Source organism: Helianthus annuus, chromosome 10 (genome assembly GCF_002127325.2).
Source record: "Helianthus annuus cultivar XRQ/B chromosome 10, HanXRQr2.0-SUNRISE, whole genome shotgun sequence".
Classification (NCBI taxonomy): domain Eukaryota; kingdom Viridiplantae; phylum Streptophyta; class Magnoliopsida; order Asterales; family Asteraceae; genus Helianthus; species Helianthus annuus.
Window position 1 is genome coordinate 31,879,629 of NC_035442.2, and position 143,668 is coordinate 32,023,296.

General features: G+C 37.7%; 12 protein-coding genes and 1 long non-coding RNA gene across 15 annotated transcripts; 6 read left to right on the top strand and 7 right to left on the bottom strand.

The window, feature by feature from the left end:
- Positions 1-2,509: 2,509 nt before the first annotated feature.
- Positions 2,510-7,188, top strand: LOC110884391 (protein PIN-LIKES 6). The gene is made up of 11 exons (XM_022132102.2): positions 2,510-2,653; positions 3,381-3,719; positions 4,204-4,283; positions 4,363-4,487; positions 4,565-4,686; positions 4,826-5,017; positions 5,135-5,209; positions 5,429-5,529; positions 5,663-5,715; positions 5,838-6,026; positions 6,788-7,188. The coding sequence occupies exons 2-11, from the start codon at positions 3,537-3,539 to the stop codon at positions 6,907-6,909; spliced, it is 1,242 nt and encodes a 413-aa protein (XP_021987794.1). The 5' UTR covers positions 2,510-2,653; positions 3,381-3,536; the 3' UTR covers positions 6,910-7,188.
- Positions 7,189-8,552: 1,364 nt separating this feature from the next.
- Positions 8,553-11,117, bottom strand: LOC110884390 (E3 ubiquitin ligase BIG BROTHER-related). The gene is made up of 3 exons (XM_022132100.2): positions 10,825-11,117; positions 10,657-10,740; positions 8,553-10,002 (listed from the first exon to the last, which is right to left on the bottom strand). Exon 3 carries the CDS (start codon positions 9,998-10,000, stop codon positions 8,696-8,698), a length of 1,305 nt encoding a protein of 434 aa, XP_021987792.1. The 5' UTR covers positions 10,001-10,002; positions 10,657-10,740; positions 10,825-11,117; the 3' UTR covers positions 8,553-8,695.
- A 20,412-nt stretch (positions 11,118-31,529) lies between these two features.
- On the top strand, positions 31,530-35,072 carry LOC110881107. Its single transcript, XM_022129475.2, has 9 exons — positions 31,530-31,897; positions 32,010-32,052; positions 32,353-32,452; positions 32,542-32,587; positions 32,669-32,767; positions 33,268-33,336; positions 33,431-33,593; positions 34,020-34,129; positions 34,596-35,072. Exons 5-9 carry the CDS (start codon positions 32,702-32,704, stop codon positions 35,070-35,072), a joined length of 885 nt encoding a protein of 294 aa, XP_021985167.1. The 5' UTR covers positions 31,530-31,897; positions 32,010-32,052; positions 32,353-32,452; positions 32,542-32,587; positions 32,669-32,701.
- A 516-nt stretch (positions 35,073-35,588) lies between these two features.
- Positions 35,589-36,648, bottom strand: LOC118482944 (glutathione S-transferase T3-like). Its single transcript, XM_035978559.1, has 2 exons — positions 36,488-36,648; positions 35,589-36,398 (listed from the first exon to the last, which is right to left on the bottom strand). The coding sequence occupies exons 1-2, from the start codon at positions 36,600-36,602 to the stop codon at positions 36,169-36,171; spliced, it is 345 nt and encodes a 114-aa protein (XP_035834452.1). The 5' UTR covers positions 36,603-36,648; the 3' UTR covers positions 35,589-36,168.
- Positions 36,649-37,774: 1,126 nt separating this feature from the next.
- Positions 37,775-41,447, top strand: LOC110884389. Its single transcript, XM_022132099.2, has 6 exons — positions 37,775-38,160; positions 38,908-39,075; positions 39,178-39,303; positions 39,744-39,917; positions 40,575-40,742; positions 40,900-41,447. The coding sequence occupies exons 1-6, from the start codon at positions 37,966-37,968 to the stop codon at positions 41,164-41,166; spliced, it is 1,098 nt and encodes a 365-aa protein (XP_021987791.1). The 5' UTR covers positions 37,775-37,965; the 3' UTR covers positions 41,167-41,447.
- Positions 41,448-46,119: 4,672 nt separating this feature from the next.
- LOC110884388 lies at positions 46,120-47,520 on the top strand. Its single transcript, XM_022132098.2, has 2 exons — positions 46,120-46,255; positions 46,370-47,520. Exon 2 carries the CDS (start codon positions 46,435-46,437, stop codon positions 47,359-47,361), a length of 927 nt encoding a protein of 308 aa, XP_021987790.1. The 5' UTR covers positions 46,120-46,255; positions 46,370-46,434; the 3' UTR covers positions 47,362-47,520.
- Positions 47,521-51,629: 4,109 nt separating this feature from the next.
- LOC110884387 (KH domain-containing protein At3g08620) lies at positions 51,630-57,327 on the top strand. The gene is made up of 7 exons (XM_022132097.2): positions 51,630-51,885; positions 51,985-52,073; positions 53,228-53,349; positions 53,452-53,568; positions 54,028-54,144; positions 55,066-55,209; positions 56,388-57,327. The coding sequence occupies exons 1-7, from the start codon at positions 51,806-51,808 to the stop codon at positions 56,532-56,534; spliced, it is 816 nt and encodes a 271-aa protein (XP_021987789.1). The 5' UTR covers positions 51,630-51,805; the 3' UTR covers positions 56,535-57,327.
- A 989-nt stretch (positions 57,328-58,316) lies between these two features.
- LOC110884386 (probable LRR receptor-like serine/threonine-protein kinase At1g06840) lies at positions 58,317-62,575 on the bottom strand. The gene is made up of 6 exons (XM_022132096.2): positions 62,526-62,575; positions 61,646-61,929; positions 60,886-60,937; positions 60,538-60,788; positions 59,551-59,685; positions 58,317-58,856 (listed from the first exon to the last, which is right to left on the bottom strand). The coding sequence occupies exons 2-6, from the start codon at positions 61,907-61,909 to the stop codon at positions 58,542-58,544; spliced, it is 1,017 nt and encodes a 338-aa protein (XP_021987788.1). The 5' UTR covers positions 61,910-61,929; positions 62,526-62,575; the 3' UTR covers positions 58,317-58,541.
- Positions 62,563-67,735, top strand: LOC110880942 (KH domain-containing protein At3g08620). The gene is made up of 5 exons (XM_022129359.2): positions 62,563-63,711; positions 63,814-63,930; positions 64,390-64,506; positions 65,427-65,570; positions 66,749-67,735. Exons 1-5 carry the CDS (start codon positions 63,595-63,597, stop codon positions 66,893-66,895), a joined length of 642 nt encoding a protein of 213 aa, XP_021985051.2. The 5' UTR covers positions 62,563-63,594; the 3' UTR covers positions 66,896-67,735.
- Positions 67,736-68,653: 918 nt separating this feature from the next.
- Positions 68,654-77,570, bottom strand: LOC110884385 (probable LRR receptor-like serine/threonine-protein kinase At1g06840). 2 transcript variants are annotated; one of them, XM_022132095.2, is made up of 20 exons: positions 77,289-77,570; positions 76,658-76,764; positions 76,363-76,513; positions 76,200-76,271; positions 76,028-76,099; positions 75,770-75,913; positions 75,612-75,683; positions 74,927-74,998; positions 74,747-74,818; positions 74,205-74,273; positions 74,003-74,071; positions 73,863-73,934; positions 73,678-73,764; positions 72,920-73,503; positions 72,679-72,837; positions 71,804-72,087; positions 71,045-71,096; positions 70,697-70,947; positions 69,702-69,836; positions 68,654-69,218 (listed from the first exon to the last, which is right to left on the bottom strand). In XM_022132095.2, exons 2-20 carry the CDS (start codon positions 76,761-76,763, stop codon positions 68,904-68,906), a joined length of 2,838 nt encoding a protein of 945 aa, XP_021987787.1. In that variant the 5' UTR covers position 76,764; positions 77,289-77,570; the 3' UTR covers positions 68,654-68,903. The 2 variants fall into 2 exon arrangements, with proteins under 2 accessions (XP_021987787.1, XP_021987786.1); XM_022132094.2 differs by lacking the exon at positions 77,289-77,570 and adding an exon at positions 76,862-77,065.
- Positions 77,571-83,190: 5,620 nt separating this feature from the next.
- On the bottom strand, positions 83,191-85,189 carry LOC110881105. The gene is made up of 3 exons (XR_002559589.2): positions 85,109-85,189; positions 84,463-84,717; positions 83,191-83,576 (listed from the first exon to the last, which is right to left on the bottom strand). It is a non-coding gene; the product is annotated as an uncharacterized LOC110881105 (long non-coding RNA).
- Positions 85,190-85,219: 30 nt separating this feature from the next.
- LOC110881104 (phosphopantetheine adenylyltransferase-like) lies at positions 85,220-87,819 on the bottom strand. 2 transcript variants are annotated; one of them, XM_035978561.1, is made up of 4 exons: positions 87,471-87,819; positions 86,760-86,922; positions 86,582-86,653; positions 85,220-85,660 (listed from the first exon to the last, which is right to left on the bottom strand). In XM_035978561.1, exons 2-4 carry the CDS (start codon positions 86,892-86,894, stop codon positions 85,613-85,615), a joined length of 255 nt encoding a protein of 84 aa, XP_035834454.1. In that variant the 5' UTR covers positions 86,895-86,922; positions 87,471-87,819; the 3' UTR covers positions 85,220-85,612. The 2 variants fall into 2 exon arrangements, with proteins under 2 accessions (XP_035834454.1, XP_035834453.1); XM_035978560.1 differs by having other exon boundaries at positions 86,760-86,927.
- Positions 87,820-109,282: 21,463 nt separating this feature from the next.
- On the bottom strand, positions 109,283-112,176 carry LOC110881102 (V-type proton ATPase subunit E1). The gene is made up of 6 exons (XM_022129470.2): positions 112,004-112,176; positions 110,719-110,819; positions 110,380-110,536; positions 110,074-110,270; positions 109,701-109,800; positions 109,283-109,445 (listed from the first exon to the last, which is right to left on the bottom strand). Exons 1-6 carry the CDS (start codon positions 112,103-112,105, stop codon positions 109,419-109,421), a joined length of 684 nt encoding a protein of 227 aa, XP_021985162.1. The 5' UTR covers positions 112,106-112,176; the 3' UTR covers positions 109,283-109,418.
- Between the last annotated feature and the right edge of the window lie 31,492 nt (positions 112,177-143,668).

Below are 143,668 nucleotides of genomic sequence, written 5' to 3' on the forward strand. Positions count from 1 at the left end.
TAAACACAAAAGTTTTTTATCTTTTACATTTTAACCCTTTTAACCCAAAGCTTTTTATCTTTTTCAATTTAACCTTAATGTTTTTCTATTTTCAACTTTTTTTCCTCTATACTTTTCATCTTTTATAAGTTTCTCGATTTACGTTTCGTTCTAAATTTTGTAAGTTAATACGCGCAACGTGCATGTGAGGTTCAACGTTTTTTCATTTATTTATTCCCCTTTGCAGGCTCATTGCAACGTGTCTATTTTTCCATATTTAACAGGTTTGTTGCAACGTGTCGGTCCTAGATCAACTTAGTTATTCTTTTATATGTTTTAAGTTTCTGGTTTTAATTTCTTTGCATTAACACGTCGCAACGGGCGTCCGTGGCTCAACGATTTTACTTCTGCTTTTCGTTCAGTGTTGTTTTTTTCCTTTTTTGTTTATTTTGTTTTTACGATATTTTCCAGTGTTGGTGGTCACTAGCGGTGGTGTAGCATTGGTGCTTAGTGGCACGGTTTTACGTCCCCTCGCCGCAACGCAGGGGAAGGAAGCAACATGCGTGTATGCTTCAACGTTTTTACATATCTCTTTATGTTTCGTTCAAAACTTCGCGAGTTAACATGACGCAACGTTCATGTGTGGTTCAACATTTTTACGTCTATTTTTTCCCGTTTGACAGGTTCATTGCAACGTTCGGATTCTAGATCGACTCAGTGTTGATGGTTACGGGCGGTGATGTGGCACTGGTCCCATTGGGGGGGGGGGGGTCACTTATTGCTACTATGATCTCGTAGCATATCCCTCTTGATGTAACATTCCCCCATCCACCCTTTTATGGTAAAGGACCTCTTGGTGCTACATTTAGCAATTTAAAAAGGATTTGGTCCATTGTTATACCACTCTTTTCTTTTATAATAATTTTTCACATATATGTAGACTAAAGAAATGTAAGGTTACATTACAGTCTTAGGGTGGAGGGTATAACCCTCGGGGACTTGTGCGGTGACTTGAGTCATCGATTCGGTGACTATACCCTCGGTTTGGGGGAAATCGGTTAGGAGGAGAGAGGTTGCCATTTTCGGTGAGTGTTCACCGATGTGTTTGAGAGGAGAGGAGAGAGGAGAGACCAATCAAGTTTTTTTTTTTTAATTGAGGGGTGTTTGACTATACCTAGTGATTGAGTGTAAAATAGGGAGTTGACATGACATAATATTATTGGGTAGGATTTCACTAAAACACCCTAAGTTGTTTGATTATACTCTCCACCCTTGAGTAAAATAATATATCTTATTAGTTGGATTTTAGTTTACTTTTAATAACCGACAAATCTGCTGTGCAACTTTATATTATACTTAATAAATATATTAAATTAAATTATGAACAATACAGCGGTGATATAATATTATTGTCATGTCAAAAAGGTTTAAATATATTCAGTTTGTTTTTACCTTTTATTGTATTATTGTCATGTCAAAAAGGTTTAAATATATTCAGTATGTATTTACCTTTTATTGTAAAGAGGTAGTAAGGTTTGTGAGGTGGATATAAATATCAATATTTTAGATCTATTAGAGAAATATGAATAGATAATTAAAACTTAAAATTATACAAAGAAACTAACAAACATATAATAACGGGAATATCGGGATCAGCATGAAGTAATATTCCTTTTAATCAGACTTATTATTTTTAGAAAAGGATATATGATTATTATCATTTTTATTTAAATATATTAGTGGTGAGTTTGATGGGGAACCTCAAAAAATGTTAAATATATCATAAAAAATCCAAGTTCACATGTAAAAAATTAATATTTTTAAAAAAATTCGAAGCTTTTCCATATAACTACACATAGAAGTTTTTAATAAAAAAGTTCAAAAACTAAAAAAATTAAAAATTGCCTAGAAACAGTTAAAAAGGGTAGGTTTTTACAAAAATATTTTTTATTAGAATTGCTTCTACACATCTTTATATGAAAAATCTGATTTTTTTTTAAACATATTTTTTTACATATTAGATTGATTTTTATGATATATTTAACATGTTACATGCATAGTTGCTCATTTTTATGAGGTTCCCTATGAACCTCACACTATTTACATTATATATTAGGTCAGAATCCGTGTATTATGCTAGTTAAATAAAAGAAATATCAAATATTAAAATAATGATTTAAGATTTATAAAAAGATTTTTTAAGATAAAATATTTTTTAAATTACACATAAATATAATGATTTAAATTAAGAAACAAAATACGAATGAGTAAAATAACAAAAGCGAGAATTGTTTTTTAGATTTACATAACTACAACACGTAACACGGTAATACAATCTTGTTTATTTATCAGTTTATGTAAACATTTATATGTTTTTCAACTTAGCTTTGTTATTAATCTGTGTATAAACACAAATATAAATTAGTTGATTAAATACGTGTTTTTGTTTTTTAGTTTTTTATTTTTGTATGTATATAAATAAATACCAGAAGAATCCGTTATCATTATTTAAATTTTATGACTTTATCTTTTACGAAACAATATTCGGTTTTGTCGGGCGTATATTAAGCCTAGAGGTATCGATCTACACATCCACTCGTTTCTATTTCAACTCTGTAAAATTATTAGGTTTATATTCTCCTGGATCATCAGTTTTACAACAATTCACTTATCGGTAAAGATCTCCTTTATGTTTTTAGCTTTCTATCATCTCTAATTATTTATTAAACTGTAAATCTTGTAAGTGGGAGTTGTTTAATTTGCATGAGTGAATGCAATTTAATGTTTTTACGTTTCATGACAGTGATGTTCATCTGGGTTCATGCTGTTTCTATTGATTTGTTAGTTTTATTTGCTATTTAAGGTTAATAAATTCGGTTTCTTGATATTTTTTTTTAAGAATATGTAAGTGGGAATTTTGTGATTTGTGTATTTGAATCCGGTTTATTGTTTTTCATGTTTTATGGTATGGATTCTCATCTGGGTTTGTGTAATTTCTCGTGTTTTGTTAATATATTTTGCAATTCAAGATTAAGTAATTCAATTTCTTGGCTTTTTTCTTCATAAAAGCTTGATGAGGTAATTTTTCAAATTGTTTTTTTTATATTATGATTTTCATATTTGAATCCAGTTTATTGTTTTTCATGTTTTAGGGGATAAATTCTCATCTGGGTTTGTGTAATTTCTCTTAATTTGCTATTTTTTATTTATTTATTTAATTCTTTTTTTTTTTTTGAAAGATAGATTAATTAAATATCACGCCTTTTTTTCTTCCTAATGTTTAGGGATTTAATGGGTACAATATTGTTTCAAAATCTGAAATTATGGGGTACTCTAGACTTTTCAAGATTTTGACTTTTGGCTATGTTTGGCTTTTAATTTCACTTGAATCTGGACTGCAGAGTCAAAGATTTGTGGAGAATTCTGAAGTTTGGCTTCCAACAAGCAATTGTGGTTTATAAACTTGGATTAAATTGGCAGTTTTCTTCTGTTCCTGCTCAATTTGACAGAGAGAAATCAGTTAAATTCTTAGGTTTGACTTTTTGAGTCAGGTCAAAATGCACAGGTTATTATCAGAGGTTCTGTTGGGTACCCAAGGGGGCGGAGAATCACTGTTGGGTTCGATCAAGATTGCGGTTTTACCGATTGCCAAAGTTTTTACCATGTGTTTTTTGGGGTTCTTGATGGCTTCTAAGTATATAAACATTTTGCCTGCAAGTGGAAGAAAGCTTTTGAATGGGGTAAAATTATTCATCCTTTTTTTCATACATATATGTTAATTTATTTTATATATTTTTATTAATTTTGATTTAGCTTCAAACAGATACACAAGAAAAAGATTTCGTCAACTGTAATAAAGCACAGTCGTTTGAAGCTATGATAATCAAATAAAAATCAGTTTTGTTGTAGCTACTTATAAAGAGGTTATATTATTCGACACCTAAATAATCAGAATCAGTTTTACTATAATCAAAAGAAATTATCATCTGTGATTTGGATACATTGTAATTAAATATTATCTTTCAAAACGCGATACTAAAAACTCGCTGAATGGGATCATGAACCTCATTCTAATGTTCTATTTATGACCTTATAATTAAAACATGTTGATGTATCAAAGGGCGATTAGGAACGAGTTATCTTGGTCATACTTTGTATTTTCGGTATATATAACACTAATTTATGGCGTAAATTTAATTAATTAATTATTAATTTTATTTGCAGTTGGTTTTTTCACTACTATTACCATGCTTGATATTCTCTCAACTTGGACAAGCCATCACTTTTGAAAAAATGATTGAGTGGTAAGATTTAAGTTTAGTTTTATTACTTTTGACTAATGTTCATTTTGGATAAATTATTTACAAAGTTGCTCTTTTACAGGTGGTTCATCCCTTTTAATGTTGTGCTGGCTACCATATCCGGTTCTATAATAGGGTTGATTGTTGCGTTGATTGTTCGTCCACCATACCCGTACTTTAAATTTACCATCGTCCACGTTGGCATAGGTAAATATTGCTATTTCTTAATTTTTTTTAATTATAATAATCAGTTGTATTTATTATGTCGAGTGATTTACTTGCAGGAAATATCGGAAATGTTCCACTAGTCCTAATTGCAGCTTTATGTCGCGATAAATCAAACCCGTTTGGTGATTCTGCAAAATGTGCCCAAGATGGAAATGCCTACATCTCCTTTGGGCAATGGGTAAGCTATATTTTGTTTTGAAATATCATTATACTTTTAGTTTGATTTTTTTACGCTTGGTGTGTACTCTTAACAGCTTTACCTCTATCCCACGGGATTCAGTAACATTAATATGTTTGTAATTAATGTTTTTATTCAGGTAGGGGCAATTGTCCTTTACACATATGTATTTCAAATGCTTGCACCTCCTCCTGGAGGTTCTTTTGACGTTATCGAACAAGATAAACTCCCGGTAAAAAACACTCCAAAAGTTAACGCCCCCCCTGAAGAAGTACCTTTGCTTACTCAAGAGCCCGAACCGATAAATGAAGATTTACCCAAAGATGGGAAGGTGAGAACTTATAATTTGCTTTGATCTTTACTTTAGGTGGATGTTAATACGTTATACGTTATACGCCTTTTATCATATTAATAAAACGCCGTTTCTTTTTGCTTGTTTTTTTTGTAGATAAAGCAATTCTTGAAGTATTGGTATGAGAAGTTGAAGTTAAAGCAAATAGTCCAACCTCCTATTATTGCATCTGTAAGTACTTTTGCTTATTTATTTGAAATACACAAATTACACTAATTTTTAATTCATTTATTTGATATACGCTTTGGAATCACGATCCATTCTTTAATTGATACTTTTTTTTTAAAACGACCCGTTTTGACCTGACCCGTCTATTTTGCAAGGCTTAATTTGAAACGTGTTTATTTTTTAATAATTACTATAACACTTGTTAATCATTTTTTGTTGTAGATATTGGCTATTGTGCTAGGATGTATACCATTTTTGAAGAATATGATATTCACTCCTGATGCACCACTATACTTCTTCACTGATAGCTGCTTGATTCTTGGGTAAGAAATATCATTTTTAAATTCTTTTTCTTCCTTTTTCTTGCTCGTTAACCAAAAAAATCTAACCATTCCATAATATTATTCAATCACATAATGATTTTTTTTTTTTTTTTTTTTTTTTTTTTTGTATCAGGGATGCTATGATCCCTTGCATTTTGTTGGCATTAGGTGGCAATCTTACAGATGGTATGTCTTTCCTAGCTAAACCGATCTTTTAAAGTGATAATCAGAAGATAGTGTTTGGATGTCGTTTGATGTTGCGATAAGAATATTGAAAAATGTTGACTTTTGTTGTTGATATAATGCAGGGCCCGGGAGTTCAAAACTAGGACTAAAAACAACTGCTGCGATTATTTTTGCGCGATTAGTTTTGGTTCCACCAGCTGGATTGGGCATCGTGACATTAGCCGACAAACTTGGATTTCTTCCACCTGATGATAAAATGTTCAGATTCATTCTTCTTTTACAACATTCAATGCCTACATCAGTATTATCAGGTACCCACCAAATTCTTCTTTGATTTTCTTGAAATTGACCAAAAAAAGTCAAAAACTTGTTTTTTTTGTATAATCTACGTTCAATGCCTATATCTGTATTATCGGATACCCACCAAAACTCTTGATGGATTTTGTAGGCGTTGGCCAAAAAAAAAAAAAACATGTCAAGCTTGATTCTTACACGTATATATACATTAGACAAAAGAAAGTCAAAACTTTATGTACTCACAATGGCTACATATGTGTCGTTAGACACTTGACCAAAAAAAAAAAGTCAAACGTGGTTCTGGCGTGCATATATACATGTAGAACTAATGTCAATATCTTGTAAAAATCCAGACTAGCCTCCGATTAGTTGTCGATTAATCGCTAGTCGGAGGTTCACCGAGTAATTTTTATCTAGCCGGCCAATTAGTCAGTAATTTTTATCAAGTGATTCCTGACCAAAACCTGTAAATTCCGGAAATTAATCATATCTATATGAAAATATGGTTCGAAGAAGCTGTGAAAAAACATGTTTCGAAGAAGCTGTGAAAACACGTCTACTAAAAAAATACATATAAAAATGTGTGTTGTGTGTATACATATAAAAACTGAAAATTACATATAAAATCCCAATCCTGAATAATCCCTATTAACCGTACCCCTCCAGCCGACTAGCGCCTAGCGATTTTTACAACTTAGACACCTACAAAAAACCTTGATGAATTTTATATACGTTGACCAAAAAAAGTCAAAAGTTGATTCTCATGTGTATGCAGGTGCTGTTGCTAGTTTAAGAGGGTGTGGGAGAGAGGCTGCAGCCATCTTGTTTTGGGTTCATATCTTCGCAATCATATCAATGGCGGGTTGGATTGTTTTGTATTTAAACATCCTTTTCTAGATTCGGTTTTTAAAAATTGGGAGAAACGAGGCTACTCGGGGTCGTTACAAGTATCAAATCATGCAGAATTTGTTGATAGTAATACAATGAGAGAAACAGAGATGAATGGAGAGTGTATGTAAAGCCTCTCTTCATTGTTTACTTGTCACATGGCCATGGATGTTAGTTACACTATTATTATTATTCTTCTTTGCTATGATTTTTTTTTTTTTTTTTTTTTTGGAAAGCCACATTTCCTTGTGTGACTATTATTAATTAATTAATTATTTTCAGGTGAAATGCCAATACATAATTCAATTTGTCCCAAAATAACTGAATAGATTTGATTATGTGTTTGTATCAAACAGCTGAATCGATTTCTTTTTCCTATCGATTTCATCTTATTATACACACTTAGGGGCGGATCTAAGTAGGAAGCATCGTTTCTCTTTTTATGACCGATTAAACGAAATATATGTCACATGTTTCAAGTTTTATGTGATGATAGATTGTCCTTTGCATTCTTGTCCTTACACAAGTTTGATTGATGATGGTACTCTCTTTTTGCTGTCCTTTTGTGCTTACATTACAAGTTTATAATTCCCTACAAAAATAAGAGAAAATCATCACATTAGTCATTTTCAGGGTCTATTATTAATACATGATCAGAACAACTAACTTAACACGCATGGTCTTAATTCTTAAATACGCTAATCTTTGGTCGTCTATTTATTTAGGGGTCGCTTTGGTTTAAAACCATGAATCCGGTCACCTGTTTGTTTCTTTTGGTCGGTTTTTATAAAAGTTTTTGGTTAGTCGGTTTCGAAATTTTTAAACCGGTTTGGTTTGCAGTTTATACCGAAAATGGACTACAGAAAACCGGACTCGACTGGAAGATTTTAAATATTGAGGATTTAAAACCTAGAATTGAGGATTTTTTTAACCAAGTATTTTTTAACTATTGTAAGCACATGTCAAATGTTTAATGGAAACTTGCATTTTGCTAAAATAATTGTTTTCATTTTGCAGCAAGTGCTTATGTTTTATACATAGAAGAATTGGTATGAATCGATTCCATATTGAAGAAAGAATCAAATATTCATTGATCAAAGCATTCACGCATAATCTGATAGATCTTTTGAATAACTGATGAAATCGGACGAGAATAAAGATAAGAGTCCCGTTCTACATGTCAATACCGGCAACAATGAAATTTATAGTAAGTGGAAAGTCCGTCGATTTCAAAAATCATGAGGGTTCAAGTCCCTCTATCCCCAATTTGCCGCCCTAATTATTTCTCGTATCCTTTTTATTTATTTTATCCTTTTTTTCGTTAGCGGTTTAAACGTTAGCGGTTTAAAAGTACTTATCTTTCTCATTCGGGTGAATATGTCTTATGTATTTTCGGACAGCTTTTTTATTTTTATATAATATAATATGCATTTTATATAACGGCTCAATAAAGCCTAAACTGTGGTTTTAAGTTTCAACTATTAGTTCAAAACCAGACCATAAACACCCCTAACACTTGTATCCCGAAGATGACTTTTCATCTCCCTGATACGTGCTACGCTTTGTAATAATACATACTATAAAATGATCCGCGAGTAATGGTTACATACGCGATTTTTTTTTTTTTTCAAATATGATTATATAGGCATATGTAATAGTGTAATACTCAATCTCATCAACCATTCATTCATTCATCTTGTTGCACAAAACAACCACAACATGAAAAACAACAGACAAACAAAAAACAACAAACCAACACCACAAACTCATTATTATTACTCCTATACCTCGAAAACTAAAAAAGACCCCACCATCTCCTCCCTCTATCCCCCCTTAAACCGGAACTCTTAATAGCACCAGGGTTGCCCAGCCACAATGCAAGACCAATCCCCACCAAACTCACCACCGGTGCCGCCACAAACCACCACCTTCTTCCCCCCGTTTCTCCACCACACTCATTATTCAAGACTTCTCGACCACCGTCCTCTTCAAAACCGGTATTATCCTCCAACCCCGGTTGAACTTCTTGAACCGCAGGCCCGTGGTTAACGCTTTCTTTACTGTTCTCATAGTCCACGTCATCAGTCGGAAACTCAAACCGACACAATGGGCAAGTGTTGTGTAAGCTTAACCACGGTTTAATGCATGAAGGGTGGTAAACATGAGAGCAAGGAAGGTGGTTAACCATGGTTCCAACTGTCAGCATGTCTTTACAAATGGCGCACACCAAACCGTTATGGTCGGTATCAGTAACCACCACATGGTCAAGATTATTTACAAACGCCTGAGCCGCGGGTGGTGCACCGCGCCTTGAGCTATCCGCTTCGGCTAACCGTTCCAAAAGCTCTTCAAAGCTTCTTGCATCGAGATAATCTCCAGAATTCCCGACATAACCTGACGTTTCTTGATCGTTAACCATGTTGCCAAACGGGTCTAACCGTCTTTCACTGATTCTTACGCGAATGCCACCCCCGGTTTCACCAGATTGATCATCGTACGCCATTGTTCTCTGGAGATGAACTCTAGCTATCAAAGATCCAAGAGTGTTTTCATCGTTTTCACCATCTTCAACCTCTTCCCATTCGTCATCTGAACTCCACCGGTTCAAACCAGCATGCATCGGGTCTATATCGGTATCCGAATCACCACCAAGATAACTACGAACATCAACAGAAACATCCGAACCATCATCATCATCATAAGCTCCAAAAGACACAACATCACCATCTCCATTAACAGAATCGAAACCGTCACTCTCGGTATCCGAAACAACTCGCCTCCATCTCCTAGAACCGCTAGGGGTAGTACGGGCACTTGTGTCGGAAACAGGAGTTTGGTTTTGTCTAGCTAAATTAATCACGGTTGAAAACTGGTGTGAAAACATATCTTCGATTGATTCTGAACTATTGTTGTTGTACCGTGTTCGTCGTATTCTAGGATTCGTACGAGGAACGTGTTGTGATGGGGCGCCAGTGCCGTTTTCTTCTAGCAACAAAAACTTACAGTCCCCGCATATGGTGATTGAATCAAGATCAATACTGTCGGTTTCAGATGAAAGTGTTCTACGGCACAGGGCGCATATCTGTGATGCATCATCCATGTCTGCAGATTAGAATCAGAATGATAATGAGCAGTCGATCAATCACTAAAGATTCTGTATTTGAGGCTATTTTAATAGAGGGTGAAGCTAAACAAACAGCATGACACACTATCCAGACACCACTGACATGTCATACGGGATCGCTTTATAGACTTGCAAAACATACAGGCCATATGACTTGGTATACAGACACAAAAGTGACTGATGTGACAGCGCACACTCACATTGGAAAAGTTACACGACCTGTATGACCATATTCGACATGTCATATGCCCGGTTGACAGCACAAAAGTGACTTGACGGTACAACGCACACTCACACCGACAAAGTTACATAACCCATATGCCCATTTTCGCCATGTCATATGTATGACCATAAGCGATCGCATGGCTTGTTAGACTGGCAAATCATACGGGCCGTGTGAGTTAATCTCATCAATTCATATACAGACACAAAAGTGACTGACTCGCAACACACACTCACACGGCCCGTATGACCATTTTCGCCACGTCATACAGCCGTATGATGACACCACCTATAGGCTATAGCTTCACCCTTTTCTTAATATCAAAAGGGGATTAAACTGCATCATTTGATAATGAATATTCAAGCAAACCGATTATAAACCCTAAATCAAGCATGCAAACTTTGCTAACCTGATTCTAATTAAACAAAATTAGGGTTCCAGATAACAAACAGTAACAGTCAACCCCACCAAATTCGATCGTCAATTTCGTCACCTGAATCCAAAACAATACACAAATCAACGTGAAACATTTACAAAAGTGCAATCTTTAATAGCATTGAAATCGAAATAGGAATACCTTGGAGCGAAATTCATCGAAAAGTTGGATGTTCTGGAGCGAAAAAGCACCGAAATTTGGGCATCAAAAGCGAAAAGAAAATATTAATGCATTGATTTTTGGAATTAAGAAATGGGAAAAGCAAAAAAGAAGAATCTTGAAGTGTGAATATGAAGTAATTGCAGTTGGGTAGGGGGAGAAATTGGGGGTTTTGTTGTGCCCTAAATATCAATCTTGAAACATTGGCATATGTGATGGAGAAAAAAGAAAGAGTTGATGGAGGTAGATAAGATGTAGCTTTAACCACTATTACCCCTCAACTTTTAACAAACCATGTATATCTTATATACGGGTTTGTAGCTTAGGGGTATTAATGTGTCTAGACAGTAGCAAATGTGTTTTGACTTTTGAGCGATTATTTGGAAGGCTAGAAATGATCGGGTTTTCTACAATAAGTTGATATCTATCATAAGATTTTTGGAAGACTTCAAACGGTAGGGTTTTTTGTCGGTGAAAAATCGCTCAAAACACAAAACATTATCATGGTCAAACTGGTGTAAAATTGATTTTTGAGTTATGTCGTTTTTTTCCGGGGGTGTTGACCTATTCTAGCTCCTTGCTGGATTTGGATGTGTTTATTAATATATTCTGGCTTTTAAAAAATGTGTTTATTTTCAAGTGAGTGAGCATGTTAGTATCATGATAGACACTAGTGTAGATTTAAAAGTAGGTTTGCTAGATGTGTGTTAGACTCTAAAAAAAATATAATGTATAACATTGTGGGTGTTAATAGATGACGAGGTATGGTACTAGACCCGACCCGAACGGTCGGACTTTTCTGCTATTTATCACTTTTATATTAATTATATATTATTATTGTGTACTAACCCGCGAAGCCCAGCGCATTGTAGTTTATACTACACTAGGCTGTGGGCTCGTAGAGACAACCCCTAACTGGGCCTGGCCCATTGAGGTTAGGGTTTTCCCATATCTCCTATATAAGGAGGTCTTCACCTCCTCATTAGGGGATGAGATAGAGGGTAACACTTTTGTAGCTGGAAATAGGGGATTTTTCCTCTACCGGCCGTCTCTACAATTGCCCACGTTTCTCTCTTCTTATTTGCAGGTCTAGGATTCGGGTGAAGAAGACGAGGTGTGGCCATATCCGTGTTCATCACCGTAGAAGTACCGACCCGCTCGGGACATGCTTCTTCATTGGCGCCATCCGTGGGACCCATAATTTTGTTACCACATCTCGTTTCTTTCTACTCGATTTCTAGATCTTGTTATTCATGCATGCTTTTATAGATCGGAGATCCTTCCGTTCCAGATTTGAACTCCTAGGTTCGGGTGATCTGATTTGTGATTTCCCTTGATTCAAGGAACCCCATAACGGCGCTCAACCCATTTAATAAATCTTATTATGGGTGGATCTCTATGCATGCTTTTATGTTTTCGGATCATATACCTTCAGATGTATTGATAAGGTAAGGTTTTCACCCTCCAAGAATTATGATGTTGTTTGTACATCAGGGAAATATTTACATGCAAAATTAACAAATTGAAATAATGGTAAACTGCAAAAGCTCGTCGGAAAACCACTATCTTGTAAAAGTTTTAGTGCTTTGACACCTATATAAATAAACATGGTTTACCAGATTTGTAACTTTTAATCGCATCTCTTGTGTCGGAGGCCCTCTTGGACGGAACCCCCTTTTTGAGCATGCATTTTTGTTTACCTGATGTGCTTTAACACGCATCGCTGCAGGCGCCGTGCGCTCTTGCAAGTGTGATTGCACAAGTGGCGCTCCGGCGTACCGCCTTGTCGGATCAGCACGCTCCGGCCCCCATCATCGTGGCATTCGTCGTGCACTCCGTTGTAGCCTTTTTTGTCCGGCCAACATGCATCATTGTGTCCGTTATGCGTCAACTGTACGACTGCGAAAGTGACGCCACGCGTCTCGTCGGGTACACATCTTTATTAGAATATGGCCTAAACCACGCGCCTCACTTGATGCATAACAATTTTGAAGTGGTTTCATCTTCTGTTTCGGCCACTTAGTCGTTAACCTTTGAAGCTGAAGGTGCAATTTTTTACCTTGCATACTTCGTTTTTGCATCACACGGACATCCGATACATTAGTACAGATTGTCCATATAATATCAATTATTGCGGATTATTTTTAAGATGACACTTGCAAAGTTATTCCATGCTCTGCCGCTGCAAAACCTGAGTCCGACCACCCGTCTACGTGACACCGACACTCGCTTGCGTTTACTGACACGTAGCCACCGGCGCTTCCATCACGCGCCATTCATAGCGAACAATTCTCTCACGCCCTCATACGCATCAACCATTCGCCACCAACGGCACTTTTTTCTGATGCATTGGCATATCAGCCGTCACCTCCGGTATACCACTATAATACTCCCGTAGCGGGGCAGGACTCCCCAACAACGCTCTGGGCTACCACCTTATTCGGCCATCTACAACCGACCACCATAATAATGAAGCATCATTAGAGCCGGGTGGCGAACCATTATGGTGCAACTTCGTTGAAGTTTTTTCCGCCTTCGCGCAACCCGCTTCGCGCTGCCAACATATGCGTCGTGCGAATAGTTTGCTTCACCGGCATCCGTGCTGCATGCCACCACATCCAGGCGAGCAAGCGAAGATGCACCATTTCCTTTCAATATTACAAGGAAGTTTTTTAAACACACGAGTGGACGGCTCACACGTGCATGCCCGCGTGAACCAACTCGTTCCACCATCCAAGGCCTTGACCGCCTTCGTTCCACACCCGTATGTACCACCCGCCTTCGCAGCACAGGCGTGTTTACGCACCCGCCATTGATAACCCTGTTACATTCTTCAACGGCGTGTGCCCCCTGTCACCGCCACACGCGACACATCCCGGCCACCTCCGGTGGATCACCGGAACGCTCCCGCTACCTCTGGCGAGTTACCGTCGCACTCCGCTCTTCTCATTCAGGTTACCAACACGTCCTACTTGTAAAAGCCAGGCACGGGAAAGGTACCAACGACTTTCTGAACGCAGTTCAAAATACTCTCCGAAATGCTATTCCGGCGGATCACCATCTCAGAGGGCCACCATCATGCATAAGCGTGACTACAACCGGTGTTGCCAACTGTCATGGCAACAATACACATCCGCCTAACAACTGTTGTTGACAGCGTTCTCATTCGCAATGTCAGATTATGTTTTGCACGTCTATAATGCCAGGTAATTCTTGCACCCGAATGGTCACTTTTAAATACCTTTTGTTGGCGGGCAAGCTCCGATTCCCGCCGGAGAAGTTCCGCCACTTACATGAACGCCGGTCCGCCATGTTAGTAAATCAATCTTCTAAATAATCCACTTGTGGGTATCATCCTGCCAGACCGGCATTGTACCTCTGCTACCTGGAATCAACCACGGGTGGTCATTCCCTTCCGGTACCACCTTGTGGTTCCCTGTAAATCACTATAAAAACAAACCTCTTTACCATTCACAACGTCATGTAAATAACGTAGATTTACATCACTGGTGAAGAAGTCAAAATAACCATGGCATGAGGTAATGTTTTCTAAAAAATACATGCCAACTAAATTAATGGTTTTTTACTTTAATGAAAAATTTATTATTCAACATTTCGTAGGCCACCTAGATGGTTCGTAGAAACAATTTGTAATGAAATATATGCATGTCATAAAAAATATGATGATGACTGGTGTATTTAAGCCACAATATACCATCCCATGTGGCACGCACAATTTGCTTGTGAAGATTTATTTTGAGGGGTGGCCTACAACACACGTAGCAGAGTACAAGATCTAACCCGCGTAGTACAACTTTTGACCTTCACGGTCCAAGTCTGTTTAAAACCAACACAGACGATTTATGGTCGTGTCGCCTCTAGTATACATTTCCTTTAACCGTCGGTCTTCGTGTTGCCTTTGCGCCACTTTCCCTTCACATGTTTTCTCACTGAAACCATTCATAACGCATACGCTAAGGGCGTGATAGATCTATTAATACAAATATATAATTCAGAGATATGTCATCGATACAATTACTAAATTAAAGTTATTGATGGAAATCACATATTCATTATAATCTGTCTTATGGTCCATTGTTAATACTGCATAAGGTTCACGATACGCTTGTGTTCTGGGTTTCATCTCCACACAAGATGCCTTTGTATAAATATGGATGAAGCTCAAAATCAATGATCTGACCCGAACCGTGATCGGCGGTCTCCGTTTTCCCCGCCACTTCCGCGCAACTAGCTCTGGCGGAAGCTTTTATTCACCCCGGAACGTTTCCAACGGGCGTTTTATCCACCTTCTCTACTTCCGTCCGATTACTTAATCACTCCGCCACCTATGGCGGATGCTTCGGGTCACCGCGTTACCCCTGGCGAACATTTTTATCCATTCCACCACCTCCGGCGGATACTCTCGGTTCACCCGTGCCACCTTAGCAAATGCTTTTATCCACCTCGCAACTCAGGCGGTCGCTTTTCATCCACACACACTACCGGCGAATGCTTTTATGCAACCCGCCACTACCGGCGAATGCTTTTATACAACCCGCTTCTACCGGCGGAAGATTTTGTCCAACCCGCCACGCGAGCGGATGTTTTTTCTTAACCAGCCACGTCGGCGGAAGCTTCCTCCTCAACCCGCCATGCCATCGGATGCTTTTTCTTCAAACGTTACCAATGGGTGTCGTTACGTACATGATAGTGAGCACACATCTTATTCCCTACTCTGAGCAATATGGTAAAACCCAGGATACTTATTATTGGTGGTATGAATGCTTAGGGCAAGACAAGCTTATACAAGCAATCTTATGCTTATGACATTTTGAAATACATGCTTCTCTATTATTAGAGATTGCCCTTTTTATTGGCCCCTAACAAACACTAAGGTTAGGAAGGGTTAGCGACAACACTTGTTATTCGCGCCACATGCTGTCACACCGCCTTGTTTGTGTTGCCGGTATAAACACACCTTCACGCCATCTGCTTTCAGCCCCTCCCCAGCTGCCTGCCGCTTCTATTCTTTATCTGACAAGGATAAGAGGCATTTGATGGTTATAATGGAATACAACAAAATCATCCATATCCCTTAACTGGAGGTTTCGACCATATTATCTCGTAACGTTAAGGGAATCAACAGAGATTGCCAGATTGGCATTTCTTATAGGAAAAAACTACACTGATGTAGTCGCAAACCTCACTATTATGGACCCAACCAACGTTTTGACAACAATGGTTGAATACTTATTCAGCAACAATAAGCTGGGGGATTATCCTAGTATAACCCCACTACAAATGGTGCCCACCAGCTATTTTTAAAATATCCACTTAATGAACGCTCAACCAGGTTCGGCCAGGGTATCTTTATTTTTTTATTTTTTATTTTTTTTTGCAAATAAATCAACTGAATTAGAGGCAAGGGCTGGATGGTCACTTTGCCATGCCTCTAATCTTGATAACTTACTAGGTCACGTCATCTTATGCGAAGGCCTCACTTGGTCGCGCCATCACCGGACTTTATATCACTATTATTTGTAGTTCTAACCAACCTTTTGGAAAAGCAGGGTTGAACTTTTAGATAAGATAACGGATCCTAGGCGCCTAAATATGAAACGCATGGGAATCTTACAGACAAAAAGGCGAATAATTTTCAACGTTAGGCTTATAGAATGGCCTACGTACAAGAGTCAACGCCCCTATATACAAAAAGAGAGAACAAAAGCATCGAACCCAGGGATGAGCATGTGGCAATTCAATTATAATAACGAAAGTCCCTTGGTACATCATCGTAGAAGGGGAATCACTCTGTCACGATATCTCATCAAGCAAGGCAACACCCTCGTCACATTTTACGGTCACTCGATCTGGGCGCCCTTACCAGACCATTGCAGCATACATGATACGCAATCCGTATTTAAGGATGTGGCTGGAGGTAAAACCTTATATTCACTACATCATTCATGTAATCTCGCATTATAGTTAGGTTATGTGCTCTCATATGACATTACGCTATATTATATGTGAGTCTTTTGTTTGAAAAGCGTGATGACATACGATATAATCTTATATGTACTTACATCACTGCTTAAAATACTTATCGTTCAAGTTCAATGCTATTTACATAATGCAACAACAATGAACTGGGGGACTAGCAGGGTATTGTGCCACTACGCCTTAAAAGTGATCATCTTCTCTCAGGCTGCCCATTAAGGTGATATCCACTATATATTATCCTGCATCGGCTCTTATATAATATCTTGATGAGCCAGACGATATTTACACTTCTCACATCATTTGGCCTACGACCATGCTACTCACTTGACACAGCATATGCAATTTGGTAGTCAAGACAAACGCACGACAAAACTAAGATACTTGATTATTCAAATAGGTATTCCACACGCTATGCGACAGGAAAAATACTTATTCGGATATGTATTCTCCACGCTAGTCTGTGACATAGATAAAAGAAAACCCTCACGCCACAGTCGGCGAGGTAAACAGACATGCCACCTACTATAAGCATTCCACACGCCAGTGCGCGTCCAGGAAAAGCACGTAGTAGCTTAAATAAAGTGCTCATTCACGCCTAACGCGTATAAAGCATTTTATTATCTCAATGAGTGTTCACTCACGCCAAGCGTGTAGAAAGCACTTTGTTGTTCAAGTGTTCATTAACGGCGCGCGGGTTATAAAGCACTTTCTGATATCTACAAGTGTTCACATAAACATTTGTAAACACAACATACCACCGCATTTGAACTGCATATCACGGTAAAAAACAACTCTGACACGAAATATTTTTCATAATGACAAAGTCAGATGATCAAATTATACAGCGCTAAGAGTGGGCGTCTTGGTAATAGATGTATTCAACCACTACTACTCCAGTGGGTATCTAGGTAATAGATGCGCAACCACTGATGAAAAACCAAGTACTTGTCCCACAATTATAAAAACATTGTGGGAAACATAAATAACACTCTAAGCACTCTTCCGAGGTCACTGAGCATATCAAGCACTTCTGCAGGGGTGCATTGTATAACATTCTTCCCGACTGCAACGATGATTGCTATAGTTGGATCATCAATAACGGCAGCTGGTACAACCGCCAGCATTTCTACATTCGCCTTAGGTGGCATAGAATTTGCATGTGCTCTATGACCACCAATGGCTGCACATTACGACAACGGAAATCCTGATGACACGGACGCGTGGTAGGGATCGTCGTCACATCAACATCAACTCTTTCAATGGGTTGAACGCTGTTAGCACACCATATGCTAACCGCCAAAACCCAGCCTGTTCCAAGACTCATGCACGAGACCTAACCACTTACGTACAACCTGGACAAGCACATGGTGATGCGCCAGTACCAATGGCAACTGCCTACAACCGATCGGCGTGCGCCGTGTTTGCCTAACCAATTTCCACGATTAACAATCGTAGGATATTCCTTGCTCCATTATCTCCACTCACAGCTAACCACAACCAACGTGAATGACGACTTTCTCGCACTCGGACGACATGTAAGCCTAAAATTAATGATCTTCACTCCCGAGCTCCTGATAAGTCTAAGTGCTCCTCCCACGCTTGCACGCGGGAGCAACACTAGACTGGGGGACATGACGAGGTATGGTACTAGACCCGACCCGAACGGTCGGACTTTTCTGCTATTTATCACTTTTATATTAATTATATATTATTATTGTGTACTAACCCGCGAAGCCCAGCGCATTGTAGTTTATACTACACTAGGCTGTGGGCTCGTAGAGACAACCCCTAACTGGGCCTGGCCCATTGAGGTTAGGGTTTTCCCATATCTCCTATATAAGGAGGTCTTCACCTCCTCATTAGGGGATGAGATAGAGGGTAACACTTTTGTAGCTGGAAATAGGGGATTTTTCCTCTACCGGCCGTCTCTACAATTGCCCACGTTTCTCTCTTCTTATTTGCAGGTCTAGGATTCGGGTGAAGAAGACGAGGTGTGGCCATATCCGTGTTCATCACCGTAGAAGTACCGACCCGCTCGGGACATGCTTCTTCAATAGACATATCTATTGACTTGAAGAAACAACATTTGGATTCAAGACAAAGAGATAAATGGATATTCGAGTGTAAGATTGGGTATGGAATTAACGATAAACAAGTTTGAGTTTAGGATGTTAGGTGATACATGTCGGATTATTCAAAACAATCTCATACTTATATTAAATCCAAATACATAAATATATAGAAAATAAAATAAAGAATATTTTAAGACTGTTAGACACTTTATAAATATATTATACAATCTTAGGAAATAACATAAAGAATATTTTAAAATTGTTAGACACTTTGAAATTTTATCGAGAGTTTCCAATAATTCAACATGTAATGAGATCTTAACATATAATTTTTAACCACATAATTTCATTAACGGGGATTCAGAATACTTGTAGGGTAATCTCAATACCAAATGGGTGATGATTAATTGACCTGATATGTTTGAAACCATATATGGGATATGATTTGTCTTGAGATTGTAAAAAACTATCTCAAACTTGTCTCATTGACATCTCACGTAATAAATTATATATCATGTAAAACATCATAAAAGAGTAATCAAGTTTCGATATTATACTATTAAAGTTATTAACCTTTTTGAACACAACATTTACTCAAATTATAATATTGTTTCAATACTGTAAAACTTTATAATACTAGTTAAGCTATATGATTATAGGGATACATTTTTTGAGAACCAATATTATGTTGAGAAGTGTAAGAACCTCTTAAAACACTTGTACCTGACGTGTTGATGATTTAATTTAATAGGGGAGAAAAGTTAGTGGGGGTGGGCGTTTATGTAACTGCCTCACGAATTGCGAAAATGTATTATGTAGTTATTGTAGTTCTCAACATAAATCTTGGTTCTCAAATGAATGCTCTTCTATGATTACAATAGAACAATTATAAAACTCGTTTGTTATTTTGTATCATTTTTGAAGAAACACAAAGTCTAAACCAACGAGTTATCCTTGTGGGAATAGTCTCGTCAAGAATGGTTAATCCTTAATCTTTCCTCTATGATGATCTAAGTGTGATCTGCAAAACAAACACCGTGAGTCTCGTTACAAGGAGGGGTAGGGGTTCTTCTTGTAACCACCCTCCAGCGTGAGAATACGTAGTGTTTAAAAAGAGTAAATGAGTGCGTGTTAAGAGTAAGAGAGTGAGAGAGCTGATCCTTCAACCTGGAGGTGAAGATCTCTATTAGGGAAGGGGAGAAGATTATGGGTCGATGGGCCTTAGCTAGCTATTGCCTTTAGGGAATATCCGTTTGGTCTCTTATGGCAAGACATCGATGTTTACAAGGGTAGAGCTGACGTGGCGCAACTCTGTTGGCTACACCTCAGCGTCCTGATGTACCTTTTGTTGGGCTTGTCATCAGCCACTTAGTGGAGATCGTGGAGCAGTGCCTAACGACCTGTGAATGGTGCCACCTAGCGTCCTTTTGTGCTCGTCTTGTGCACGATTCCACCATCGTGGGGGTGCTATGTGTGACAACCCGAAACCTAGAACCTTCGTTGTGTCTTGATGTGACTTGCTTGTACGTTACGTGATTAGTTAACCGATTGAACTTAATGATAACGTGAACCTTTTTACATGATATGTGCTTGTTATGTGTGCATTGTGTATATTTATATGTATTATAGGTGAACCGAGAACCCGACACGAAACAACAAGGACCCGACTCGAGACCATGTGGTCTCGAGTGAACCGAGAACCTTTGGCCGGTTGGGCCATTGGGCCGTGACCCCCCCTTAACCGATTTACAAGCCCTTTGGGGCACACACTTGGAACTTGACTATAAATACACCACCTTAGTTAACTTTGCCATTTTGTTGAACAAAAACACACACACACTTCTATCTTCTCTCTCACTAGAACTCTAGCACACAAACACATCTTCAAGACTCTCGGATCCAATCGGTTGACACAAGAGCTCTCGGATTTGGACTTTGGATCGGCACACACACACACCTCACCAACCGGTTAGTATTTTTATGGTTGATTTTTGTTGTGTTTTGTGAATGAATAAGATGATGTTTATGGTTAGAGATTACATGATGTTCTTGATGTTTATGATGATTCTAATATGCACAATGATGAACCGGTTAGCATATACTATATGATGAGTGTGATATTTTGTGTCTAAATGAAGTTTGAACCACTTTTGTTGATAAACATGAAATCGGGTTGCACTTGCCATGAAATCGGACATATATGAAAACCGGGTTGTGTGTTATGCTAAGTGTCTTGATGATTGTTCATTGTTTTGGTTGAATAAGTGTTAAAAATGCTATGAACTTGATGAATATGTGTTTGAATATGTGAAGAACACTTTGAATGATAGTTAAGAATATGAAAACCCTTGTGATTTTGATCCATCTTTGACTAGTAACCTGATTAGGAAAACTGTTAGTGGAATGCTATTGGTTATTTCCGGATTTGGGCCTGATTATATTGTACCACTAATCTGACTACATCTGCATCAACACGTGAACTTGAAAACGACTGCTACCGACTCGCAATCACCCGTTGCGACTCGCAACCACAGCGTGATGACTCGAGACCACGCGGTTGCGACTCGCAACCATAACAGGACAAGCCGAAACCACAGGATACGAGTCCCGTTGCGACTCGAGACCTCAGCATGATGAACCGAAATCATGGTTGCGACACCAGTTGCGACTCGCAACCATCCATGATCAACACCCAGCATGACTCGAGACCATGCTTGCGAGTCCGGTTGCGACTCGAGACCACACTTTGGGCCTTAGTTAATGGGCCAGACTGATGGGCTTCTGTGTTAACTGCTTTTACGTGTTTGGGCCTAAGTAGTTGGGCTGAACTTGTGAACCGTATGTGCTACTGTTGACTGTTAACTGTTACTGCTAAACGTGCTTGCCAAACATGTTGAACATTTGTGCACTACTTGGTTCGAAACTGATTATACGTGATAACCGTGTTAGGACGTTATTGACTACTTGCGACTTGATTGACTTTCTGTGATTAACTGCCGAGCAAACCAAGGTGAGTTCACACCCTTTACAAAGCATGGGATTCCCTGGGTTGGGAACGGGATTCAGGAACGTGGGTTCCTCGTCTACCTTTGGGTAGGACGTCAGTGGTTCAGGAATGTGATTCCTCGTCCGGATGGACGGATAAACGTACTAGACTAAAACTCTATCACGAAGTCCCTCCTTTTTGTATCGACTAATCGCCGGGCCAATGGCGAGCGGGTCATTAGTTAGATAGCGCTATTTAGGTCTGACAAGCCTCACACCGTGCCGCAGAGGACGGGCGTGAACTAATGGATCTGGGGCACGTCAATGATGATAGACATTGATGTTTTCAGGGCACATAAACATGACTACAGTCAGCAATCGATACGGTAACGAGTCTAGTATACACATGGGGTAGCCCCCACGGCTGGAGAGCCAGATGATGTACATGGGGTAGCCCCCACGGCCGAAATGCCTGATAACTACATGGGGTAGCCCCCACGGCCGGAGTGCCGGAGTAACTGGGAATGAACTGGTCACGTCTTTTTAAACTATGGGGTAACCCCCACGGCAGGATGCCAGATAAAGTAAACTGTTTTCGAAACAACTAAAACGAACGCCCACCCGTGAACTCACTCAACTAGTTGTTGACTCGTTACTACATGCTTTGCAGGACCATAGGTATTCAGTGGGAGCTTGCATGGAGGAGGATCGTTGTGGGACAGGGATTGCTACAAGACTATGTTAAACTTGAAACTTTTGGAACTTATGTTATAACTTTAAACTTATGCTTCCGCTTGCAACTTAAACTTATTTGTTTTGGAACACCAATCGTGAATGGTTGAACTTTTATAACTATTTATATGCTTGTTCAGTATAATTGGTGGCTGGATCCTGGTCAGTCACGCCTCCAAGCGGTAGTACTCCGCAGGTGGGATTTTGGGGGTGTGACAGATTGGTATCAGAGCCATTGGTTATAGTGAACTTGGTTTTAATAAAGGAGAAACGTTTTTGTTAAAACCAGACTATAACCGGAACAGTGCTCAACGGTCCACAACGACACTTCGCTCCTCATGCAAGGCTCGACGTTCTAGGTAATATAATGTATGTATATTGCCTACTTGTTAGTTACGTAGTACATTGCTCATGGTATGCTTGATTAGTATAGCTACTGTTGTTTGAACACGTGCGTGCTTACTCTGTCCTACTATCGTGCTTTCGCGAACCTCTCTCACACGTATTACTCTTGTTATGAAGAACCATGTCTGGACGCGTTAACATGACACAAGCCCAGTTGACGGCTTTGATCAACGAACGAGTTGCCGCAGCGCTCGCAGCTGCACACGCAGGAGGTATATCCTGCAGTCCGAAATTGTCCTAGGATCATTTGGATCCTACTCTCGTGAACCAACCTTTGTGTTAAACTCTGTCTTTTCTTTCACCTACCTTAGGTCAGTATGCTCAGGCACCGGTGTGCACTTTTAAGACCTTTATGGACTGTCGACCCACAACTTTTAGCGGCACTGAAGGAGCAGTAGGTCTCCTACACTGGTTTGAGAAACTGGAATCTGTGTTCGAAATGTGTGAATGCCCTGAAGCGCGCAGGGTGAAGTATGCTACTGGTACTCTCGAGGGTTTGGCCTCACGTGGTGGAATGCCCAAGTGCAAATGTTAGGGTTGGTTGCTGCCAACGCCACCCCATGGGAAAACTTCAAGGAAATGATCAGGGAGGAATACTGCAGTCGTGACGACATTCACAAACTGGAGGATGAGTTTTACAATCTCAAGATGTCAGGATCAGAAATTGAGGCATACACTAAGAGATCGCATGAGCTTGCCTTGTTGTGTCCTACTATGGTGGATCCTCCGTATAAGCGAATTGAACTCTATCTCAAGGGCTTGGTGCCAGAGATCCAAAGTCATGTGACTTCAGCGAGGTTGACTACTATCCAGCAGGTTGTACAGTTGGCTCACCGTCTTACTGATCAAGCGGTGGAGCAGAACAAGTTACCGAAGCGTATAGGTGCTGCAACTACTTCTGGTGCTTCTAGTGGAGATAAACGGAAATGGGATGGAACTTCAAGCAGGGGTTCAACTTCAGTGCAAACTCAGTCTCAGCAGAGAAAGACGGATGATCACAAGAGCCCCAGTCAGCAGTCGTCTGGTGGTCAAAGTCATGGTGGATACAAAGGAAATCACCCCAAGTGCAATCGTTGTAGCCTACACCACAGTGGGCCATGCACCAGGGGCAACTGTCATCGATGCAACAAGCCTGGTCATGTTGCAAAGGATTGCAGAAGCGCATACCCCGTCAATCAGAATCGTCAGCAACCTCAGCAGAACCAGCGACAGCAGCAGGGTAACAACAAAGGATGCTTTCAGTGTGGAGCTGAAGGCCACTTCAAGAAGGATTGTCCCCAACTGAACCAGAACAACAACAACAATCAGGGGAATGGTAACAATGGGAACAACAACAACAATGGTGCTAGGGGACGAGTGTTCGTGATTGGTCAAGGTGAAGCAAGGAATGATCCCAACGTGGTGACGGGTAAGTTCCTTCTCGACGACTTTTATGTTACAGTCTTATTTGATTCGGGTGCCGATACTAGCTATGTGTCACTAGAAGTTAGTAAGATGCTTAAGCGTACTCCTACACCCCTGAGCGACAAGCACACTGTAGAGCTAGCTAATGGTAAGAGTTTGGAAGCCTCACACGTAGTCAAGGGTTGCCAGCTTATTCCCGCTAACCAGACCTTCTCTATCGATCTTATTCCTATTGTCTTGGGTAGTTTCGACGTTGTCATTGGGATGGATTGGTTATCCCAACACCGAGCAGAGATTCTTTGCAACGAGAAGATCGTTCGTATTCCTGGTCTAGGTAGTGAACCTCTCATGATTCGTGGCGACAAGAGAAGTGCTGTTGAGAACATTATCTCTCTTCTTAAAGCCCAGAAATGCTTACGAAAGGGCCACACTGCGATTTTGGCTTTAGTTACTGATACCACAGAGAAGGAGAAGAAGCTAGAGGATTTTCCGATTGTACGCGACTATCCTGAGGTATTCCCTGAGGAATTACCTGGTCTTCCGCCCCATCGCCAAGTCGAGTTTCAGATTGATCTAGCTCCTGGAGCCGCGCCTGTAGCCCGTGCACCTTATCGTTTAGCGCCATCAGAGTTGGAAGAACTCTCCACGCAACTACAAGAACTCTTGGATAAGGGTTTTATTCGTCCTAGCTCATCGCCTTGGGGAGCTCCAGTGTTATTTGTGAAAAAGAAGGATGGTACCTTCAGAATGTGTATCGACTATCGTGAACTCAACAAGGTAACTGTGAAGAATCGTTATCCTCTACCGCGCATTGACGACTTGTTCGACCAGTTGCAGGGGTCGAGCTACTACTCAAAGATCGATCTGAGATCGGGATATCACCAGCTGAGAGTTCGGGAAGAGGATGTCTCTAAGACGGCCTTTAGGACTCGATATGGGCACTATGAGTTTCTAGTCATGCCGTTTGGGCTGACGAACGCACCGGCAGTTTTTATGGATTTGATGAATCGAGTGTGCAAACCGTATCTGGACAAGTTTGTTATAGTCTTCATCGACGACATCCTGATCTATTCTAAGAGCAAGGAAGAGCACGAACAACATCTACGACTTATTCTGGAACTCCTTCGGAAGGAACAGCTTTACGCGAAATTCTCGAAATGCGACTTCTGGCTTCGAGAGGTCCATTTCCTAGGGCATGTGGTGAACAAGGATGGGATTCACGTTGATCCATCCAAAGTGGAATCTATTAAGAACTGGCCTGCGCCTCGCACACCAAAGGAAATTCGCCAATTTTTGGGATTGGCAGGTTATTACAGGAGATTCATTAAGGATTTTTCTAAGATCGCGCAGCCCCTCACGTTGTTAACACAGAAAGGCGTTGTTTATCATTGGGGAAATGCACAAGAGTTAGCTTTTCAGCATCTAAAGGATAGACTTTGTAGTGCACCTATCCTTTCACTGCCAGAGGGCACAGATGATTTTGTGGTTTACTGTGATGCATCAATTCAAGGTCTTGGTTGTGTATTGATGCAACGAGATAAAGTCATAGCCTACGCCTCACGACAACTCAAAGTTCACGAGAGGAACTACACGACGCATGATTTAGAGCTGGGAGCTGTTGTTTTCGCACTTAAGTTATGGCGGCATTACCTTTACGGAACCAAGTGCGCCATCTACACTGACCACAGGAGTCTAGAGCACATATTCAAGCAGAAGGAACTGAATATGCGGCAGCGACGATGGGTCGAGCTGCTGAATGATTACGAGTGCTCTATCAGGTATCACCCGGGCAAGGCCAATGTAGTGGCGGACGCCCTGAGTCGGAAGGACACTACGCCTAAGCGCGTAAGAGCTTTACAACTCACGATCCATTCTAGTCTACCTTCGCAAATACGAGCTGCTCAGATAGAAGCACTGAAACCAGAAAACGTTAGAGCAGAAGCTCTACGCGGGTCAAGGCAACGCTTAGAACAGAAGGAAGACGGTGCTTATTATGTAACAGGACGCATTTGGGTCCCACTCTATGGCGATTTACGAGAACTTGTGATGGATGAAGCGCACAAATCTCGCTACTCGGTACACCCTGGTTCGGACAAGATGTACCACGATATTAAGACTACGTATTGGTGGCCTAGCATGAAGGCCCACATAGCAACTTACGTCAGCAAGTGTTTGACTTGTGCGCGAGTCAAGACGGAATATCAGAAACCCTCAGGCCTACTTCAGCAACCAGAGATACCACAATGGAAATGGGAGCAAATTTCCATGGATTTTGTTACTGGCCTACCTAGATCACAGCGCGGAAACGATACTATCTGGGTGATCGTGGATCGACTCACGAAATCCGCACACTTCTTGGCAATCAAGGAAACGGATAAGTTCTCCACTCTAGCGGAAATATACCTCAAGGAAGTTGTTTCGAGGCACGGGGTGCCCACTTCTATCATCTCTGATCGAGATGCACGTTTTACTTCAGAACTGTGGCAGGCAATGCACAAGTCTTTTGGCTCACGTCTTGATATGAGCACAGCGTACCACCCGCAGACGGACGGGCAGTCCGAGCGTACTATCCAGACATTAGAAGACATGCTTCGCGCTTGTGTAATCGACTTTGGCAACAGCTGGGAAAAGCATCTGCCACTCGTAGAATTCTCGTACAATAACAGCTACCACACCAGCATTAAAGCTGCTCCGTTTGAGGCATTGTACGGACGTAAATGCCGGTCACCCCTCTGTTGGGCAGAGGTGGGGGATAGTCAAATCACTGGTCCAGAACATGTGGTAGACACTACTGAGCGGATTGCTCAAATACGACAACGCATGGCGGCCGCTCGTGACCGTCAGAAGGCATACGCCGATAAGGGCAGGAAACCACTTGAGCTCCAGGTTGGGGAGCGGGTATTACTCAAAGTTTCACCCTGGAAGGGTGTGGTTCGTTTTGGTAAACGCGGCAAACTCAACCCACGATACGTTGGACCTTTTGAAATCCTTGAGAAAATAGGCAAGGTGGCCTACAGACTGAAATTACCAGCAGAACTCGGGGCAGTTCACAACGTTTTCCATGTGTCAAATCTGAAGAAGTGTCTGTCAGATGAGACGCACGTAGTTCCTCTGAAGGAACTTACGATCGACGAACAGTTGAAATTCGTCGAAGAACCTGTCGAGATCACGGACCGGGATGTTAAGGTCCTCAAGAGCACTAGAATACCTCTTGTTCGAGTTCGTTGGAACTCACGTCGCGGCCCAGAGTTTACCTGGGAGCGCGAAGATCGGATGAAACAAAAGTATCCCCAACTGTTTGAGAACAGTACAAACGCTACTGAGGTTGAAGCTACGGAATTTCGGGACGAAATTCCAGATCAACGGGGGGTGGATGTGACACCCCAGGAAAACCAGGAAAACCATGCAACTTGACTAGCTTCCTCAGTGAGTGCCATCAAATTTCGGGACGAAATTTCTTTCAACTTGGGGATGATGTGACAACCCGAAACCTAGAACCTTCGTTGTGTCTTGATGTGACTTGCTTGTACGTTACGTGATTAGTTAACCGATTGAACTTAATGATAACGTGAACCTTTTTACATGATATGTGCTTGTTATGTGTGCATTGTGTATATTTATATGTATTATAGGTGAACCGAGAACCCGACACGAAACAACAAGGACCCGACTCGAGACCATGTGGTCTCGAGTGAACCGAGAACCTTTGGCCGGTTGGGCCATTGGGCCGTGACCCCCCTTAACCGATTTACAAGCCCTTTGGGGCACACACTTGGAACTTGACTATAAATACACCACCTTAGTTAACTTTGCCATTTTGTTGAACAAAAACACACACACACTTCTATCTTCTCTCTCACTAGAACTCTAGCACACAAACACATCTTCAAGACTCTCGGATCCAATCGGTTGACACAAGAGCTCTCGGATTTGGACTTTGGATCGGCACACACACACACCTCACCAACCGGTTAGTATTTTTATGGTTGATTTTTGTTGTGTTTTGTGAATGAATAAGATGATGTTTATGGTTAGAGATTACATGATGTTCTTGATGTTTATGATGATTCTAATATGCACAATGATGAACCGGTTAGCATATACTATATGATGAGTGTGATATTTTGTGTCTAAATGAAGTTTGAACCACTTTTGTTGATAAACATGAAATCGGGTTGCACTTGCCATGAAATCGGACATATATGAAAACCGGGTTGTGTGTTATGCTAAGTGTCTTGATGATTGTTCATTGTTTTGGTTGAATAAGTGTTAAAAATGCTATGAACTTGATGAATATGTGTTTGAATATGTGAAGAACACTTTGAATGATAGTTAAGAATATGAAAACCCTTGTGATTTTGATCCATCTTTGACTAGTAACCTGATTAGGAAAACTGTTAGTGGAATGCTATTGGTTATTTCCGGATTTGGGCCTGATTATATTGTACCACTAATCTGACTACATCTGCATCAACACGTGAACTTGAAAACGACTGCTACCGACTCGCAATCACCCGTTGCGACTCGCAACCACAGCGTGATGACTCGAGACCACGCGGTTGCGACTCGCAACCATAACAGGACAAGCCGAAACCACAGGATACGAGTCCCGTTGCGACTCGAGACCTCAGCATGATGAACCGAAATCATGGTTGCGACACCAGTTGCGACTCGCAACCATCCATGATCAACACCCAGCATGACTCGAGACCATGCTTGCGAGTCCGGTTGCGACTCGAGACCACACTTTGGGCCTTAGTTAATGGGCCAGACTGATGGGCTTCTGTGTTAACTGCTTTTACGTGTTTGGGCCTAAGTAGTTGGGCTGAACTTGTGAACCGTATGTGCTACTGTTGACTGTTAACTGTTACTGCTAAACGTGCTTGCCAAACATGTTGAACATTTGTGCACTACTTGGTTCGAAACTGATTATACGTGATAACCGTGTTAGGACGTTATTGACTACTTGCGACTTGATTGACTTTCTGTGATTAACTGCCGAGCAAACCAAGGTGAGTTCACACCCTTTACAAAGCATGGGATTCCCTGGGTTGGGAACGGGATTCAGGAACGTGGGTTCCTCGTCTACCTTTGGGTAGGACGTCAGTGGTTCAGGAATGTGATTCCTCGTCCGGATGGACGGATAAACGTACTAGACTAAAACTCTATCACGAAGTCCCTCCTTTTTGTATCGACTAATCGCCGGGCCAATGGCGAGCGGGTCATTAGTTAGATAGCGCTATTTAGGTCTGACAAGCCTCACACCGTGCCGCAGAGGACGGGCGTGAACTAATGGATCTGGGGCACGTCAATGATGATAGACATTGATGTTTTCAGGGCACATAAACATGACTACAGTCAGCAATCGATACGGTAACGAGTCTAGTATACACATGGGGTAGCCCCCACGGCTGGAGAGCCAGATGATGTACATGGGGTAGCCCCCACGGCCGAAATGCCTGATAACTACATGGGGTAGCCCCCACGGCCGGAGTGCCGGAGTAACTGGGAATGAACTGGTCACGTCTTTTTAAACTATGGGGTAACCCCCACGGCAGGATGCCAGATAAAGTAAACTGTTTTCGAAACAACTAAAACGAACGCCCACCCGTGAACTCACTCAACTAGTTGTTGACTCGTTACTACATGCTTTGCAGGACCATAGGTATTCAGTGGGAGCTTGCATGGAGGAGGATCGTTGTGGGACAGGGATTGCTACAAGACTATGTTAAACTTGAAACTTTTGGAACTTATGTTATAACTTTAAACTTATGCTTCCGCTTGCAACTTAAACTTATTTGTTTTGGAACACCAATCGTGAATGGTTGAACTTTTATAACTATTTATATGCTTGTTCAGTATGATTGGTGGCTGGATCCTGGTCAGTCACGCCTCCAAGCGGTAGTACTCCGCAGGTGGGATTTTGGGGGTGTGACACTATGGCAGAGTCTGCTGCAACCTGATTGGTTGCATGTTGTTGTCCACAACCTTGTACGTGGGATGTTGTATTGTATTGCCGGAATGGTCTCGTGCACGCATGTCCCTACGCGTCGTTTGGGACCATACCCCTTCAATGTTTGGTATTTTTTTTCTCGTAAGTCTGGATCTAAACGTGGTTTTGTATTGACGCATATATACATAGAGTGGCATATAACACGAACAAATTTTTATTTGAGAAGTGCGAGAAATCACATAAACACATTATCTTTTGCTTAGATAGTATACATAAGGTGATTATGTAATCATACAACTCTTTTTCTCTCTCTTTTGTCAATTCAGCAAAACACTACGTATGTAATTCTCACTATTCTCACCTTAAAAGTGATTGTGTATTATACACACCCTTTTATTTGTGTGTTTAAATGAGAACTACTAAATAATTATGGCTAAAAAGTTATAGAGTAGGACCATGATTCATAGAGTAGAAGAGTTAAGGGATGGACCTCAATCAACCACTAAATATGATCCAAGTACTAAAATGTGGTTTGAGAACACACGGAAAAGCGACCTCAACCAACCATTAAATATTATTCATGCTAAAAAAATGGTTCATTTTACCTCTAAGTCTTTAACTAATGTGGTTCATAGAACACACCGAAAAGCAACCCCAACCAACCATTAAATATTATTCACGCACTGAATCTTTACACACCCAACTGGTTAAAACTATGAAAAAACTTTTATTTAGTGTTATCTAATATATATTACTCGTCTTCTATGTGTGATATTCTATGCGTAATATACACAAATGATCTAGTGCCCCATAAATAAACCGCGTTAAAGAAATACTAAATCCGTCACTGCACACCATTAATTAAGATGATATACAAATCGTAACGTAGTTATCTATTTATTTCTTATTTATTTTAATATATAACGTTGAAAGAAAGCCCATTTTTTTTCACAAAATGTTTTGTCAAAATATGGCAAAAGATCTTCTTGTATAGTAATTCATCTTCTCAGAAAAGTTAATAAGGAGCAAGTATGGAAAACAAACAAATAGAAGATTATAACCACATTTGCTTTATATACAATCATGTCTAATTAATCGCAACCATTCGTTACAGTAATCCGTAATCCTTTATTTAATCTGTTAATTGTTGTTCTTGCATTATATGTCAATTTTGTGTTATAATAATCTCATTCATATTTGTGACTACCAACTGTTAGAATGAATGCCCAAGTGAGTTTTATTATGAATTTCATACGGGCCTGTTTCAATCCATGCATCACATGAGTGTTTATGGTGACAGTGCAGGAAAGCGTTGCAAGATGGAGAAAACAGCAAGAAAAGGAAGGAAAAAAGTGCGCGTGTTGAACCATCGGGAACCAGGAAGGCGCAGCAGCAGCAGAGCCGGTTTAAGTCATTAAGGGAAGACGAGCTGCAGGGCCCGCCGTCACGCACCAGGGCTAGCCTCAAGAGAAGGCACTATGAACCTTCATCAACCAAGCTCAAGGTATATCATTTTGTTTGTGTGTTACGCTTATATATATTTTTTTATTATTTGTATCATTGGGGAGATATATATATTTTTATCATGAACATTAAAGTCCAGTCATGATGTCTAGGTGGAAAAGAAAGTCAATCAAGAAGATCAATCTATAAAGGGTGGTAAGTTGATTGTGAACAATTTATGTAAGATTCTAGGTAAATCTCACATATGCGTTTTGAGCGATGTGGATGAGAGTAAAACTCCACAGTTACGTGTGTTTGGGTGAGACCAATCCCATGATGAGTGAACTATTGGGATGTCGCCACTTGTGCAACCAGAAAACAAATTTGTGACAATATTGGTTGGTATAAGGGGTGGGATCATACTTTTTTTTAATCATGCTAGCATACCATTTTGAAATACGTAAGTCGTCTTATTTTTTGTTTTTGCTTTCATACAAAAAAAAAAACATGAAATAGAGACTGATGCAATCACGGAAGAACCATTGGGAGCATCGTCTATCACTCAGCCGTTGCCTGATAAACACACATTAGAGCTCATTATCGACACGCTGCAAAGGTTGGTCAGTCCCTTTTGAAGTATCTAATATAGGGTCAGCCTCATTTTAACTTCTTATAATTTGGATTATTTTTTATGTCATAATCTAGGAAGGATATATATGAGATATTTGCTGAACCAGTTGACCCTGAAGAGGTTTGTTCTTTTATTTCATGGATATATAATTTTTGGACAACTGGAGAAAATTATCGGTTCGGATTTGTTTGAGTGTTTAAGGTTGAGGATTACTATGAAATCATTGAGGAGCCAATGGATTTTGGGACCATGAGAGCCAAACTTCATGAAGGATTGTATACTTCCCTTGAACAATTTGAGGTATTTCTTCTACTTATATATTAGAGCAGGTAAGATGACCCACAATTTTTTTTTCTTTTTTTTTTCTTTGAATTTCATTATACTTCATATATTAAATATTAAAAAATAGCATTTATTACTAAAAACAATTAATTGTAGCATCAGAGCTCATAAGTATTAAACTGATTACAATTAGTTGTAATTGGTCAATAGTTTGTTATTATCAACACAACCAACCAATCCGTTTTGACCCTAGGCATTTTTTTTTTGTTTTGTCCTTTTGGGTCGAGATTTCGACCTTCTGCCTTTTGGTGTTTACATACCCTGAAATTCTTTTCTTTTGTCACTATGTCTGGCCCGTTATGTCGTTTTTTTGCATGTTTTATGTCCCCAAAACTTATTGGGATCAAAAGTTATGCCCGTCTGTAAGTTCTTGGATCAGCTCCATATCACATGACATGTTAATCTTTCTTTTAAGTTTTACGCCTCAATGAGCTCACTCAAAAACAATCATCATGCAGCATGATGTATTTCTAATATCAGGGAACGCGATGCATTTCAACTCTTCGGGTACTATTTTCTTCAGACAGGTATGAATGCATTGACGAACTTGAAATCCAAACGTATATTTTCATCATTTTGGATTGGTTATAACTTATAACTATCAAAACTCTTATTTTATAGGCTCATGGAATAGATAAACTAGCCAAGAGAGTTTTCCATGTCCTGAGAACAAATCCAGAAAACTTCGAGTCGGAATTCTCAGGAAGTAGGCGTAGATCTTGCAGGAGATCGCAGGATGAAATTCACGAGTTCAACAACAATTTTTTCTTAAAAGAAAAGTCGAGTACTGCAACTGTCGATGCATCCTTAAAGAACACTAATTCTTTGATTCACACAAGTTTCCTAGAAAATCCTAGAATTGCTAGTAAAATTACTCAAATAACTTTAAAGAGAGCACAAGTTTTTTTTTTTTTTTTTTTTTTTTTTTTTTTTTTTTTTTTGTCAAGTTTGACTTTTGAGGTCAATGGTACTAACTTCAACTTCAAAATAAACATAACCTCTTTTGGCAAATAAAAAACTTTGACAACCATGTTGGAAATACTACTAAAAACTAATAAGATACAAGAACATTGGATCTAGGTAATGTGTAAACTTTATATTAAGTTTTAATTTTGTAACAAAAACGTTGACCTTTAAAAGTCAAAACTGTATTTCATTTGGTAGGATGACAGGGTGTAGTCTACTTACAGCTTATATCTGTGTTACGCAGAAGCCGGTGGAGATGGTAAAAGATGTGATCCCATTGAAGTGGATCGAAGATCCACTTATAAACCAGACTTGAATCTCAACAATGATACTTGGTCAAAATCTTTGATCTATGTAAGTAAACATTTTGACTTTTTTTCCATACATGATGAATTTACAATGTTTTGAAAACCAGGTCGGTCACGTCACATTACTGGTTCATTAGTCGGACTGGTCCAACCAGATGACATCATAGCAAATTTAAAATAAATATTATACATTACACAACATTAAAATAGCATGTTGTTTATATATAAAATGATAAAAGATATATATATATATATATATATATATATATATATATATATATATATATATATATTTGTAAAAACTGAAACAAAATAATATTTACAACTCGTACATCCTTTTTTTACATGAACTACTTGTATAAAAATATATAGGAGTGGTATATAGATACATTACCCTAAGCATATACGACTTGTATACACATATATGAGTCGTATGGGTGTACGTCTTTAATTGATCATCCAAAACAACACCCCTAATTGGCTAATTTCACATTGCTTTTGCCTCTTTGTAGTTAAACCAACATGATCACAGCTACAGTCAAAGCTTAATGCAGTTCGTCAAAGACTTGGGCCCAACTGCTCAAATGGTGGCTAAACGAAAACTCCAAAACATAACGGTAAATCCTCAACCAACAATGCGTGAGTTAGGGAAACAATCTCAACTCCCAACCGGCCAAATGTGGTTTAATTCTTCTCGATCTATTTCAACTATGAAGCCGATGAATAGAGATAATGTATTTGAGCGCGATGAAAGCAGTAGACATAGCATGGTTATGAGTTGTTCTAGTGGGCGTATGGATTCAGTCATTACTTCAGCGTCGTCGTTGCCTGCATGGCTTCGACAGGAGCCTTGTGCGTCAAGATTTGCTGTTGTTTCAGGGTCTTTGAGGTCGAATTTTGGGAGGATAAATGAGGGAAGGGAATGTGAAGAAGGTAGTTGCAGTTATAATAAACCGTTTGATCCTAGAGATTTGACTCTTCAACTGTAAACTCACACCCAATCCCCACCTTTATACCTTTTTTTAGCTTTTACAATAAAATCTTAATTATTGTCTTGTTCGTTTATCTATACATATATATTAGCATTAAGAGATGTAAGGAGAAAAAAAAAAGAGAATAAAGAACCGTATGTGGGAATATATTCCAAAAGCATTGGAGATCGTGGGCTCCAACTAATATGAAGATTATGAAGCATTGCTTAGACTAGTGGGTATGGTTCGGCCCATCCCTACGGGGATGAGCCTCCACGTAGGCGCCACGTAGATGGCTCGTGGGGGATGAGCCAAATGAGGGATGGAGGGGGATGGAGGATGGGGCCCCACCTCATTATTTTATAATTTCATATTGTTTAATTTAATAACCAAGTTAATAAAAACTTTATAAAATTTAAAAAACACCACATAAAACAACATAAATAATTTCATTTCATAACATAAAAAAAAATTACATTCCCTAAAAAAAAAAGAAACCGAAAATAAAAAAATAAAAATATTACGTTTCCTAAAAAAAAAAAAGAAACCGAAAATAAAAAATAAAAAAAATTACGTTTCCTAAAACCTACGACGTCCATTTTTTTTTCACCTCTTCCTTCATCCTCCGATAAACCTCGCGTTCATCCTCCGGAACCGAGTCGAGATCCAACCGCATAATCCTAAAATCTTCCGCTCGAGCATAGTCGGACGACACGGTTTTCTTGTGAGTATACTTTTCGGTCGCGAACTCTTTGAACGAACGGAATTCGTTTATCAAGTCGTCCATTTTTGACGATGCCTTCTCGCCCCTACCTCCACTCGAGCCGCCACCTCCACTCGAGCCGGACACTTTTCGCTTTCCGGCCGCTTCTTTTTTTGCTTTGTCCCTCCCGGGGGGACGTTCCGACTCGTGAACGGGCAACACATCCTCGTCATCTTCCAGGTCGTCGTTTATGTCGATTTGACATCGAGTGGTGGAGCCTCCCGCACTATAGCTTCCGGACTCGGAAGTTTTAGTGCGTTTGGCCGTTGCGACCTCATTTGGAACCGGCTTCCATTTTTGTTCTTTCCTTATAACGTTCCATGCTCGGAAGTGCGGGAAAGGCGTTGAATTTTAGGAGTCCCACTTGGCGATAGCAAGGTTAAGAATATCTTGCTCGTTACTCCCGCTTGGAGGAGAAAGGTAAATTTGGTTATAAATTTGATTAAAGGCGTTGACGACCTTGATCATTTTTCGCCACTTGCCCGAGACGGATTCGACATCACGAGCCTCCCCATGCTCCATAATCGCGTTAAACCTATCCGTTTTCTTCTTCCAAAAACTACTACCCGATTGGTTGTTTCCTAAAATTTAAAAAATAGTGCATTAGTAAAAAAAAATTAAATTTCATAAAAAAATAGCAAACCGAAAATAAAAATAAAAAAAATTATACCGACTATCGGGCAAGTAGAGGCCTTAGCATACGCCATAGCTAGCGCCTCCTCTTCTACTTTCGTCCATTGCCTCCCCTTTGCTCTCGGTTTTTGCGCGGTTTCGGGTTCAACCATCTTTCCCTTCCCCTTCTTTTTTTTGCGCGTGAGCTCTTGCGGTGGTGATTCGAGGACGACTTCTTCATCATCATCTTCAACCTGAACCGGGGGTTGCGATTGCGATTGGAGTTGTTCAAACGTGTTGCGTTGCATGATTTGTTGGAGCGCTTGATATTGTTGAACTTGTTGTAGTTGAGACATTTGTGAGAAGGCGTTGGGTGTTTGTTGGAAACCCGAAAACGGAAATTGCGAAGCCCCCCACGAAGGATCCATAGTCGGAGTGTAAGCGGGACTCGAAAAAAAATTAGGTTGGTTCGGATTGGGATTATTCGGGTTGGGGTTGTTTGGGTTGGGGTTGTTTGGGTTGAATGGATTCATGTTTGGGAGAGAATGGTATAAAAATATAGAGTATTTTTATAAAAAAGGATGAGAAATGGAGAAGAATGGGAGTAGAATGAGAGAAAATGGTATAAAAATGGATTGGGATTATGGTATTTATTTAAAAGGAAATTGAATTTTTTTTTATTAAAATAGCCGTTAATCAACGGTCCTTTTTTTGAAAAGAGGAGCGGCACACCCGGCGGTGGGTGGCCGTTTGTGATGGAAGCCGGGCCAGGGGGCGGTGTGGGGGTCCGGCGCCGGGCCAAGCCGGGCCAAGCCGGCCCCCATACCTTCCAGTCTTAGCAAGCTAAAGATAACATTAAAGAAGAAATAATTTTATTGGAGTAGGTAAAAAAAATATAATGTAACTTAGTTTTATTCATTTAATATGTAATCATTTAACTAAATGTCATTTTATAAAATTTCAACAACAACAAGAAAATACACTTTCTTTACAATAATTGAGATTTCGGTGGTTTTTTACCATGTTTAATATATATTATTACACATATATAGTCAATCAGTTTTTATTAAGTAATATATAATGTACACCTAGTTTTTATATTTAACAAACTAATAAAATTATAATACTTACTTTTTTAATACAGATAGAGTAAAATAATTACAGAGAAAGGCAAAATGTGGGTAAAAGAGACACGAAAAAAATATATTCATTTTAAAATCGCCATTATTTAATTACTATTTATCATCGAAGTATAAAAAGTATAGTTAATAGTGATACGGTTGAAATATTTTATTTTTAAAATACAGTTTGTGGGGGCATAAAGAAGAAAGTTGGTTAAAAAAGAACGCGTTATTGAATGTTGAGTGTTGGAAACAAACTAAACTACCTGTGTTCAACTGTTCATAACCCCCTCCCGGATCTCCGATCATCAAAATATCTTTCCGGTGGCTTTACGGCGGTCATCTACTCATCTTTCTTTTTAATTCCTTAATCCGTCACACAGCCTCTACATATTGATCTATCTGTCGAATCCAGATGGCGTACCGTCGGAAACAGTCAATTTCTAGGTCTTCAACCTTCAACCAAGAGATTCATCGTTCTACCGCCGCTACTCCGTCGTCATCACTTGCTGCTCAGGCGATCAGAGCCTCCGCAGCTCATCGTGACTCTTCTCTCTCCTCCGCTTACGTCAGCTCTGCTTTCAACTCCTCTGTTAAAGACCGATCTAAGGTTTTATGCTCTTGATCTCCTAATTTGTTAGTTAAATCCTGCGTAGAGTGATGCACTTTGTTACAAGTTGAAATTCGTTTCAGATTTTGATCTTCAATGTTCGTTTTAGCCTACTTTTAGTTATAGAATTGTTGTTCTGTAGTTTTGTTTATCTGTTTAGAAGCGTACGGTTATGGATCTAAATACATTACTTCCGTTAGGTTTACGGAAACATAGTCAAGGAACAGGATGAACTCAATATTGAGAGTATTAGGCACAATTTTGGCTTCGAAGTTATAAGTATTTGATGTATAAACGAACCTATATTTGAGAGTACTAGTTATATAATTAATGATTCCGTATCGTTAATGAAGATAACATTCAAGTGTTGTACACTTCATCTATTTCACTATTTGCCTTTTAAACTGAATCTTCTTTTGCTCTTTCAAGTTTCCTATGATTTATCTTCAATCAATGAAGTGATATTGAAAATAATAGCACTAAACATTATAATTCTGTCTTAAGGATTTGCCGCGATTTGCTTACTAAAAGGTGTTTGCAAATTCTACTGTAAAATTATTGTGTACTGAATGAACTAATCAATCGGTTGTTCTGTGAATCTCTATAATTTACGCTTAGTGATTATGTTAAGAAAACTGAAAATAGAACTTAGTAGGCGTAGACTTCAGTTACCAGATTACAATAAAGTAAACGGTAGCTTTTTTGTTTCTGCTGATAAAAGATGGGATACCTGGTAATGCAATGCAGGGTTCTGCTACCTATGATTATACATCTATGGGAAGTACAAATGAACCAGGAGGCTTTTGGGGTGTTTTAGCCAGGAAGGCTAAATCAATTCTAGATGATGATAACGCTTCGCGGAGTTCTCAAACTCCTAGCAGTGTAAAGACAGAAACAGTCTCAACAAGCAACCAGGTACTTTTTATATGAATCATGAACGTGAGACGCAGTGTTCTTCTTCGCTATCCTGAGATCTTAATATTTTGTGACATTTACTTCAAGTTTATTGACGTTCAGGCTGAGCATCGTTATGAGTCTTTTGAGAACTCCAGAAAAATGGATAATCCAAAGTTAAGGAAGGGTTTGGATAGACTTACGTCTTCACTTAATCAAATTGGTGGCACGATTGGAAACGCCTTGGAGGTAAATGTTGTGTATTGACATTAATGATTTGTATGAATTGTAGGACCGGTGTTTGACGTGTAGATCTTAATAAGGTATCTTTCCTGAATGACCATTAGAAATTTTGAATTTCCTGCTTTTTCCTTTTTCTTGGTTGGACTGTATGAGGTGTGTGTTACATGAAAATAAACAAGTATATATTTATGTTTTTCGAATGTGTCACATTGATTTCTCAGTTTATTTTCTAATTTATGATTTTTCAGTTTATTATCTAATTTGTGAATTTATAAAACAAATGTTTAAGCCATAATTTTTACTTGCCTCATTGTCTAGTTGCATGTCATTCTGTTGTTATGGTTCGTAAATGTGATTCTTGTCTGTCATAAAGAAGAATGCTTTTGAAAACAAAATCACAAAATTAGAAATAATATGTAATGATCTTTTTTTATTTATATTATCAGGAAGGGCGTACCATTGTGGACAAGAAAACTCAAGATATCATACAAGAAACCCGCAAACTGCAAAACAGGAGAAAAGTAACGACTGATGAACAGAATCAGCTGCAGGAACCTCAAATGCAATCTACACAGCAGCAAAAAACCGATCAAGAAACTCAACTCAAGGCATCTCGCGACGTAAGGTGGCAAATGTGTCATCATATATATGTGGTTGATGCATCAGAAGTTTGAGGATTCTTAAACTTTCTACTCATCAGTTTATGATTCTGAAAATGCACCGTACCATCGTTTTCTTTACAATGGAGTTTCTTTTCCCATAAAAGCAACATAAGTGATACATGATTAACACAATAGATGGTAAAATTAGGGGTGTCAAAACATATCGGGTTGGCAGGTTCAATTGTTCAACCCCAACATAACACAACACATATATTTATCCATATCAACCCTAACCCGAACACACTTAAAATCATGTAAGCCGGACACGAACTGTTTAACCCATTTATCTAATGCGTCAAACGTGTTGACGGGTTGGGGTAGCAATCGAGTTGTAAATGTGTTAATCGGGTTGTGCAGTTGTAAACGGGTTGACATGTTTACCTAAACAAGTTTAATGGTAGTTTAATTAAACAGGCCAACCCAAATGCGACATGTTTATTAAACGTGTAGATATGACAACACAAAACCTGTTTATTTTCGGGTTGTGTCGGAAGTTCTCACAATCTCACTCATAAGTTCAACTGGTACAAATGAAGTTTTTTGTATGAACTACTTGTGGTTTAATATGTATCCTTTCCAGTCAAATGCATTGTCGGCTTTTGTTTTGGGTGACAGGTGGCAATTGCAACAGCTGCTAAAGCCAAACTACTCCTTCGGGAACTGAAGACGCTCAAAGCTGATCTGGCATTTGCAAAGGAAAGAAGTTCTCAATTAGAAGAAGAAAATAAAATGCTTCGTGAGGCTCTTGAGAAAGGAGACCACCCTACAGATGATGATGACATGGTATTTAGTTACCATTCTGTGTCACAAATTTTATTTTTAAGCAAAAGAATTTCTGTTAATAGAAAACCATCAACAAGTTTTGAATAATAAACTTGCAAAGAATTTCTGCTATGAAATTTAATCTTAGCTTAATCTGTGATCAACGCTTCTTAATCAGATTCGTATTCAACTGGAGTCACTTTTAGCAGAGAAAGCTCGTTTGGCTAATGAGAATTCTGTATACGCACGTGAAAACCGCTTCTTAAGGGAAATTGTTGAATACCATCAACTAACAATGCAAGATGTTGTGTATTTAGATGAAGGCATTGAAGAGGTTACAGAAGTTAATCCGGTAGCTTCTAGAACATTTCCCGCTTCAACCTCGCCACCGTTACCTTCATCCCCACAGGCACCTCTCAAAAGAGCCAACTCTGTACCTTTATAATTTGTGTTCTTGTCAGTTGTAGTTATTCTTGTTTGTTTTGTTCTTTTTGTGCAAAGTGGTCTATTGTTTGGGTATTGCTGTGGGAATGTTTGGGGGGTGGGGGGATTGTTTATTCTTTTGTTTGTTTTGTAAGTATGTTGGTGAGAACAATAACAGAAAAAAGGCATGTGAAGTACTATGGCCTTTGTGGGTGTCTCAAGATTCTTTACAAATAATTTGGTATGAAATTGTTGTACAAGGATGTTGTCATTAAACTTGTCATTCAATGATGTGTTATGATATAACATCAGGTGTTGGTTTGTATTTTGTTTTACAGTTGGTGATCATGTTGGGAATAGATATGTACAAAAAAAAAAACAGGTTTTAGATTTGAAACTGAAAAAAAAAAGAAACCAGTTTAAAAAAAAAACCGTTCTTTAAACCGGTTCGGGCTCAACCAGACGTGGCGGTTGTAGACCGGTTCTTATTCGCCATCTTCGCAACCAGTTTAAAAACCGAACCCATTGTAAAAAACCGGATATAAACCTGGTCCGAACCGGTGTGTACCAGTTCAGCTTTCCATCGTAAAAAACGGTTTCTGAAGAAAAAAAAAACGGATTTGTACATGTCTAGTTGGGAATGAGTCCAATAACATGGTCCCTAATCCTAACTCCATCTTGGAGTATCGGACAAATATTGGGCCAATACAACAACTTATTAATTGAGTCCAATATTATTGGCAGATCCTTTGTAAGTAGGTTAAAAGCAGGTCGGGCAAAAACAACTTATTAATTATAGTATGAAGACGTAAACAAGTGTTCTTATTTGTGATTATCATCATCATCATCATAAATCCCACCATTATAAATCCCACCAATAGCAAAGCTAAGGTAGGGTCTATCGAAGGTAATATGTAGACTTATACCCCGTAGGAATAGAGAGGCTGCTTCCAGTAAGACATCCAGCTCAATGGTAGTTTTGTATCAAGCCTTGAACATAAGGTACATAACACTCGACAATTAAAACAAAGGCCAATTAGTGCATGTACTCCCTTGCCTTTCGACTATCAACGCCACCACATGATGCACTTTCACTTTGTGATAGAGTATAATAAGTCTTAATTAAGAGTTGATTTGCTATTTGTTCTTTTGCTAAACAATTATGTAAATATCAAATACAAATAATTTTAACGTACAAAACGTACGAACAGAAGGTTTGCTGAAAAAACGCGGTGACATTTTCGTAATTATTAGTAATTATCAAAATTACTCTACAAATGATCCTGTAGAGTAATTTTGATCTTTGTAGAGTAATTTTGTAAAATGTTCCTGTAGAGTAATTTTGATCTTGTAGAGTAATTATCAAAATTACTCTGCATGTTTATAAAACAACATACAATTCAAAATTACTCTACAAATGATCTTGTAGAGTAATTTTGTAAAATGTTCTTGTGAGTAATTTTGTAAATTTTTTTTAGCATTTAGTTTGAGTGGGGTGGGGGTATGTTTTTTTAGGTTTTTGAGGGGTGGAGGTAGGTTTTTTAGGGTTTTTTTTGGTGAGGTATAGTTTTTTGATCAAAATTACATTACAATAACATTTTACAAAATTACTCTACAAGAACATTTTACAAAATCACTCTACAATATCAAAATTACTCTACAGGATCATTTATAGAGTAATTTTGATAATTATCCTACGAGCAAATAATTACGAAAATGTCATTGCGTTTTTTTGCCTTTTTCATGCTATTCGTACATTTAGTACGTTAAAGTTATTTGTACGGGAACTTTACTATACTATTTCTATTTACAACTTGTAATTGAAAATACTAACAAGTAACAATTTTGATTAACACTAGAATTAGGATATACTAACCTAAACCGGCAATTCTTTGGTGTAAAAAAAAAAGCCGGTTTGGGTCCGGAGACCCGGAAACCGACTTGGTAAAAAAAGTTTGGCCCAAACCGATTGGTACATGTTTTTGACTTTTGTGTTGAGAACCGGCTTTAACCCGAATCGGTTCGAGCCTTCCTAAAAGAACTGTTAAAAATACTGGTTTAAACACTAAGCTGGTTTTGAACCCGACTCAAATCGGTTTAGGTGGTTGAGATTTTCAACCTTAAAACCGGTTCTTAACCTGAATCAATCTGGTCAAATCAGTTTGAGACCAAACTAAAAATACGAGGTCGGTTTATAAACCGAACCAGTTTGGGCCCAACCGGGCTATGTTGGGGATCAGAAGTCACATTTGCAGCGGATTCATGAGATGTAATTGGGTTCTTGTTTGTGAGTGAACCGAATTGGATTTCCATGATACAAGATGATGAATGAAAGCAGTGAATATCGAAAGAATGATGGACAATTCTAGTAGAACTTGAATCTCTTGATATCCGACAATGTTGCCGGCAATCATGAATAAATACATAATGTTTGGCGGTTGATTAATATTCACCCGCTTATCATACCGGAAATTACATAAGCTTGTCATCTAATATTCGAGTACATATCATACATATCATATCTACTTATAAGTTTAATTAAATACATATGAAACATAATAAAGTTTAATACTTCTAACAGTGTTGTATACCTCTCTACCAAATGGTTCCACAGTCCACACGAAAAACACCTTAGTGTCACGGAGTTATTCTTGAACTCTCGTGCGGCACTTAGATTTGATCTAAGTTAAGCCTTTTGGTTGTGTTGGGTTATGTTTACGCAACAGAAGTCTTTTGTGAGAATCACAAGGACAAGTTTTGTAGTGCAATACTGCAACAAAGATGGTTATGTATTACTTGAACAAAGTTACAAGTACAAAGTTTTTACAAGAAGTTGGGTTATGAATGAGTTATGAGAGGTAATGTGGGGGTGAGCACAAATGTGGCCTCACATCCCTATTTATACTAGTTGGGAGCTAATCTAGATAGTTCTATATCTAGATCATTCCCTTACAACATTCTACATAATATTATCTAGATAGTTCTTCATAAATATCATGCTTCATTGATGAATTTCTAGAGTCTTCTAGGCTGAATTTGAAGGCTATTTTGACTAGCCCTTTCCAGCAATTTCTAGAGCTTTCTTGGTTTGATGTTGGTCTTTATTATGCTCCCATGGTGTTGGAACAATGTTGGTTGTTCCGGATCCTTCCGGGCGGCTCTTAGACGTGACTAGATGGCCCCTGAAAGTTTTAGAAAGCTGAAAATTTGTGCTGAATTTTGGCGGGGCGTGACATCCTCCCCCACCTAAATTCGCAACGTCCTCGTTGCGATTTTGAGTTATGACTTGTTGTGTGGTTGATCTTCTCCTGGAACCAACCTCCATTTGTATTGTAGTAATTGACATACCTTGATGTCTAGTGTCCGTCTCTGTCTTCATTGTGTGAACCTGGTTTCCGTCTATGATGCAAAACTTGTTTGCAAACGGAATAGGGAAGGCTTGTTCCTTTTCAAAGAAATCCTGGCCAAGCACAAAGTTATGGTCTTTCATTGGCACCACGGAAAGGTCAATCTTACCTTTCCATTTGCCGATTGTAGTTTTGACGCCGTAGGCCATCCCTAGTGTTGGTTGGATGGGTCCGTTTGTGGTCTTCATCGTTGCGTTTGGTTTTGTTACTCGAACACCGAGTCTTATTGCTTCATCTATTGAGATGAAGTTATGGCTTGCTCCTGTGTCAACTAGTGCCTTAACGGGTATCCCGTTTACCACCATGTTGACAAGTTGAAGTCCTTCTTCCGGCTTCTTTTCTGATTTTGTGGTTGTGGATCTTTTCTTTCCCTTGTTCGGGAGCTTTTTCATTTTATGTTTTTCCCGTGTTTTGGGAGTTTCTTGTGTGTTTAAAGTATTAAGATGACTTACTTGCATGGACCCCAGACATGCTTCTGGTTGTGCCTTGTTAGTGTCGATCAATTTTGCTTCTAACTCAGCAAAGTTTTTGTGAAAGTTTTGGATCTTGGCGTCTACCTCACTCCGCAGCCTTGCGATTTCCTCCTGAATCTTGGCTTGCATCTCGAGGCGTATGACGTCGATAGCGGTTTTGAAGTCTTCTTTGAGTCCTCTTAACTCGTCTCGCAATGTTCCCAAAGTGTGTAGCTTTTCAAAGGAACGATTGACAAGAATTCCAAGATGTGTGACCGAAGCTTCGACATTAGTCTTCATTTTGTCTAAGGATCCGGCCAAATCCATAGACACACTTCCAACTTCTTTTTGATTCTGGTTGTGATTGTGTGTCTCTTCTTTACTAGAGACGATTTTCTTGTTTGTTGCTCCCTTCTTGCTTTTCTTGTTCGCCATCCCGATGAACCGACGCGGCTCTGATACTACTTGTCACGGAGTTATTCTTGAACTCTCGTGCGGCACTTAGATTTGATCTAAGTTAAGCCTTTTGGTTGTGTTGGGTTATGTTTACGCAACAGAAGTCTTTTGTGAGAATCACAAGGACAAGTTTTGTAGTGCAATACTGCAACAAAGATGGTTATGTATTACTTGAACAAAGTTACAAGTACAAAGTTTTTACAAGAAGTTGGGTTATGAATGAGTTATGAGAGGTAATGTGGGGGTGAGCACAAATGTGGCCTCACATCCCTATTTATACTAGTTGGGAGCTAATCTAGATAGTTCTATATCTAGATCATTCCCTTACAACATTCTACATAATATTATCTAGATAGTTCTTCATAAATATCATGCTTCATTGATGAATTTCTAGAGTCTTCTAGGCTGAATTTGAAGGCTATTTTGACTAGCCCTTTCCAGCAATTTCTAGAGCTTTCTTGGTTTGATGTTGGTCTTTATTATGCTCCCATGGTGTTGGAACAATGTTGGTTGTTCCGGATCCTTCCGGGCGGCTCTTAGACGTGACTAGATGGCCCCTGAAAGTTTTAGAAAGCTGAAAATTTGTGCTGAATTTTGGCGGGGCGTGACATTAGCCTTGCTTCACTGTCACCTTTCTTGTACTTATTCGTCCGTATGAAACCCATTGATCGCAACAACTCTCATTCCCTTTAATATCTTTCTTTCTCTTCTACCCCACACCCACACATATACATACATACACTTTACTGTATCTATACTATCATCTCTCTGCTCTCTCTTCCGCCATTAATTTCAGGTATAATTCTCCTTCTAAATCCCTCATACTTCACCAATATACTTCGATCTCTTATCTTTCTATCTTATTATTGACCCACATTATTACGTAACTTGAACTCTTGAACCTTTCTAGGGTTTGTTCGATCGAAACACGTTAAAAGATGTTACAGTGATTGATGAATCCATTACATTCGTTCAATGGAGCCTCAATTACATACTCTTACAATAACATTTATGTTAATTATGTTCATATTGCCAATTGCTGAGCCTCAATCTGTTCTCAACATTCCTGACATAACACAAGCTAGGGTTCTTGATGATATTATTCAAGAGTATGCTTATCACGTGTTTGATAATCCGAATAATCCGAAAACCGGTGTAGTGTATGACGGCATTGCCCCGAAAAACTTGACTGGTATCCGAATTTCGGGTTTAAGACTCAGAACTGGTAGCTTGTTTACTAGAGGAGTTCCTATGTATAAGGAGTTTAGAATTCCGATAGGCGTTGTTGTGCAACCGTATGTCGAAAGACTTGTTTTAGTGTATCAGAATTTAGGAAACCGGTCGAATGGATATTATCCTTTACCGGGGTATATGTATCTAGCTCCTGTGTTAGGTCTTCTTGCTTACAATGGTACTGATTTGTCGGTTAAAAGTCGTACGGAATTGGACCTCCAAGCGTCGGATGAACCTATTCAAATAGAGTTTGGGTCAGTTAAGCCTGCACCGGGTGGTTCTGGTTCGAACCCAATGTGTGTTTGGGTTGACCTACATGGTCAAGTTAATTTTACTAATGTGGTGGATGGTAACAGATGTTTGGCTTTTAAACAAGGGCATTTTTCGATCGTAGTAAAGGACATTGTTAAACGAGATAAGCATGGTGGGATTGATTCTAGGGTTTGGGCGATTGTTGTGTATGTGGTTGGCGGATGTGTGTTGTTGGTGATGTTGGCAGTGTTGGTTGTGTTGATTCGCGGGTGTAAAAAGAGGAAAACGACGCGTAAAATGGAACGCGCGGCAGAGGGTGGTGAACCACTGCATATGACCATGATTGGTGGGGTGAAAGCACCGGCCGCTATGGTGACAAGAACACAGCCTACTCTTGAGACAGAGTATGTCCCATGAACTATTTTCATTAGTATTATTCTAGTTGCACATGTTTTTGATTCATTTGTTGGTACATGTTTTACAGTTCTTGTGTAAATGATAATATCTGACCACAAACAACAATTCCTTGCACAGTCATTATTGTTCGTCATTGGTTTTGGTCTACAACGTTTCGTGCCATTATTTGCTCTTCGTTTTTATAACGAATCTTGCGACTTTAAGTCGGGTTAATTAGTTTTTACTGTTTGGATGAAGTTTTAGTTAAAATTTTGACATGTAATATGCAATAATGTGTGTGAAAGATTGCTGTAAAGAGTGGTTAATTAGACAGTGGTGATGGGTTGTAAAGGGGATATCACTTTAGTGCAACCACTCCTTTAAAGGCTTAAAAGAGTAATTATAAAAGAGGTTATGCTTTTTGGGTTCTATGACCAACCAACCACACCAAGCAAGCAAATGTGACCTGGACACTAAGTTTGACACCACTTTCCATGTTGTCCATTACCTTTGGTATGCAACGGGTGCTTACCTTTTAAATACCATTGCTCTTTATGCACCTTTTTAGTAGTTGGATCTCACTTTTAATGTTCTTCTATAAATGAGAAATTGGAAGTAGGTGGCTCATGGCCCCCTCCCAACTTGTGTCCATGACGAGAGCCCCCCAAATTCATCGACGACGGGCCTAAGAATGTGGTGTTGTCGATGACAAATGCTGCCTTTGTTTGTAGCTGTCGTTGCGGATGGTCTATGTTCAGTCATGGGTAGATTCATCTGCCTTAAATATCTTGTTCATGTTGTCTTGCTTAGACCATGCGTAGTGGAGTAGCGCCCCGCGCCATTTCAGCAACGTAGGGCGCCAAAACAATGCTTGTTCGCCAGTTGGGGATGCCACAACAACAACGGCGTGAAGGCTTGGGGTGTGGGCCATATATTTTTTTTCTAACAAGTCATAATCTTTTTAAAAATTAATTATGTTTTTACATAAACTACTACACCGTTGTGAATGTGTAGTTTAGCTATTGCCCCAGTATTTATATGGTAGTGACGTGACAATACCTTTTACACTTTTTAGTTATTCCACTACAGGTGTTCTTATGAAGTTGGTTATACGAATTGACTCCAAGTTAGAACACAATAAGAAAGTTTAAGTTTATTTAACACTCGTTATATAAACATAATATAAACACCTTGGGAGGGGGATGTGTTGGGTTCAAGTCACACAGTTGACTGGAATAAAAGAAATTTGCCGTTTAAAAAAAATAAAAATAAACATAATATAAAATTTGTGATACTCCGACTTTGATTTTGTTCTTTAACCCTTTTCCATTTTTGAATTATAAAGTAATTAATCCAAAAAGAGCAGCTTAAACGACATGATATTTTGTTTTGTATGTATCACATGCATTATATGATTATTTTACTATGCAATATAATGTGTCATATTATGTGGTTAGTTGTAGAACCCCTCCAAAATTCATTGGATACCTTTAGTGGAAGATGGGAAAAACTAAATAATAGTTGGCTCCGTTATATATTTGTATATTAAAATTAAAATATATTATATATAAATTTATTAAACTAAATAATAATCTATCCACCACAACTTGTAATTTCATAATCCTAAAAATTCTATTGCATGATGTGAACTTCTTTGGTTTATATACATAGGTATATGAAGATGATTTTGATCGAATTATTATTCCTGTATCAATTAATCAACCGAAACTAGGAGAGAAAAAAAAGCCAAGAGAATAAAAATACAAGCAAACCATATTTTAGGGTTTGATCCGTTCAAATTTCCCCAATTAATAGTTTTTGGAGTCTTTTTTTAACGGGTTCAAATTGCACCAATTAATAGTTTTTGGAGTCTTTTTTTAACGGATACGGTGTGAGTATAAGGTGTCTCCCCTTTACCAAAAAAGGTGAAATGTTAAAATCCTACAAGGTAATGGGCATAAGAATATTTAGGAGTATATTAGTTTGCTATTAAAAGGAATAGTTTCCTATTCCTAAAATTAAAACCGAACCATCTAAATGTCTTACAAATGAACAAAAACCAAATGAATTTGTGTACAATTTGGTTACTAGCTACTATGTCTACGGGATTTTTTTTTTCCAAATAAGATCAAATACATTAAGACAAATAACAGATTAATTTTAAACGAGCAAGACAATAAATAGAAGTTTAAATTGGGTATCAATCAAGAAAGAATCGTGAGGGGTATCAACTGCGACAAGGGAGCCGAGTGGACGACTGGTGACATATTATTACGATCTTGGGAGATTTATAAAGTACTTTAACCCCTTGACACGATCATTTATCCAGCATAAGCTATGTTTTCGTTAATCTTAGTGGTTAGATAGATCTTAATTTGGTGATCAGTGTGTCGGTATGTATGTGGATATACAGGAGTGAGTTAGTATGCGTAGGTGCATTTATATATATTGTTTGGACTTTGTTTTTATGATATTAATTACTACCAATATATATAAGGAATAAAATAATTCAATTTTTTTTTTTAATCAAAACCAATCCAAAAAAAATAAAAAAATGCAAACCATATAGTCCGATTTTAATTACCTTTTCTTTAACAACAAATCAACCTGCTTCTATTAATCACCAATACTATATCCTCTGAGCTGATCTTAGTTTCCCAACAAAATAAATTGGCCAAAAGATTAGGAAATTATGAGTTTATGAAAACATATATATGTAACCAAAGTGGCAGTGCTTTAGAGGAGGTTGTCGGTTGGAGTCTTGTTCATAACAAAATGACATATGCAAGCCAGTCAATGGCGGAGCTAGCCTAAAAATTCAGGGGTATCCCAATTTTTTTTCTTTTTGAATTAGAGGTATCCTTTATATAAAAAAATAAAAATTTTACACTACATAGACGGAGTTGAAGATATTTTTACATTATAAAGACGGAGTTGAGGGGTAGCCCGGGCTACCCCTCCTTATGCATTGCCTCCGCCCCTGAAGCTAGTGATTTTATTACAGTGAGTTTCCTCTAGGGTTGGTGGTGGACTGGGTCACTAGGGCTATTTGTGATTGCGGACGTAAGTAGCCTTTTACCTATGAGTGTACCCAAGTGATCGGTTGGACGTTAAAAAACATAATGAGTATAAATATAAATAAACGTATAGATAGATGATATTTATATGTATAGTGTTATTGAAGAAAGCGCATGCGATGTGAGGAGGGGACAAAACGGCGTCGATTGGTCGGGACACCCTGTAATTCCAGCTAAAACTCCGTTGGCCACATCAATTGTTCATTGGCCGCATGCTGGCTTGGACCCACTGCATGTTTGACACGTGTTTTCAACTTCACCTTTATTCATTTCTTTCTTTCATTGCCTCTTGACCAACTTTACATTTGTTTTGCCCACGTAGGTATCATCAACACCAATATGTTTTTACTACTTCTGTATTTTTTATATATGTATGAATAAATAATAAAATAAATATTTTTTACTTTTTAGCTATATTGTTATGAAATACACCAATAAATACATTTTTTCGTATTTACTTTTAAGTATCTACTTTATTTTTTTTAGAATGGCAGTTAGTTTTGTTCAATACGTATATAACAAAATGCGAAAATAGAAAATATATAATTTAACGCATGGCATGACTATAAAGAATTATAGGTATTAACTTGATTGTTAGATCTAAATAGATTGACAGATCCATACTCTATGAAAAAATGGTGTTATTTATACACTAAAGTCCCTATTATCACTTATCAAAAAATATAGGATCTGCCACATATGTATATAAATAAATAAATTAATAATTTTACTAAGCATATAAGTGTTTACTTCCCATTCAAATGTTTATGTTCCTCATAGGCATGATTAAAAGTATATTCATTATTAAATTAGATAAGATTATATATTTGATTTTAAAATGATTTAGATTAATATTTTTATAACTTAATTTACATAATCCCATGTTAAGTTAAAACTTCTTGTTTTCATGAACATGCAACAGATCCAACACATGTTTTGGAAATAACGAAACAGAAAACTTGTGAATTCTAGAGATTAATTTTATAATATATATTTATAATAAAACGAATATACAAATACATAATTTTTATTTTAATTTAATATAAAAAAATATGGTGGAGGAATAGTTGCTCTCTTTGATTTCTTTTTGTCCTTTTACCTTAAAACAGAGTATCAATCAAAAGTCATGCTGACAACTTTTTCAAACAAAAATAATATATTTATTTTCTCAAATTATGGATATTAAATAAATGAATTTTCAAAGTGAAATAAGTAAGGAAATAATTGCCTCAAATTTTTTGCTCAACTTGACAGATCTTTCTGGACTCTGCTTGCTCCCCTCTTAATATCATCAACACAAAGAAAATACCCTTTTTTTCTTCTAATTTTCTTCTTATTTTCCACAATTGTTTTTCTATTTTTTTCCACCAATTTTTTGTTAGAAACCCATGTCAGGTTTGTATAATCCCAACTTTTCTCCTGCAAGAACAGCCTCTCCACAGATTAGAACTCATGGAGATGTTGATAGGTTTGTTTCTGAATTATTTTAATGTTAATTTCAGTTTCAGTTTAAAGTTTGTGTTTTTTAGATGCTATTGATTATTTTTATGTTGTGTTTTTTTTTCAGTCAGTATTTGTCTGAATTATTGGCAGAACATCAAAAGCTCCAACCTTTTCTTCAAGTTCTTCCCATATGCACAAGACTCTTGAATCAAGGTTTGATTTTTTTTTATCTTAATCAATAGGGCTTCTGTTCTTTAAGTGCATGGTGCCTGAAAAATAGTTTTTTTTTTTTTTTTTTTTTTTTTTTTTTTTTTTTTTTTTGTATTTAGGCTGATCCAATTGTTAGTTTCTTGAATCACGAGTTGAAGTTTCTGCCTTTATCAAGTATCTAAATTGGTGATTATGTGATGTGGAATAACCAAAATCAGTTATTTAGGTGTATTTGTGTTCTGTTTGATGCTGTTATGATCAATCAAATAAATAGTATGCAATTTTGAGTGTTTGGATGATTATAATTAGTTTCACTATAGCCAAACACTTATCCTCTGCAGTTTGTAAACACAATAGTAGGATAATCACTTATCCATGTATTAACTAAAGAACACTAGTATTTTTGTGTGGCAATAGATCAATTTATATGTTCAATGTATGCTCTATGATGGATTTAAAAAAGAAAAAAATGATAAAAACATTTTTTTTTATGTTGGAACATTTTGAAGGTTAATGTTGTTTAGCAAAGTGCATCAAGTAGTTTTTACCATCGTTGAATAGGCTCGTCGGAACACAACTCTTAGATTCGTTTAATTCAAGATAGAACGTTTAAACGGGACCCATCATCACATCTTCGGTTATTTTTGCATGAGAAAAATGCAACCCGCAAACTGAACATTTGTTCGATTATTGAAATGAATGGGGATTTTTTTGTGTTTCTTTCATATGAGCCTTGTAATAGGATCATAACATTGTTCAGGTCTCAATTTTAAGTTACTCAAATCATGACGTGTGTGATACTGATTAGAGGTGCCAGTTTCGACCCATTTACTTATAAAAAATGATCGACATGTCTAATCTCTAATAGGTCAAATATGTAAAATAAAATAAAAAAATAGCTTAAAAGGAAAGGAAACGGTCACATAAAACGAAACTCACCCAAATTGTATTATCAATGCATAAAACCTCGTAAACCATTTCTCTCAGAAGTTGATTTATCGTCAAAACTACATAATTCTGTAATCAAGTAATCATATTCGACAGACTAATAACGTATGATAAGTTCAAAAAATATTTGACCCGAACCGGTTTGACCAGTCACACAATCCACCAATTTCAAACCCAAGGAGTTAACTATTTCTTTTTCCCTTTCTCAGAAATCATGAGGGTTTCTGGTATGGCAAACCAAGGGTTTACCGAACTCGATAGGCTGCGACATAGAAGTCCGAGCCCCATGGCTTCACCAGATCTTACTGGCTGGAATGGTTTTCCACAAGAGGTAACTATATAATAAACTCTATAACATAATATTTTCTTTTTAGTCATAATTCATAAGTCTAGTCCAAAAAAGAATCACTAATGATATCTTGTGTCATGGTAGAGGTTAAGTGTGCCCCATGGCATGACAATGGACTGGCAAGGAGCTCCGGCTAGCCCTAGTTCCTTCACCGTCAAGAGAATCTTGCGCTTTGAGATTCCTGTTGATTCCTATCCCAATGTAAGCTAGCTTTCAACAAGTTATAACAGTTAAAATGGTTATATATACGGTGAAAACCATTCTAACTTTCTATTTATTATAGCTAGGTTACATTAGTGAACAAGTTATTCTTATTTTCGGAAAAATAATTTCAAAATCGACGTTTAATGGTCTATGTTATAAGTTTAAAATCAAATAGATGAACAGTCACTTGACCCGCTCACTTATTTGATTAAAACTTATAACATAGAAACGTTCCTTAAAATAAAAATGGGAAGTTATCGATAAAAACGTATGGACTTCTTTTGAACCCGCATTCAAGGCCCTTGACTTGTAAACTCAACAACGTTTTTCTCGATAATTTATGTGGGTCCCGTATTCATGTATCTGTATACAAAACAAGTGAGACCATGATCATACAATATAAACAGAACCCGCAAAATAAAAATGCTTCAATGACATATTCTGTTTGGATTCTAGTTTAACTTTGTAGGCCGGCTACTTGGACCGAGAGGCAATTCACTAAAACGTATAGAAGCTACAACGGGCTGTCGTGTGTACATTCGAGGAAAAGGGTCAATCAAGGATCCTGATAAGGTTCTCTCCTATTTCATGCTAGTTTAAATTTGAAAACTCAAGATTTCTTTAAAAGGTTAATTGCATAGAAAGGTACTTCCTGTATCCCAAAAGAAGTGTCCACATGAAAAAAAAAAAAAAAACCATAAAGTTTTAGGAATGTATAGTTATTTTATTTTATAATATATAAATGTCAATTTTACCCTTTTGATCTCCACACGCTATTAGAAATGTACAAGTAACACAGTTTCATGATTGCGTTTACGCAAGGGTAGAATGGGAAACTTCATAATTTATCGTAAAAAGTGGACATTATTTTTTAGGACAAAGGGAGTTAATACTTTGGTGTGATTTCTATTTTAGGAAGTGACTTAGTTTTCACCCGTAAAAACCTCAACTTTCTAAAAGTTTTGGGTTGAAGGTAATTTTCAACCTTCATAATGCTACTTGAATACATATCACTATTGGTTATCAGAACTTGAAAATGAACCGAAAGTTGGTTACTTTTTTACGTAGGAGTGTCAACTGTGTCGGGTTGGCGGGTTGAAGTGCTGAGTCACTGAACCCGAAAACGACCCATATATTTATTTTATTCCTCTCAAAGACATTAATCCTAACCTAAACACACTAACACACTTAAAATCGTGTAACCGGAAAACAAATGGTTTGACCCATCTATCTAAACTAGTTAAACGGGCAAGAGGGTTGTAATAAATGGGCTAAACAGGTTGGTGGGTCGACCCTTTTAATAAGATGGGTTGATGGGTCGGCATGTATAATTGAACGGGTTAAACAGGTCAATCCGAACACGACGCGTTTAATTAAGTGAGATAAACATGTCAACCCGAACATGAGCTGTTTATGCCATTAATCCTTTCTTTGATCAGCTATAACATGTTTTTAAAATCCTATATCTGATTATTTATATGTTACACATCAAAGGAAGAAAAGCTACGGGGAAGACCGGGCTATGAGCATTTAAACGAGCCACTTCACATCTTAATCGAGGCTGATTTACCTGCAAACATTGTTGATATAAGGCTGAGGCAGGCACATGAAATTATTCAAGAGTTACTCAAACCAGTGGTATGGATCTTTCTTAAAAAAATCACTGTCTTCACTACTTATTAATTGCAACATTTGACTTTAAAAGTCAAACTTGTTTTAATAAATTTTACTAGTTTTCTATATTTTTAACACCATTTGTTTATATATATAGTATTTCTTGTACCTTTTGATGTTTCCTCAAATTAACAATTTAATCATGATCACTAATATAAACAAATGGGTCATTTCTTGAGCTTGTCAACTGTCACATGGGCTACTTTATAACTTCAAAGTTTATAAAAAAATTTCTCAAGGAAATAAAAAAATTTCTGTTATTTTCTATAAACATAAAACAGCAGGAAAATCTTGAATATATAAAGTATTCTACTTGACCTCAAAAGTCAAAAGTCAAATTTAGAAAACACAGGATACTTTTGATAAAATGCAATCATTTGACTTTGAAAAAAGTCAACTTTCACAAGCTCTCTACATTCTTTTTAACATCATTCCTTTTCTGTTTATGGTTTTCTTTAACTTTATGATGTATTTATTGACGTTGCCGTGCGTATCAAGTAAAAGTACACGTGTATGATCAGTAATAATTTAATTATAAGCAAATGGATCGTTTCTTGTACATTTTGACTTTTGAAGTCAAATGGGCTACTTTTTAACTTCAAAATGGATGAAGAATTTTTTGATAAAAGAATACCGACATGATCCTATCTCTTCTTTTTTCTGTAAATTTGAATAAATCATCCAAACATACCCTATAACTTAGAAAATGCAAAAAAAAAAAATTGATTTTGTGAAGTTGTCTGCTTGACCTCAAAAGTCAAATGTTAACCAATAAACTTTATTAGTTGCAGCATGAAGTCAAATTTGTTTTTGGCAAATTCACTAATTTTCTACATTCATTTACATTTTAATATCATTTCTTTCTATCTATAGTTTTTCTTGCACTATTTGACTTATTTCTTGATGTCAATTTTGGAACTGCAACTAGTTCGTTCGATCAAAGTATGTCGTTTAATGCGACCAAATGGATGATTTCTTGGACTTTTGACTTTTTAGTCAAATGGGCTACATTATAACTAATTAAAATTTCTTCAGAATTTTACAACCTGCTTTTATATCTTATATTTGTTACAAAATGTGAACAAGTTATCAAAATCACCTTACCTATGCTTTCCTTACCCATTTATTTTTTAAACTTACAGGATGAATCTGAAGATTATATCAAAAGGCAGCAATTACGAGAGCTAGCCATGCTAAACTCAAATTTCAGAGAAGAGAGTCCCGGGCCGAGTGGCAGTGTGTCACCATTCAACACAAGTGGCATGAAACGTGCTAAAACCGGTCGTTAATCAGTAACCATCAAAACATGAAATTTTCTGCATGCACACATGCCATATATATGTATGTGAGGGACGTTCAATACAAAACTAGTTTTAGTAGAGAACTGCAGGAACCGCATAAACAACTGTACATGTTAGTTTAACTGTGATATATAAGACGGTTATGAAACTGCATAACTGTCTCTCTCTCTTTCTCTCTCCCGCTATCTCCGGTCATCACAATGTATAAGAGCTTATTCAGTTCTCGCAGTTCTTTACCTTAAATCGGTTATGTATTGAATGCACCTTGTTATATATACATATATGTGTATGTATATACACACATATATGAATATGTGTACATGTATCTATATATACATATTTTTATGTATATATAGGACGTGTTCGATACATCAACAATTATAAGTAGAGAACTGCGAGAACCTAATATACATTTGTACATAGTGCATGGACGATAATCAACTTAGTGGAAAAGAGAGGGAGGCGGTTAAAAATCCGTTATCACATTTAAAATAATAGGTATTAGTGTCCGTGATTCTTGCAGTTCTATGCTAAAATTGGTTATGTATTAAGTATCCCTATATATGTATGTATGTATTTTTTATGTAAATTGAAATGAAATGTATAGGTTGACTCTTTTGACCAAAGAGTTTGTTTTTTAAATTTGTATGTTTTTTATTTTGTTTGTAAAGATAAATAGAATGATAGGAAGATGGAGTATAAAGTGTAGAGTAAGGAATGATTCATTATTCTTGTTTGTTGGGTTATGCATTTGTAAAATAAGATTCATTTGATTTATTCATGTGAGATTGTTGCTACATGAATACATATTATACCGGTTTGATATTAGAACGTTTTTAGTTTTCCTTATTAGCATTTTTTACTGTTGCGTCAATGTTTTCGTATTTTTTCATGGTTTGATGCCTGTTGATCTCGGGGTGGGTTTACGTAAAGGTTGATTTTATTTTATACGTTTACCTGAACCTTAAATTTTTAATTTTAAAGTTTCGAGAATGTTAATATTTTTGGCGGTTTTTAGCACGCACAACACGCATGGGTTAATATTAATTATTTTTATCACGGGTGGGCGCTAGTTTTGTTGGTTATGACTTAACACCGAATATTCTAGTTTCATTGTTTTTAACGGCAATTATATTAGAAAGACCAACAGAAAGCTGAAAAAGAACTACAAAGGCATACGGAAACCAGAAATACAATAATACAAAAGGTTACATGAAACACGAGATTAGGAAGCTACACCAGTTAAATCAACATATATACTTGTGGGTTAATTTGTTTCAAATCCAATAAAATAGTTACACCCTAAAATAGTTATCAGTGTTGACTCTTTATTTGCTTAAAGAGTTATTGAATTTTATCACCCCTAATTATTAGCTAATTACCGCTGCCACCCCCAACTAGCCAATAGTTAGGAGTGATAAAATTCAATAACCCTTGCTTAAAGCAAATAGTGAGCAAACTAATTGTTTTAGCCTAATAGTATGGTGAAATTATTAAAAAAATGACTAATAAAAATATAAACATTATTTATACAAAGTAACTAACGCCTAATAGGCTTTTCTCACCCCCAATATGATACGTTAGTCTATAATAAAGATATCTAAACATATACTTTTTGAAAGTTAGATCAACTAAAAGATTTTTTTTTTTTTTTTGTGGGGGGTGGTGGGGGGGGGGGGGGTCATTAAACTTAAAACTATAAATAAAAAAATTAAATCCAAAAACTAATTATCTGAATCTCATTATACAAAATCATATTACTTTCAAATGTGTATCCAAACACCCCCAAAAGAATATATATTTGGATTTTGTATTCATTATATAAAATTATATACAGAAGCAAAAGGTATAAATTTACATTTATTATTTTTATTTTTTAAAAAGAAAATTCCCTTCTAGGTTCTATATACAACTCTCTTAACATACTTCCTTTATTGACAACATGTACTTGTACTTGTAAAACATGTTCATTTCGGTGCAAAATTTCGTCATGTATCAACGAGGATAAACCGCAGGATTATCACCACTGCTAAGATCACTTCCCGGGACATTTGATGAGCTATAAAAAGTTGATGATTCCACAAAATAGTTTGACCCGGACTCTGAAGAGTCAACGCCCGTATCGGGCATCTTTTCTAGTATGTGCTCTAGCTCGCGGACCACATCTAACATAGATGGCCTTTTTTCGGGTTTATCATTGACACACCAAAGAGCCAATGATAGAAACTTTTCAACAAACTCAGAAGGGTATGATCCCATTCTGTTATCTATGATTGAGAACATTGTTCCTGTTTCATGAGCTATTTTGACCTGAAAAAAGTAAAAAATAAAATAAAATACCTTCATTATTTAACAAATCTAAATGCTTGGGAATTTTAGAGGTGGTGATTTCGACCCATTTGCATCTATTGCCAAAAAATTACCCGTTATGACCGGTTACCCAACCTGCCTGACCCGACCATTTACTTATAAACAATAAAAAATTTGGATATGTTTTATATCTAAACGGATCAAACGAGTAAAATTATAAAGAGGAGCTAGATAAACAAGCAGGTGGTTGAGACTTGAGACATTGGCGAAGCCACCCCCCCCCCCCAATTTTTCCGAAACTGGGGGGCGGCAACGTACCTATACGAAAGTACTATTCATAACACTACGCATCGATAAGTTCGGGGGGGGGGGGGGGGCGCCCCGGGGGTAGCCTAAGCTGCGCCCCTGACTTGAGAGTCCCCCAAATGGTATTTTAACACTTAAAAGCTGATTTTGTAAACAATTAAGATTATTATTGAAATAATATAACTTTTTGTTATTTTTGACGTACTGATTATTTTTATAAAAATGTTTGGAGCTTCTGGACAAAAAGTGTTTCATGTCAATGCAATCTGATCTGTTTTGTCTAGTACAAAGAAACGACCATTATGACCCGTTACCTAACGTGCCGACCCATCCAATTTTCCACCTCGAAGGAAACTCTATTTATGATGAAAACAAGAAAAAATGGTACCTCACGCACGATATTTTTGCCATGTGATATTGCTTTCATACTAGTCAGGATTTCTAAAAATACAATACCAAGGCTATAAACGTCACTCTTGGCTGTCAGCTTGTGGGTTAATAAATATTCGGGATCAAGGTAGCCCTGCAATAAGATATGGAAACACCAAACATATTATAAAAGAGCATATTATGTTGTAAATTATGAAAGACTCCTTTTATGCCTTGAGAAATTATATTTTATATTTTCTCTAAAGTGAGTGTTTCTCCATTCACTAGAACATATCTAGCTAGTAGGTGTACGATGTCGAGCAATTTACTTATAAATGGGTTAACATGGGTCACGTTTTATCACGAACGTGTCTAATGAAATGTAAAAGAATAGTTGAAAAGAAATAGTTCACAGGGTAGAACGGGTCAAAAAGTCAGCCGAAGTTTTACGTATAGCCCATACCACCTTGTAAGTGGTTTAATTCAAATTAAAGTTTAAAAAAAAAAGTGTTTTCATGTCAACCCAACCCAACCCGTACCATAAATTATTCTTTCTAACCCATGTTAAATGATATAGCTTTTCTAATCATTGTTAACACACTAATTATTTAGAGTAAAGTACATGGACGTCCCTGTGGTTTACCAGAATTTTGGATTTGGTCCCTATCTTTCTAGAAGTACACGGATGGTCCCTAGGGTTTGCACTTTGTAACGCAGTTAGTCCGCAGCCAACAAATATAAAGGTTTTAGCATGTCCAAGTTAGGGACTAAATACGTTACAAAGTGCAAACCACAGGGACCCTCCATGTACTTTTGGTAAAAGTTGGGAACTAAATGTGTTGCAAGTGCAAACCGTAGGGAGTAGGGACCATCTGTATACTTTTGGAAAACTAGGGACCAAATCCAAGATTTTGGTAAACCACAGGGGCTTACCCAATTATTTATAATGTTTGGAAAAAAAGTGTTTGACCCATCACCCAACATGCTCGAATGGAATAATACTTACGGGTGTTCCTCTAACAAGCGTGGATACATAGTTAGGACCGCTTCCATCTTCATCCAAGACTGGTGCCAGCCTGGACAGCCCAAAGTCAGCAACTTTTGCATTGAACTTAGAATCAAGAAGAATGTTGGATGATTTAATATCACGGTGGAATATTGGCGGGTTGGCTTCGGTGTGAAGATAAAGAATTCCTTTTGCTGAATCTAGTGCCACCTGTAACCGCATTCTGAAGCTCAATGTTTTCCCTGATCTATCTGTCATTCAATAAGTTGTAACATTTGTTATTCTTCACATAACCCGTTCCAAGCACCACCCGACCATACAAACTTCAAATCTCAAAAAGTTTCATACCATTAAGCCAATCGCGCAACGTTCCCCGAGGCATGAACTCATAAACCAGCATCTACATAAATCCACAACACACTAGTATTACTATTTCTTCATCTTCATGGTATAAATCAATCATAATAAGTTACAGAGTAAAGTGTCATTTTCGTCCCTGAGGTTTGACAACTTTTGAGACTTTCGGTTTGTTTTTACGCATCTGGGTCCTCGTGGTTTCGAAATCTTGCCATTTTCGTCCCTCTGGTGCGACTTCCGTCCCTCGAGGTTTGTCCCTCAAGGACGAAAATGACAAGATTTTGAAACCACGAGGACTAATATGCGGAAAAACAAACGTTTCGATGACAGTCGCAAAAGTGGCCAAGCTTCAAGGACCAAAATGGCAATTTACTCTAAGTTATATATAAAAAATAAAAGAGTAAAGTACACAAATGGTTCATGTGGTTAACCCAAATTTTGGATTTGGTCCCTAGCTTTTCAAAAGTACATGGATGGTCCCTGTGGTTTGCACTTTGTGACGTATTTAGTCCCTGACTAGCAAATCCAAAGGTTTTAGCAGCGCCAAGTTAGGGACTGAATGCGTTACAAAGTGCAAACCACAAGGACCATCCATGTACTTTTGGCAAAAGTTGGGGACTAAATGCATTACAAAGTGCAAATCACAGGGACCATCGGCGAACTTTTGGAAAGCTAGGGACCAAATCCAACACTTTGGTCAACCACAGGGACCATCCATGTACTTTACTCAAAATAAAAATAAAAAAAATACCTGCTCTTGTTCCTCGTCACAATATCCAACAAGTGATACAAGATTTCGATGATGTAATCTTGATAGAATTTCTATTTCCGTTAAAAACTCCTTTTCACCTTGTAATGATCCTTCTTCTGCACGTTTTATAGCTACCGCTGTATTATCCCATAATACTCCTTTATAAACTTTCCCGTAACCACCACGGCCAACGACACTTGAATCACTAAAATGTTCGGTTGCGGTCGCCATTTCTCGAAAGGTGAAGCTTTTCACACCGTCCATTTTGATTGAAAGTTTTGAGACTGCAAATAGCCAAAGAGTAACATAATAGCTAACATCAAATTAAGTGGTTTAGTTATACTTGTAACCTATGTAGTTAATGCGGTAAAAATGGATATCGGTCCAGGACCAATATTTGAGATATCAGTTATCGCGGTGGGATATAGGTAATTTTAATATCATGCAGAATTTATATATATAGCAATTTAACACTAACAATTGTAGCAAGTATGAACTGATTAAGATTTGAGACACTACCAATTAAGACTTAAAATAAATCGCAGCAATAAGAAGATAGACGAATGGTAGACCTAAGAAGAAAGGTACCGATATCGGGAAAATCAGTGATATATCCGTCAAATATCGGTCAATATTGACGATAATATCGTACCGATATTTGACACCGATATTTTACATGGGGACCGATAACCGATACATCAGTGATACATCCCCGATATTAACTGCATACCTTATAACATCTTTTAAAGCCCGTTCAAACAACTTAAGCACATCCAAACACTACCTTTCAAAGCCTGTTTTATTATAGTTGGTTAACAGATTCTAAACATTTAATATCACATAATCACTTTGAAAACGCACATCTAAATTGAAAACTTACGTAAAGATTTTCTCGATGATGTGATTCTGTATCTCTCATGTTGTTTCTTGAATCACGAGTTGAAGTTTCTGCCTTTATCAAGTATCTAAATTGGTGATTATGTGATGTGGAATAACCAAAATCAGTTATTTAGGTGTATTTGTGTTCTGTTTGATGCTGTTATGATCAATCAAATAAATAGTATGCAATTTTGAGTGTTTGGATGATTATAATTAGTTTCACTATAGCCAAACACTTATCCTCTGCAGTTTGTAAACACAATAGTAGGATAATCACTTATCCATGTATTAACTAAAGAACACTAGTATTTTTGTGTGGCAATAGATCAATTTATATGTTCAATGTATGCTCTATGATGGATTTAAAAAAGAAAAAAATGATAAAAACATTTTTTTTTATGTTGGAACATTTTGAAGGTTAATGTTGTTTAGCAAAGTGCATCAAGTAGTTTTTACCATCGTTGAATAGGCTCGTCGGAACACAACTCTTAGATTCGTTTAATTCAAGATAGAACGTTTAAACGGGACCCATCATCACATCTTCGGTTATTTTTGCATGAGAAAAATGCAACCCGCAAACTGAACATTTGTTCGATTATTGAAATGAATGGGGATTTTTTTGTGTTTCTTTCATATGAGCCTTGTAATAGGATCATAACATTGTTCAGGTCTCAATTTTAAGTTACTCAAATCATGACGTGTGTGATACTGATTAGAGGTGCCAGTTTCGACCCATTTACTTATAAAAAATGATCGACATGTCTAATCTCTAATAGGTCAAATATGTAAAATAAAATAAAAAAATAGCTTAAAAGGAAAGGAAACGGTCACATAAAACGAAACTCACCCAAATTGTATTATCAATGCATAAAACCTCGTAAACCATTTCTCTCAGAAGTTGATTTATCGTCAAAACTACATAATTCTGTAATCAAGTAATCATATTCGACAGACTAATAACGTATGATAAGTTCAAAAAATATTTGACCCGAACCGGTTTGACCAGTCACACAATCCACCAATTTCAAACCCAAGGAGTTAACTATTTCTTTTTCCCTTTCTCAGAAATCATGAGGGTTTCTGGTATGGCAAACCAAGGGTTTACCGAACTCGATAGGCTGCGACATAGAAGTCCGAGCCCCATGGCTTCACCAGATCTTACTGGCTGGAATGGTTTTCCACAAGAGGTAACTATATAATAAACTCTATAACATAATATTTTCTTTTTAGTCATAATTCATAAGTCTAGTCCAAAAAAGAATCACTAATGATATCTTGTGTCATGGTAGAGGTTAAGTGTGCCCCATGGCATGACAATGGACTGGCAAGGAGCTCCGGCTAGCCCTAGTTCCTTCACCGTCAAGAGAATCTTGCGCTTTGAGATTCCTGTTGATTCCTATCCCAATGTAAGCTAGCTTTCAACAAGTTATAACAGTTAAAATGGTTATATATACGGTGAAAACCATTCTAACTTTCTATTTATTATAGCTAGGTTACATTAGTGAACAAGTTATTCTTATTTTCGGAAAAATAATTTCAAAATCGACGTTTAATGGTCTATGTTATAAGTTTAAAATCAAATAGATGAACAGTCACTTGACCCGCTCACTTATTTGATTAAAACTTATAACATAGAAACGTTCCTTAAAATAAAAATGGGAAGTTATCGATAAAAACGTATGGACTTCTTTTGAACCCGCATTCAAGGCCCTTGACTTGTAAACTCAACAACGTTTTTCTCGATAATTTATGTGGGTCCCGTATTCATGTATCTGTATACAAAACAAGTGAGACCATGATCATACAATATAAACAGAACCCGCAAAATAAAAATGCTTCAATGACATATTCTGTTTGGATTCTAGTTTAACTTTGTAGGCCGGCTACTTGGACCGAGAGGCAATTCACTAAAACGTATAGAAGCTACAACGGGCTGTCGTGTGTACATTCGAGGAAAAGGGTCAATCAAGGATCCTGATAAGGTTCTCTCCTATTTCATGCTAGTTTAAATTTGAAAACTCAAGATTTCTTTAAAAGGTTAATTGCATAGAAAGGTACTTCCTGTATCCCAAAAGAAGTGTCCACATGAAAAAAAAAAAAAAACCATAAAGTTTTAGGAATGTATAGTTATTTTATTTTATAATATATAAATGTCAATTTTACCCTTTTGATCTCCACACGCTATTAGAAATGTACAAGTAACACAGTTTCATGATTGCGTTTACGCAAGGGTAGAATGGGAAACTTCATAATTTATCGTAAAAAGTGGACATTATTTTTTAGGACAAAGGGAGTTAATACTTTGGTGTGATTTCTATTTTAGGAAGTGACTTAGTTTTCACCCGTAAAAACCTCAACTTTCTAAAAGTTTTGGGTTGAAGGTAATTTTCAACCTTCATAATGCTACTTGAATACATATCACTATTGGTTATCAGAACTTGAAAATGAACCGAAAGTTGGTTACTTTTTTACGTAGGAGTGTCAACTGTGTCGGGTTGGCGGGTTGAAGTGCTGAGTCACTGAACCCGAAAACGACCCATATATTTATTTTATTCCTCTCAAAGACATTAATCCTAACCTAAACACACTAACACACTTAAAATCGTGTAACCGGAAAACAAATGGTTTGACCCATCTATCTAAACTAGTTAAACGGGCAAGAGGGTTGTAATAAATGGGCTAAACAGGTTGGTGGGTCGACCCTTTTAATAAGATGGGTTGATGGGTCGGCATGTATAATTGAACGGGTTAAACAGGTCAATCCGAACACGACGCGTTTAATTAAGTGAGATAAACATGTCAACCCGAACATGAGCTGTTTATGCCATTAATCCTTTCTTTGATCAGCTATAACATGTTTTTAAAATCCTATATCTGATTATTTATATGTTACACATCAAAGGAAGAAAAGCTACGGGGAAGACCGGGCTATGAGCATTTAAACGAGCCACTTCACATCTTAATCGAGGCTGATTTACCTGCAAACATTGTTGATATAAGGCTGAGGCAGGCACATGAAATTATTCAAGAGTTACTCAAACCAGTGGTATGGATCTTTCTTAAAAAAATCACTGTCTTCACTACTTATTAATTGCAACATTTGACTTTAAAAGTCAAACTTGTTTTAATAAATTTTACTAGTTTTCTATATTTTTAACACCATTTGTTTATATATATAGTATTTCTTGTACCTTTTGATGTTTCCTCAAATTAACAATTTAATCATGATCACTAATATAAACAAATGGGTCATTTCTTGAGCTTGTCAACTGTCACATGGGCTACTTTATAACTTCAAAGTTTATAAAAAAATTTCTCAAGGAAATAAAAAAATTTCTGTTATTTTCTATAAACATAAAACAGCAGGAAAATCTTGAATATATAAAGTATTCTACTTGACCTCAAAAGTCAAAAGTCAAATTTAGAAAACACAGGATACTTTTGATAAAATGCAATCATTTGACTTTGAAAAAAGTCAACTTTCACAAGCTCTCTACATTCTTTTTAACATCATTCCTTTTCTGTTTATGGTTTTCTTTAACTTTATGATGTATTTATTGACGTTGCCGTGCGTATCAAGTAAAAGTACACGTGTATGATCAGTAATAATTTAATTATAAGCAAATGGATCGTTTCTTGTACATTTTGACTTTTGAAGTCAAATGGGCTACTTTTTAACTTCAAAATGGATGAAGAATTTTTTGATAAAAGAATACCGACATGATCCTATCTCTTCTTTTTTCTGTAAATTTGAATAAATCATCCAAACATACCCTATAACTTAGAAAATGCAAAAAAAAAAAATTGATTTTGTGAAGTTGTCTGCTTGACCTCAAAAGTCAAATGTTAACCAATAAACTTTATTAGTTGCAGCATGAAGTCAAATTTGTTTTTGGCAAATTCACTAATTTTCTACATTCATTTACATTTTAATATCATTTCTTTCTATCTATAGTTTTTCTTGCACTATTTGACTTATTTCTTGATGTCAATTTTGGAACTGCAACTAGTTCGTTCGATCAAAGTATGTCGTTTAATGCGACCAAATGGATGATTTCTTGGACTTTTGACTTTTTAGTCAAATGGGCTACATTATAACTAATTAAAATTTCTTCAGAATTTTACAACCTGCTTTTATATCTTATATTTGTTACAAAATGTGAACAAGTTATCAAAATCACCTTACCTATGCTTTCCTTACCCATTTATTTTTTAAACTTACAGGATGAATCTGAAGATTATATCAAAAGGCAGCAATTACGAGAGCTAGCCATGCTAAACTCAAATTTCAGAGAAGAGAGTCCCGGGCCGAGTGGCAGTGTGTCACCATTCAACACAAGTGGCATGAAACGTGCTAAAACCGGTCGTTAATCAGTAACCATCAAAACATGAAATTTTCTGCATGCACACATGCCATATATATGTATGTGAGGGACGTTCAATACAAAACTAGTTTTAGTAGAGAACTGCAGGAACCGCATAAACAACTGTACATGTTAGTTTAACTGTGATATATAAGACGGTTATGAAACTGCATAACTGTCTCTCTCTCTTTCTCTCTCCCGCTATCTCCGGTCATCACAATGTATAAGAGCTTATTCAGTTCTCGCAGTTCTTTACCTTAAATCGGTTATGTATTGAATGCACCTTGTTATATATACATATATGTGTATGTATATACACACATATATGAATATGTGTACATGTATCTATATATACATATTTTTATGTATATATAGGACGTGTTCGATACATCAACAATTATAAGTAGAGAACTGCGAGAACCTAATATACATTTGTACATAGTGCATGGACGATAATCAACTTAGTGGAAAAGAGAGGGAGGCGGTTAAAAATCCGTTATCACATTTAAAATAATAGGTATTAGTGTCCGTGATTCTTGCAGTTCTATGCTAAAATTGGTTATGTATTAAGTATCCCTATATATGTATGTATGTATTTTTTATGTAAATTGAAATGAAATGTATAGGTTGACTCTTTTGACCAAAGAGTTTGTTTTTTAAATTTGTATGTTTTTTATTTTGTTTGTAAAGATAAATAGAATGATAGGAAGATGGAGTATAAAGTGTAGAGTAAGGAATGATTCATTATTCTTGTTTGTTGGGTTATGCATTTGTAAAATAAGATTCATTTGATTTATTCATGTGAGATTGTTGCTACATGAATACATATTATACCGGTTTGATATTAGAACGTTTTTAGTTTTCCTTATTAGCATTTTTTACTGTTGCGTCAATGTTTTCGTATTTTTTCATGGTTTGATGCCTGTTGATCTCGGGGTGGGTTTACGTAAAGGTTGATTTTATTTTATACGTTTACCTGAACCTTAAATTTTTAATTTTAAAGTTTCGAGAATGTTAATATTTTTGGCGGTTTTTAGCACGCACAACACGCATGGGTTAATATTAATTATTTTTATCACGGGTGGGCGCTAGTTTTGTTGGTTATGACTTAACACCGAATATTCTAGTTTCATTGTTTTTAACGGCAATTATATTAGAAAGACCAACAGAAAGCTGAAAAAGAACTACAAAGGCATACGGAAACCAGAAATACAATAATACAAAAGGTTACATGAAACACGAGATTAGGAAGCTACACCAGTTAAATCAACATATATACTTGTGGGTTAATTTGTTTCAAATCCAATAAAATAGTTACACCCTAAAATAGTTATCAGTGTTGACTCTTTATTTGCTTAAAGAGTTATTGAATTTTATCACCCCTAATTATTAGCTAATTACCGCTGCCACCCCCAACTAGCCAATAGTTAGGAGTGATAAAATTCAATAACCCTTGCTTAAAGCAAATAGTGAGCAAACTAATTGTTTTAGCCTAATAGTATGGTGAAATTATTAAAAAAATGACTAATAAAAATATAAACATTATTTATACAAAGTAACTAACGCCTAATAGGCTTTTCTCACCCCCAATATGATACGTTAGTCTATAATAAAGATATCTAAACATATACTTTTTGAAAGTTAGATCAACTAAAAGATTTTTTTTTTTTTTTTGTGGGGGGTGGTGGGGGGGGGGGGGGGTCATTAAACTTAAAACTATAAATAAAAAAATTAAATCCAAAAACTAATTATCTGAATCTCATTATACAAAATCATATTACTTTCAAATGTGTATCCAAACACCCCCAAAAGAATATATATTTGGATTTTGTATTCATTATATAAAATTATATACAGAAGCAAAAGGTATAAATTTACATTTATTATTTTTATTTTTTAAAAAGAAAATTCCCTTCTAGGTTCTATATACAACTCTCTTAACATACTTCCTTTATTGACAACATGTACTTGTACTTGTAAAACATGTTCATTTCGGTGCAAAATTTCGTCATGTATCAACGAGGATAAACCGCAGGATTATCACCACTGCTAAGATCACTTCCCGGGACATTTGATGAGCTATAAAAAGTTGATGATTCCACAAAATAGTTTGACCCGGACTCTGAAAAGTCAACGCCCATATCGGGCATCTTTTCTAGTATGTGCTCTAGCTCGCGGACCACATCTAACATAGATGGCCTTTTTTCGGGCTTATCATTGACACACCAAAGAGCCAATGATAGAAACTTTTCAACAAACTCAGAAGGGTATGATCCCATTCTGTTATCTATGATTGAGAACATTGTTCCTGTTTCATGAGCTATTTTGACCTGAAAAAAAGTAAAAAATAAAATAATATACCTTCATTGTTCAACAAATCTAAATGCTCTGAGAATTTTAGAGGTGGTGATTTCGACTCATTTGCATCTATTGCCAAAAAATTACCCGTTATGACCGGTTACCCAACCTGCCTGACCCGACCATTTACTTATAAACAATCAAATTTGGATCTGTTGAGACTTGAGAGTCGCCCAAATTGTATTTTAACACTTAAAAGCTCTTTAACTGATTTTGTAAACAATTAAGATTATTATTGAAATAATATAACTTTTAGTTATTTTTGACATACTGATTATTTTTATAAAAATGTTTGGAGCTTCTGGACAAAAAGTGCTTCATGTCAATGCAATCTGATCTGTTTTGTCTAGTACAAAGAAACGGACCATTATGACCCGTTACCTAGCGTGCCGACCCACCCAATTTTCCACCTCGAAGGAAACTCTATTTATGATGTAAACAAGAAAAAATGGTACCTCACGCACGATATTTTTGCCATGTGATATTGCTTTCATACTAGTCAGGATTTCTAAAAATACAATACCAAGGCTATAAACGTCACTCTTGGCTGTCAGCTTGTGGGTTAATAAATATTCGGGATCAAGGTAGCCCTGCAATAAGAAATGGAAACACCAAACTTATTATAAAAGAGCATACTATATTGTAAATCATCAAAGACTCCTTTTATGCCTTGAGACATATTATATTATCTCTAAAGTGTGTGTTTCTCCATTCACTAGAACATATCTAGCTAGTAGGTGTACGCTGTCGAGCAATTTACTTATAAATGGGTTTAACATGGGTCACGTTTTATCACGAACGTGTCTAATGAAGTGTAAAAGAATAGTTGAAAAGAAAATAGTTCACAGGGTAGAACGGATCAAAAAGTCAGCCGAAGTTTTACGTATAGCCCATACCACCTTGTAAGTGGTTTAATTCAAATTAATATATTGTTAAAAAGTTTAATAAAAAGTGTTTTCATGTCAACCCAACCCAACCCAACCCGTACCATAAATTGTTCTTTCTAACCCATGTTAAATGATATAGTTTTTCTAATGATTGTTAACACACTAATTATTTAGAGTAAAGTACATGGACGGTCCCTGTGGTTTATCAGAATTTGGGTTTGGTCCCTATCTTTCTAGAAGTACACGGATGGTCCCTAGGGTTTGCACGTTGTAACGCATTTAGTTCCCAGCCAACAAATATAAAGGTTTTAGCATGTCCAAGTTAGGGACTAAATGCGTTACAAAGTACAAACCACAGGGACCCTCCATGTACTATTGGTAAAAGTTGGGGACTAAATGTGTTGCAAAGTGCAAACCACAAGGATCATCAGTGTACTTTTGGAAAGCTAGGGACCAAATCCAAGATTTTGGTAAACCACAGGGGCTTACCCAATTATTTATAATGTTTGGAAAAAAAAGTGTTTGACCCATCACCCAACATGCTCGAATGGGATAATACTTACGGGTGTTCCTCTAACAAGCGTGGATACATAGTTAGGACCGCTTCCATGTTCATCCAAGACTGGTGCCAGCCTGGACAGCCCAAAGTCAGCAACTTTTGCATTGAACTTAGAATCAAGAAGAATGTTGGATGATTTAATATCACGGTGGAATATTGGCGGGTTGGCTTCGGTGTGAAGATAAAGAATTCCTTTTGCTGAATCTAGTGCCACCTGTAACCGCATTCTGAAGCTCAATGTTTTCCCTGATCTATCTGTCATTCAATAAGTTGTAACATTTGTTATTCTTCACATAACCCGTTCCAAGCACCACCCGAGCATACAAACTTCAAATCTCAAAAAGTTTCATACCATTAAGCCAATCGCGCAACGTTCCCCGAGGCATGAACTCATAAACCAGCATCTACATAAATCCACAACACACTAGTATTACTATTTCTTCATCTTCATGCTATAAATCAATCATAATAAGTTACAGAGTAAAGTGTCATTTTCGTCCCTGAGGTTTGACAACTTTTGAGACTTTCGGTTTGTTTTTACGCATCTGGGTCCTCGTGGTTTCGAAATCTTGCCATTTTCGTCCCTCTGGTGCGACTTCCGTCCCTCGAGGTTTGTCCCTCAAGGACGAAAATGACAAGATTTTGAAACCACGAGGACTAAGATGCGGAAAAACAAACGTTTCGATGACAGTCGCAAAAGTGGCCAAGCTTCAAGGACCAAAATGGCAATTTACTCTAAGTTATATATAAAAAATAAAAGAGTAAAGTACACAAATGGTTCATGTGGTTAACCCAAATTTTGGATTTGGTCCCTAGCTTTTCAAAAGTACATGGATGGTCCCTGTGGTTTGCACTTTGTGACGTATTTAGTCCCTGACTAGCAAATCCAAAGGTTTTAGCAGCGCCAAGTTAGGGACTGAATGCGTTACAAAGTGCAAACCACAAGGACCATCCATGTACTTTTGGCAAAAGTTGGGGACTAAATGCATTACAAAGTGCAAATCACAGGGACCATCGGCGAACTTTTGGAAAGCTAGGGACCAAATCCAACACTTTGGTCAACCACAGGGACCATCCATGTACTTTACTCAAAATAAAAATAAAAAAATACCTGCTCTTGTTCCTCGTCACAATATCCAACAAGTGATACAAGATTTCGATGATGTAATCTTGATAGAATTTCTATTTCCGTTAAAAACTCCTTTTCACCTTGTAATGATCCTTCTTCTGCACGTTTTATAGCTACCGCTGTATTATCCCATAATACTCCTTTATAAACTTTCCCGTAACCACCACGGCCAACGACACTTGAATCACTAAAATGTTCAGTTGCAGTAGCCATCTCTCGAAAGGTGAAGCTTTTCACACCGTCCATTTTGATTGAAAGTTTTGAGACTACAAATAGCCAAAGAGTAACATAATAGCTAACATCAAATTAAGTGGTTTAGTTATACTTGTCACCTATGTAGTTAATGCGGTAAAAAATGGATATCGGTCCAGGACCAATATTTGAGATATCGGTTATCGCGGTGGGATATAGGTAATTTTAATATCATGCAGAATTTATATATATAGCAATTTAACACTAACAATTGTAGCAAGTACGAACTGATTAAGATTTGAAACACTACCAATTAACAATTAAGACTTAAAATAAATCGCAGCAATAAGAAGATAGACGAATGGTAGACCTAAGAAGAAAGGTACCGATATCGGGAAAATCAGTGATATATCCGTCAAATATCGGTCAATATTGACGATAATATCGGTACCGATATTTGACACCGATATTTTACATGGGGACCGATAACCGATACATCAGTGATACATCCCCGATATTAACTGCATAACTTATAACATCTTTTAAAGCCCGTTCAAACAACTTAAGCACATCCAAACACTACCTTTCAAAGCCTGTTTTATTATAGTTGGTTAACAGATTCTAAATAATCACTTTGAAAACGCACATATTAATTGAAAACTTACGTAAAGATTTTCTTGATGATGTGATTCTGTATCTCTCATGTTGTTTCTTGATCACAACAGTCAACGCTGAAGAAACTAGTAAAGCACAAACAGCCGCCACAACTGCAGCGGTTATTAAAACATGTTTACTTATACCTTTCCGCAGTGTCCCAACATTCACTAAATTTATAGAAAAAACAGTGTGAGCATAACGATAACACAAGATAATATCATAATAATGACACACAAAATGCTTACTTACAGTGTGCATAAGGTCCAACAAGCGTGAAATTTAGAAGCTCATACGGTCCAAACAAATCGCTTCCGGGAAATACCCATGTCGTAAAAATGCCTCTAATCCTTAAAACTTCACTCGTACTAAAAACACTTGAACCCTCGGTGCCGGCTTTAGGGTAAAGTTTCAAATACATCCTCAACCGGGGCCCTTTCTCCCACATAATTGAGTCAATATGTAGTTGATAAAAGTCCAAAGCAAGAGAGCTAGTGACATACATTTCAAATTCATCTTGATATGGTGGAAAATAAGAAAAACTTGGACTTTTTAAACGGTATCCGATCCTAAGTGGCGAAGCACAAAAACATGGGATTGAGGATCCGGAAACATATTCGAAGTAATCGTTTGTCGGACATGATTGCATTGGACAATCTGTTACGTTTTTAGAAATCGGATGTATGTAATCTTTATATTCTTTAGGACCGCAAAACTGATCTTTGTTTTGTATGCTTGCGTTTCGACAAATGGGATTTCCATGTAACCTTAGGCTCGCATTTACGGGTGGATTTAAATGTCCGTTAACGTCTGAAATGGAGTTATTTCGGAAATCGCTGCAGAAAATATCTTACGCATGGTCAAGATATGAGTGATAAAATTTATATCAGTATAAATAATGAAACTAAGGTTTGACTTTTGACTTTGACTTTGACTTTCAAGAGTAAACATTTGAAGTTATTAACTTAATATTAAAGAGAAGTGAACTTTTATTATGCAATATTTCTTACAGTAAAAGTGTTGAGGTTGCGCTAAACGACTTGTTCTGCCATAGATCAGCGGAGATGGACCCGTTTAGAAGATTGTTCTCCAAGGACCTGCAAATTTCAACAATTTTTACGATATTCAAATTTAATAGTGAAATTACATGAATTTTAGATAGTAGAATGTGAAAAAGAAAAAAAAAAAGCCTCACAGTTTTTGTAGAGAAGGAAGATATGATAAACTTTCAGGAATCGATCCGTTTAACTGGTTGTCTGATAAATCACTGCACAAGATATATAATAGTTATAAATTTATGAACATGAAAACTACAAAAGTTGAACTCAAACTTACATAGTTGTCATACGATCTGAAAGCTTGTTTGACGGTATTGGTCCGGTGAGCCTATTTCTGCTGAGATCTCTGTCAAATTAAGCACTAAACTATCAGACAAACAACATAAGACCAATAACTAAACACATACATACATACATACATGTATATATTGACACACACACAATGACAATGGAGTAGAAAATATGAGCTTACTGCTTACATGTAGCTAAGATTTGATATTCCGCTAAGATCAGGGAGAACTCCTTGCAAACTACAGTTTCTAAGGCTCCTGCAACAAATGTAAAAATTATTCCAAAAAAAAAACAAATTAATTACTTTCATTGAAGAAATAAAATTTATACACATAGATGACTAGGGCTGTAAACGAACCTAACGTCCAACGAACAGTTCGTGAACCGTTCGGCGGGAAGTTCGTTCATGTTCGTTTGTTTAACAAATGAACAAACACGAACAGGAATTGTTCGTTTATGTTCGTGAACATTTGGTAATGTGTTCATTTATGTTCATTTGTGTTCGTTCATTTAAAGGTTCGTCTACGTTCGGTAAGTGTTCATGAACATGTTCATTTCCTTAATGAACGAATACGGACAAGAAATCTCGTTCAGTAAGCGTTCATGAACCGTTCACGAACATGTACGTTCATTCCTTAACGAACAAACACGGACAAAGCCCTGTTCACGTTCGTTCGGTTCGTTTACAACCCTATATAAATTTCTCCAAAATGAAATCATTAGTACTTACAGTTTCACTAACTCCGATAAATTTCCATAAGAAGACGGAATTTCTCCATCAAAGTGATTGTTATCAAGTTGACTGCAAGATAAGATTGACATGTGCATGAGTATTTAATATTTATTTATTTTTTTTTAGTTGTAATTCATTATGGTACAAGTATATGTGTAAGTAAGAAGAGAATATTACAGTATTCGCATATTTGGAAAATTGCCAAATTCTGATGGAAGATAACCAGATAAGTTATTGTTATCAAGAAGCCTGCAAATATGACATATAAAAGTTAGCAAAAAGATTAAAGATGGAAAAATGGGCAGTTCGGGCGGATTATATAACGGGTCAAGATGGGTTCGCGTTGAAACCAGACGTTCGTCAGTACGTGTCAGAACGGGTTGGTTTGGGCGGGCATGCAAACATTTCTTTGTCTAGATTTAATTCTTTTGTAAAAGATTAATGTATTAATTATAATAAAAACAACAATTTTACGATAATAATTAAAATCTTCTAATAAAAACAATTCTGAAAGTTGTATCCGTTAAAAACAGACGTTGGGTGACCTATTTTATAAGTAACTGGTTGACCTACAAACATCTTTTGTCGAAAATTATTTTTTTGTTAATTAATAATGAAAATTACAAAACTAAAACTAATAATAATAATAATACTCAAATCTATAAATAAAAATCATTTACAAGGTTGTAAGCATAAAAATAGACGATGGACAACGTTCAAATTGTTCGACCCATTGACCAATTTAACTAGTTCCCCTGTTAACTAATGTTTTATTTGACCCATTATAGTCCTACCCATAAACGATCGAATAAAACACTCCAAAATATATGAAACAATTAGAAAAGTCACCAAGGGAACTCACAAGTGTACTAAAGTCGATAAATTGGACAATACCACTGGAATTTGACCGGTCAACGAGTTATTGTTGAAATGGCTGCAAAATTCAGAAAAAGAAACATATCATGTAATCACATTAATAAACACAAATTCACTTAGATACTGGTTTTCTGATTCACTCACATATGTCTAATTTTTTTCAAATTTGAATACGAGTCTGGAATTGGTCCTGATATCTGGTTCTGGTCTATTTGGAATCTATTTAAGTTCGTAAGATATCCAAGCTCAACGGGTAAGCTTCCCGTTAATTTGTTTCCGTTCAAAAGCCTGCCAAGATTGTAAATAGACAAAAATTAAGCCATAAAATTCTTAAACATTAAAAACAAGCACAAAGTAATAAAATTTTATAAAAATTATGTGAGTATATTTGTTTTAGCTTACAAGAGTGCCAACGATGAAATATTTCCAATCTCTTTCGGTATACTTCCAGTCAAATTATTCCACATGAAATCTCTTCAACAAATTAAACACAAAATGGAGTTAATTGACAACTTAAAGAAACTTGTGTATTCTACTCTATATATACTATACATTAAATGTGATTATGACTTACAAAATTCTTAGATGAGAAAATTGACCGAGTTCAGGTGCTAACCGTCCAGAAAGATTCATGTTTAGCAACTGTCTGTTAACCAAATAACATAAAAACCGGACCATGTAAATCGGTTTACAAAATAATACGGCAAAGTGACATGTAAACGAGAACGAAAATATACATTTCCTGAACATGCCAGTATTGATCAGAACTGGTTTCATGAACGCATATAACTCCGGTCCAATTTGATGTACATGGATCCCCTTTATTCCAATTATGAAGATGATTCATTGGATCGACTAAACTACCTCTGACCGCAGTCAATGCAGATACTGAACATAAAAAAAAGAATCATCTTTATGTGTCAATCCCAAACACCCTCAAAACAACTTGTTATTGTATCCTTTAAAATATATATATATATATATATATAAACAGTTTTAACAAGCAATCCAAACACCCCCTAATTAGTTCACCTTCAGAAGGATCAGTAACTTTTGCAACTGTAATCATCAGCAAGCAATGAACTGTGAGAGCAAAAACACATCCACATGATTTGAACTTGAACTTGAACCCCATCATCCTGAAATTAATTTTCAATAAATGCAATATAAAATTAAACACCTTCTGATTAAATAAACAAACACTCAAAAAGAGAATCATATGTTTAGATATTTTACTTAAATCTTCCACAAGATTCAAACTTTAATCCCAGCATCTTGAAAATATGTGTGAATTACTTCAAATAGTTGTCAATCAGAGGAATTACAAGAATACCCCCCAACAAAATCTTGAATTTTCAAGATTTATAAATAAAGATTGTTGCTTTATGTTGAGTTCTTCATCAAGATTGCACAGAGAACAAGAAAGTCAAAGATAAAAACAACCCATTATGATTTTAGCTAATAGCAATAATTAAAAGGGAACAATAATTTCTATATGATAACCAATCTTTGACTAATCACATAATAGTCAATTAATCAAATATACAAGAAAGTGGATTCCCAAAGTTTAAATTTAAAATTGTCAGTATGTTCACACCAGATTGGTAAAAAGAACACCCTAATTTTATTTTATTAATTTAATAATGAAATGTATCAGATATACCTGGATAGGAGAACAATCAACAAGAATCATAGCAATACACACTAAAGACACACTTGTGTGTGTGTGTGTGTGTTTCTTTGAATTTAAGGTTGATGAATGATGATGATGTTCTCAAAATTGTCTTGTCGAGTGTGATGTTTTGTGGGATAGTGCAAAGATAAGGGCGGGATGATGTGATGTTGACTTATCTTCTTCCTTTCAGTTTAATGAGGTTTTTTTTGGCTTTTGCAAAGAAAAATTCAAGATTTTGTGCCGTGAATTTTGGTGTCTTTCTTTTGTTTGTATTTGTGGGAAACTCTTCAATCCAGGGATGAGTAATCAATAATGGGTATCGAAAAATACCCGTGTTGAACCATACCGTACAAACTGAATTTCGATACTATTTCGATGCTTGTTTTTGATGTTTTTCAGGAACTTTCGGTAGGGCTCGTAGCTCGCTCGAAAAAAGCTCCAAGAAAGCTCGGCTCGAAATTTGCTCGGTTTTAAACGAGTCAGCTCGGCTCGGTTTGTAAACGAGCCGAGCTCGAGCTTGGCCTAGCTTGGCTCGTGAGCTCGATAAGGTTTACATCCTTTTTTTTTTTTTGTCCCACATCGCTTAGAAAACAAAAACGATGGGAGTATCTCTCCTATAAAAAAAGGTAAAGACAATGTACAAAGTAAATTAACTATTTATATACTTTCATATTTAACCCTATGGTTAAATTAAATGGTAATTATGACCCTTAGTCTATGAAAAAATTCATTTCTCAGGGATTTTTAAGTAGTAAATTTTGCGGTTTTTTGTTAGTTCGAGCTAGATCGAGCCGAGCTAGCTCGAATTCTTATCGAGCCGAGCTAGCTCGAATTCTTATCGAGTCGAGCTCGAGCCTCAAATCTCAGCTCGATTTAAAAGTCGAGCTTGAGCCGAGCTCGAGCTAGGTCTAGCTCGACTCGACTTGGCTTGTTAACAGCCCTAACTTTCGGTATGGTATGGTATTTTACTCACTTTTTTACTTTCGAATATTGTACTGCACTGAGCACTATTTTTGGCGAGTCGGGATTGGTGCTTTCGGTACCGGTATGGTACCAAGCTCATCCCTACTCAAATCTTTAGGTTGTGCTAAAAGTACCACCTTGTTTATTTATGTTTTCTACTAAATATATTTTTTTCTTCTACTAAATGAGTCACATTATCGCTCTACTTTTACTCATGAGGATAGATACATTAGGCATGCACGGAAGACCCACCTTAAAATAAATTAGGAAGCTAAACAAACACCCCCTAGGTGTCTGCCTCATATACGCAAAAACGGATAATATGTGAGTCCATGTCACATATGTATTGAATTTTATCGTGCAACTACCATACAAGATCCATTTGTAATGTGACAGGAACAAACATTAATTTTTCGAGGAATCATAATTTTCGAGGTTTGCTGGTCGTCGAGGCAACGTGGGCAGGCAACGTGGGGGGATGGGCGCTTGGCGGGGGAGGGAGGGGAGAGGGGCGCTTGTTCTCGGTCATCGTTGGGGCATTTGGGCTGTTATGCGCAGGACAGATACATTAGGCATGCACAGAAGACCCACCTTAAAATAAATTAGGAAGCTAAACAAACACCCCCTAGTCCACTTAGTATTTATTTGATTGTTTTTAGGGCAATACATCTCTTTACAACGATTCGCCAATGACTACACACTCGTTTACAATGAATCGACATGGGCTAAACTCTAGTTGAATACGAATTTTCAGCTAAATGCTGGTTTACATACGCACGTTTAAGTGATATAGCCAAATTTTGAACGACCGTTAAAAAGTTAAAACAACTAATGTGGATGTGACAAATCGAAAAAGGAGATGGTGTGGATGCAGTGACACTTCTTTGCACGTAAAAACACCATATTATATTGTATGGAAATTTTGGTTGTAGTCGGTAAATGGTCTATATGTACTTCATACTAGATTCGCAGGGTAGGCCCTGAGCATGGTCGGGTGGGCGATGACTTAGGGCCTAAAACTTAAGAGGGTCCGTTTAATTTTTATTTACAAAGTGTGTTTTGTCTACAAAGTCTAAGAAGTGTTATGGGTCATTGGATAAGTTATATCAATGGTTGAGATCAAATGAGTGACATTAATGTAATATGTGCTTTAATATTATTGATTAATTTATTGGATTAAGGGTATAAAGGTAAATTTAACTGTCTTAAATTAAGGAAACCCACTTGCAAGTTTCTTTTATCTTTTTTAAACGCCAATAACTTTTTATGCGTAATTTATTTATAAAACAGTTACACCATAATAACAAGCGTTTTATCTTTAAGATGAGTACAATAATGCTATCTCAAAAAAAGTTACGTTTCAACTAGTTGATTTGTTTTAGCAGGAATGATGTGTTTTATATGACAACGTGTTTAATAGTTTTGATTGTGTGTCTTTTAAAGGTTAAATGTTTTAGCTAGTTGATTTGTTTTACTAGGAATGATGTGTTTTATATGACGGCTTGTTTTATAGTTTTGATTGTATGTCTTTTAAAGGTTAGATGATTTGTTCTAGGGAATGATGTGTTGTATTGCGAGGAATTGTGTGTTTGAATAGGGTGTTTGGGTTAGGGATGAGCAACCCGATCCCGAAAATCCCGATCCCAAATTTCACCAAAGCTGGGTACCGATACCGACACCGAAATATGTCGGTACGGTATGGTATTGGTATGGTAGCGGTATTTGAAGGTAAAATTCGGTATTTTACCGGTACCGTACTGAACCGGTACCGATCCCGAAATACCGATACCGAAAATGCCAAAAAGTGGATACCGTTTCCGGTACCGAAAAAACTCAGTACGGTATTTTCGGGATCGGGACGGGATTGGTATTTGATACCAAATGCTCATCCCTAGTTTGGGTGAGGGTATGTCTGTTAAAGTTTGGATGACCTGTTTCAAAGAATGGTGTGTTTTATAATATGAATGGTGTGTTTTATAGTTTAAATTAGGGGTGTGCAAACGATGCTTCGGGTTGGTTTTTACCTTTACCATATCTGTAACCACAAGCTTCGGTTATGAAATTTTCTTAACCATAACCATAACCGAACTTTGGTTCGGTTAAATGGTTATAAGACTTGGTTATGGTTCGGTTTCGATTAATTTTGGTTAATTAATTGATCTAAGTTTAAACTGAATGAACATATTATACAATTATTGTCTCAGTTACAATAGTTTTTTATAAATTAAAAAGTAAAAATAATAGCATACACATGCATAAAAAGAGTCAAATTTTATAAAATATTTTTTAATATTTTAAAACTAATTATATAACATAAAAAGCTTTTGTATATGTTTTTATGTATATAAAGTTTGATTCTTTGAACATGTATATTTTAAATATAAATAAATTTTAAAAGCATGTGTTAATTGATTTCGACTTGATTCGGTTAATTTTCGGTTATGGACACGTTTAATCATATTCATAACTGACTTATCGGTTAATCAAATAGCATTATCCATTACCGTCGCTTAATATCAGGTAATTTGGGTTAATGGTTAAGGTTAGCTCACCCCTAGTTTAAATGGTGTGTTTTACTAAATCTGATAAACACCATTTGATCATTGCAAAATATGTATAACACAATATTTACCAAATCGAAAATAGCAAGATACTATGCGAAGAAATAAACAGTGGTATATGCACTTAAAACACTTTGTGAAGAAATAAACACGAATACATGCAGTTAAAACACTATGCGAAGAAATAAACACTGGTACTACATGTAAAACACACTTTACCAAATCTGAAATGATAAAACATTATGTGAAAATAAACACCAGTACATATAGTTAAAACACTATACGAAGAAATAAACATTGGTAATGCATCTAAAACACACATTACCAAATATGAAATGATAGAACTTTATGTAAAGAAATAAACACGGGTACAAGCAATTAAAACACTATGGAAAAAAATAGTGTTACATGCAGACGTAAGATAATTTTAACGTACCAAAACTGATAAAACACTATGTGAATAACTAAATAGTGTTATATGCATATGAACGATAAATTTAACACAAACTTGCATATCAACTAACCGAAAACACGTTGTACATACCATTCCCACAATCAATAAGTGCATTAGACATCGGAATTAAGAACTCAAATAAAAATCATTTTTTTTAATCTTTTGGTACGTTGATGTTTATGTAATGAATATAATATACGTAATATATATTAAAAGATCTCTATATTTACTTTTAAGTGGGTCAATCTGTTTTAATACTTGAAGTTACAACAATTTTAAAGGCCCAAAATTTAATCCAAACTAAATAACTAATGGTAAAATGGTCATTCACTTTTAGAAGACCCAAATTTCAAACAATCAAACCGAAATTAAATTTTATATACCAATCAATTTAGGAGTGGGGGATAAAAAATGTCAGAAGGGTCATACGGTTCGCTTAAGTAAGTAAGTTCTATCATTTTGTTACACTACTTTTATTTATTTATTTTATAAAAGTTATCGTCGTATTATAGATTTTTACTTTTTATATATGTGATTGAGAAGTTTATATTATAGAGCGGGTAGGGTTCGGTTTTTCTATTTCATCAAGGGCTTAATTTTTTTAACATTTTAGAAACGGGCATGTAGATTGGAAAAATAATAATAATAACACCTTAATTTTATTATATTAGTTATACTAGCCTATATCCCGTGTGACACACGGGTTTAAAAAATACAATTAATAACTTATTATTTAATATGATCTTTTATATCTTAACAATCAAAATAACATCTAAGAGCATTGACATTCGTGCCTTTATATTCATTTAGATAATTTAATATAAAATTTATTTTTCTCTAAATTATCTTTAGTTTTAAATAACGTATCACGTCCATCTCTATATCTATATCTTGATCTAACTCACAAACACTAATTTTATTATTTATTTCTCTTTCCTACAGACTCACAATCTAAAATATAGTTTATTATATACCCGTGAGCTTCACGGGTTATGGGTTGTGTTAAAAAAATTATATATACAAAAGAAATTTTTATATATGATTTCTTTTAAGTGGATAACCATTCATGTTTGGCAAACATTACCAACAAAAAAAGTACCATAACATAAACACATAGGATTAAATTAAATGGGGGCTTGTGAGATTGAATAACTTGCACACATTGACTATGTGGGTCATCCGAACTGAAGCAACTAATTCAACCCATAGAAGAAAAAATACACACATTACACCTACCGATGTACCCAAACAGTGATGAAACTATCATATATACACCATTTATTTATACGCAAACCAAGACTTACACCAGGAAACCCACCCCATTACTTATCCGAACACACACCCACCAAGTAGACATTCCCTTATATTTCTAGTTTTTCACACAAGCCCTGGTATCCACAGATACCTAACTGTATGTGCTTCAAACAGAGAACAAACGTGAAAGTTCACAGGCCGAACAAATATATTTGGTATAGAGTTATAGACCCAACAAATATATTTTTCCAAATTCCTTTATCAACACCAATGAAAAGTGTATACTCCAAATTAGTTATCAACCGGACCAGTTAAAAAAATAACCAAATAAAGTAATCATCGGTTAAAGTCAAAAGGTCAAATTAACCGGTTATTGAAATTAACCGGTTTATGCACCTCTAGCTGTAAGCCTGCAAATTATGCACAGCGGCCAGCGCAGCGAGAAAGGCAGACTCCATAACCGGAGCTCCTAACCTCCATTACGGAGAAGATAAAAGATACGTTCATACGATCGTACATCAACGTCTTCAAAATCACTTCCAAATTCATGGATTTCAGTAGACAAGTAACGGCCGATTGTGACACATTAAGATTCATTAATCTAGCATTATATCGATCTATCGTTTCTGGTAATTGACAACGTTTGTATAATGTGTAGTTCAAAAATATAACTTTTTGTCATTAAAGTAGTTAAGGATATAAGAGGAACACGAAAAATGGTATAAATAAAGTCTAAACAAATATCGGGACAAATTTTAAACCCGAATTCTAAGTTCTCACTGCCTATATATCATGGAAACTTGATTATAGAAACAAATATTCCACATCATTGTATCCGAACCCCTCTAAACGTATCTACACCTTATCTTGTGTATAATCAAAACGAACCTGACGGTGCGTGTGCATGACCATGTGTTCATGAACCTAAACCAAGTTCTTTTGTACTCCCACATTATTTTTTTCTTGCTTGGTTGTTCATGATCATTCTTCTTGTTCATCTTTGGTTGCGCTTTTGTTTTCTGTGGTACACGTGGCGGCTTTTTCCTGCCAAGTAGAATCGGCCCGTCGTTAGAAATCCGTATAAGCAAATATTTATTAGTTCATATGGTACAAAACTAAAACAAAAGCTGCAATAAAATGAACTTCACCACATGCAACATTTTGCAAAATTTAGTTGGTTTCAGACAAGAAAACGCCATGAATGGAGGTTACTTTTGAGTCTATATTTCTACAATGTGTGCAATAACTATCTTTTTTTTAAAACCACAACATTCCTATGGCAGTTACACAAGAATGCATGTTGAGTTTAATTAAAAATAACATAAGATGCTGGTTCCACTCGTTTGTCAAATAACTAAATAACCTTTAATTACACACATACCATGCTTGTCCAAATAAAGGTATAACACTATAACTCTATCTTAAACACTTCGAAAAGGGACGCTGAAAACCCCGTAAATAAGGTATTGCAATTTTATGAGCATGGTGGCAATTTCAAACCCATTTACTTGTTAATGAGTTGATTTGGGCAATGTGTCGAAAAAGAAATGGGTCGAACAGATCATATAAAAAATTAGCTAAAAAACAAATAGGTCGAACAGGTCATTAGTCGCACAAAGTCTATTTTTCATGACATAAACCACATAAACCGTGTTATCTAAAAAACTTACATTATTATTGCAGTGATGCTACTTTTTAATCATATTCGGCGCACTACCTATTTATTAAACTTTTTGAATAATGCAACTTTTGCAACTACATTGCACATTGATTATATATAAAAAAACTTTTGAACAAAAACTGTTATGTTTCAACCAGAACCTACGTGTTCCAACCTGTACAAAAAAATACCCGTTATCCAACCCACTCATTTTTGCCACTTCTCAATAATCGGAAATTTAAGACAATGTTAAAAAGTTTCAAAAGCTACCTTTTCAAGATTTTCATCAAGATGCTGTCGATCTCTTCTGCTATTATACAAAACCGAATCTTCGCCATTTTCCCTTTAGAAATCGAAGTTCTATCAACTTGACTGGAATCTGAAGATGAAGGACTTCCATTAGCAGAACTCATAGAATCGGCTTTAAGTTCATGGTCAACTTCATTTGTCAATGAAGCCTCTTTAGCTTTTTCTGCCTCTTTTTGTTGTTTCCTCCTTGCTTCTTGTTCTTTTAATTGTTTAAATCTGCAAGTCATCATCAAAATAATATAAGAAAAACACGAGACATTTGAACCATAATAATGTTCCAGCTGATATTTTGACCCTGACCCAGTTAATAATGAACCAGTCAATTCAAAATATGTTTTATCTCTGAAAAGTCAAAATGGTAAATAAAAATTAACATAAAAGAAAAACACGAGACATTTGAACCATAATAATGTTACAGCTGATATTTTTGACCCAGTTAATACTGGGACGAACGTGTTATGTGTTGATACATAAAACCTCCTAAATCATTTTATTCAAGAAATTATTTTAGTATTGAGATAAAAAAAGCCAGACCCCAATTAGGGTTTCGATTGGTAAAAAAAGAAGATATGCGCTAGCAACGACACCGATTATTTAAGTACCCTACCTCTGATTTCCAACAGTGTACCTTAGATATAGTATCTCCAAAGGGGTCACCCATTACCATTACTCTTAAAGCCTCTACAACTTACACAAGTCAGTAGCAAAGGTTCCAATTTCCAAAAGACGCTAAAAAACACAGATAATGAAACTACATTGCTGAAACCGGAGAGGGCGACTCTTTGAGAAGTTCACAACCCAACCCACCAGCACCCACAACCAATATACACACTTAATCTTGAAGATCGTACCTCTGCTTCACAAAATCAGACCAAGTTAGCAGCAACTAAAATAATAATAATATTGGAACATAATATGTTATAGGAGTTACTTGGGTACCTGGTTCGAAAGCGGGTCCGACCAGATGCCCTGGCCTTAGGAGAAGCTTATGAAGGTCCCTTGTTCTTGATCATGACCTTGATCTGGCCCCTGCCATTCGATACCTCTTTCTGCCTCCCCTTCCCTTCCCTTCATCTCTTTCTGTATACTCTTTATTCTCTAACCCCTGTTCTTATATGAACACCACCCACAATACACTCCAAGGATCCAACATAACCACCTGCAACAAATACAAACATAGATCATAAGCACTATTAACAATAAAAAGATTAAATGATTAAAAAAAAAGATACACAAAACCAGAACAACAATGATAAAAATCATAACTTTACAACAGATCACATCAAGAACAGAACAACTTGCGGCAAAAACAAAGAATTTATGCATAAAGATCCAGTATATACTTGTATTTATTTTGATTCTTACTGGTGGAGAAAATGTGAAACAAAACCAAATCAAGATTACCGAATTCTGCTGAAAAAGCATCAGACATTCTTCTCTTGCCGGAGCCGGAGCTAAAAGTCATTGAACCATCTTCGTATATGTGTTAAGATGTGATACGCGTCACGCATTTCACTTTTCTCATTCATTCAATCAATCACTCTAAGCCAACACATAGGAAGTGTTCCTACTTTCACTTCAGATAGGTGGATCTTAATAAAAGCGTTCCCACTTTTACCAACTCTAATTTGGTAGAACTTACGGCTTACAACATTCTTAATAGCGTAACTTCACTATTATACTGCATATAGAACAGTAGCATTGGCCACAGGGGCATGTTTACTGGTAAGAACCTCATAGATACTTTGGTTCTATATAAAGCCACTAAGATGAATTCTCATTTGTCATTTCATAGAAAAATATGTTATCCAGTTGTTACATTAACTCCTAAGAAAGAGACGATAGTACATCACCCACACCATGTGTAAAAACTCCAACCAGTAATGGTTGCTTAAGTCTTCTATATCAAGTATTCAACTTGAATCACTATATCATTTTACTGCTAAAGAAATCTGTTGTACTATAAATCATAATCCATAGGTTCTCTATGTGTATTTGAGTACTTGTTTCATTCATGGTGGCAAGTGAAATATATAAGAATTTGCACGTATAAAAAACAGAGAAGGAGCAAGGTCCAAACCTGTTTCTTGGAAATCATAGGTCCATCACAAACACCAACAACAATTCGATCCCTAGCCAACTCTGCAGCTGCCTGTAACCAACAATCAAATCCACCACAACTCAAAAAATAACCAAAATCTCATCCTACGCTTATTATGTGTAGCACGAAATAACAAATACAGATCGTTGACAACAACCTTGAGGAAAAGTCGATGACCATCATGTAAGCGATCAAACGTGCCACCTAGAACAACAGATCCATATGAATTCGGCGGAGAAATAGTTGACAAATCAGACGAAAGCTCTGGAATCGGGTCCTCCACAATTGTCATTTTATCCCAGCTCTTTGATATCTGATTCCTGCTCTATCAAAAAACGAAACTTTTCAACGTATTGTCATTCACAACCGTCCAGTCACATTCATCAAATAAGCTAGAAAACTAATATCCCGCGATAAAATCGCCTAAAAAATTCAATCACTCAGCTGAAATAACTAAAACGCAGCACTTTAGAAGTATCAATAATAATTTTACATTTATCACAAATCTCTTACACAGATACAACTTCATTAACACAAAATAACAACATAAATACATTATTGGACGCAAAATAAATGTCATTTAACTGCATGTTGAGTACGAATTTGAACAAAGTGAGTGCAGCTGGTATCTATCATATGGACCACTACCGCTTCACCCTCATCGTACGATAATTAAGTGAAATTAAAGTACAGCAAAAAAAACCACATGCTAAAACAGAGAAATTAAAGTATAGCAAAAATCCAAGAAAAAAAAAACCTTACCAATAACGTCTATCGAATCAACATCAATTTCAAAGGAACTTTAAACCCAAATTCTATGTCAGGTTAACAAAAATCAAAGAAAAAAAACTAACAAACAAAACCTTACCAATAACGTCTAGTAGATCTAGGATAGCAGATTTCAAGTAAACCCTTAAATTAGAGTTCGAGCGGTTGTCTTTGCAGCTCTGTTACTGTCGTCGGATGGTGGTGATTCGCCTGAATCCCCTTCAACTCTTGTCTCTCTCTCTCTCTCTCAATGGGTTTTCGAATTTGTTTTGTAGATCTGGCTTGGGAAACAATGAATTTGAATTTTGAAGAAGAAAGGGAAAGATGGGTATGAGCTGGGTTTTTGACGTTTTGTGTGTACAGGGTGAAAGAGATGTTACAGAGAGAGTTGGGGACTGTGCTTTAGTTAAACATAAAAAAGTAAAAAATCTCACAAAATTACACATAAGATTATACTAACGTGGAGGGGCTAGAATTTTGACAAGTGTGTTGGTTTAATGAGGTGATGCCAAGTGGCAGAACCTTGTTGTTTTATTAGGTATAGAGATTAATTAATTTGATGAATTAATGGACTGAGACTCGCCTAGATAGTAGAACAATCAACACTATTTCTTTCTTGTCAATTGTCATGTTTCGTGGGATAATGTGACGTTCAATTTCTTAAAAGAGTTAAATGTCATTTTAGTCGTTGGGTCATTTTTTTCAGTTTAATTCAAATGTTTCATTTATTATTTGTGGGTTTAAAAAGGTTTTATTATTGCCTATTTTAGTTAACTGTGTTAACTTCATCTATTCTTTTGGTTAACGAGAAGGGCAATTTGGTCATTTTATATTACCGAATTGCCCTTCTAGTTAACAAAATTACATCTCGTTAATAGAAAAAATGGATGAATATGCCTAGTGGACTAAACTGGCAACGGTGAAACCTTTTTGGACCCTCATACAAAAAATGAAACCTTTGTACTAAACTGGCAAAATAGTCCAAACCAAAGGGACTAAAATGACATTTAACTTCTTTTAATTTACAGAGCTTTTGATTTTTTTAATAAGATTTTTTATCTTGTTGAGGGCCGATTTTTTCAACATACCTTGAGAAGCTGGCATTTAGATTGAAAATAAATAACACCTTAATTTATTATATTAATTCTCCTATATATTAACTAGGTTAGAACCCCGTGTAATACATGGGTTGAATAAATGTAATTTTATATACCAAATAATAAAAATATATCTCTAAAACCTCGTTTATTACACAGGTTAAATAAATGTAATTTTATATACCAAATCATAAAAAATATATCTTTAAAAAACTTGTTTATTACATAGGTTGAATAAATGTAATTTTATATATTAAATAATAAAAAAAATATCTTTAAGAATCTCGTCGATTGTACGGGTTGAGTAAATTTAATTTTATATATTAAATAATGAAAAAGTTACATTTTTAAGAACTTATGTATTGTATAGGTTGAACACATGTAACTTTATATACCAATCAATAAAAAGTTTTATCTTGTTATATCTTTATAAACCTTGTGTATTATACGGATTAAATAAATCTAATTTTATATACCACAAAATAAAAAAATTATATTTTTAAAAATCCTGTGTATCACACGTGTTGCATAAATGTAATTTTGTATAGTAATTAATAAAAATATTATATCTTTAAAAAACCTGGTTTATTACACAGGTAAAATGAATCTAATAAAAAAATTATATTTTTAAAAAAACTAACGGATATACTCGATATATGGTTGATGGGATGATTGTTGTGATGATTCTTATAAATGTCACGTAAACATAGTGAATACCGTATTTGAGTTGAGAGTTGAACAAAAAAATAAAAGTATAGAACCAATAAACATTGGTTAATGTATTTGTTTACTCCTTATAAAAATTTATGAAATAGGTTCTATCCTTAACCAATTTAGTTAAATAAAATAAATAAATCATTTACATTATATTAATTTATATTTAGTGTACGTCTTTTGTTAATTTCAGAATAAATAATTTAGAAATCTACAAATAAACATATTTCGATTTTTTATATGTGAAATATAATTAAGGCAATGCATATATTTAATTACATATAGTTATTATCTCATAGGCCTTTTAATTTTAATCATATTTTAAAATAACTTTATAACATATATATGAATTGTTCTATTATTAACTACGTTATTATTTTATATCATATTTTAATTAATAACTTTCTTTATTAATACGTATTTATAGACTTTTAATTTTAATAAATAACTATGAGATAAACTTTCTTGATCATTTTAATACAAATTAAAATTCATATTGATATCCGTTACAACTTTCTTGATCATTTTAAATTTATTGTATTAATTTAATTAATTATCTTTTAATTAATACTAATTGTCTATAATTAAGTTGGATAGAGATCGAAAAAACTAAAAAATAGATGACTTCAATAAATGACATGTGTCCTTTTATTGGTTTCTTTTATTATATAGTATAGATAAGTGAATCAAATGAACAGTAAACTACAAATATAATAAAATATTATATACAGTCTTTTTATAGTTTTATTATCTTAATATTATAATAATTGTTATCACCTTTACTTTTTAAGTCTGATAAGCTTGATGTTAACCAGTACTTGTATCGAAAATACTGGTTAGTTATCGGTACATGAACGTAAAAACCAGCACCAGCCCGGTACATAAAACGCCAAAATTCGATACCGGATTGAGTATGATAATCTTTTAGTTCGAGAAATTTGGTACTGCTACCCAGTACCATTTGCTCATCCCTGATCACGAGTACCGTACAAACACTAACGGTATCGTACAACTTTTTTTTAGTTTCAGGGGTAGGGATGCGCTCGATGCCAACTGATACCGAATCGGTATTGGTACCGAAAATACCGGTTACATTATTGGTATATGAAGGTAAAAACCGGTAGCGAACCGGTACTAGGAACGCCAAACGTCAGTACCGAACTGGCACTTAGGATCTTTCGGTTCAGGAAATTCGGTACCGGTACCCATTACTATTTGCTCATCTCTGACTACAGGCTTCTACCGAACAACATCATTACCATACAACTTTTTTAGTTGATTTTTCTTCGGTTATTTTTTAGTGTTTTTTTCTACATTTTTTTTATTCTTGTTAGCAATTCCGTGTGCAACGCGTAGTGATTTGAAACACATATAAACACAGACTAAATAACAAAAGAAGTTCGCCACAACGCGACGACGGTTTTTATAACTAGTTTAATAAATAAATGGATTTGAGACTCATCAGGATAGTAGAACAATTAACACCATTTCATGTGAGTCACACGGTTACAAACATAGACTTGGTTTAAAGACGTGTGGCAAAATCACCTGACACCCACAAAACCATCTCACAGTTTTCTTAGGCTGAAGGGTATGGAGAGTCTCATTCCTAAGAGATGGGCCGTCACGTCACCGCCACATAAGCTCGGCTTGGAGGGGATGGATCTAATGGGGCGGGGGATGAACCCCTTTATATATATATAGGGTAGGGATCCTAAGAGAAGTCCACCCTATATGAGAAACTTGAGAAGCATTCTGGACCACACATTTTTCTAAGCCTTTCGTAATATACACATATGTATAGTTTAAAATTGACTATATACATATGTGTATAACTCAATATACATATATGTATATAGTCAATTTTAAACTATACATATGTGTATATTACGAAAGGCTTAGAAAAATGTGTGGTCCAGAATGCTTCTCAAGTTTCTCAACTAGCCTATCACTTCTCACATGATCCTTATCCTATATATATATATATATATATATATATATATATATATATATATATATATATAGAAAGTATAATGTACTTCAGGGCTTAACCTACATTAACATACATGACAAAAAATATAACGTGCGTTATTATCATAGAACGTGCGTGATTATAGTCTCATGCGTGATTATGTGGTCCCATGCGTGATTATGTGGTCCCATGCGTGATTATACTCCTGATCCAACGGTTACCATTGTCTCCTACGTGATGTATGATAAGGCTTTTTGTATGTTAACCTTACTATATATATATATATATATATATAGCTGTGTGTGTGAGGAGAGAGAAATTGAGCCCCGTCGAGAACGGCTGGTGGGAGACGCTGGGGAAGGGCCGGACCGAGGGGGGCGGTGTGGGGGACCGGCGCCGGGCCTAAGCCGGCCCCCATACCGTCTGGTCTTATGAACCACTGTACAATCAACATTTGCATAGAACACATACTTAAGTAGGTAGGTTCAATCATTTTGCAACACTACTTTTGTTTTATTTATTTATAACAATTATGGCCCTATAATGAGTTTTAAATTTACATATGGAGTAAACTGTCAAAATGGTCCCTGAGGTTTGGTCACTTTTGCCACTTTAGTCCAAAACTCAAACCTTTCGAATCTGGGTCTCTGTGGTTTCAATTTTGTTGCCATTTTCATCTAAAAGCAAAATCTGGTCAGATTTTTCAGTTAATATCTAGTTTTTTTGTCTTTTTCCTCCCTTTTAATGAAGCGGCAAAATGGTTAGATTTTTTTAATTTGTTATAATAAACCTTAAAAGACCATTTTGCCCTTCATTAAAAGGGAGGAAAAAGACAGAAAAGCTGGATGTTAACTGAAAAATATGACCAAATTTAAATTTTGGATGAAAATGACAATAAAATTGAAACCACATCACATACAGATTCAGAAGGTTTAAATTTTAGACTAATGTGACAAAAGTCATCAAAACTCATGAAACATTTTAACAATTTACTCTTACATATGTCACTATTGAATTTATATTTTAGGGCGTGTAGGTTCCGTTTTTTGCCGAGGCCGATTTTTTTAACATTCTCAAACATGGGTGTGTAGATTAAAAAAAAATAACACCTTCATTTTATTTTATTATATTAATTTGATAAATGAGTGGACTGAGACTTACCTGGATAGATAACAATCAACACTATTTCTTGTCATGTTTCTTGGGATGATGTGATGTTGACTTAATTTCTTTCAATTTACTCAGCTTTTGACGATTGTTTTGGCTCTTTGCAAGGATAGATACAAGAATTTATGCCGTGGATTTTGGTGTGTCCATTGTTTTATATTTATCGGTAGAAAAATGATGGAATTCCTGATCTTAAAGTAGGGATAAGATCGGTATCATACCGGTACCGTACCGGTACCGATACCGTAAATACCGTTACCGAAATTGAAGAAAAGTGGATACCGAATACCGTACCGAATTTCTCAGTTCGGTAACGGTACGGTACCGGTATCGGTACCGGTATTTCGGTATTTTACCGCATTGGTACCGCTTTTGTGTTTTCCATTGGTTACCTAAAAAAATATCACGTAAATCCATCCATCCGTTATTAACTGAATTAGCGTAATATATAGTGGAAAAACTAGATAAACGTATGTAGTAAAAACTAAAAAATCAAAGGAAAGCATACATGTGTTCGAATTTTAAAGATAAGTTTAGAATAAAATATAACTTTAATTTATTGGTGGCAAACCTGTAACTTATTATGCTGTACTCATAAAGTACTTTTTTCTAGTTTCAATTTACTACAACAAAGAGCTTTTAATCATGTTTTTCTTAACAAAAACTGTGATTTTACAAAGAGTATATGACGAATTCCTATGCCACGTAAGCAATATATTGACCCCTTCTGTTGATTAACGAATATACTTGCTCATATGAGTTCAAAGTCATGAAAATATAAAGGAGAACAATAATAATTAATAGAAAATATAAATGAGAACAATGATAATTAGTAGTATTGTAGTAGTTCTTTGAAGTTTGTACTTTGAAGAAGATGGCTTTGGATCTTTAATTAATCGCAAGACGTAGATTACTTTGGAATGGAAAATAAGATATTTTAGGTTTAGGCTATGTTTTATATTAGTACAAGACTATGATAAATTAATTATATTTGTCAAAAAATACCTTAGTAAAATTCGGTATTAATACCGCTTTTTACCGAAAAATTACCGGTACCGATACCGTTATTTACCGATACCGAATTTTGAAAATTCTAATACCGATACCCGTACCGTTTATGATTATTCGGTACGGTACCGGTACGGTACCGGTATGGTACCGGTACGGTACCGGTATTTCGGTAAAAAATCTCATCCCTATCTTAAAGATCTTTTTGTGAACAAGATTAATAGATAGCCTAATTAAATTTTGATTAAGGTGTATGATTGAAGTTTTGATGCTTCAAATTATTTTTAAAATTTAAGATAAATTATGTGTATGGAAAATTTAGTTGTAGTTGTATATGTCGCGTCATATGGCATATTATCAGAGACAAACAAAGTTAATGCTCCATTACAATAGGATTGATCTTGTAACCGAGAGTGAAACTCAGAAGTATAACTGATCAAACTGTCAATATGAATTATTACCGGGCGAACGGGTTTTAGTTTAAATTATTAAAATTCAATTCACATAAAAACACACGAGAATCGAATTTGATGGGAAAGTTAGTGTGATTAATGGTAAAACCTTGATGATTCCCATTGATCATTGTACAAGTTTAAATACAAGAAGATGTTACAACAAAGATGGAGAGAATATCTCTCTTTAATAAAAATATACAAATCACAATAAATGAAATTGAAGGAGGTGATTGACTAGGAAGGAATCAAGGAGAAGAGATGATTCCTAGGCTTGTGTTATGGGATATGTTGACACCCCCCATCAATGCGAGATGGCGGTTGACCTAGACGAAGCATTGTGCGAAATCGCTCAAATAACGGTTTTGGAAGACCTTTTGTGAAGATATCCGCAACTTGCTTGTCGGTGGAGATAAACTTGGTGTGAAGACGACCTGCGGCAACTAGTTCCCGAACGAAATGATAGTCTATGTCGATGTACTTTGCTCTTTTGTGAGAGATCGGATTTTGAGTTAGGAACAAAGCACTCTTGTTATCACACAACAATGTCGGACGTCCTGGTGGTAAAGCTTTAAGTTCCCGTGGGAGATTTGTGAGCCAAATGATTTCTGCTGCCGTGTTTGCCATAGCCCTATATTCGGATTTACAACTGGACCGTGAGACTGTAGGCTGCTTCTTTGCACTCCAAGAGACCAAGTTTCCACCTAAGTAGATACAGTAGCCATAGGTGGATCTTCTAGTGTCGATACATCGAGGCCAATCTGCATCTGAAAAACCTAGTAAAGTAGTGTTAGGAGGTCTATCAAAATATAAACCATGAGTCAAAGTGCCTTTAACATATCTAAGAATTCGCTTGACCAACTGAAAATGGGTGGTGGTGGGTTATTGAAGGAATTGACTGGCTTGGTTTACGGCATAGGAAAGGTCGGGTCGAGTGATAGTGAGGTATTGAAGGCCACCAACAAGAGAGCGATAAAGAGTAGGATCATGAAAGGGATGACCCTGGGAGTGGAACACATCTTTAGATGTGAGGAGTAGCAACGGGTTTGGAATCAAGAAGACCGGCTCGAGTTAATATGTCACGGGCATATTTGGATTGATTTAGGAATAAACCCGAGTCAGTGTGCGCAGAGGCGTCTCCGAGAATTCACGTACCCTGTTCGAGCTTGAAAAAATATGCCCTTCCGTACAGTGGCGAAGCTTGAGATTTCCGATCGGGGGTCGATATACCTAATAAAATTATAAAATCGGGGGGTCAAAACGTATATATCTAAAAAATTCTATACGAAAAATATATAGTGGACACTACTATAATGTTTTATTATTATTTAAAAAATAATAATCAAATTAGTATCGATCTCAATAAACCTAATGCCAAGTGGACTAAATTCAAAACCATAAAAAATAATAATCAAATTAGTATTGAGCTCAATTAACCTAGTGCCAAGTGGGCTAAATTTTAAACCATAAAAAATTATTTGTAAATGGACCTATATTGGAATTGTTATGTGTTTACCATTTAAAAAAAATAACATACACATACCAGATTTTTTTTTAAATCTCGTGCCCCTCGAAATCATGGGCTTTGTGCGGAGGTCCTCCCCGCACACCTTCAAAGCCGGCACTGAGTGTGCATCACCTCCAAGCCGAGAAAAAATTGAAGCAATCCAAGGTCTTTAATTTTGAATTCCTTGTTAAGACGTGTGGTGAAGTTGGTAATAAAAGTGTCATTATTACCGGTGATAATGATGTCGTCCACATAAACAAGGAGATAAATTAAAATACCATGGCGTTGGTAGGTGAATAGAGAAGGGTCGGATCTACTATTTTCAAATCCGAGAGTAAGCAAGAAGTTGCTTAAGCGTTGAAACCAAGCACGAGGTGCTTGTTTTAGACCATAGAGAGCACGATTGAGTTTGCACACATGATTGGGTTTGTTTGGATCTTCAAAACCGGGAGGTTATTCCATAAAAACCATTTCGGTTAAGTAGCCAATTAGGAAAGCATTGTTTACATCTAACTGATTGTGGCAAGGCTTAGGACAACACGGATGGTAGCGGATTTGACGACCGGACTAAAGGTATGTGAAAAATCGAGTCCCAGTATTTGAGTGAAGCCTTGAGCTACAAGACGGGATTTGTAGCGATCAAGAGAGCCGTCAGATTTATATTTTATCCTATAAATCCATTTGGAACCAATGATGTTGGTGTGTGATGGTCGAGGAACGAGATGCCATGTGTTGTTTGTACGCAAGGCTTGTAATTCCTCGTTCATCGCTTGAATCCATTTGGGGTGTTTAAGAGTCGTTTTATTCCCTTGGGAACATGTGATGAGAAAAAGCAACTGTGATTTTCAAAGGTTTTTGGTTTGAAAATGCCATCTTTTGCTCGAGTGATCATGGGATGAATGTTATGAGGCGGGTGTGATGAAGATGAGTTGGGAGAATCCGAACCAGAGGTATCGAGTTGATGCGGAAGGGTGGTAGAGGGGCTTGAGGATTGAAGTGGGCTTGAATGAGGAGGTGTGGTTGGGCTATGAGGAGCGGGGGGAGTTGGGCTGGAGTGTTGGGCCGATGAGGATGGTTCGTTTGGTTTGACATGGAAGGGGTCGATGTTGTGTTGGAAGGGTGTGGTGAAAATGGGCCGATGGGTTCAGGTTGGTTGTGGTGAGTTGGGCCGGATGTGGAAGGGAAAAATAATGGATCATCGAAAACAGAAGGGTGGGGTTGAGTTGTTGGTGAGGTTGTGTTGTTTTGGTTGGTGAGAGATGGGCCGAGAGATGGTGATGATGGGCCAGGAGAGGTGGGTTTGTCATGGGATTTTGGGCTGTTTTGGGAGGGTGAGGGTAAATGGTCATCAAAGTTTGTAATAGGTAAGTTCGTAACATCCGAAGATGTCGAGGAGGTTTGGAATGGTAGGTTGTCCTCATCAAATCTAGCGTGTCGTGTGGTGTATACCCGTCCGGTTGTGGTGTCAAGACATCGAAAGCCTTTGTAACGTGGACTATAACCGATGAATATGCAAGGTGTGCTTCTAGGAAGTAGTTTATTTTTTGTGTAGTCACGTAGATATGGGTATACACGACAACCAAAAACATGAAGATTTGAATAGGTGGGTGGTTGATGAAAAAGGATTTCAAACGGAGATTTGTTGTTTAAAATGGGTGTGGGGAGGCGATTTATGATGAAGGTCGCGGAGGTAAAAGCATCAAACCAAAGATTTGGAGGAGCATGAGCGTTGAACATCATGGCTAACCTAGTTTCGGTTATGTGACGGTGTTTGCGTTCCGCACACCCATTTTGTTCGGGTGTGTGAGGACATGATAACCGATGATGTATGCTATTTTGTTTAAAGAAATTTTGCACTTGATGATTTGTAAATTCGGTTCCACCATCGCTTTGGAAAACTTTGATGGTTGTTGAAAATTGGTTTTGTACAAAAGGTAAAAAAGTTGTGAGAACATTGTAGGAATCCGATTTCGCCTTTAATGGATAAAACCAAGTGAACCGAGAATAATCATCTATAAATATGACATACTATCGGTAACCATCGGTAGATGGAACGGGGGCGGGTCCCCATAGATCGCAATGAATCTAAAACATGTTGTGCGCGTTTAGAATTTTCAATAAATGGTAAATGCTTAGCTTTTGATAATTCGCAAGAATTGCATAGACCTGGTTTAGGTAACAAAGATGTAACAAAAACATGTCCAAGTCTTTTAAATTATAAATTGTATCAAAAGAAACATGGCCAAGGCGACTGTGCCATTTATTGAAAGAAGCACGAAGGTGCGTAGAAGAAAGTGCGGCAACAAGGGACTTGTGACTTTGAGTGAGGACATAGAAGCCGTTTTCACATGTGCCTCTTGCTAGAACTTCCGATGTTTTTCGGTCCTGTATATGAAAATAATCATTGGAAAACAAAACATCAACAGGCGAGTCATTTGTTAATCTACTAATGGAAAATAGATTTTTGTGAGGTTTGGAACAACTAGCACATTTTTTAATGAAATGGAATTATTTGTATTAGTTTTTCCATTGTGGGTTATGGGTAATGATTCCCCATTACCAAATGTGACTCGAATGTTTTTGGTTTGAGGTTGTGAATGAGTTAGACCAAAAGTAGTAGGAAGCATATGTGTGGTAGCACCTGAATCGGCAGTCCAATCCGAAGTGTCTGTTGCGACATTGCATTGAGCAAGGGAGGCATCGGCTAGATTAGCATCAAGAGATTTTTTAGCAAAAGAACCAAGGTTTGGACAAGTAGTGGCGTAGTGCCCCTCTTTTCGGCATAACTGACATAAGGGTGGTCGTTTGGTGTATGAACCTGTGCGACCATGATTATTGTTTGAGTGTCGTCCTCTTCCACGGAATAAGCCGGTACGATTTTTGGTTTGATTCACGTAGAAATCGGCTTGGGGAGGTTGAGACCCATGGAGTTTTTGGACAAACATTTCTTGGTTTTCGGCATTAGCTAAGAGGTCACGAAAAGAAGGCGCGGGATGGATGGTTCGTTGAGATGTGGAGAAGTTTTCAAAGGAGGCGCCTAGTCCACAAAGGAACCAATGACGCTTATCCTCATCACTTATGGGATGCCCAATAGCGGCTAGTTGGTCGGATAGGGACTTGAATTTTCGTCCAAATTCGGACACGGAGGAGTCACCTTTTTGAAGGGTTCGAAGAGTATCCTTTAGATTGTGAATACGTTCGATCGAACAAAGGCTATAGGCATCGGCTAGAGCTTTCCAAACGCTAGCAGCCGTGGTGTGGTCGATGGTCTCTGCCATGGCCTCTTCGGTTAGAGTGGAATTTATCAAAAGGAGGACCTTTTGATCATTAGTTTTCCAAGATAGGTATGCGGGATTGTCCGAGGTTTTATTTTCGGAAGTTATGTTTTCTAGTTGGGGAGTGGTCGAACCATTGACATGACCGAGTAAATTGAGACAGACCAAAACCGGTGTAAATTGTTTCTCCCATGGAATATAGTTGGTGGAGTTCAACTTAATGTTAATGAGATGGCTAAGAGAATGGAGAGGGATGGAGGAGAGATCAGATGTATTGTTGGTTGTCATTTGGAGTAATCGGTTGGCAGAGAAAAAAAAAAGAAGCAGGAAGAATAAGAGAGAAGGTCACCGAATTCAAAGAGGAAAAAGGTTTTGATCTTGGCTGGCTGATACCATGTGATTAATGGTAAAACCTTGATGATTTCTATTGATCATTGTACAAGTTTAAATACAAGAAGATGTTACAACAAAGATGGAGAGAATATCTCTCTTTACTAAAAATATACAAATCACAATAAATGAAATTGAAGGAGGTGATTGACTAGGAAAGAATCAAGGAGAAGAGATGATTCCTGGGCTTGTGTTATGGGATATGTTGACAGTTAGCTAAGTACGTGGAAGGGAATCGTGGGGCAAGGGTGATAATTTGTCAATCAGAGCATTCACCTTTGGGTATCTCCATCTTTTTCATCATCTCCAAAATTTAAGGATTGCCTCTAATTTATATCTTCTTCAGAGTACTCATGTTCCTTTCTTCATCTCTATCAATATAATTTAACTAAAAATATCATTTCCTCTAAATTTTACTTATATTATAAAAACATTTCACAACTCCTTCTCTATTTCTATATCTAACTCAAAAATACTTATTCTTTTTTCTTATCTTTCTTAGTTGTAAATTTGAATTTTTATTGTTATCTATTTAAGTATTAGAAAAAACTAGGTTTAAAGAATTTCGTTGCGTTGCAGTGAATTTCTTTTGTTATTTAGTCTGTGCTTACATGTGTTTTGAAATTACTACGAGCGTGTTGTGAACGGAAACCGAAAGAAAATCAACAAAAAAAGTTGTATGGTAACGATGTTGTTCATATGAAACCGTCAGAGATGAGCATATTGTTTTGGGTACCGGTACCAAATTTGTCGAACCGAAAGATCTTAAGTACCAATTCGGTACCGATTTTTGGCGTTCCTGGTACCGATTCATTATCGTTTTTACCTTCATATACCGGTACCGTAACCGGTATTTTCGGTACCAGTACTGGTTCGATATCGGTTGACACCAAATTTATCCCAACCCCTGATATTAAATTAAAAATTAAAGTTAAAAAGTAAAGAAAATAAATATTATTATAAAATGAAAATAATAAAAGAATAAAAAAACTATATATTATTGTAATATTAAAATCGTTATTCATTTCAATTCCTTTATTAATATATAGTAATAATAAAAAGCGGGCTTAAATTTGGTGACGAAAATAACTCGTTTTTCCATAAAACTATCTCCATTAATTCGGCCAGAAACAGGATTCAAGGTCTGTTTTTTCACAATAGGATGGTGACGGATCCGGCGGAATTAAAAGAGGAGATTAGGCGTTGGTTTAAAAAACAACTTGCGGAGCCGATTAGATGTAGGCCAGATTTTTTTAAAGACGGGTTGCCTACTCTATCGGCGATATATGGTAATTTGCTATGCGAACAATTCAGCGAAAAAAAAGTCTTCGAAGCTTTAAAAAGGTGTGATGGCGGAAAAGCGCCGGGACCGGACGGGTTTTCTTTAAAGTTTTTCAAAGTTTTTCAAAGTTTTCTGGGGTAGTTTTAAAACTAAGTTTGTGGAGGTGTTAAAGGAATTTCACTCGACTGGTAGGATAAGTGAGGGATGCAACTCTTCTTTTGTTGCTCTCATTCCGAAATCTAAAGACCCTCATAGTATTTCCAACTTCAAGCCTATTTCTTTGGTTGGGTCGATTTACAAAATCATTGCCAAGGTTCTTGCCAATAGACTCAAGTCTGTGATTGGAAATATTACGTCCCCAGTGCAATCCGCTTTTGTTGGTAACCGCAATATTCTTAACAGCCCGCTTATTGTAAGTGAGATGGTAGCTTGGGCCAAAAAAACAAAGATGAAGTTGTTGGTCTTTAAAGTTGATTTCGAAAAAGCGTACGATTCCATTAATTAGAAATTTCTCTTAGGGATCATGGAAAAGATGGAATTCCCTCATAAATGGATTTCTTGGATTAAAGGTTGCTTGGTCTCGGGTACGGGGTCTGTGTTAGTGAATGGGTCGCCAACCAAAGAATTTAAGTACAAACGCGGGTTACGTCAAGGCGATCCTTTATCTTCGTTCTTGTTTATCATTGCCATGGAAGTTGTTACTCTTTTTATAAATAGGTTGGTTAATGTGGGCCTGTTTAAAGGCTGTCAACTCCCGAATGGCGGTCCCACTATTTTCTCATCTTTGCTATGCAGACGACGTGGTTTTCTTAGGCCTATGGTCGGAGGATAATGTTATTGCTTTAAATAGATTTTTAAGATGGCTTAACCTTGTGAGTGGGCTCAAGATAAATCGCCGGAAATGCAAAATCTTCGGCACTGGGGTCGACGCCAATGAAATTGAGGATCTCGCCAGAAAAGTTAAATGTGATGTTGGTTCTCTCCCATTTGAGTACTTGGGTATTCCGATCGGAGTCAACATGAAGAGAGCTAAGTTTTAGAAACCGGTTATAGATAGGTTCACTTCTAAACTCTCCAAATGGAAAGCCAAAAATCTCTCGTTTGCGGGCCGTATGACGTTAGAAAATCGGTGCTTGGTAGTTTGCCGTCCTATTTTCTTTCGTTATTTGTGGCTCTGAAATGTATGATCAAAAAGTTGGAGAAAATTAGAAGAGAGTTTATATGGGGCAAAGCAAATAACAGAAACAAACTTAGATGGATAAAATGGGACCTTCTGTTGAAAGCGAAAAAAACTGACGGAATGGGTTTAGGGAGCATCCAAAATTTCTATTACGCGATGCTAACTAAGTGGTGGTGGAGAATTAAAGCCGATCCTAATCATCTTTGGACTGAGGTTGTCGCGGCGATACACGGTGGCAATTCGACCTCATTTTCTAATAACCTTATTCCTTTAAAATCTATCCCGGGAGTTTGGAAGGATATTGGCACTACGGATTCGGTGTTAGTCAAACTCGGTTTGAACATAAAAGAGAACCTCGTGGCAGACGGGAGCGTGTGGAAATGGAGAAGTGGCCCTAGTGGATCATTTTCGGTATGCCAGGTCCGTAGAGATATCGAGAAGCTTACTATGGTAGAGGATAACGACTGTGTAGCGTTCGATTGGAACAATTGGGCTCCGCCGAAAGCTAATTACTTACTTTGGAGGGCTCAATTGGGTAAGATAGCTTCCAAAGTGGGATTGTTGCAAAGGGGTGTTCCCATTGGGGATAGTTTGTGTCCTCGATGTGGGTTGTATGACGAGGATCCGGATCATATCTTCGTTAATTGCTTATGGGCCCAATGCATTTGGTGGAACATTTTGGCTTGGCTGCGGATTAGTTTTATCAATTGCAACAACCTAAAATAGTTTATATCGCAAGTCAAACAGAACCCGGGGGATAAAGTTTGGAGAAAGATCGTGTATACGGTTGTTTTGGCGACGATTTGGAACCTGTGGAGAGCTAGAAATGAAAAGGTTTTTGCGGGTTCCTTCATTCCGATCCGTAAGACGGTGGAGCAGATAAAAGAAGAAGCATCCATTTGGATTTGCAACACGTCCAAGCTAAAGAAGCCAACATGGGAGAAATGGAAGGACTTTGATATTATCGATCAAATGTAATCTATTTTTAGTGTGCTTTTCTTTTTGGAGTTGTCTGTTTTTTCCAGCTTCTTGCTGGCTTTATATATATATATATATATATATATATATATATATATATATATATATATAGAGAGAGAGAGAGAGAGAGAGAGAGAGAGAGTAGGGTTCCTACGGAAAATGTGTTTTTCCTAGAAAGTCTAGGAAGCGATCTTGTCCATCCGATTGGTGTGTTTAAGGGTTGAGATTAAATCAATGGCAATCTTGTAATAATTAACTATATTTAATAGATTGTTTTAAATGAGTAGGGGCAATTTCGTCCTTATGTGTGATTTAAACCAATAAAAAATAATCGTCAAAGATATCACATCTCCTTAATACACGCCAATTTCCCTCCCTCTCTCTTTCTCTCTCTAAACCCAAATTCGGAAACCCCCAAAATCATACCAAAAATACCTAAAATCATGGATGAAGATAAGAGATTTTCCTTGTTCCATATACGTAAGATCAAGCTTTCATTGTACTGCGTGTTTTACAAAGCGATTACGGGTGATTCTTGTTTGTAATTGACGGTATTTTGTTGGTTGTAGGGAAGAGATTCAAAAAGCAGGAAACTTTGGAAAGGATAGATAGCAGCGGAACAGTTACCGGAAGCCGATCGAAAGCTGGGGCGAAATCTGCTGATGTAAAACACATTTGTATGAATCTGCTTGCTGTTAAAACACAGCTGTATGAATCTGAATTGCTGTCAAAACACAGCTGTATGAATCTGAATGATAAAACACATTTGTATGAATCTGCTTGCTGTTAAAACACAGTTGTATGAATCTGAATACTAAAACACAACTGTATGAATCTGCTTGCTGTTAAAACACAACTGTATGAATCTGCTTGCTGTTAAAACACACCTGTATGAATCTGAATGCTAAAACACAACTGTATGAATCTGCTTGCTGTTAAAACACAACTGTATGAATCTGAATGCTAAAACACAACTGCATGCATCTGCTTGCTGTTAAAACACAACTGTTTGAATCTGAATGCTAAAACACAACTGTATGAATCTGCTTGCTGTTAAAACACAACTGTGTGAATCTGAATGCTAAAACACAACTGTATGAATCTGCTTGCTGTTAAAACACAACTGTATGAATCTGAATAATAAAACACAGCTGTATGAATCTGCTTGCTGTTAAAACACATCACCAAGAACAAACTGTTAAAACACAGTACCAAGAACATGCTGATAGATTCCAGCAAGAAAACGAAGGAATGATTGATATTACGTGAGATCAGAAATCGAAAACAAAAAATTCCGAAATTTATGTATAGTTAGTTATTGAAGATAATTTCCTAAAATAAAAATAGATTGTGAAAGTACATAAATGCCCTTTTAGATAAAATCTTTCAATGCCACATGTCGCGTTCTTATTGCTTCCTAGACTTTCTAGGAAAAACACACTTTCCACCCAACTCCTACTATATATATATATATATATATATATATATATATATATATATATATAGGGTAATGCTAGATAAAAAACCCTAAAATTCTTAGAAAACTCTGGAAACCCAAATGGGAAGCCATTTTTACCCAACCTCCCGACATTTTTTTTTTGAAAAAAATTACACATGTAATATACATGTTTTAGAGTGTTTTGGGCCAAAAAAAACAAAAAAGCGCCGAAGGGATTTTTTTAAAAAAAATAAACAAATTTCAGCTCCTAACACGTGTTAAGCAAAAAAGACATAATTTTCCTGACATTCGCTGAAACTTTTTTTTTTTTTTTTAAAATATCCCTTCGGCGCTTTTTTGATTTTTTTGGCCCAAAAGTCTTAAAAACATGTATATTACATGTGTTATTTTTTTCAAAAAAAAAATGTCGGGAGCTTGGGTTTTCTAGGGTTTTTTTATATATATAGGGTTTTCTATATAGCCCAACCCTATATATATATATATATATATATATATATATATATATATATATATATATATATATATATATATATAGGGGAATATTCATTTGAGAAGAAATTTAGTGTGAGAAGAAAAAGAAGAAAGGACATAATGGTAAACATGAAATAGTTTATAACTCCTCACATTAATTATGTTATCTCTAATTAATAAAGCAAAAAACATTTTATCCTACACATTTCAAAATTTATCCTACATATGTCTTACACTTACCGAAATTTACCCTACGCATATCTAAATTTATCATACACATTTAAGAATTTATCATACACATATACTAAAATTTATCCTACACATGTCGAAAATTGTCCTTCACCCTAAATTATTTTATCTTGAAAGAGTATATTTAAAAGTGAGTTACAAGTTTAATTATTACTAACTAATTACAATTAGAAATTTTACCTATATGCCCTTATTAATAACATTAAATGCACATATTAAATGAAGTAAATGACGCATTTCTATTGGTTTAAAACTTATTCTTTTTATTCTTATAAAATTTTTCTTTTTATTTGAACCTTCCACTATATATATATATATATATATAAAGTTTGTTTGTCGTTAAAAAAATAATAATATATAGTAATAATAATAATTGTACATTAATTAATGTCGGGGTGGAGATAGTTGGATAGTGGGGATGGCGAGAATAAGATCATGGCATTCCTGACGTCGTTGTCATCTCTAGTGCAAAGTGACAAACAGATACGCAAACATGTGATTATTGTCAAATGGTATTCGAGAAGTTGGTATCAAAAGCTTTAAACTTATAAGAGTTAAATGCCCAGATAGTCCTTGTGGTTTGTCCTTTTTCACCTTTAGTCCCTAACTTTCTAAAATTACAGCTATAGTCTCCAAGTTTTCAATTTTTCGTTCCCGGATAGTCCCTGTGCCTACGATCAGTTATTTTTCTGAGTTAAGAGGGTGTGAAATGACTAGATTACCCATGAACAATAAAAAAAATAAAAAATAAACACCCTCATCTTCTTCCTCCCCCTCTCTCTCTCTCTCTCTCTCAAACCAAGCTCAAATCTTTGATCTATTTTCACAATCTTTATCCAAAAGGGTCTCAATTTCTCAACAAAAGTTCAAATCTTTTTCTTCCAAGATCCCATTTTCTACAATTTGGTAACATGGGTAAGATGACACCTGAACCTACAATCTGCATAAATTCACTAAGTTTAATTAACATGCAATCTTTACAGAATATTAATTAAGATGATGATTCAGTAATTAGTTACCAAGAAGGAAGCATAGTAAAACACACGCGCATCTTTTAATGAACTCAACATAAAGATAAGGTTTTAATCCGAGTCTTCTTGAGACGTAACCGAGAAATGAGAGTGGAGTCACTGGGTTCATCTTCCATTCTAGAGTTGTTAGTATTAAAATCTCCATTTTTTGAACTGTTTTCACTTCGAAAACGTATTTGCTTCCATCGATTTTGAAAACCAACAAAAGTTAACATTTTCAATTTTCATAAATAAACAACAAGAAAGATTATCACCAGCAAGAAGACCTACTTAAATATATTTCAATTTTCATGAACAAGAAAGATCATAATATCACCATCAAACGAAGACTCACTTGAAGATCTAAAAGAAGAGGGACACGAGTTTCTTCAACTTTAGCAGCAATAGAGAGACAAGCAACAACAACAATTACTGCTTCTTCCTCATCAATATCCCATTGATGGGTGTCTTCTTCTTTACAGTGAAGTAAGTCTAGAACGGTCATCATCTTGTTGCTGAAGAGGATGGGATTTTTTATTTTTTATTTTTTTTATTGTTCAGAGGCAGCCTAGTCATTTCACACTCTTAACTGAGAAAACTAACTAATGTTAGGCACAAGAACTATCCGGGAACGAAAATTCAAAAGTTGGGGACTATAACTGTAATTTTAGAAAGTTAGGGACTAAAGGTGAAAAAAAACAAACCACAGGGACTATCCGTGCATTGCTTTGAATATTTTATATTCTTAGCTAAAGTTTTGCTATTGATATTTAGAAATCAAAATCTTAGACCATGGGGTATGGTGGGGCTTGGGTTGGACATTGGTTGACATGTGGAATGGGGTGGTAGACATGGGTAAACCCACATTGAACACGGTATGACCGGGGTGGGGGTTTGGGACGTGGGTTTGGTGGGTTTGTGGGCTGACCGGCTGGGCTGACCTGCTGGGCAGACCCAATATGATTTAAAATACAAATTTAATTTTTTTTTAATATTTTTAAATAAAGAAAATTACAAAAAAAAAAAAAAATTCCTAACTTTTATATTTGTTTTTATCTCTTCTCTCAACGCCAAGACTATTTCTAACTCGTCACCCTGTAGGTGATCAATCGGCTGGGATAAAATTTTTAAATCATCCCGTCTTTGTTTCAGGGCATCTCTAGCTTCTTTGCTCCTTCGTATTTCGGCCCTTTGTTATTGGAATACATTGAATGTATCCAACTTGCATGAAATGTCATCCAACTGGTCGCTGTATATTCCTCTACGCGAGCCAGAACTCCCAGCTAAAGGCGATGCCCTTTGTTTTTTAGCACGTCTTCTTGAGGCATTTCTTCCATGCTTAGGCCGGTTTGGGCTTGGCGAATCATCCACAAAAGTCCTCAAACTCTTGATCTTGTGCATCAGATTGGGCTTGGGACGAGACCCTTGACCTTTTACTAGACGAGTTAGTTTCGCTACCAGTGGGGATAGTCGCCCACTTTGGATGGAATTTACAAATCTCCCAACAATGCATGAAACGGAAGTCGGTGTTCATATTTGTTTTGAATGCATTTACTGCATTTGTCAAAACGTCGGCTTCGGTTTCACCACTTTTAGGGTTTTGCTTTGCTTTATTTAAAAAACCACTAAATTTTGTAAGTTGGGTGCTTATCTCGCTCCACTTTGAGGATAAGCTATCGTTTTCACGATAAGTCCCCCTACCCATTTCTTCATGGAATAATCTACTAACCGATTCCCACAGGGCGGTTCGATGTTGCGAATTTCTTATTTTAATAAAAAATATTAATATATTACAAAGTTATATAAAAAATAACCATTCCATTAATATAAACAAAGGTTAAGAATACCTAAAGTTGAATGTTGAGATTGTTCACACCAAGCCCTCGCCAATGCAACTTCTTCAGCATAGACTCATTTTTGTTGTTTTCGTTTGACGGTTTCAACTACTTTATCCTCCTCGGTTTTTTTCTTATAACTTCTCTTTTTGATGGGTTTCGATGCGGAAGGACCATCATTGGGTGGTTGAGTTTCGGGAACGGTTTCGTTTTGTGAAAGGTCGATGGAGGTTGGTGAAAGGTTGATGGGCGATTGTGTAAACGGGGTAGGTATCGAATCATCGGAGTGTGGGAAGTTAGTAAATACACGATTCCCAAGAAGCGATGCATAACTCGCTTCATGGGGCGTAGAAGAGTGTATGAAAAATGGACGAGGAATTGGACGATTGGGTGGTGGACTAGGATTGGTTTCTTGGAATGCATACGGGTTGGTCGGGTCATAAACACGGTTATAAGGATGCATTTTTTCGTATTGTAAAAGGAGAATTTGAAGATGTATAGAAGATGTGGTTGAATGTGGTAAAAAATGGAAGAAAAATGTGAGTTTTATAGTAAAAAAATGAAAGAAAAAATTATTATTATTATTTTTATTATAGCCGTTGGCCAACGGCTAGCCCAACGGCTATTTTCTTTTGGCCATTCACAAATCGCCATGTCACCTTGCTCCCTCGCCCCACGCCCGGCTTGAAACCCAAGCCCCAAGGGGCCACGCCCCAACCCAAGCCTACCCGGGGTGGTGCCTTGGGCGTTTTCCCTCAACCCACGCCCCAACCCAAGCCCCATACCCCACGGCCTTAAGGGTGGGGTTAGTGAGAAAAATTTATTCACTTCTTATATCTATTTTTTGGAAATTATTATATTTTAAAATTCAGAACATTTATTTAAAATAGAAAAATGGAGACGATGAATATATGCATCACCTAAGGGTGGTAGTGCAACTAAAGGAGGCGTTCGTCACACTTAACAACAATGGCGCAACATGGATTTCATAAGGTGCATGTTCGGCGACCATTTACTGACAAAGGTGATCGCAACAACGAAGGTGGGCCGCAGTGATTCTAGCAATCACCAAAGTTGAATATAAAAAAAAAAAAAATACAAAATCAATGTTTTAACTTTTAATACTTTTTCAAACTATAGTTATCTTTTTTTTCATAACTTTTTTCATGAAAACAATTATTTTAACACGTTGTTATGTATATATATATTTAGTATATGCATCCATTTATTATGAAAAAAGTGTTGGTAATGAAGTAGAATACCATCTCAAGATAATGTAGAGGTCTTTTTGTCGTTCCATCACCAAGGTTTTATTTTTTTAATTGTATTTCCCTTCACCGTAATTTTGGGCCCAATTTTTTTTATTACCTAGGGCCTAATTTTTTTAAGAGTTCTCAGAAACAGCTATATTCCAAATGTGTGTATCAGACAACTGTTTACTAGCAAAGGTAGTAGCATTAGCAAAGGTGCGCGGTCGTGTGGATAGCACCAATATTTTAATACTTTTTTTCCAAATTGTGGTTATAAAATATCGATTTTTCTTTTTTTTTTTCATGAGTCTTTTACAAAAAAAAGGTATTTTAACACATTTTACAGTTTTCTATTTTTTATAAAACACTTTGATTTTTCCGTAATCAAGCACACCCTAATCTTTTAAAAGTTACTAAAATTTATTTGTTGAACATCTACAAGATTCCAATTCGGGTTATAAGTGTAATTAGTTAGTTTTAATTTCATTTATTTGTTTTAAAATGTTAATTCAAATTCAATACAAGTAATATAATATTTACTTTATTGTTTCCTGATGTAGTTGTAGCTAAGGTTCTACGAAAATATGAATAGCATTTATTGACTAAAAGACTTGTACAAAGATCCATCTTATTTATTAAACTAATAATAGAAAAAATCAACTCAGTCTCATGAAACTCACTGAATTGCTTATTTTCAGTTTTCCAATCGTCATATGTTATTCGGCCCTCATATTTGCCAAGATAATGTCCAATTACTCCTTAAAAAGGATCTTGCGAATCTGCATAATAAATAATAATAAAAGATCTTCAATATAATAATTTTTAATATTAGAAATAATAAAATCTAAAAAGTTTACTAAACAAAGCCCTAACATGTTCATTGATCAACTTATAGTTATTGTTAATTATTAGTTTACATAAATAAGCAGATATAATAATAACACAATTGTTAATCATAGTCATTAAGGACATGTTTAGCGTTCATCTATTATGCATAATGTCCTATAATCGGTTTTTGAACTTGGAATGCATACCTCGGGAAGCTTCTTGCGGTAAGCAACATCGAGTCGGGTATCAAGGGTGTTCTCAAAAACAATCTTCCCGTCCACAGAAGCTAACACAACACCACCCGAGCTGTCAAAATTATTTAACAATATAACGCAAGTTAGACAATTAAAAACCAAACTTAAAATTTTTAGTTTATGTATATATTTCTTTATAAACATGAAAACACTGAAAAACTCACAGGGCTCATCAATACCCAACTTGCGCTAGATGGGCGGCCTTACATGGTTAAAACGCATAAACTAACACAACCCTAAGTTCATGTTACATTGTAGTGTTTGTTATAAGGTTTTTTTTGGAGTATGTGTTGAAAAAATCATAACGAAAAAATTCGACAATTACCATGAAGGACGATGAGGGTCGCCACTAGTTGGAGGCGGTGGGAGAAACACGGTTTTGTCTATATTGATCATCGGCGCTTGTACTTTTGCTTTCGAAGCATATTCTTTTTTAGAATCCTCTATAGCGGATTCAACAAGAGACAAATCAACCTCTCTACACCGCAACAATACGGATGGCTCTTTTAGCCTTAGTAGACTCTACAAGTTTAAAGAGTGTGGACTAAGTACATGATTGAATTATTACTAATCTTTATTAATCATCAAGAGAGAATTAATTAATTAGAAGATTTAAATTAATGACATGAACCTGGACAATCAAGCTTTGAATAAGCTTTCTATATGTCTTTTTGTTATGAGAAACATTTAGAAGCTCCTTGCTAGCAGCATCTCTCATGCTGGTTACTAGATCATCTTGTGCTTGAAGAACTTTGATCCGCGATGCGTTCAACTGCATCGAGTATTCACTATAACCAACATAACCCGTTATCAGAACACAAAAAACTTCATAACTTGCCTTTATGTAAAGCTTGTTAGTATAGTAATCACACCTTTTGACCCAACTTGGTAACTATAAAAGATTTAAAAATGACTTGTTTTAACCCGAGCCTGAGATAGAAGTAAGTTAACGTGAGGGGTGCAAACTTACATTTTCTTTTTGACCTCCACTTGCTTTGTCTTGCGCTCGAATTCCTGTTTGATTTTCTTCTTATCGGTGTCAACTATTTGCATTTTATGAATGTTGAATTCCTGAAACATGTTCGATAAAATGTTATTATGTAAGTTTATTAATACGCAAGTGGAAGCATTCAATACAAAATTAATTTTAAGTAGATAGTCGTCGACAATCCCATAATACAGTTTGGTACATATAACAAGAGTTAGAAAGAGATCAAGGTATAACATGTATATAGCTCTTTTATGTATCACTTGATTGAGGTTAGAGTTTCACGTTTATTATGAATTTCAAGATACAATCAATGTTGTAAAACAAGTTTTCAGAGGCCGAGTACTCTCCGAGTAATCGCTACAAGGTAGGCTACCGAGGTGACTTTATCAACTCCGCCTAATTACTCGGAATCGATCAAACGCGGTCAACCTCGACCAGAATCGGATCTAGGAGGTCAACTCGAGCCAAGTTTGACTTTAAAAAAATATAACATTATTCTTATGTCTATCATATTAAAAAAAGAATATGAATTTTTGAAATACTTTATTATCTAAACATCTAATTTGTTATAAATATTAATAAACTTCTGATATTTGACATATATATAATTTTCCGAAAACTAACTTTTTTTTTTTATAATTTAACATGTCCGAGTAATCCCCGAGTACTCTCCGTCTAGGCCGAGTACTCTCAAATCCCCATTCGATCAACTAGAGAGCGATTAACGACCTTTACAACCATGGATACAATAAAGATAATTTATTTTATTTATACAAAGAAAAAGTGTTATGTGATCTTATACTATAGCATAATGGGGCGAGCAATGTTGCTTGACACATGTGATGCGAGTTAGAAAGAGAACCAGGTAAGCCATAAGCAGTTACGTAGGCGTCTTATGTATCACAGTTAAAGAAAAAAGACATTGTTACGTACAAAGCGCGTAATTTCAAGATACAACAAAAACGATTTATGTTACGTATTAAAAAATGGCTATGTAGTGGACTCAAATCATCATCGATATGATTGTTTATATCAGTGACAATTTTAGAATCATAAAATACGACCACCATCAATAATTAATAATTTAGTATAAACTTCTTTATTTTTTAATACAATTTCATTAGGTTTTAAACAATTATGAACGTGTGCATGAATGTGGATCATGAGGAATCATACAAAAACAAAACATATATACATACATACATTACAACAATCACATTATTATATATTTCAAAACGTAAACGAATAACACGAATAAAAGAACCTCTTCGGCAGAGACAGAGATCTCGTTGGCTTTCTCTTCGGCTTCTTGCCGAATAAATGCAACCATTTGTTGTATTTGTTTCGATACATCTGCATCATTCATGATTCCAATTTCAAAACAATAAAAACAGATCAAGTAATTAATTAACTCTATTGATATGAAGGAATCACAGGTGGTTCAGATTGGAATTTGGAAACGAAGGTTATTTTACAGAAAATATTGTTTTTATTGGCGATAGTTACATAACTAGTCTTTAGACTTACGGTATGATAATCTATGGTCCTTATTGTATACAGATATCTATTTTAGTCCCTACATTGATTATTTTCTATAAGATTATTATTTGTAAAAAAATCAAGGTTATATTTCATATCGAGTAAGTTAATTTGGTTATCTATATGAACAGCTTTATGAAAAATATAATAAATGAGCCAAAGTAAAAGTAAAAGATGAAGATTAAAATATATGTTTTTATTAACTAGGGGTAAAGTCGTTTTTTTTAATTAGGGATGAATATGTAACTGGATCATAAGTTGAGGGACAGTTAATATATCATCCAACTTGAATTTTGTTTTGTTTATATTTCACGAAGTCATTGGCGAGGTAATAGGGCCAAGATTTGGACTTTGCGTATTGCAAGTTATTCTCTAGGCTCCATGTTTTATATTTAGTAAACATCCATTGTTTCGAAATTTGGCTCTTTAAAATGTTTATAAATAATAAAAGCATTTGATTCGAAATTTGGCTCTTTAAATGGTTAAATAACAAAAGTAATACATACGAGACAAATATTTATAATACAATAATTAGAGCTGTAAACGAACCGAACGAACGCGAACAAGGTCATGTTCCTGTTCGTTCGTTAAGGAAATTAACATGTTCGTGAACTGTTCACGAACGCATACCAAACATAAGTTTATGTTCGTGTTCGTTCGTTAAAGAAATTCAGTTGTTCACGAACAGTTCGTGAACACTGATCTCGAACATAAACAAATGCAAGGAAATAAAAACGAACGGAAACGAACATTTAACATGAAAATAAAAAATAAAAACATTGTTATCCTTAAACATTAAATAAGTATTTAGACACAACCATCAAATGATAAATCAAAACACAAGAAGTCTATTACACCACCAAATAACGAATCAAGTTTAAATAACTTAGACATAATTATCTCAAAAAATGTCTTAGAATGTCCAAATTTTAGCTAACTTAGAAAAAATAGGGTTTTAAGTTTTCAATATGTTTAGATAAAAGGTTTATTATTTATTATTTTTTAATACAATCAAATGAACATGAACAAACGTAACCGAACATATTACCGAACGTTCACGAACGCAGTCGAACGAACGAGACATGTGTTCGTGTTCGTTCGCTAAGCTAGCCGAACGGAATTTTTTGTTCGTCATCGTTCGTTAAGCTAATCGAACGAACATAAACGAACTTCCCGCCGAACGGTTCACGAACTATTCGCTGAATGTTCGGTTCGTTTACAGCCCTAACAATAATCTTAACTTGTTAACTTTTTACCAAACCACCGATTGATATAGTGACCAATGAGCCCATATTATAGCCTATGGCATCTTGGGTGTGTGATAAGCAGTGTTGCAGAAGTCGGTCTAGGCGGTAAATTAATCGGCGCCTAGGCGCTAATCGGTCGTTCATCGCCTAAATTTGAGCAAATCGGCCAATAAATCGGTCCAGGTCAAAATCGGTCCTGTCGGTCAATCGGACTAATCGGACCAGGGTTTTTTTGCCCAAAATCGGTCCTAGTCGATCAAATCGGTCCTAGTCGGTCAAAATCGGTCCTAGTCGGTCAAAAATCAGTTAATTTTTGAATTTCTAAGTACTTGATATGGTATGTTTAAGTTTAGTTGCTTATGTTTGAACCATACTATTTGAAACTTGAAGTATTTATGTGAATTTTAAAGTATTATTTTTATATTATGGTGTGTATATATATAAATTTGAAAAATTACATACAAAAATTCCCATTCCGATTAATCCCAGTTAATCCCTAGGCGGCACCTCACTGCCCGACTAGCGCCTAGCGCCTTCTACAACATTGGTGATAAGAGACCATGAGATCCTGTGTTCGATCTCCACAAGACAGTTTTTATCAGACTGGGTTTCCTCCATAATTGGTGTATAGGCATTATAGCCCAGTGAAAATGAATTTGATCAGGTGGTGTCATTAATAACATGATGATACTCCAGTAGTCCGTCAGTGATAATTTGCCGATAAAAAAAGATATAGTGACCAATGACCATCAGTTTTATATCAGTGGTTGATGACACAATGGTTAACCGGGCAGGGTTAACACACTGGTCTTGTCAAGAAGGGTTAATCCCTTCCTCTCGAGGATCGCTGGCTGGATCGTCCGCTGGTTGATCTCCTGCACAAGGAAACAAACCGTGACTCGCAACAAGGAGGATGGGGTGGGGGGGTGCTCCTTGTTACCACTCTCCGGTGTGAGAATCAGTAGTCTGCTTGGGAAGCAAAGTATGATAGTAGTAGTAGTGAGAGAGTTGTGAAGAGATACCTCAAACCTGGTTTGGGGTTGGTATTTATAGCCGAGGAGTGAAGGAGGAGGTGGATGGATAGACTGACGACATACTGCACCTTTGCAGGTGTGTCAGACCTGTCGGTTGCGGAGGTGAAGCCACATCAGCCTGTCGCTTACGTAGACCTGACAGGCGGCTGCCATTGGTGCTACTTGCTTTGTAGTGTCAGTCCCACTTGCTGAGTGTACAGGATGCGGTGCGGGCCGCATCGCTGCTTGCGGTAACTCTAGATGTTCCCGCGTCTCATTCTTTGATCAAGAAATACGCGAGATGTGGTGCCAAGCCGCATCGTCGCCTGTGGTGACTGTTGCTGTTATCCAGCTCCCTTGTATTGATAGAAGTGTTCACTGGATACGGTGCTAGGCCGCATCGCTGTGAGTACTTCCGTTTTCATACACCAGATGCGGTGCGATGCCGCATTACTATACCGTTCTCATATTCCAGGTAAGTCCTCCTCCATCGTTGGGCAGATTGGATTCAACCACTGTGTTCGCGCGTTCCCGCACGGACACACGTAAGTTGTTAGCTAGTGGGGGTTTTGATAAGGGTAATGGTCACTCGCGGCCGTGCTGAGGCGAGATCTGGGACCATACCCCTTCAAGTCCCCCCAGTCTAGTGTTGCTGCCATATGCAAGTTGCATATGGGAGGAGTACTGGACTATGGTGTCTAGAAGGTAGTTTGGAGTCTGGAGAAGATTCTAGGCCATGTAGATGGTCTTTGCTCTTCGTAAATCAAGCTGGAGATCCGGAAGAGTTATGTGACGCCTCTTCCGTACCAGTGAAAAAGTTTCGTCTGATGCGAAATTCTCAGCCTCGGGTTTTGATATGGTAGCATGGGCTACGTGCGTCTGATCTCATCAGGTTTGGGTGCCACCTGTTGGTGTGTCGAACCAACTTTTGAGATCTTGCTGGAGGTGTCCACAAACTTTGAACCGACCTCTGAGATGGTGGTTGAAGATGTGCACAAACTTCGAACCAACCTCTGAGGTGGTGAATTAAGAAGAGAGTGGTCCTCAGCCGTAATTGGACATGTAATGATGATCCCTTTTGTGGGGTGTTCATGTTCTTCCAATTAGCTCTCAAGTACCCGCACATCCTTTGCGGTTACCTCGTTGCTTGACATTGTTGGCCACGGTTGGCTGAACAATGTTGGATACTTGCGTCATTGTTGGCCATGTTTGGTCGAACAATTTGAATCTGGATAATGGTCAAATAAACATGGTCATAGGCATGGTGATGCCCACCATTGTTTATTCTATCCGTCTTACAAGTAGGTCAACAAAGTCATAAGCAGACTTGTTACCGCTGTTCGGCCGCTTGTTGTTCGACGAGACCTCTTTAGGTGAGTGGGAGTCTCATTCGCATCCGTTCTTTAGCCACTTTCCTTCACGCTCCAATGCCGAGGAGCTTTCCTTGAAGTAGCTTCGTTCATCTGTGTGATGACCTAGCTGTGGCTCTTCCGTAGCAACCATTTGTGGAGCTATGGGTGTGTCCGCAGCGACTTATGAGTGTCTGCGGTTTTGTAACCCCATACTCGCTTGGTACGAGTGTGTTGCTTGGATGTGGCTCTTGAAGGATCAGGAGTCAGGGTTGCTGATGTGCGTTCGCGTACATTCCCCTCCTTCTTTTCGTTGAAGAAACCGTTTACGCACCCTTGTGGTTGTGAACCGGACAGGAGGGATTTGAAGCTTGAAGAGAATGAAGGCATTGCGGTTTATCTGTTCCTGAGATGCGGTTCAGTCCAAAGAACAACGCTGGTTCTGAGCATCTGACACACTTGTACGGGCTCGTGTGTGTCATCTCCGCATATTCTACGTGTGCTCGTGGGTATGTGCGGATATGTTTATACCCCCTTAACCATGGAAGGATATAATTTTTAGCTATTTTGAGAGGTATGTAAAAAAACGACATGCGGTATGGGTTATGGTGCGGTATACTAGAGAAACCGCATGCCGCTTGTGTTTGGATAATGTTGTCGCTTTTTGTTGCATACGTGGCTGAGCGCACGTGTGAGTTGGTGGAAGTTGGTGAGATTTCCTGGCATGTGCTGAAATGAAAGGACATTTGCACTGCCCTAGGTCATAAATGCACTGTATGTAACACCCCAAAAATATAAAACTTTATGTTAAAGCTATAAATTATTAATAAACGGGAATTTACTAACTAGGAACCTTTAACCTAGTTAGTTGATAGACTAGAAATAACTCATAAAGGTTAAAACCCATTAAATAAAGTGTGGAACAAAGTTGAGGGGCTGAAATTGTCAAAAACTAAAATCTAATTACCATTAGTAACCAAACACTCCAAATTTTGGAGTGTTGGTCGATCAGAGCAGAAGAAGGGGGCGACACCCCATTCCAAAACCCTAAACTCTCAAAAACCTCAAATTGAAAGCCCAAATCTGCTCTAAAACGAAATCTAAACATAGATTAGTGATCCTCATCACGAAAGGATTCTAAGGTATGTAAAAACTTGTGTTAATTTCTTGTTTGAATTTCTCATGATGTTATGAAATCTGGAAAATTGTTGATGCATGAGTGTTATTTGGTTAATTTAGAATCAACTTGGTGTTTAGAAGTTAAATTCAACCAATTACATGTGAAATCATGACTAAATTCAGAAAACTCCATGAACACCTTGAAGGTGGGTTGTGGGTTTTACAAGGTGATGATGATTTCTAGGGTTCTTAGAGGTTAATCTAGTAAAATTGACCTTAGAAGATAGTTTCAGGAAAGAGGTGATGTTTACATGATATGTGATAGCTTAATTGAAGTTAAGTTGGCCAATTAGCAACTTATAAACATGAAAACAAATGAAGTAGAAATTCTGCCTCCATAATGTTCGATGAAATGCCTCAAAGAAGGTTTTAAAAGAAAACTGAATTGTAAAGTTTAAACGCATAAATACGAAGTATCACGAACGTGCGTTATGTGAGTAAAACATGGAGTTCTAAACATAAAGTGCTTGAACTCTTTAGGAAAAGAAGCCGGGGCATCTAGTGGACAAACCGGTGTGGACGCTCGTTTGAAGGGCTCGCTTTGAAAGGTATGTAACATGCCTCGTTACATTATGTAAATTTAGATCGTTGTAGTTGTTTATCAAGTTTCTAGTTAAATTGAATATTAGCATGAATGACGAATTTTAGCTCGTTGGTAGTTGCCATGAAGGAAGGAAATTCCGTAGGCAAGCCAAACGGGTCAAACAATCAAGTAAACATGATCTATATTCCGAACATGATAATTGATGTATGTAGTGGCTATAGTATGGTGTACTAGAAACGTTAGACCTTTACTACATTGATAATGCAGGATGTTGAAATCCGAAAGTTGAAATTTTGGTTGAAATGCTCAAACCAAACAAAACCATGAATTCCCAGGTGCTACCGTAAATTACGGTGTCACCGTAATTTACGGTAGAGGGTTTTGATTTACGGAGGTTCTCTCCTGTGTTACGGTGCAACCAGAAATTTCCAGCACTCACCGTAATTTACGGTGGTACCGTAAATTACGGTGGAGCCTGGAACACTTTTATTTTCCTATTCTTTTAATGGGGAGTTTAGTCTTTAAACCTTATCATTCTTAAATATCAAGAGCTAACGATCTAATTGTTGATTCTTAGGTGTTTAGAAGTCAAGGATGGCGATCAAGCGACAAGATGAATGAACCGAACACTCCATTTCGAAGCTTCCGCTATGTTAAACTTGTTAAACAGTGTTTCTTTTGTTGTAATCAAAGTCTTAAACAACAATATTATGTTTTACTTTTGTTCTTAGTAGGCTAACTAGTAAAGTTTTGAAACTTATGTAAATTTTAATGGCTTTTGGTATAAAATAGATATTAAATCCTAGTATAAAAATAAGGGTGTAACAAGTTGGTATCAGAGCCTCGGTTGTCAATAAGTGTTCGGTTCAAGCTTGATCGACCATCCGGTAAGAACTAATTTCAGTTAATAAACTTTATGTTATGTAAAGAATGAGAAATGAACTCACATGCATGAAATGAGCAAGTAAGCTCAATTAACAGCAAGAACAATCAAGTCAAGTCGTGAACTTGATTGAATTAACAGCAAGAACAATCAAGTCAAGTTGTGAACTTGATTGAATCAACAGCAAGAATGACTAAATCAAGTTATGAACTTGATAAAATCAAACAAGAACAGCATGTGTTATAAATGGAATGTTTTAACAACTTGTGTAAACATTTCAGAAACGAAGATGGCTGATAAAGGTAACGATGATGCGGTGCCAAGAGTCACCGAACAAGTCAGGGAGGCGATTGCCGAAGAGGTTGGAAAGGCAATCGAAAACAGTCTGGCAGGCTTCATTGATAGAATTCAAAACACAGTTCTATCAATGGTAGAAGATAGAATCAAGAAATTAGAAGACGACTCAAAACTTGAAAAGGAAAAACATGGAGGGAGAAAACCTTGCTCATACAAGGAATTCATGGCTTGCAAACCACCGGTATACAATGGGGAGGTTGACCCAATAGTGTGCCAAAGATGGCTAAGTGATATCGAAGGGGTATTCGAGAGAACCCATTGTGATGTAAATGACTATGTGGCCTATGGTACGGGTCAACTAAGAAATCAAGCAAAAGATTGGTGGGATAACAAGAAGAGAGAGATCGGTGCGGAGGCTGTTAAGATCATGACTTGGGATGAATTCAAGACGCCATTTCTGAAGCATCATAGCCCCAAAGCGGTTATGAATAAAATCAAGCAAGAATTCATGCAGCTCAGGCACAAAAACGAGACCATAGACAAGATCACGGCAACGTTTATGGATAAAATGAAGTTTTGTGATGATCTTGTAACAAACGAAGAACAAAGGATATATTATTATCATAACATGTTGAGTGCCGAGTATAGAGAGTTTATCACCCCTTCCAAATACGAGACCCTTACCGAGATTATAAATGCTGCTCGGGAAAGGGAAATAGAGCTGAAAAAGAGTATCGAAAGGGGTGAACGGAGGGCACCTGATGTAAATCCCAGCCCTACCAAAAAGGCACGAACAAGTGAGAGCTCAAAGAAGTCTGATACGAAAGGCGGGTCACCGGGTTGCAAAATTTGCGGGAAGGGCCATAAAGGCGAATGTCATTACAAGGATAAGCCTTGTCCTATATGCAAGAAAACGGGACATATAGCCTTATCATGCCCGGAGAAGGTAACGGTTTGTTACAATTGTTACCGAACGGGTCATAAGAAAGCAGAGTGCCCGGAGTTGGTTGAAAATAAGGGTGGGCAGGAACAGAAAGGTGAAGCCCCCAAAGCAAAGGCGAGGTCTTTCCAACTAACAGCCGCTGAAGCAAAGATTGAACCTGACGTGGTCTCAGGTATATTTACTGTAAACTCGATTCCTGCACGTGTGTTATTTGATACGGGTGCGAATAAATCCTTTGTTTCATATGGATTTATTCGACACCCTTCATTTATTCTAACTAAATTACCTGTGCCCTTAGAAGTAGAGATAGGTAATAATAAAAGTTTTATTGTTTGCGATGTATGTGAAAATTGCAAACTGAGCATTGACGATGAAGAATATTTGATAAATCTAATCCCGATGTCAATGGGAGAATTTCAAGTCGTCGTTGGGATGGATTGGCTATCTCGACACCACGCAAAAGTCGTGTGTTTCCGTAAAGAGATAAAACTGACATCTCCGAGCGGGAAACACGTCACCATCTATGGTGAAAAAGGAGGCAATCCCATTGTATGCTCAATGTTGAAAGCTCACAAGCTAATGAAGCAAGGATGCAAAGCATTTATGATATACGCAAATGAACCCGAAAAAGAATCACGAAAGATTGGAGATGTACCGGTAGTACGAGATTATGAAGATGTTTTTCCGGAAGATTTGCTGGGAATACCGCCCGAACGGGAAGTAGAGTTCGGGATCGAATTGATTCCGGGCGCGAAACCCGTAGCAAAAGCCCCGTATCGACTTGCGCCGTCAGAATTGCAAGAATTGATGTCCCAAATCCAAGACCTGCTTGACAAGGGATTCATAAGGCCGAGTGTGTCTCCTTGGGGCGCACCGGTATTGTTCGTGAGAAAGAAAGACGGGAGTATGCGCATGTGTATCGATTACCGGGAGTTAAACAAACTCACGGTAAAGAATCGATACCCGCTCCCGAGAATAGACGATTTATTCGACCAACTACAAGGTGCGAATTGGTTTTCCAAAATTGACCTTAGATCGGGGTATCACCAATTAAGGGTCAAAGAAGAAGATGTGCCGAAGACGGCTTTCCGCACGAGATACGGACATTACGAATTCCTTGTGATGTCATTCGGACTAACAAACGCGCCCGCGGCTTTCATGGACCTCATGAACCGGGTTTGCAAACCGATGCTGGATAAGTCGGTCATCGTGTTTATCGATGACATATTGGTATATTCGAAAAGTGAAGCTGAACACGCACATCACCTACAAGAAGTGTTAGAGGCCCTTAGACGAGAGAAGCTATACGCAAAATTCTCTAAATGTGCCTTTTGGTTACGAGAGGTACAATTTCTTGGCCACATTATAAGTGCTGACGGAGTACTGGTGGATCCGTCAAAGATTGAGGCGGTGTCAAAATGGAATTCCCCAAAGAACCCTTCTGAAATTAGAAGCTTTTTGGGACTTGCGGGATACTATAGGAGATTTATTCAAGACTTCTCCAAGATCGCGTCGCCACTAACCAAGCTGACCCGAAAGACAGAAAGATTCATCTGGGGTGTTGAACAAGAGAAAGCGTTTCAAACGTTAAAAGAAAAGTTAACTCAAGCTCCGGTACTAACACTACCGGACGGGGTTGAAGACATGGAGGTTTATTCGGATGCTTCACTATCAGGACTCGGATGTGTATTGATGCAACGGGGCAAGGTTATAGCCTATGCCTCGAGGCAATTAAAGGTACACGAACAGAAATATCCTACGCACGACCTCGAGTTGGCGGCGGTAGTGTTTGCATTAAAAATATGGAGGCACTACTTGTACGGAGTAAAGTGCACCATATTCACAGACCACAAGAGTTTGAAATACTTCTTCGATCAGAAGGAGTTGAATATGCGACAAAGGAGGTGGCTAGAAACGGTGAAGGATTACGATTGTGAAATACGATATCACCCGGGAAAGGCTAATGTAGTGGCCGATGCGCTGAGCCGTAAATCGGATTATACCCCAATACGGGTACGATCAATGCAACTGGTTGTGACTTCGAGCTTGCTTGAACAAATTCGAGAAGCACAAGATGAAGCTGTAAAGACAGAAAACTGGAAAAAGGAAAGAATTATCGGCCAAGTTAAGGACCTAGAGGTGGGCAGTCACGGCCTGAAGACTTGCTTTAATAGAATCTGGGTCCCTAACACATGTGGGGTTAAAAAGCTTCTACTCGATGAAGCTCATAAATCCCGTTATTCCATTCACCCGGGAGCGACCAAGATGTATCACGACTTGAAGCAAAACTATTGGTGGCCCGGAATGAAGCGGGATACGGTGAAGTACGTGGAGAAGTGTTTGACGTGCCTACAAGTCAAGGCTGAACACCAAAAACCATATGGTAAACTTCAACCGTTAGAAATTCCGGTTTGGAAATGGGAGCAAATTACGATGGACCTATTGACCAAACTGCCTAAAACAAGTCGTGGTTTTGATGCTATTTGGGTAGTAGTGGATAGGTTAACCAAAAGCGCTCACTTTATTCCCATTCGTGAGACTTATACTTCGGAGAAAATGTCGGAGGTTTACACCAACGAGATCATAGCAAGACATGGAGTACCGATATCCATTGTGTCAGACAGAGATACCCGGTTTACTTCAAAATTCTGGCGTGAATTCCAAGAACAGATGGGAACTAAATTGTTCCTTAGCACTGCTTACCATCCACAAACGGATGGGCAGAGCGAAAGAACGATACAGACATTGGGTGATATGCTACGGGCTTGCATTATCGACTTTGGGGGTAGTTGGGATGTTCATTTACCTTTGGTCGAATTCGCATATAACAATAGCTATCACGCGAGCATTAAAATGGCCCCGTATGAGCTATTATATGGCAGAAAGTGTCGGACCCCGGTTTGTTGGGGAGAAGTGGGTCCGCGGGGGCTAGCGCCAACCGATATAATCCGAGCTACAAACGCTAAAATTGATATAGTTCGGGCACACTTGAAAGCGGCTCAAGACCGGCAAAAGGCATACGCAGATAAAAGAAAAAGGCCAATTGAGTTTCAGGTTGGCGATATGGTCATGCTAAAGGTTTCCCCATGGAAGGGTATCATCAGATTCAGAAAAAGGGGGAAGTTAAGCCCGAGATTTATTGGGCCATTTAGAATCACTGAACGGGTCGGTAAAGTGGCTTATCGACTTGAATTACCTGAAGAGTTGAGTGGAATTCATAGCACATTCCACGTATCACATCTTCGAAAATGTTTGGCCGACGAAACTGCTCGTGTCCACTACGATGACATCGAGGTGGATAACAGCCTCAACTATGCGGTAAAACCAATTGCGATTTTAGATCGTAAGGAGAAAAGTTTGAGGAACAAGATAATAAGTCAAGTCAAAGTCAAATGGGAGCACAGAAAAGGGTCAGACACTACATGGGAGTCCGAGGAAGAAATGCGGCGACTCCACCCTACATTATTTGGTATGTAATTCGGTTTCGGGGACGAAACCCTTTTAAGGGGGGTGGACTTGTAACACCCCAAAAATATAAAACTTTATGTTAAAGCTATAAATTATTAATAAACGGGAATTTACTAACTAGGAACCTTTAACCTAGTTAGTTGATAGACTAGAAATAACTCATAAAGGTTAAAACCCATTAAATAAAGTGTGGAACAAAGTTGAGGGGCTGAAATTGTCAAAAACTAAAATCTAATTACCATTAGTAACCAAACACTCCAAATTTTGGAGTGTTGGTCGATCAGAGCAGAAGAAGGGGGCGACACCCCATTCCAAAACCCTAAACTCTCAAAAACCTCAAATTGAAAGCCCAAATCTGCTCTAAAACGAAATCTAAACATAGATTAGTGATCCTCATCACGAAAGGATTCTAAGGTATGTAAAAACTTGTGTTAATTTCTTGTTTGAATTTCTCATGATGTTATGAAATCTGGAAAATTGTTGATGCATGAGTGTTATTTGGTTAATTTAGAATCAACTTGGTGTTTAGAAGTTAAATTCAACCAATTACATGTGAAATCATGACTAAATTCAGAAAACTCCATGAACACCTTGAAGGTGGGTTGTGGGTTTTACAAGGTGATGATGATTTCTAGGGTTCTTAGAGGTTAATCTAGTAAAATTGACCTTAGAAGATAGTTTCAGGAAAGAGGTGATGTTTACATGATATGTGATAGCTTAATTGAAGTTAAGTTGGCCAATTAGCAACTTATAAACATGAAAACAAATGAAGTAGAAATTCTGCCTCCATAATGTTCGATGAAATGCCTCAAAGAAGGTTTTAAAAGAAAACTGAATTGTAAAGTTTAAACGCATAAATACGAAGTATCACGAACGTGCGTTATGTGAGTAAAACATGGAGTTCTAAACATAAAGTGCTTGAACTCTTTAGGAAAAGAAGCCGGGGCATCTAGTGGACAAACCGGTGTGGACGCTCGTTTGAAGGGCTCGCTTTGAAAGGTATGTAACATGCCTCGTTACATTATGTAAATTTAGATCGTTGTAGTTGTTTATCAAGTTTCTAGTTAAATTGAATATTAGCATGAATGACGAATTTTAGCTCGTTGGTAGTTGCCATGAAGGAAGGAAATTCCGTAGGCAAGCCAAACGGGTCAAACAATCAAGTAAACATGATCTATATTCCGAACATGATAATTGATGTATGTAGTGGCTATAGTATGGTGTACTAGAAACGTTAGACCTTTACTACATTGATAATGCAGGATGTTGAAATCCGAAAGTTGAAATTTTGGTTGAAATGCTCAAACCAAACAAAACCATGAATTCCCAGGTGCTACCGTAAATTACGGTGTCACCGTAATTTACGGTAGAGGGTTTTGATTTACGGAGGTTCTCTCCTGTGTTACGGTGCAACCAGAAATTTCCAGCACTCACCGTAATTTACGGTGGTACCGTAAATTACGGTGGAGCCTGGAACACTTTTATTTTCCTATTCTTTTAATGGGGAGTTTAGTCTTTAAACCTTATCATTCTTAAATATCAAGAGCTAACGATCTAATTGTTGATTCTTAGGTGTTTAGAAGTCAAGGATGGCGATCAAGCGACAAGATGAATGAACCGAACACTCCATTTCGAAGCTTCCGCTATGTTAAACTTGTTAAACAGTGTTTCTTTTGTTGTAATCAAAGTCTTAAACAACAATATTATGTTTTACTTTTGTTCTTAGTAGGCTAACTAGTAAAGTTTTGAAACTTATGTAAATTTTAATGGCTTTTGGTATAAAATAGATATTAAATCCTAGTATAAAAATAAGGGTGTAACACTGTAGCAGGAGTGTAAACGTCTCCAATGTCAGGCGCGTGTGCGGCCACACGCGCGTGGTAACCATCAGCGGAACCGTCGCTGAACACGTGGCACCGCATAATTCGTTCTTTTTGGACGTGATGATTCGGTTTCCATGTCGCATTTATTGTGATGAGTATATAAGGGGAAACCATTCGTGGTTTCTCCTCACTTTGTTCAAAATTTCAAAATTTCTGGTGAGAGAAAAGATTCCTTCGTCTTCTCCGATAAGGTTTTCTGAAATTCCGGTGAGATTTGTTTGAGTTTTAGTACTCATTTTCTGTTTTTCTACATCTTTATGGCTGAACCATCCAATCCACACAATGTGGAGGGTGAAAACCCTGAACAACAGCCGCTGGCGGCGGCTGATGAAGATGAAGACGATGATGGTGGTGCAATCGGCGGTGGTCTGCCGGTGTTGAAGTGGTCAAGGGGTCATTTTAATACCCTGATGAGCAGTATACAAATGGCCCAGGAGTATGGGGCCACCTATCCACAAGAGGGTGATACCGGTGCCGATGCTCCGGCGGGATTTATCACTTTGTGGGCTGAGTTTTTTAACGATGGCAACCTCCGACTGCCTGTGACGGTGTTTGTTGCCGAGGTATTAGAATTTTTTCACCTTCATATTTCCCAACTGAGTCCATTTGGGATGTTTCGGATTAGGAACTTCGAGTACACCTTCCGTTGGTCTGGACCTTACTGTTGAGAATTTCCGGCGGTTTTACCAGTTAACGGTAAATACCGGATTCTTTTCCTTTAATCAACGTCATGGGAGCCTGAAGTTGATGACACCTCCCAAGGGTCTGACCCAGTGGAAGAGGAAATTTTTCTACGTTAAAGCCTGTGCGGTGCATGCCAACATGACCTTTCAGAACGTGAATGTGGGCGTTACCGCGAAAGATATTCCTGTTGCTACCGCAAAGACTGTGGATTGGTTCTCTTGGTTGAAATCTATTGAACTTAAGAAACTGGGCAACAATGAACTTTGGGTGTTGCGGATGATGCTAACCAGGCCTGATAGGAAGGCAAGGCCTGTTGTGCGGGAAAAGAGTGGTGGTAAGCATTATCACCCTTGTGCGGTTTCCTTGTTCCCTTTACTTGTTTTACTGACTTTGCATGTGTTTGATCAGCGGATGCTCACTTATGGAGGATGTTTGAGCCTGACTTCGAGGGGAAGGTTGAGTTGCTTCCGTGTGGGGAACGTGAAGGTTTTAACTTGGAGATTGTTGGCAATTTCCGCGTTCCCACACGTGATATGTTGAATGCACCCCTGCCGCAGGGCAAAGGTACATTCTAAAACTTCCTTTGTTGTTTAAAGTTCACCCCTTGATTTGGTTGCTTGATTTTGTCGAACGCATGTAATCTTGGGGACTTGGGGAAGTTTGACGTGAAAACTGTCCCAAAAAAACATGTGGAGAGGAAGCAAGTCAAGAAACCCGCGCAGGGTCGTGGTAAGGGAAAACCTGAGGGTTCTGTTGCCCCTCCTTTGGTGTCGCAAGCCGCAGGTATCTCTCGTTCTTGTTACCGCAAATATACTGATTACGTGGTAGTATCTGACACCCTTGAGGGTTTGGGTGTTCCAGGTGGTGGTGCGGCTGCAGGTGGGACCTCTGCGGGTTCGCAGCCTGCTGGTGAGAAGAAGAGGAAACCAGAGGAGAAGGCTGCTGGTGCTGGTGAAATAAAGCGTCGGAAGATGCAGACCAAAAGGTAAACTGGTGCGACGCACAAGAAACCTGCGGTTAATTCTGGTAAGTGCTTTATAACTTTTGCAAGTGTTTGTATGTATAACTTGTTTTCTGATAGTTATTGCTTTCTTTGTTTTGCAGAACCGCAACGAAGGGACTTCTCCTCTTTGTTTGAGATGCCTTCGTCTCCCCCGTATGACACAGCTGCGGATGTGGGGGTGACTAAAGATTTCACCGATCCTTCTACCAAGGTGGTGCCTGATCCTTCAGTGCAGGCAGAGGAGACTGTGGGAAAAGCTGCGTCCCGGATTTTTGATACTGTTGTTTCCTCCAACAACCTGATCTCTCCAAATGATGCTGATGATTTGGACTTGAGGTTTTCTAATGCTGGAAAACAAAAATCTGGTGCTGAACCGCAGAAGTCCCCTGCTGCTGTGAAGGCTTCTGGTTCCGCTTCCGGTGGTGCGGGTTATGAAGGGCCTTCAATTCAGCCTGGAGAGTCTGAACTGGAGTATTATTACCGCACCTATACACAGGATCGGAGTACGAGCTATCACCGACCCCCCTGGACTGTTATGCAGGGGGATGATATTTCGAATGATCCTTCTGCTTGTAAGGAGATTCTGGGTGGCCTGGGTACCCCATTTGAAGCTGATCGTGCCCGTACTGCACCCCGTGAACTTCGTATCAACCAACTTTCCACCATGCTTGTGGGAAGTTCCATTGTGGCGAATGCCATCTTGGAAGACTACAAGGTGTTGGGCCGCCGGGAGGAGGAAGCTGCGCGCTTGCGGACCGAGGCGGAGGAGTTGGTGAAGGCTGCTCGTGCGGGTGTAGAGCAGCCTGAAAAGGATAGGGCTGCTTTTGAGAAGCAGAAGCGGACCGAGGAGTGGGCTACAACTGCTGAGCTTAAACAGGTTTGTACTCTTGCCAAGTTACTTTCTGATGAACGCAAGAGTTGGAACGAAAAACTTTCTGATGAGCGCAAGAGCTGGAAAGTATCTTGGGCCAAACAGAATGAAACATTGTTTCGTGTTCATCAGGAGTTGACGAATGCCAAGGCAGCGAATGCTGCTTTGGGCAAGGAGAAAGCTGCGGCCGAAGCGATTGCTGTTAAGGCCCGGGAGGCAGAGGGCCGGTTAACAAAGGCGCTTGAAGAGGCCAAAGAGGCAGGGGCCCGTGCTGCAAAGGCTCTTGAAGAGGCCAAGGAGAGGGAGGGCCGCGCTTCTAAGGCTCTTGAAGAAGCGAATGCTGATCGCGGCCACTTGAACCAGATTGTTGGGAGCCTTCAGGTATGAGTTGCCTTTTCAGTGGAACTTTCCTTTTACTTTGAGTATGTTTAATGATTTTGTACATACTGTCTTCCTTGCTTTCGAAAGGCTGAGGTGCAGACTCGCGAGGCCCAGCTTGCGGAGATTACTGCCCGCGTGACTGTAGCTGAAGAGCGGGCTAACGAGGCTGTCGAGGCTAAAGATGGCCTTTCCTCTTCGTTTAACCAGCTTGAGACTGACCGTGAATGGATGCGGTGTCACGGTATTGCACATGTAAGTATCTGGTGCCTTTGCATTTATTTGGATTAGCACGTGATAATCTTGTTGCTTTTTTGTTGCAGATTGTTAAAGCTATCCTGGATGCGCCTGAGACTGTAACTGGTATAGACTTGATTAAGCAGCGTGCCCGGGATGCTGGTTTTAAAGCTGGTTATAACCGATGCATCGGCCATATAAACATCTTGTCTAAAGGCGGCTACACTGATGAACGGTCCGGGTTTCGTGATGTGGACACCGAAGCGCTTCTTGAGGCGGCTTGTGCATCATTTTATGACACATCTATCGCTGCGGTTGAAGAGCTTGACAAGTGCCTGGATGCGCCTGACTATGTAGACCGTTTACGGTTGTTATATGCTAATGCCGATGGCTCGGAAGAGGAGGAAGTTGCTGGTGATGCCGAAGGTGGCGCCGGTACCAGCGGTACAAAGTAGGACTAGGTTGGCCTGCGTGCCCCCCTTTTGTTTTCCTCTTTGTATATGTTAGAACTTCATGTAAATCCGTTGTGCACCACGTGGGTGCATGAATTTTTTGAATATAAAGTTTAACTGTTGCTCAATTTGTACAAGTATTTTTACCTCTTGCATGTTTGAACGTGTGTATGTAGAACTCTACCCGTTGTAAACGGGGTTGAGTATACTCTATACCTTTGTCGTATGAGTATTAGTCAATTCCGTTGTTTGCCCAGTTAGGGTTTAGGAATTGTGTAAGTTTTGTAAAAACCCGTGTGTGTATCCGGCCGGATAGACACTTAATGTTTTGCCTTTGCTGGCCTATTACAATATTTGTGTGTGGTTAGCACTTTGTGTGGGTATCGCGAATGAAGATTTTGCCAATCTGTTTTTGTGGATACCGCAAAGTGGAACACGCATTTGTAATAGTAGTAACAAACAATATTGCATTAAATCGCTCGTTTATTTATTTGCAAATGGCCTGCGGCCCGATAGGTTACATGGAAATGTAAAGAACATGGCTTACATGTAACAGCGTCGAAGCTGTTGTGCATTCCATGTGCGTGCGATAGTTTCGCCTTCTAACGTTTGTAGTTTATACGCGCCTTTGCCCAAGACCTCTTTGATGAGGTAGGGTCCTTCCCACTTGGGGACAAGTTCAGCGTTAGATGCTTCATTATCGCGAAGGACGTAGTCTCCCGGGTTAAAGGTACAAACCCGCACGCGTGAATTGTAGTATTTTTCAAGCTTGGTTTTGTATTTGGCCTCGTTGATAGCAGCGTTTTCGCGCCTTTCTTCTAAGAGGTCCAAATCAAGCCTGCGTGCTTCATTGTTGGCTATTTTGTTGATAGCCAACATTCGAGGTGAAGGAAGACCTACTTCCGCGGGGATTACCGCTTCTGAGCCATAGACCAGACTGAAGGGTGTCTTCCCGTTGCTCGTTTTTTGGTTTGTTCGGTGAGCCCATAAGATGCTTGGGAGTTCATCGACCCAGCCACGCCTGGCTGTTCCCAACCTTGCTTTGATGCCTTCGACTAGACTTTTATTGATACTCTCAACTTGGCCATTCCCTTGTGGGTGTGACACGGAGGAGAATATGTGTTCAATATGTAGTTGTTCTAGCCATTTTTGAAATTCGTCAGCAGCAAAGTTAGTGCCGTTATCGGTAACGATGCACATTGGTAGAACGAAACGGCAGATGATGTGTTCCCAAATGAATTTCCTCGTTATCATAGCAGTGGTTGAGGCGATTGGTTTTGCCTCTACCCATTTTGTGAAGTAATCGACTGACCGCACCTGGTGCGTCTGGGAAAGGTTCGACCACTTCAATTGCCCATTTTTGAAAGGGCCATGCGGTGGTGACCGGGATCAAGTTGTTCTTGGGGCGCAAAGTCTTGGGAGCATGTCGCTGACAATTAATACACTTGCGTAATTCTTTGACGGCATCCAGGTGCATGCCGGGCCAGTAATACCCAGCATTCATGATTTTAGCCACTACCATGCGTGGCCCTGCGTGTATGCCACACATTCCCTCGTGTATCTCTCTGATGAGGTATGTGGCATCTTGGGGGACGACGCAGCGTAGGAGTGGGCCCAGGTATGATTTACGGTATAGGATACCGTCTCCCATTTGATAATGGCACGCTTTGTATTGCAATTTACGTGCCCCTGACTTGCTTTCGGGGGTCACACCTGATTGCAAGCATGCAATGATTGGTGTCATTCAGGATGTTGTACCGTACTGGATGACATTGACTTGGCGCAGGGGTATTGAGGGATTCTGCAGAATTTCATTGCGTATCTCCTTTGCCAAGTGCTGGAAGCTGGTGGATGCGAGTTTTGACAGTGCATCTGTGGATTTGTTTTCACTTCTGTTGATATGATGGATATTGAAGGAAGTGAATTTTGATTTTAGTTGCAAGGCTTGCTCGAGGTAGAGGATCATAATATCTCCTTTTGCGGTATAGTCACCGCGCACCTGCCATGCAACTAACAAGGAGTCGACATGTGCTTCCAGATGTTGTACACCGAGCTTGATTGCTAGACGTAGCCATGCCAATAGAGCCTCATACTCTGCCTCGTTATTTGTGCTTTTGAAATCAAGGCGGATTGCATAGGTGAGCTCTTGGCCATCGGGGCTGATGAGTCGTAGACCTGCGCCTGCACCTTCTTCGTTGGACGCACCATCGGTAAAAAGTGCCCATGTTTCTGAAGAAGGTGGTGGTGATGCAGGGTTTTATTCTTCCTCGCATTCTTGGATGCGATTTATCGGTACCTCGGCAATGAAATCTGCCAGGACCTGGCCCTTGATTGCGGGGCGCGGCGTATAGTTTAGCGTGAGTGTGCCCAGCTCGATTGCCCATTTTGCTAACCTCCCAGAGATGTCAGGTTTGGAAAGGATCGGGCTGATCCTGTAGTTGGTTAACACCGTGATGACGTGATTTGCGAAGTAGCGTCACAACCATCTTGACGCGTGTACTAGTGCTAGTACCAACTTTTCCATTATTGAATATCTTGTCTCTGGGTCATTGAGCATCTTGCTGATGTAGTAGATGGGTGTTTGAACTCCCTCCCGCTCCACTATTAGTATCGCACCTACCGCATTGTCTGCAGCGGATAGGTATAATATAAGTGGTTCACCTTTGCGTGGTGCGGTTAGAGTTGGGAGTTGTATCAAACACTCTTTCGTTTCCCGGAAGGCGTTTTCGGCCTCTGTGGTCCACTGGAATTGTTCTTTCTTTAGATAGTTCCGCAGGGTCTTTATGAAAGGATAAGACTTAGCTGCATGGTTGGCTAAGAATCTGTTTAGTGCGGCTAACCTGTCGGCTAGTCGTTGCATTTCTTTCATCGTTGAAGGCGATGGCATGCGCTCGATCGCCTGAACTTTTTCCGGGTTTACCTTGAATCCATCTTTCGTTGCGATGAATCCAAGGAATTTGCCTTCTTCCATTCCAAACGAGCATTTCCCTGGATTGAGCTTCATATTGACGCTTCGCAGAGTTTGGAATGTTCTGTCGATATCGGTGAGCATGGTATCCTCTTCCATGCTCATGACGACTAGGTTGTCCATGTAGATTTTGACACTTTTGCTGATTTGCCCGCGAAAAGTGTCGTTCATTAGTTTTTGATAGGTTGCGCCCGCGTTGCGCAACCCAAACGACATTTTTGTATAGCAGTAATTTTTGGTAGGGGTGCGGAATGCCGTTCTGTCTTCATCCTCGATTGCCATCTGTACTTGGTGGTAGCCTTTATAACAATCGAGGAAGCACTTCCATCGAAACGGTGCGAGGTTATCGACCTTTTCGTCGATTTCCGGAAGTGCGTAACAATCCTTGGGGCAGGCTTTGTTGAGGTCTTTATAATCGACGCACATGCGCCAGCCCCCGGATGGTTTCTCTACCATGACTGGGTTGGACAACCAAGTCTGGTACTTGACTTCCTGTAGGATGCCTGCGGAGAGCAGTTCTTCGACCTGCTCATGCATCGCCTGGTTTTTTGCGGATCCAAGGTGGCGTTGGCCTTGGATCACCGGCTTGATACCTTGCAAGGTATTCAATAAATGTTGCGCGATTTCGCGTGGGACCCCAGTCATGTCTGCGGGTGCCCACGCGAAAATATCTTGGTTCCTGAAGAGAAGCTGCTTCAGGTGCGCTCTGGTGTTGGGGGACAAGGCGTGGCCCAACGTGACCTTTTGTTCTGGGTATCTTGCGTTGAGGACCAATTTTTCTGGTTGGTTGGATGTCGGCCTTGCTATCTTGGTCGGACGCAGCTCGTCCGACGTCATGACTTCCCTGCGTGCATAGATTATCGCGACCCCTGTTTCGGTTGGGAAACCGATTGCAGAATGGGGTACGGACGTAATCATGTTGAAATCGCCTTGGGATTCTCTCCCAAGGAGCACGTCATATTTGGAAGTATGAGGTAAAACCATGAAGTTTACCTCTTCTGTTCGTGTGTGCCTTCCGCTGGTGAGGCGCACAGGAAAAGTAATTTGGCCTAGGGGAAAGACAGTTTCCCCTGCGAACCCGGCCAACAGGTAATCCACTGCTTGCAACCGATCTTTGTCTTCCTGATTGAACTGGTTGAAGCACTGCTCATATATGATGTCAGAGGTACTGCCCGGGTCGATGAATAATCGCTCGGTGCAGTAATGAGCTAGTTGGCCTGTAATAACGACGGCGCGCCTGTCGCGAGGATCGCCTCGGACTTTTGGGAAAACGACTTGCTCGTCTTTCCAGTCATTGTCCGGTCTTCTCGTCGCCTTGCGCGGCCTTCCTTTGCCTCCGTTGATCATATGGGTTGAGGCCACATACATGGTCCTCTTTCCTGAGGAGGTGCCCTCGCCATGGGGGGTAATGCGTTTGGTGGCTTTTTGCCACCGGGCAACAAGTGTTGCAGCTTCCCCTCCTTTAGGGCTCGCTCAATCTCCAGTCGGAGACTGATGCAGTTGTTTGTTGTGTGGCCCGAGTCCTTGTGATACTCACAATAGAGAGTGAGATCTTGATTTTTCTTGGACTTCATTGGTTGGGCCGGTCGTAGGAACTGCGCGTCCGTAAGAAGGACTTCGCTTGGCGACCTAGTGATCTCGGTCCAGTTGCGGTCCCGAGATTCTTTCTTTGACGCCCAGTTGTCCCGTTGGGCGTTAATTGTTGCCCTTGCGTCGAACGGGTTGGTCCGCGTGAAATATGGTTTGGGGTCGCTGCCGCGATTCCCTGCGTCCCGGTTGCGTTTATTATTATGCTTGGGCTCGTGGCGGTAGGTTTGACCTTCCGCTTGGGGCTGTGCCTTTGTGAGGTGCGGTTTAAGAGACCGCTGCGTCTGGGCGTATGTCTTGACCGCAGCCATGACATCTTCCCATTTTCTTGGGGCGTATGTGCTTGCATGATAAACCCATAAACCGATTGGATTGTGATCTGCGATAAGGTAACTGTGAACATTAGGGTTTGGGGAAATGTTGAAACTGTCAAGGGTAGTCGACGAAACATAGGTCAACGAAACATGGGTTGTTCGTCGGCAAGCATCTCGACGAAACATGGGATCCTTCGTCGACAAGCATCCCGACGAAAGATGATCTTTCGTCACATGGATATTTCGTCGTGTAAGTTTATGAGTTGAACAGTGGGTGTCTATGATGTTGATGATGATAGATAATGGTGTGTGTATACGATCCTTGTTGCATGTCAATGATAATAAGAAACTTGGTTCGATTAGTTGGTATAACAAACCCACCTGTTATGTTATGTGTTACTTGTGACAATCGCATGAGATGTGAACTTGCATTAGAAAGGTGTATTGGCTAACTGATATACTGAGATCTTGTGAGTGATGCAATCTGTGTGAGAATAAAGACTTGTTTAATCGTGAAACTGATTTCATTGGTAACAACGGTAGGGTTGGTTGATTAACTTGGAAACGGGTAACTTAACAAACCGAGCAAATCAAGGTGAGTTCACTTCTCTTTTTCCAAGCATGCGTCCCGGGGAGGGACATCTGGTAAACGTTCCGGGGAGGAATGTCGGGTTATTGGGATGTTGGTTACCGATTTGTTGCCGGGGAGGCAACGGGGTATTAGTTAATAGCGCTATTTAGGTTTGGCACCCTCACACCGCACCGGGGAGGTCGGGAGTAAACTAATGACCCCAACCTTGACCATTGCTTTGATAGAAGCTTTGGGGAACATGGCAAATAATCTGGAGCCATCGGCGGTAATCGAGTTATTAACAACATCAAATCATTGAAATGTTTTATACTTATATCTGGTAACTAAAACGGGTTAACAAACTTTGAACTCACCAGCGTCGTCTGACACACTTGTCTGCATGCCTGCAGGTCGTTAGATTCATGGTTGGAACTTGCTAACTGGGAGTGCTGGAGTGGTCATGGGATGAGACTCTTGGATACATGTTTGTTGGTTATGAACACTTGTTTTGAAACAGATGATTAACGATTTACGTTATGCTTCCGCTGAATGTTTACTTTGGCTTTAACTTATGACTTGGAATTATATAATGAAATGAATGGAATGTTTCGCTTAAATATTTATTATAGTTCAATGTGATTGGTGGCTTGGATCCTGGTACGTCACACGTCCCGCGGTGTTTCCGCATGTGGTATTTTGGGGGTGTGATAGCATCAAACAAAGTGTCGTTAAGGGCTTGGGGGGAAGAGTGGCAATCAACATGACAAACTTGGACATGGATGTTTATGTGGATTTTTTTTTCGGCCAATGGAAAACCCTCCGAATGGATCAAGGGAGGCTTTCACCCACTACGGCTAGGTCTGTTCAAATTACTCGGCGCTCGACGCTCGTTCGATGCTCGCTCGAAAAATGCTCGGAATTTGCTCGTTCGATTTAGCTCGATTGAAAAAAAGCTCGGTTCGGATCGGTTCGGTTTGTAAACGAACCGAGCACGAGCAAAGGTCCGCTCAGTTCGGTTCGGCTCGGTTGGCTCGATTTATATATATATATATGTATATTTGTATGTGTATCATTTAAAATGAAATGATTAGAGACCAACATCATCAATGTTTGGTCCAAGATCCAAATAGAGCTCATTTAAGTAACTAGAATTGAAATCCAATACCAATATTCCTTTGTCCTATACCTTAATGTTCATTTGAGTAATTGAATCAAAATTTCAAATACTAAAATGCGAAGCATCGATCAATACTCAAGTCTCAACTCACCATTCGATTCAGAAGTACAAGACCCTAATCAAAACCCCCCATTGGCCATCGTTATTCGGTTTCTCCTCGTCACTCGCCGAGACGCCAACTCGCCAGGGTTTTGCTTCAATCGGTTCATTCAATTTCAAACTTTCGATAGAACAATGGTTTGTTTCAATCGGTTGACCATTTATCTTCCCGCTAGCTAATCTTGATAGAACTAGTTAAGTGTTTTTGTATTTCTTGTTACTTGTTAAATTTTTTATTTGTGTTCCATTAGACGCATCATCATGGACGGAAACTACACTTTATTCTAATAACTAGCACTCTCATCGTCAGTTTCCTTGTTTGTTATGCGACGCTCGATACTCGCTCGATGTTCGTTCGAAAAATGCTCAGATCGAAAGACGCTCGCTCGACTTTGGCTCGGTTGAAAAAATGCTCGGTTCGGTTCAGATCGGTTTGTAAACGAACCGAGCACAAGCAAAGGTCTGATCGGTTCGAGTCGGCTCGTGAACACTACCTATAATAGTCTTAGCGATAAACAAAAATACGTTGTAAAAGTAAATTATAAAATATGTTGTAAAACTAAATTATAAAACAAAGTGACAAACATAAAAAAATTTAAGGAAAGGAAACATTTATAAGGAAAACGTAATTTACGTACTAAAAAACGATTTTCCTAGTGTTATAGATTTTTAAAACGATAAGTATGAAAAATATAGAGTTAATTGCCCGGATGGTCTCTGTGGTTTCATGTTTTTTCACGTTTAGTCCCCACTTTTTGGAAATAGCAGATATGCTCCTTATGGCTTGTCATTTTGTTACTCGGATAGTCCCCTGAGTAAATATCAAGGGACTATCCGAGTAACAAAATGACAAACCATAGGGAGCATACCTGCTATTTCCAAACTAACTGACATCTACTCAGGGACTACCCGAGTAACAAAATAACAAACCATAGGGAGCATACCTGCTATTTTCAACAGGTAAGGACTAAACGTGAAAAAACGTTAAACTACAGGGACCATCCGGGCAATTAACTCAAAAATATAATAATTCCCTTTTAATAACTTCCACGTCATCATATGTAGAAATTAGCCAAATTGTTAGGTTTAAAAAAATCAAAAGTATAGAAAAGCCAAGAATTGAATGAGATGAATAAATAAATAAATGAGGTACATAACACACATTACCCATCAAGTGGTTCCACTTATTCACTCGTTATCATTCTACATCTTCCTTGACCATTTTACGTAACAAATGGCATCTCCATTAGGTTATGTGTAGTCGTCATAAAGCTCCTTGTGAGACATTATATGACAAGTGACAAAACGCGTAAGAGAGGGACTTTACAGGGGTTTATATCACAAAAGGGTGTAGTTGTTAGGGGGTTATATAACCTCTTCAATATACATACATATGTATGTATATATATGTGTGTGTGAGTTGGGAAGAATGGTCACGCCGCAATGCTGGTCACGGGACATCCAATTTCATCCCCCCATAGTGCCCCCTGTAACGGTGTTGGACGGCGCTATGGGGCGCCATAGCCGGAACCGTCATGATATGGCGATGCTGGTCACGGAACATCCAAGTCATTTTGATACCACATTTTAGAAAACAAGAAAATACCAAGCTTCGATCAGTCCACCTTCAATAGAGTATCTATATAGCACAAAACTCTCATAGTTGTTCACTTCTCTCGGCAAATTTATGAAAAGATGACATATAATGTGCTAGATAAACTACTAAACTCACCACATAGAAATAACTATCATTATCATAGGCTTGTATAGAAATCAATTACCCGTATCCACAAATAACACTAACAAATCATAAGGACTTTTAAGGCTTTTGGCTTTAGGGTAAAAAGGTACAAAATAAACAAATGAAATGAGTTAAACACAAAGGGTAAAACAACTACAATTCAACTTCTTTTCAGATTTTTTTTGACAATCTTCATCTTCTCTTTTCTTTTTCTTTAGTTGCTTGCGGTCCTTCTTTCAGATTTTCATTAGGATCTCTAATCCCCACACATATTTCTTTTTTTAATCTCTCTTTTTTTCTTATTTTTCCTGACTGTCATTTCTTGATATTTCTTCGTTGAATCATACTTCAAAGGGTAATGAAATGATTATGCTAACAAAGGGTAATATTGGCTTACATTATAGGGTAAACAAATGAATATGGTTAAAGGCTCAACATGGTTTCTAAGAGAAAATATCAAAGGTAGGTAAATGAAATGAAAAAGGGTTAAATAAGGGTTCATAATTATCCTACTTTTGCCTTAATCACATCTGTATAGTCATTATTGTATTAACTAGCAAATTGCATAACATGCACAAGTTCTGCAATGAAAAGCTATACTAGTATCTCTCAATAATATGTACAAAGGCTCAACACTCACCTAACGAAAGGATTATAGAGTTACAACAAAGTTTTTCCTCGGCCTTCCTCTACCACGTTTCTTTGGTACAAGTCGTATGCAACAGTCAGTTGTTCAGGCAAAACTGTTTACAGAAGAGAATTAGGTCAATACCAGCCAGTTACCGGCTTATGAACCATATACCAGTAGATCTTTACAGGTCGTACGTGATCAGATTATAATTTTTCGATTCAAAATTCTAAGTTTCAACTACATAGTATATTTACGAAGTAAAACATGTTTAAAACTGATTGATCACAATTGACAAGAGAAAAGAACACATAAAGCACGAATAGAACAAGAGTATACCTTCAGTTCTTCTATATTTGCCATTGTTTTGCTGAATATCTGATTTCTCTCAATCAGAGGTGTGTAGAATAAGAAAACTAGGGTTTCAGACTTTCAGTTTATAGATTTTGGCAACCATATGGCAATTTCAATACTTACGGGCCGTAAGCTAGAGTTTTGCAAATGGGTCGTGAAGTGATTCAGTTTTTGAGGTGAGCCCACTTAACAGATTACAATCGTAAGGCCTGGCTTACGGGTGGGTCGTAAGGCCTGGCTTAAGGGCGGGTCGTAAGCCCTGAAAAGACAGTAGCTTTTAAATTTCGATGATTATATCATGAATTCTTAAAATGAGATGATTTTCGGACCATTTGCCTGAAACGCCCTCACACGTAATAACTTAAAAACGACGCAGCGGAAAAAGAGCCTTAAAAATTTCTTTCTCTATTAGACACATTTCTTACATGAAGGCTCAAATACGGAATGTCAAACATTAACTAAAAGAAATATACAACATTCCCTTGCAATTAACACTTCAAGGCGTTACATAATTAAAGCTATGTGACCGTTCTTTTCCGTACAATCCTTATTCTCGACTCGATCTATGTCCGCTTCTCTTCGTTTGTGGTAGAAGAAATCCGTGTAGTACCTGTGGACATCACATACAACTTAACCATTAGTCGTGAACAACATCATACGACATTATTCTCATGTAATTTAATATCAAATATCATTCAACTATCTTCTCGTATTTTCTCGTTTTTGGAGTTCGACTTCGATACCTCATGAACCCGATGTTCTTTTACCTACATTACATTTCAACTTCAAGGCACATCATTAGCAAACGTCAATGCCCAAACATAATGAAACCATTCCTTCATACATTTATAACATCTCGCATTTATATATGTATACTAATTCCTATGTGCATTCATAGCATATTACATCCTTACATGCATACATTCATAAATCATACATGTACACATACATATATACGCATACATTCATACACGCACGCACACATACATACGTACAAGCTCTTAGATACCACTTACATTCCCGTATAAGTTTACTAACATATCTGTCACACCCCAACCGATGGCGGAATCATCGGGGCGCGGCACTGAGCGAAACAGATTGTTCAAAGAAATTCCATAACAACTAATATTACTAGATAGTTTAAAATATCATGTCCCATACCATAACCCATAAGATAATCAAGTTATTACAGACAGAGATATTCTTCAAACAATAAAATATGTTCTGACAACTCAGATTTAAACAAATAAAGATAAATTGTCTTTGTTTATAGACTCTTTCCTAGCCTCGATTTCACAACAATCCAAGCAAATAAACATCTTAAGCACCTGCCACATACGTTAAAGTAAAGGTCAATACATAAAATGTAAAGGTGAGCATACAAGTTTGATATAGCATAATAGAGTTCGAAATCGTTTACGCATAACCAGCACGTACACAGTGTGAAATGAAGCACGTAAGTTATCGACATGATCCTATCAATACCAATGACTGCGGGTTGACTACCCAAAGCAGTTCATAATGCATGATCACCACTGTGACCCATGTATTTAATTGTCCTTAACAACCCCTGAGTGAACAGGTGCTGAGTCCAAACTAATAGTACTATCGTTGCTAAGGCAGGTAGACATCAATCCATGTGTAAACATAACAAACAAGCATTCATTGAGTCACGTATAACATGCAGTAACGGTTAGCGTTTAAATAGTGTTTACGTGGTGTGATTGATGTGATTTGAATATAGGTAACGTATGGAACACCCAAAAGTGCGAAAGCAAAAAGGGTTCGAGTATACTCACAGCGATGATGGATTGAAGGGAGCGCTAGAGTGAAATTAGCCTGATCAGAACGATAGCATAACGATAAGCGATACGTAAATGGTGAGAGGTGTCAGTGGATCGGACGGTAATCCGATCGGACGACAATCCGATCGGGTGGCCGGTCAATCGGGTGGCAATCTGCTCGGACGGTTATCCGATTGGGTGACCTTTCGAGTGGATTGTTTCCTCATTTGGGAAAGATGTGTTTGTGTATGATGGTTTGACTTTTGAAGTTTTTGTTGTAGCATTTTGAAAACATAGAAGTATCTCTACCTTTCAGGTCGATCAATCGGACCGTTCGATCGGGCGACAATCCGATTGGTTGGACACTTTAGTGAGAACAAGTTCATAGCAGTTTGTCACTCGATCGGATTGTAGTCCGATCGGGTGACATTCCGTTTGTATTAAACATGTTGAAAATTGTTTAAGGGTTGAAGTCTCAACATTACATAGTCGAGTGGTAAGCCGATCGGGTGACAATCCGATCGGACAGCAGTTCGTTCAATGTTCAAACCTCAAGATACTAACATAAAAGTGAAGTGTGGGACCCAAGGTACAATCCGATCGGGTGGCTGTCTGGTCGGGAGGCAATCCGATCAGACAACAATCCGATCGGACGGCAATCCGTCCCAGATGACCTGGTCGTCTTCTTCCTTGGTTGTTTTGATAGTTTGAAGTTTTCTCGAGACGTCGTGACTACGTGCTAAGCAATCAGAACCTTGTCAAGACCCTTGTGAACCGATCAGACAGGAATCACCCAAACCCGACCCGTTCACTGGTTCGTGACGGTGGTTCATGTTTAACCCGAGATCAGAATCCTCGTAGATAAAATCCCGATCTTGAACCGACCAATACTACAAACGATTAGGAGATCAGAACAAGCTCCGATTCTATCGGTTTTGAGTGCATTGAGTGTAAAAGAGTTGAAAGAAAGTTGGAAACCATCTTTCAATCCTTTTTCACCATGAATATGTTCAGATCTATGCAAGATTTTTGTTTATTTGTGCGGAAATCGTTCAGATTTAAGTTGTTCTTGGTGGATTGAAGCCAAAACATGAAGTTCATAAGAACACCATGATGACATCATCCTAGAATACCTCAAATCTAGTGATTTCATAGTTAAAAGTTAAGATTCAAAAGATAGAAAGGTGTAGGAGTGCGTGTAGATCAAGAAAGTACAAGGTTTAGGTTGGAAACTTACAAGAATCTGGAGAAATCTGAAGAAATAGCGGCTGGAGCGAGTGAGAGAGTGTGAGAGTTGTCAACATCAAATGATGTTGACATAGGGAGGTATTTATAGGGTTTCCATAAATGGAAAGGGGAGGAGAGGGCTGGTCGATCGAGTGGCAGCCCGGTCGGGTGGCAGCTCGATCGAGCGGCACCTCGATCGGGTGGCAGCCTGATCGGGTGGCAGCTCGGTCGGCCGGCCACTCGATGCGAGTGCACAACGCGTTGAGTTTTGTGATTTCGATTCACGTGTTGAGCATTGCGATGCGATAGATTTTCCTTTTCAAATTACTTTTAATCCCAACTACTATATCTAACATACAATCATCCTAATTCACTTGCGTTTAGTGTTTACGATTCGATTGCGATGGTGTTTCGATTACGTTTCGATTAAACACCACATTATAACATAAATAAACACGCACAAGTAACACATAATTAGCACACACATGTAAAATAATATCCAGAACGCATTATTCGAGTTGCAAGCGCGATTGCGATAAGCGATAAAGCGAATAAACATGCGATAAATAACGAATAAACCTCGATTATTAACAAGTACTCCACATAATACAACTAATGCGATAAAATTAATAGATTAACTATAAGTCAAAGAAGTCAAAACAGGAATTGAGCAAGGAGCGACAGATCGCAATTAGCAATCTTTTCTTCCTTTGACTTAAATCTTGACTTTGACTTTGACTTCCGAAAGATAGGGTGTTACAGCCTCCCCCTGTTAAGGGAATTTCGTCCCGAAATTAGGCTTCAGCCGTAACAAACAACTGCTGGTACTTCGCCTTCATGTCGCTTTCGAGTTCCCAAGTGAACTCTGCGCCTCGCTTGCCTTCCCAGCGAACCTTCACAATGGGAATGTGTGAGCGCCTGAGCTGCTTGGTATGTCGATCCATGATTTCGACAGGCTTCTCCACGAAGTGTAGTGTTTCGTTTAATTGGAGGTCCTCTAAAGAAACTTGCAAATCATGCTCAGCAAGACACTTTCTGAGATTAGACACATGGAAAGTCGGGTGAACATTACTCAGTTCCTCCGGTAGTTCGAGTCCGTAGGCCACATTTACAATCCTTTCCAGAATCATAAAAGGTCCAACAAATCGAGGCGCGAGCTTTCCTTTCTTTCCGAATTTGACCACACCATTCCAAGGTGATACCTTTAGGAGTACATGGTCGCCAACGTTAAATTCAAGGGGCTTGCGTCGTCTATCGGCGTAACTTTTCTATCGACTACGAGCTTTCAGTAGGTTGTCTCTTATTTGGAGGATTTTGTCAGTTGTTTCTTGGAATAGCTTGGGACCGGTTAATAGCGAGTGACCGATCTCGTGCCACATAATTGGCGATCGACATCTTCTTCCTTATAAAGCCTCAAACAGTGCCATCTGAATGCTGGAATGATAGCTGTTATTATACGAGAATTCGACTAGAGGTAGGTATGCATCCCAATTACCACCGAAGTCTATGACATATGAGCGAAGCATGTCTTCCAAAGTACAGATCGCTCTTTCAGTCTGGCCGTCGGTTTGTGGGTGGAATGCGGTACTTAGATTAAGCTCAGTACCTGTCACACCCCAACCGATGGCGGAAACATCGGAATGAGACGAAATAGATTGCAAGAGACTTCATAACACTATGTGACAATATAATTTAAATTTGATTTCATAAATTTACTAAAAATGTCATACAATAATCAAATATGAACAACATTGTTTCCAAACACATAATACAAAATGGATTAATCTAAGTGTGTTTCTAACTCCACTTAAGTCTTGTTTCTTTACTTAGAATCATCTTGTCTATCGAACCTGCAACATGTATTAAAATAGAGTTCAATGCAAAAGCAAAGGCGAGTATACAAGTTTTGATATATAGCATAAAAATCGTTTTAAAATAGTCTAAGGCTCGTAGCCAACATGAATCACAATATGCAAGTTACTAGTATGTCGTAACGGTGTCAAGTATATGTTCAAACCCAAGAATCCAATGCGTTAAAATAGCCTATCCCCGGATAGAATAAAGGGAGGTTAACATGTTTGACTTAACAATACCCCAAGAATCGTGGGCGGTGCATTACCCCTATAGCGCTATAATTGTTAAGGTAGGCTTGTACGAAGTTAATGAGCATACAGACACGAAAAGTTTAACATCACATACGAGATTAACAAGCATCATATAGTTTCATGTTTCAAATATGGATAGAGAGTGATTCAAATAGTTTCAAGTGTGTTTATAATATAGAATACATGTTGCACCCAAAAGTGTTTAAAAGTAAAAATGGGTTTGAGTATACTCACATTGGTTGCGTATTGGAGATTCCTTGAAATAACGCACGAGTAAGGATTGGAGAAATCCAAGAGAATGAACGAATGGTTTATCCTAGATGTTTAAAGGTCACATAACGATCTAGTTAATATTTGTAGGTTAAAATATGATTCCTAACTTTATTGTTTACAATTTAACTAAA

Bases quoted from the DNA above. Each gene is read 5' to 3' on its own strand.
- LOC110884391 (XM_022132102.2), top strand. From the start codon at position 3,537: ATGCACAGGTTATTATCAGAGGTTCTGTTGGGTACCCAAGGGGGCGGA. The intron at 4,488-4,564 runs GTAAATATTGCT...ATTTACTTGCAG, and splicing joins CATCGTCCACGTTGGCATAG to GAAATATCGGAAATGTTCCA. The intron at 5,210-5,428 runs GTAAGTACTTTT...TTTTTGTTGTAG, and splicing joins AACCTCCTATTATTGCATCT to ATATTGGCTATTGTGCTAGG.
- LOC110884390 (XM_022132100.2), bottom strand. From the start codon at position 10,000: ATGGATGATGCATCACAGATATGCGCCCTGTGCCGTAGAACACTTTCA.
- LOC110881107 (XM_022129475.2), top strand. From the start codon at position 32,702: ATGGATTTTGGGACCATGAGAGCCAAACTTCATGAAGGATTGTATACT. The intron at 33,337-33,430 runs GTATGAATGCAT...CTTATTTTATAG, and splicing joins GTACTATTTTCTTCAGACAG to GCTCATGGAATAGATAAACT. The intron at 34,130-34,595 runs GTAAGTAAACAT...GCCTCTTTGTAG, and splicing joins GGTCAAAATCTTTGATCTAT to TTAAACCAACATGATCACAG.
- LOC118482944 (XM_035978559.1), bottom strand. From the start codon at position 36,602: ATGGTTGAACCCGAAACCGCGCAAAAACCGAGAGCAAAGGGGAGGCAA. The intron at 36,399-36,487 runs GTATAATTTTTT...TTTAAATTTTAG, and splicing joins CTCTACTTGCCCGATAGTCG to GAAACAACCAATCGGGTAGT.
- LOC110884389 (XM_022132099.2), top strand. From the start codon at position 37,966: ATGGCGTACCGTCGGAAACAGTCAATTTCTAGGTCTTCAACCTTCAAC. The intron at 38,161-38,907 runs GTTTTATGCTCT...AATGCAATGCAG, and splicing joins CTGTTAAAGACCGATCTAAG to GGTTCTGCTACCTATGATTA. The intron at 39,918-40,574 runs GTAAGGTGGCAA...TTTGGGTGACAG, and splicing joins AACTCAAGGCATCTCGCGAC to GTGGCAATTGCAACAGCTGC.
- LOC110884388 (XM_022132098.2), top strand. From the start codon at position 46,435: ATGGAGCCTCAATTACATACTCTTACAATAACATTTATGTTAATTATG.
- LOC110884387 (XM_022132097.2), top strand. From the start codon at position 51,806: ATGTCAGGTTTGTATAATCCCAACTTTTCTCCTGCAAGAACAGCCTCT. The intron at 52,074-53,227 runs GTTTGATTTTTT...TCCCTTTCTCAG, and splicing joins CACAAGACTCTTGAATCAAG to AAATCATGAGGGTTTCTGGT. The intron at 53,350-53,451 runs GTAACTATATAA...GTGTCATGGTAG, and splicing joins GGAATGGTTTTCCACAAGAG to AGGTTAAGTGTGCCCCATGG.
- LOC110884386 (XM_022132096.2), bottom strand. From the start codon at position 61,909: ATGGACGGTGTGAAAAGCTTCACCTTTCGAGAAATGGCGACCGCAACC. The intron at 60,789-60,885 runs GTATGAAACTTT...ATTGAATGACAG, and splicing joins GTTGCGCGATTGGCTTAATG to ATAGATCAGGGAAAACATTG. The intron at 58,857-59,550 runs GTACCATTTTTT...TACTTTTTTCAG, and splicing joins GCAAAAATATCGTGCGTGAG to GTCAAAATAGCTCATGAAAC.
- LOC110880942 (XM_022129359.2), top strand. From the start codon at position 63,595: ATGAGGGTTTCTGGTATGGCAAACCAAGGGTTTACCGAACTCGATAGG. The intron at 63,712-63,813 runs GTAACTATATAA...GTGTCATGGTAG, and splicing joins GGAATGGTTTTCCACAAGAG to AGGTTAAGTGTGCCCCATGG. The intron at 64,507-65,426 runs GTTCTCTCCTAT...TACACATCAAAG, and splicing joins CAATCAAGGATCCTGATAAG to GAAGAAAAGCTACGGGGAAG.
- LOC110884385 (XM_022132094.2), bottom strand. From the start codon at position 76,899: ATGCTGGGATTAAAGTTTGAATCTTGTGGAAGATTTAA. The intron at 73,765-73,862 runs GTGAGGCTTTTT...TGAAATTTGCAG, and splicing joins CTTCCTTCTCTACAAAAACT to GTCCTTGGAGAACAATCTTC. The intron at 72,088-72,678 runs GTAAGTTTTCAA...GGCTATTTGTAG, and splicing joins ATCATCAAGAAAATCTTTAC to TCTCAAAACTTTCAATCAAA.
- LOC110881104 (XM_035978561.1), bottom strand. From the start codon at position 86,894: ATGACAATTGTGGAGGACCCGATTCCAGAGCTTTCGTCTGATTTGTCA. The intron at 86,654-86,759 runs GTTGTTGTCAAC...TGTTGGTTACAG, and splicing joins GTCATCGACTTTTCCTCAAG to GCAGCTGCAGAGTTGGCTAG. The intron at 85,661-86,581 runs GTTTGGACCTTG...TATTTGTTGCAG, and splicing joins CTATGATTTCCAAGAAACAG to GTGGTTATGTTGGATCCTTG.
- LOC110881102 (XM_022129470.2), bottom strand. From the start codon at position 112,105: ATGAATGATGCAGATGTATCGAAACAAATACAACAAATGGTTGCATTT. The intron at 109,801-110,073 runs GTAATTGTCGAA...TAATTTTGACAG, and splicing joins GACCCTCATCGTCCTTCATG to CTCGGGTGGTGTTGTGTTAG. The intron at 109,446-109,700 runs GTATGCATTCCA...TTTATTATGCAG, and splicing joins ACCGCAAGAAGCTTCCCGAG to ATTCGCAAGATCCTTTTTAA.